The sequence below is a fragment of the Polyodon spathula genome, chromosome 16 (genome assembly GCF_017654505.1).
Source record: "Polyodon spathula isolate WHYD16114869_AA chromosome 16, ASM1765450v1, whole genome shotgun sequence".
Taxonomy (NCBI): domain Eukaryota; kingdom Metazoa; phylum Chordata; class Actinopteri; order Acipenseriformes; family Polyodontidae; genus Polyodon; species Polyodon spathula.
The window spans coordinates 7,223,475-7,355,595 of NC_054549.1; the positions used below are offsets into that span (position 1 = coordinate 7,223,475).

At 37.7% G+C, this 132,121-nt stretch overlaps 5 protein-coding genes and 2 long non-coding RNA genes across 12 annotated transcripts; 4 read left to right on the forward strand and 3 right to left on the reverse strand.

Annotated features, from left to right (window-relative positions):
- Positions 1 to 572: 572 nt before the first annotated feature.
- Positions 573 to 29,465, reverse strand: LOC121328534 (guanine nucleotide-binding protein G(I)/G(S)/G(T) subunit beta-1). 2 transcript variants are annotated; one of them, XM_041273239.1, is made up of 11 exons: positions 29,102 to 29,465; positions 10,702 to 10,809; positions 9,417 to 9,455; positions 8,938 to 9,044; positions 6,605 to 6,668; positions 5,617 to 5,779; positions 5,210 to 5,276; positions 4,226 to 4,427; positions 3,830 to 4,046; positions 2,505 to 2,622; positions 573 to 2,399 (listed from the first exon to the last, which is right to left on the reverse strand). In XM_041273239.1, the coding sequence occupies exons 2-10, from the start codon at positions 10,756 to 10,758 to the stop codon at positions 2,516 to 2,518; spliced, it is 1,023 nt and encodes a 340-aa protein (XP_041129173.1). In that variant the 5' UTR covers positions 10,759 to 10,809; positions 29,102 to 29,465; the 3' UTR covers positions 573 to 2,399; positions 2,505 to 2,515. The 2 variants fall into 2 exon arrangements, with proteins under 2 accessions (XP_041129173.1, XP_041129174.1); XM_041273240.1 differs by having other exon boundaries at positions 10,702 to 10,823.
- A 6,742-nt stretch (positions 29,466 to 36,207) lies between these two features.
- On the reverse strand, positions 36,208 to 39,106 carry LOC121328874 (transmembrane protein 52-like). The gene is made up of 6 exons (XM_041274006.1): positions 39,015 to 39,106; positions 38,885 to 38,928; positions 38,757 to 38,801; positions 38,423 to 38,598; positions 37,783 to 38,178; positions 36,208 to 37,506 (listed from the first exon to the last, which is right to left on the reverse strand). Exons 1-5 carry the CDS (start codon positions 39,063 to 39,065, stop codon positions 37,799 to 37,801), a joined length of 696 nt encoding a protein of 231 aa, XP_041129940.1. The 5' UTR covers positions 39,066 to 39,106; the 3' UTR covers positions 36,208 to 37,506; positions 37,783 to 37,798.
- A 171-nt stretch (positions 39,107 to 39,277) lies between these two features.
- LOC121328875 lies at positions 39,278 to 57,689 on the forward strand. 2 transcript variants are annotated; one of them, XR_005951729.1, is made up of 4 exons: positions 39,278 to 39,398; positions 43,254 to 43,389; positions 52,472 to 52,697; positions 54,619 to 54,693. It is a non-coding gene; the product is annotated as an uncharacterized LOC121328875 (long non-coding RNA). The 2 variants fall into 2 exon arrangements; XR_005951728.1 differs by lacking the exon at positions 54,619 to 54,693 and adding an exon at positions 57,603 to 57,689 and having other exon boundaries at positions 39,312 to 39,398.
- On the reverse strand, positions 50,143 to 89,855 carry LOC121328873 (cilia- and flagella-associated protein 74-like). 3 transcript variants are annotated; one of them, XM_041274003.1, is made up of 39 exons: positions 89,786 to 89,855; positions 88,937 to 89,062; positions 88,002 to 88,089; positions 87,246 to 87,395; positions 86,178 to 86,276; positions 85,057 to 85,161; positions 83,204 to 83,377; positions 82,754 to 82,864; positions 81,356 to 81,458; positions 80,449 to 80,606; positions 79,868 to 80,087; positions 79,043 to 79,231; positions 77,123 to 77,296; positions 76,772 to 76,890; positions 73,762 to 73,828; positions 73,292 to 73,381; positions 72,141 to 72,305; positions 71,594 to 71,741; positions 71,263 to 71,423; positions 69,692 to 69,814; positions 69,432 to 69,553; positions 66,364 to 66,492; positions 61,311 to 61,398; positions 58,719 to 58,892; positions 58,061 to 58,194; positions 57,591 to 57,867; positions 56,900 to 57,061; positions 56,538 to 56,707; positions 56,059 to 56,193; positions 55,781 to 55,890; positions 54,981 to 55,036; positions 54,602 to 54,721; positions 54,259 to 54,414; positions 53,595 to 53,724; positions 53,147 to 53,301; positions 52,460 to 52,592; positions 51,742 to 51,869; positions 51,162 to 51,296; positions 50,143 to 50,392 (listed from the first exon to the last, which is right to left on the reverse strand). In XM_041274003.1, exons 2-39 carry the CDS (start codon positions 89,019 to 89,021, stop codon positions 50,297 to 50,299), a joined length of 5,139 nt encoding a protein of 1,712 aa, XP_041129937.1. In that variant the 5' UTR covers positions 89,022 to 89,062; positions 89,786 to 89,855; the 3' UTR covers positions 50,143 to 50,296. The 3 variants fall into 3 exon arrangements, with proteins under 3 accessions (XP_041129937.1, XP_041129938.1, XP_041129939.1); XM_041274004.1 differs by having other exon boundaries at positions 88,937 to 89,033; positions 89,786 to 89,816; XM_041274005.1 differs by lacking the exon at positions 86,178 to 86,276.
- Positions 57,775 to 61,300, forward strand: LOC121328876. Its single transcript, XR_005951730.1, has 3 exons — positions 57,775 to 57,907; positions 58,116 to 58,210; positions 58,845 to 61,300. It is a non-coding gene; the product is annotated as an uncharacterized LOC121328876 (long non-coding RNA).
- Positions 89,856 to 94,389: 4,534 nt separating the features above from the next.
- LOC121329310 (gamma-aminobutyric acid receptor subunit delta-like) lies at positions 94,390 to 104,534 on the forward strand. 2 transcript variants are annotated; one of them, XM_041274857.1, is made up of 9 exons: positions 94,390 to 94,710; positions 99,006 to 99,118; positions 100,215 to 100,282; positions 100,686 to 100,906; positions 101,219 to 101,301; positions 101,461 to 101,598; positions 102,101 to 102,256; positions 102,526 to 102,743; positions 103,170 to 104,533. In XM_041274857.1, exons 1-9 carry the CDS (start codon positions 94,643 to 94,645, stop codon positions 103,467 to 103,469), a joined length of 1,365 nt encoding a protein of 454 aa, XP_041130791.1. In that variant the 5' UTR covers positions 94,390 to 94,642; the 3' UTR covers positions 103,470 to 104,533. The 2 variants fall into 2 exon arrangements, with proteins under 2 accessions (XP_041130791.1, XP_041130792.1); XM_041274858.1 differs by lacking the exon at positions 99,006 to 99,118 and having other exon boundaries at positions 94,391 to 94,710; positions 103,170 to 104,534.
- Positions 104,535 to 106,231: 1,697 nt separating this feature from the next.
- LOC121328911 (transmembrane protein 26-like) lies at positions 106,232 to 108,778 on the forward strand. The gene is made up of 2 exons (XM_041274056.1): positions 106,232 to 107,797; positions 108,164 to 108,778. The coding sequence occupies exons 1-2, from the start codon at positions 107,663 to 107,665 to the stop codon at positions 108,776 to 108,778; spliced, it is 750 nt and encodes a 249-aa protein (XP_041129990.1). The 5' UTR covers positions 106,232 to 107,662.
- Positions 108,779 to 132,121: the final 23,343 nt, after the last annotated feature.

Below are 132,121 nucleotides of genomic sequence, written 5' to 3' on the forward strand. Positions count from 1 at the left end.
TTAACATCTGCTGATGAGAACCCAGCACCACTGGCAACAATACCCATTATGACATTTGAATGAAAACCCTTATCTTTTTTTTGACTAGAAAACAATATCTGCTACACACATTGGTTACTGAGCCATCTTTTATATATAAAATAAATATTGGTTTATTTTTAAATATTCCCCCCTGCAGTCTAAATTCAAAGCTGTAATGTGTACAGCGCTCTTAAATATATATTTCCTTGGTTTCAGATATTTATTAAGCACCATTGTTTTTTGGATACCCTCATAAAATATCCAATACTGTGGGTATTCCTGGTCATCTATAAAAACCATTTGGGTTTGAGACAGTACCTTCGTGAAGAATCTTACATAGCAACAGTCTATACACAGACACGTTGCATACCAGATAAGACCGTTGTAAGCAGAGCTGGAAAGCCTACCTGTCCAACAGAACATTTAGTTAAACATAGAAACAGCAAATTTCACTTCCAAGTCAAGAGAACTTGCAATTGTTTTCACCCCATTGCACATCACCACACAAACTGCAAATAAAAAAAAAAAAACAACCGCTCAACACAGAAAAATCATCTCAAACTGCTTTTTATTACATCTTAAATAACAGTACATTTTAATATAGTATCTATCTTGCATCCAGCTTTCTGTAGTACACTGACTGACTTTAAAATTAAATACAAAAGGTGAAAAGGGAACAGTGGGATGCAGAGAGATCTACAGTTATTTCATGGAAAGAGAGAGTAAGAGAAAAAGGGATTTTATTTATTTTTTTGCCAAGTCCAGGCCTAACGCACAACTACAGCACATTTTTTTTGTACAGTATGTCGCAGAGAAAAAAAACAGAATGAAAAAAAGAAGCCACTATTGCTAAGGAAAGAGCGTTCCAGTGAAAAGGGACTAACAGAAAATTCTGCCATCCAAACGCTGCACGATTTTTTCTTCGTTTTTTTTTATTTTATATTAAAGAAAGCCAGAAAACCTGTTCGTTACAAAATGATTCTAGCATTCAGGTATTGGAAATCTTTCACTGCAGTAGGAGTTGGACTATATTCCTCCCAGAGTTCTGTTACAAATAGGATGGACCTTTTCATCATTTCTTTAAGAATCATTCCAGAGATGTCGATCATAAGAACAGGCTTGTACGTTTTATTTTTTTCACTGTATATACGGTGCTTCTCCTTGGTGCATAGCTTTCCATTTTAATTTAAAGGATGTATGCACAGTAGCCAAAACAATATTGAATACAGCGGCAATGGTTACAGTTTTAACAGGTTATTTTCTTAAAGAAAAACATCTAAGGACTTAGTTTCATATGCACTTTTTTTTTTTTTTTTTTTTTTTTTTTTTTTTTTTTTAAGCAATTCTACAGCATGCGATTCTAAGAGTAAACCCACCCATGGCAAACAACCAAAAGTTTTTTTTTTTTTTTTTTTTTTTTTTTTTTAAACTTAGAAAGTTCAAGATCATTATTTTCAAACATTGATTTATACAAGATTTCATACACAGAGTTTTAACTGTATTTCCAAGCACGGAACGGGCACCTCTTGTTAAAAACAGGAAACTCCAGAGAGTAAACAGGGGTAAAAATGTAACCCCCCCTAAACAAAAAGAAAACCAACAGAACAGAAAACAAAACAAATTGAGGGGTTCATCTTCATTTAGTTATTCTACATTACCCAACAACAGAAAAAGGAGAAGAAAAAAAAGTTAATTTTAAAAACGAGCATTCATTACCACAAACAGCATGTGCTTGGTTAGTTTACGTTTTCAATATTATTCTACATACGCAAAGTTTCTTTGTGCAAAACAAAGATCTGTGACACAGGACAGAAAAGAAATCTGGGACTAAATATACAGCTCCGAATGCTGGGCTTGGACTCCCTTATGTTTGTTTTCAAGCTGATTTAAAAAGAAAAAAAAAGAAAGACAAGTAACTTATTTTTTTATTTTAAACTCAGCTGCAAACAGGATTCTAAAAACCTTAAACTGTGATAAAACAATGCTTTCATTACTAATGTTAAACAAGCTCACAGATCTAAAATTTAAAATGAAACTAGCAAGAGTTAGATCATTTCATGATTAGGCTCAAACATTTGTTTCCTAGTTACATTTTGTATGGGATGATAGTGTTTTTCTTTTTCTCTCAAAACAGAAACATAAAATGGTCCCAAAAGAAATGCACAATCTTTTGTCTTTTTGCTTTAAAATACCACAGGAATTCTTCTTTTGTTAGGTGATAAACAGTTGTGCTCTTCTTTTTAAACGAGAGAAGGAAAGGTAAAATTTTGCCCTTCGTAGTTTTGGGGGTGTTTGAGTCAGTATGAGTAGATTGGATATGCAATGATTTTTAATTATGTCGGAATGGTCTTCCAGCCACGTTGGAGTCCGAATGCCATCTGAAAAAGAAAACAAAAAGAAACTTAGGCAAGTAAAAAAAAAAAAAAAAAAAAACCCACACACGAGGTAAATAAACTATTTATTTTAACGTTTCAAATGACTACCTTCAGGCTTTTTAGTTCCAGATCTTGAGGAAACTGTCCCACGATCCTGTTGCAACGGCCATGCCGTCATCAGTTACACCCAAGCAGCTGACTCTGTTATCGTGACCAGCAAGAACACCTATAAGAGATCAAATACAGCAACTGATTAATCACACAAACAGTGGCATCTCTAATATAACAATATTTACCCCCAGTTTAATCTTAACTTTTAAAATTAGAAATAAGAATTACATTTCACAACATCCTGCTTCAAAGTTTTGTGGTGAACGGTCCTACATCTGTACAATGTCAAATATAAAAGCGGTTAAAGATTATCTTAAAATGAACTGTCTGCATGTATTTGTAAGACGATGCAAACCCTGGTTTCAGGGTGTGTGCAACAATCAGGGTTCTCATTTCTGCTGTCTGCTGTGGTGCCATCACTTCACAAATGCAATCAATAGTGCATTTAAAAACAAATGCCGCCGTCGGAAGCCTTCCCCTGCACCAGCTGCTGAAACGGCTGGAAACAGATTCAGAGTGAATTTGAAGCCCCAGCAGAGTGCTCTATTAATGTGTTACTCCATCTCGTTATTCACCCCTTCCACCACGCCAGAGGAGAAAGATGCCTTTAAACCCAACGCTTCACAGGACAACGGGACCAACAGAGACGACTGAGCAAGCATTCCAGCAATGTGGTCCGGTTTCTTTACATGCCACCGGAATTAGAACAGAATTGTTAGAAGCCAGCGTAAAACAAGAAGAATGACTGTTTATCCTCAGTGTAACATTTAATCACATTTCAACCAAGCTGCTATACTGGGGTACTAGAAAACGTTTATTCAACAACAAAATATTAAGCTGCCAATGTCCTTATGAGTTTTTTTCACTATCCATACAAAGGTTTTTAAGGATTGCAGATGCACAATAGCAAACTACAATTTTTGTGAAGAGAGACCCCTCGCCCCCACAAAACAATTCTGATGTAAATACTTGATGTCCATTATATTATTGACAATTGCACACTTTCCCCAGTTTGCTCACTGGCATGACTACTCTTTAAACACATCAATTATAGTTGCCATTACTACTCATTCACCCATGAAGCAACCTGCAGGAACCATTCCTGGATTTTTCTGGGGACACTGCATCCTGCATTGGGTACCAGTTATGTCTATTGCTGCGCTCCAACACTGTTGATCTTAATAACAGCAATGTTATAGACAAAGCTACTTGTTTATTTTTTAAATCTTGCACCAGTGTAACACACACACACTTTCTGTATGAAAAGGTCTTTGCGCTCAGATGATTTTGGTGCACCAGAATAGGGCGACACGTCTGCTTACCTGCACGGTCAGCTTTGAGGGAGTCCCAGACATTGCAGTTGAAGTCGTCATATCCAGCTAGCAGCAGACGGCCACTCTTGGAGAACGCTACAGATGTGATTCCACAGATGATGTTATCGTGAGAGTAAACCATCAACTCCTGGTCAGCACGCAGATCAAACAGCCTGCAGGTGGCGTCGTCTGAGCCCGTTGCGAATGCATTGCCATTAGGAAAGAACTAGAAACAGAGAAGATATTAATATTATCACCTTGCTTAGTTATGGTGCAATCTTAGATTTGGCTACTTACATAATATTTTCATCACTATTGCCACTTACTGTAAAAACTATAAATGAAACGTTTAAAAAAAAGTCCAAGTGTTCTGCGTTACCGTTGCCAACAATGGCTCTTACTTACGCAGATGGCATTGATGTCAGACTCGTGTCCGGTGAAAGTTTGTCGGCACATTCCTTCTCTGACATCCCAAAGTTTGGCGGAGGCATCGCAAGCACCAGAGACAAAGCACCTGGTATCAGGTGCAAGTGAGAGGCTCATGACATCCCCAGTGTGGCCAGCAAATGTAGTTGTCTGCTGGCCAGTTTCAATATCCCACAGAGCGCTACAGACAAAAGGGAACACATTTTATTTACAAAAAAAAAAAAAAAAAGTACGAAAGTCTCTCAAAGCTCGTCAGGCTACAAACTAAACAAGAACACAGCAAGTGTAAATATTTGGTAATGTAGAAGTGTCATTTGAAAGATTTGCATAAGTCATTCTATAGTCATTGACTTGCTGCCTTCAGGCAACCCCTGGAGTTTAAACAGGACACTAACAGAGTCAAATGATTTTTGGTAGTCATGTGCAACAAGGACTTTCAGTTCCTGATTCTTTACCTGGAAATCCGATTCAAATAATTTCACAAAATAGCAGCTCTTAATTGTCATCTCCCAGTAACCTGTCTATTCACAGTGCATTCGTACTTTACAAAGAATTACAGATTAGTGAAACAAAGAAAAACAAAAGCAGTAGAAAACTTAATTGAATTTCATTGGAAACGTCTGCCTCTTCCTCAAAGGTCAGAAAACAGTCTGAATTGTTTGTGATGAGTCTCTCCCACGAATCTAATTCTTGCATATAACAACAACCTGCGTATTGTTTGAGTAGAGAAGGTATTCGTTTCCCTTTGAAATGTCAGTATTTACAGTAACGCAACATCCTATGGGTTCCCATGTAGTGTTGGCACAAGAAAAATTTACAATTTTGCTCCATTACAGTATAAATCTCTGCAATAGACAATATATTATTTTTATTTTCAGCCGTCTTAATAAGGAGGTTTCCGCCCTGCTGCTCAGAGGGGAATTTGACATTGCTCTCGATTCTACTGCAGTTCCCCTTACTCACCAGGTGGTGTCTCCAGAGCTGGTTACAATCTGGTTATCATCCAGGAAACGACAGCAAGACAGGTAGCCTGCAAATTAAACAGACCGGGGGGGGGGAAGCAAAAAAAAACATGGGTCCTAATTTCTCATGATCATACAGATGCTAGAATGCAAAACAAAACACAGGTTTGCATATACAAGTCTCATTTTTTTTTTGGTTTCAAATAAAATCAGCAATGGAAGAAAAGGTCCTGAAAAAAAAGATTTTAGAATGTGGGATTCTGCATCAGAGAGTATATCCTGAAAACTGCAGTGGTTACATGCTGTCTAGGTTTGGGATATTAAAAGGTTCTTAAAAAGGGGAATACTGAGCTCTTGCAAACTTGCACTTTAGTAGAAATAACACTAATATAATACAATGCTCCTTACCTGTGTGTCCAGCCAGCTCACGGCTCACACGGACATTTCCTTCCCGTGTTTTCAGGTTGTAAATAGAACACACGTTATCAAGTCCACCACAAGCTACATAGTTTCCAGAAGGAGCGTACGCACAGGTCATGACCCAGGAGGAGCGCAGAGGGATGGCATGAACCTGGGGACAGATACAAATCCAGTTACTCAAGACTGCTCACAATATTTAAAAGATTCCAGTACACTGAAATCCTGCAGTCCTTGTTGACAGAAGGCATCTTTTTGTACTGCAAAGCTTCTCATTGCACGCCGTTTTGGAAGCTCGATTTCACATAAGAACATGCATTTATCTCCGATCCCTCCCTCCAAGCAATGCTTATTTCCCTCAATACTTATGCATAGGATGCAGAGATGGAAATAATACTCTTATTGCACAGCAGTTTCTCCCATTCCAGGTTTTGCTTCATTAGCCACAGTGTATAGGTGATAAGCTCTGGTGCATCTTAAAACATAGTAAAACCAGGAATGGTTTGCAATTATCCAAAATGCTATGCAATGGGAGTCTTATTTCCATCCCTGGGATGTGTCCTAAATTTACACAGCACCATGCAATTCTCTATAATGGTGCACTTGCAGTTCAGAAGTAAATTCTGCTAATTACTGCCGTGGATTTAAAATTAAAACTACTATGAAGATGCATAATGATAGGCCAAATCAGTTTTGGTTCAGATGAATTACCTCAATTAAAAGCTGATGTATTGAAAAAAACAAAAACACCCCACCCACATCAGCGTGTCATCATGTGGGTATGAATTTAGGAAGACTATTTTAAATACAGTTCCACTCTATATAAAAGTTGTATGCTACAGTACATCTGTTAGGGTTCTACAGAATACAATGTGCTACATTACATCTTGTAAATACTGTGGCTAAATTTTGTTGCACTGGTCAGTTTTTTTTTTTTTCCCCACATTACATAAGTAAGCAATGCTAACAGTGGTCTCACCTTGTTTGTGGTGTAGCTGTCCCAGATGATGAGTTTGCCATCCTGGGAGGCACTCACCAGCAGTCTGGGGAGAGAGACAAGAAAACATTGATGGTGATGGCAGGAACACAAACAAAATTATAACTGGGTCAATAAATAGGACTGGTGTTAAACAGGCATCCAGTAAGCTTTCAGCAAACATCCCAACCTAGTACAGAACTGGGAACCATATGCTTGTATAAACTGGAAGAACTTCCCCTAAATAATAATTGAAAAGGACACACAGCAAGTACAGGCAATTTGAGAAGATATTTTTGGTTTTGTGGACAACAGCATAAACAAAATAGACTAAAGTTTCTAAATGAAGATGGGGAGTAAGTAATTATTAATGTGCGATTAGTTTAAAAGAATACAAATGAACAGATGTTAAATATAAATCACTTCTTTACTGGGGAGAAGGTTGCTCTTGTCTAACTCAATGTTTTGAACATCTACTACTTTGAATGTTGGCAAACCTTAAAATGTTGACGGTTTCTCTGAATGGATACAGTGGTTTCTTTTTCAGTGAGATTGTAGTGGAATCATAAAATACTTAATTTACCATTGGTCATATGTAAAAGGAACAGTAAGGACACTTTCCAAAATTGCTAGCCTGTGCACAGAATCTTCTTGTTTCAGATGTGTTCAGCAGCTGTTCATAAAATGCCATCATTTCTGCAAAATACCTTAGTTGGTTGAATGTACACCTCTAGGGAAACCATTAACCTTAATACTAAATATAGTTATTTTAATGAAGACCAACCTATTTTAGTCATAAAATGATTGCCTTGGTTATATAAAAAAAAAGTCAAGGGAATTTTGCGTTGGTGTATTCAATGACCATATTACCAAAAGCGCCAATCGCACTCCATAAGTGGAAATGTGAGCAGTATTTAAATCGATATAAAATGCACAACCAATTCATTTTTTTTTTTTTTTTAACCCCTTTACGAGATCACACTCCTAAAAATTTTCAAAGCTTCATCAATTATATCAAATCAAAAGGCAATTTTTGTACAGCCTGGAAGATTATAAACTGCATGCATCACATATTGGGACATTTCCTGGACACTGAAAAAAATTGTAATGCAAATCCTGGCATTGAAACAACCTTTAACTTATGTCTTCCATTTGCACTTATTGAATGTAGCTTGCAAGAGACAGTGTGGTAAAAATTGCATATCCTTTGACCGGAGGACTGGCTAGTAAACTTGTTTGCCACTGGCTGAATACCGTCTGGGTGTGGCCCTGGGAAGGATCGGACCTCCAGCGGAGCAAGCTTCTATTCTGGGATGAAACAAGCCCAACTGTACATAACTTTTATATTTCTACAGGTCTTTATGTTGATTGTTCTGTTTGGAAACACACACACGAGAATCAATGTACATATTTGCATACGATCGCCTTTTCTCTTATAATGTTAAAGGCTGAATAACTTTCTCTCATTCCCCTGGACAGATGCAATCACACCTCTGAACATATATCCTCAGCCTCTGTAACGTGGCAACCCCACGTCCTTTATTCACTGTAAGATACTTAACAGGGCTTGTCCAGTATTATCTCAGCTTGCAGACAGACTATTAGAGATACAGGAATTAACCACCTCACTTTCATTAGATTAACAAGATGCGTTTTAATTTAATTTACTGATTAATGCAACACCAGGATACTCTCATTTTTTTGTTTCAGATAAACATTTGAACTTCCTTGTATTGAAACAAAGTGAAAATTCAGGGGACGTACAGGAGATAAGAGTAAAATGAAAACATGCACCTCTAACCATGCTCGACCTACAAGCTTTAAGATCTTATAGTGAAAGTTGTGTAAATGCAAAAAGCCTTTTTGTCTAGTTCCATGGGCTGCAACACTAAAAATAACTGAGAAAATAGCTTGTGTAAAAATAAAATGCAGCTTTGTGTATTAACATTTCTATTATCATCTCTAACAATGTAAAATCAATTTCATCAAATTAAATACACCCCTTAAGACAGTAACCTAGGTTTTTTCCCCCTTTTAGAAAGTGCAAAAGTTGAGCAGAGAACCTTTACAAATCTGTTTAATTTCCCTGATGGCTTGCTGCTCCATGTAAATTGCTAGTTCATTAGTTTTTCAGGGAGTTCACTTCAGTCAGCTATATGAACCACAAGTATATTAACCAGAAGGACTAACCAGTCAAATTCTCTTCCCTCTGTCACCATTGTTCACTACACAGCATCATATGGTTAACAAAACAGGTTTATATCATTCTTTCATAAACTCTTAAGCCCCATTAGCATCCCTTTCCTTCATATTACTTTAAACCAGTTGATACTAACCTGGAGTCAGTGCCCCAATGCATGGCATAAATTTTAGCCAGATGACCCCTCAGTGTTCGTCTAGTGCGCATCTGAATTCTGCCCACAGGATCAATATTAGCTGTGACCTAAAAGAACAAAAAGTAAGTGCCAACAAGTCATAGCATTTACACAATTGGAATGATCTGGTATCAGAGCATAAATGCAATGCAGTGATCAAAAGTACAACAATTTTACCCAGAAAAGGTAAGCCTTCTGTATTTCAGTGGGAGTTAGGGTTAAGATATGTGTTGCTACCCCCTCGCTCCTCTCTAATTCTGGGATGCTGAAATACTTCAAATTTTAGGTGAACCATGCTTCAATCATGAGCTTCGAGCAGCTTTGTAGGATTACTTTTTTCTCCCTGCAGTCTTTAGAGCAGGATTCCAATTGCTGCGTCTCCCACAGCCCCAACCTTCACCCCTCTCCCTTTCTCAAAAATAAACAGTGTAGGTCATTACCGTGCTCAAGGTGGCATCTGCACAGGATTTCCTGGCATCCTGGAAGAAAAAGATGAGTATAAGACCAACGAATTTAAAACTTTTAAAATATTGCAGTTTCCCAAACATCGTTACCTGAGGCCCACTTTGTTGTTCGTTAGACAGAGCTGTCTGCTCTACAGCACTAAAACTTGAATGTGAAAACACAGTCCACCTTTGGGCCCAGGCCCACCAGTCTGGAAACCGCTCGTTTATAGTACATGCACTTTACTATCGTTTTACACATCCTGTTTCACAGCGATGAAGCATAATACATATTAAAAGAACTTCAGTGAACTTAAACTATCGGAAGTTTACTTCTCCTTTCAAGCTAACTGCACCAAGCCAGATTTTTTGTCAAATTGTTGTACTTTAAAATGAGTAAGTGCTGGAAAGAACTGTCAGAAGTAGAATGTACACAGCTGTGGAATTGAAATTTTCATGCAAAATGGAGATGAACAAATGTGGCACATTCACCCCAGCAAACTACCTACATGCAATAATCTCTAGAACATAAAAAGTGATTAAAGTCCTGAGACATTGGAGTAAACAGGTTAGCAATATCTCTAAAAACAAGATGAAAACAAATCTAAAAAAGCAAATGTACATTTTGTACACTGATCAAAACCAAAGAAAAGTTTAATACAAGCTCTGCACAATCATCCCCTGTAAACCTGGTCTTTGTTCTATTAAACACAGGGCAGGTCACTCATCCTGTCTGGACCATTTCCAGGCTCAAATACACAACAGGATCTGGTTTAAATCACTCTCCTGTAAAGTTTGTTTAGATTCCTTCTCCAAACAGTCATTTTCAAATCTATATCCAGCATTCTGCTCACAGTAACACAAACCTAAAAGAAAAAGGACTCATCTACATGAACTCTCCTTCACTCTTATAAATCTGGTCTTGTTTGGATAAGCACTGGCATGTCATCTATACATAAACTATCCTGTTGTGTTTAAAAAAAAAAAAAGGTATGCTCCATACACATCCACAAGACTGACAGTGCAAAACTATAGGACTGCCTTAGAAATAAGGTCTGGCTTTCTGTGGTCAAGCACACCTATGCTGGAAGACAGGTAAAAATAAGTCAGTTAGTCGCCGTTATTACAAAACAAACTGGTGGTTAACTAATTCAGTCTAATTCATTCTGTGACCCTATTGATTACCCCTGTGTGTGTGTTCCATAATACGTGGCAGAAAATGAACAAGGAAGCGTACTGGCTGCCCTTTATTGGCAGATGCAATACACAAGTGAATACATACTCTGATCTGGTTCCTGAGCTGCTCAGACTCCTGGCGTAACTGGTCGAGTTCACTCATTTTGCTGTGCTGAAGGTGCGCGTGTCACTTCTGCTGTCGGGACACTCAGATCTGAAAGAGATGACCTAGTTTTGATCAATATTATTGCAATGTCACATTTCTACAATTTCGGTGTTGATATTATTTTGACCAGTCATATCTTATACACACTATCGAAAACAGGCACAAATCCAAATTTGGTGAGATTGTTACAAATTGTTCAGAAAAAGTTATTTCACAGATCATTTAAAATAGTGTCTGTCTTGTAGTGAAAGTATGGAATTACCAGAGTTTACAAACGTTGCTAAATAAACAACATAAAACAATGAAGGGTTTAAAGTGCTGTATTGGTATACACAAAAATGTAACGGTCGGCTGCTCCAAGCTGAGTTACCTTTCTAAGACCTCTTTATATTCTTCTAATAGGTCTCAACTTCACAAATGGATTAATACCTTTCATGGCACTCGGCAGCATTTGCTCATGAATGAAAAAAGACTTTGCCACATTACTGCAGTGCTGAATCACCACAACCGGATCTACTCATTTTGGATCACCACAATTTAAAAGCACATAATTCACAAACATCAAAACTACACGGTCAATTTATAATACATGCAAATGAATTCCATTATGTATTAAAGAACCAAACCCTAAGACCTAATACAATTAAAAAAGAAAAAAAAAAAAGCAGCAAATCTTACCATTTTTTTCTACACAAATACATTACTTCTATCTGTCACAAGTTGGCAAAAGCAGTTTGAAAACCATCATCCAAGTCAAAATCAAAGCATTTACAGTACCTTATTCCTCTAAACTATGTTATAAGCAGAATCTGCTTGCTGCCTCCAACAGTAGTATGTTAAAAAATTCAAGAGTCTAGTGCTAGCTTGCTAGTGGCCAGTCCTCTCTTTCTGCATCTTGTCCCAATGTCATCCACAATCCCTGGGACAGCGTTGAGGTCAGCTCCTCAGCTAAATCCGGTTAAGACAAAACCTGCTGATGAGCCTAAAGCAAAGAAATGATCCTTCTGACCCCAATCCTCTGACGCGGCCTCAGCCCCAACACTTTCACACACTCCAGTGAAACCTTCTATGATAAAGAAAAACAAAAAGGCTTTCCCTCAAATATGGAGACAGGGAAATATTCTGATACCATAAAAATCTGATCTACCTACCTGTCAATACAAGGTAGAATTTAAATCAAGCACAGAATTGTTTCAACTGGGGCCATCGGTGAACTACACTGTAAACTGACAAAGCCACTAGCTGAATAATTGCAACTATTTCACCCTTCAAATATCAATAAATCACACCAGCAAAAACACAAGCTGGGAGAGAACTTAGAACCGCTGCATTTGCTACGAATTGCGTAGACACAGACATGCAGCTAACTAGCCGTATAAAAACACACATCTTCCTCATACTGACTTCATACGGAACGGCACTTAAAGTACAGAAGCCAGGGCACAACAGCCCAGTCAACTAGGAAAACATACTCAGTGTAATACAGGGAGAAGTGCCACCAACCAATCTCCTTTCCTATAATCCAAAACCACAAAAACAAGCACCTCTTTAACAGTGCTTGCTACTATTAGCGTCCAGTCTTGTGCCAGTCTTCAGACCCAACACTGAAGCCAAATATCAGTGTTCATTGTGCAGTGGGCTCAATATGCTATTGCACAGAAAATCACAAATAAAATCAACTTCTTGCATCTAAAAATATCCAGAGAGCTTGTAAATGTCTGGTTTTTGTTTCACCATTATTCATTGGTGATGGTGGAATCTGCAAGCTGATCAAAACTCCAACGAGATGAGGCACAGAACCTGTTTTAGTTTATACCATCACTATCAACTACAAAAAAACAGGCCTGTGATACATGAAGCAGGATAGCAGCCAACTGGAGGTCTAAAATGTCAAAGCAGGACATATAAAAACATCAAGGCAGCTCCTGGAGTCCTTTTCAAAACCCAACACAAGAAAATAAATCTATTCAGTTCCCTTACCTTACGGTGCCTTTTGAAAGACTTGGCTGGGAACCTGAATGACCAGGTTCTCCAGCAAACAATCTGCCTGTACTGCAGCTAACTGGGTCTGTGTCTGCGCAAGAAGCCTAAACCTCCTAATCTTGTTGATTTAAAAAAAAAAAAAAATGCCATAGTATGCAGGTAATTCCCTCTCTCTCACCTTGCATTACACAGAGGTGTGCTATGCTGTCAGGACCATTTATCAGAACCTTGTAAACTGAATGACCTGGATATTGCTTTAATCTCATCCCTAAGCGCACTCATACAGTATGCTGGTAATTAATAAAAAAACTTTAGAATTTAGCTAGAACCTTGTTGCACTTTCTCAAAGTCAAGCCTTTGATGCCAACACTGCAAAATATTCATGGCTGTTTGCTCATGCTTACTACACAATCCTCAAATATTTCTTCATGGGGGAATTTTTTTTGCCACAATGCTACCCACATACCGCATTTAATACCAAAAAAAAGCTTAAAACATAAGCTTCCCATAATCATGCCTTTAACACAATACCTTCACACAATTTACACAAAAAAATAAATACAACACATTTCCACCGCCACCCCCCAACAACCATTTGTAAATAGACTTGCTCTGAATTTTAATAGAGTGATTAACATGGATTTAAAAATCCACAGTAAAGCACTATTCTGACACACTGCAAGAAAGGAAGTTACACCATGTGCATGAAATGGATGCAGTTCAGTAAACCATGCTGATATGCACATGGAAACTACACAAGTTTTACGTACATTTCACCTTGGAGGTTTACATGCTATTTCAATGTCCTCGTTTATAAAGACTTCACCACCTTACATAATAATGTAGCTTCATGTGTCACAATGACCTTCTTAATGAAAGGCTTTTCTCCATCTTAGTGTTGGGACTGTGCCTACAAATCTTCTCACAACAGCCTTTAAAAAAATAAAGCAAGCAAGCTGATTTTTTCTTCCTTACTATATAGTTACCTTTAGTTTCCCAGTAGCATGCAAACTGTCAAAAGTAGAGGCTTTTTTCTGCAGTCATAGGGGAAATTCTCAAACTTCTGGCAACCCTGTATCATCTAACACATTTTTACATGCATTCACAATTGAGGAACAGCTTTGTTTTAGTGTAATGCAAAACAGAGAATTCTTTCAACATCGGTTGTGCGAAACTAAAGAAATACTGGAAGATCCAACTCTATCTATGAAGATTATTATTATTTTTTTTAATTTTAAATTTCCTCCAGTTTTAAACAATATATTTTCTGGCACCGTGAAAATGTGTAGAGAGAGGACAGGGAGATATTAGTAAAAAAGAGAAAAAAATGTAAAAAAGTGCTGAAGATCCGAGATCTCGCAGTGTCAGGGGACAGCGCAAGATTAAACTAATGAGACTGAACTAGTTAAGGCCACTGGAGAGAAGGAGGAGGATAGCTAATTAACTCCCAATTTAAAAGGTTCAAAATGAATAGAATTTTCTATCGATTCAAATAACATTAACGACTATACAACCAATAAAGACGTAATGTTTTCACCATTTCTGGTTTACCATCATTCTGTTCCAACAAGCATTATTTGGGCGAAAGCCGAGTACAATATTAACATGAAGTAAACAGATACAAACCTAACAGTACTGTTTTGTCTATTTCTGAATTACGTCTGTTAGCGTTTATGACAAATATCCAGCATGCAGGGTCAGATCAAGCCAGGTCTGGCTGTAGTACACATTAGCACAGATACCACTATATAAAATGTTCAAGTAGAACAATCCTATATATAATATTTTCACTCCACATATTACAGAAGAATGGGCTGTACAAGAAGTAACGATGACTGTTTAACCTCCATAATGACCATCATGAACATTTCCTGGATTTAAATTAAATGACATGAAGTAGCCCTACATGTCATTTTACCCAGTTTCTCAAAACAAACAAACAAAAAAGCTAAGTGTTTTAGAAACTCTGCCTTCTCCCATACTGTGTCATTTATAAAACATGAAACCCCTGATTCTGGAGAGGAATTAATAATTAAATAGTCCCCTTCCTCCCTCCCAGCTGCCCGCATTCTACAATAAAAGCTGCTTTAACAGCTTTCTAAAATGTTCAAAGAGATGTACAGTACATCTAGTGTGTGAGACATTATATATATATATAAAAACAGACAATAGGATCTAGATTGACCGCAAAATGCCCCTGATCCCCAGAGCTTTTGTCAGCACTGCATCCGTTTCATATACCTGCCACCTGGGTCTTCCGTGTGGTTGAACCTCAGCCTTTCGCGCTCGTCTAAATCGCACGAAAAACAAAACACTGTGTTGCTTATTCTATTTAAATAGATGCTTTATATAAAAATCAGATCAGTTAAAAGAGGGTCATGGTCAAGTTGCGAGTCAGATTCCACTAGCATTACAGTTAGCACATGAGAGATGTATTGTTTTTAACGCAGCAGCAGTGTTCCTCCACTCACTAGCGTGTTGCTATTCCTAGTCTCCTCTCTCTATATAAGCACCAAGCCGCAGTAACAGCCTACAAATTACAAACAGGAAGCTGTGGCAAAGACCTGGGTGTGGCTTATTGCAGCACAGTGCTCAGAATCCACCTTCCAGTAAATCTCCCTATGTGTTATGTTATTTCTTATGCAAGGCTTTATTTCAGCTTTTAACATTCCACATCACCATGTAGACATATGAGCCACAAGCCCCAAATCTTCACTCCGCTAACACAGGGTCTTCATTACAATCACCACCCCTTCTGTTTTCTGGACTCTGTTTACCCCATTCCGTCTCAAGTTAACCATAGTACAGGCACTAAAATACACTGATAACAGTGCACCACCGTTAAGCAAGGTAATCTATATTACAAAGCTTTTTTTTCCTACTTCCATTATATCTATCTATCTATCTATCTATATATATATATACACATACACACACACACACACACACACAAATACATAGGCTTGTGCCCCCTTAAACATTGTACTAAGGAGTTGTGCAGCTCCTGGTATATACAGTAGCTTTACGGCACAAACCTTTTAACTAAAAAAATTATTATTCAAGCACAAAATCTAGTTAAGCCTCCAGGCACTAAAGTATCAAACTACCTGGATAAACACTGAGCCAATTTTTACTGCAACCCAGATTACTGGCGTCTCTTACTAATAAAGCTTTCTTAGCAAAAGCCTTCAGTACTTCTGGATATCTCACATCAGTGTGCTGGGTTAACACTGACCCTACACAAAAGCATGTGGCTGGTGCTACCAGTCTCTAGGGTCGATGAGTGAAGAAATGCCCTACTGTATACAGTGTGTCAATCTGTGTACACCGAGTCTATTCTGACGTCTACAAATCATTAAAAGATCACCCTGCTGTATTTGAAACCATGCCTGGTTTAGAGAGAATGCTACAGTTATTATTACTTATCACTAGATTATAAACTGTGTCCCTCACAGGTGCCTTTCTTGGAAATCTGCCATTTACTCACTTATTTAGTTTTTCTGTTGTGGCATTGTATTGTATACTGTAGTTTATTGTGGGAGAATATTCCACACAGTCGATTTGCCTATTGTAAAGTTTACTAGGTCATGTAACATTGCCTGTGCAGTAACACTATGGCACTTGCCAAACGAATTAAGGTGGTCTTAGCTTGACAACCACCGTTAACAACCACACACTGCAAAACCTCCATGAACAAACAATGTTTCATTCGAGGCAGCCTAAGGAAATTGGCTATGTGAATAAGAACAAGGCAGAGGAACAGCTGGAATGCAGGGTTTGGATCCAAGCAATCGCCTTCATTTTGTTCAGCAACGCATATTGACAATAAAATGCAAACAAGCACGGGTGCTGTAACCACATGAACTGTGTTACTGACGCCGGGATCAATAAACTTTAAGTGTCGAGCATTCCACATTGCACTGAAATAAGCAGTGCTACCAGGTAGGATTTCTATCTCATTCTTTTAAACTGAAACCTTATTGGTGGTTTTCTGGTCTAACAGATATATTTTTGTACAACTGCCTAACAATGCATCCTAACAGTTTAAGAACACTGTATGTTCTGTGGCAAGCTTAACATCTAGAAGAGCTCTCCATTACTCCACATTACTATACCTATACATCAAATATCTGAACAGTTTAGATGAACTGACGATTAAAGTCAGTCTCCCCATGGCAGTTCTGAAGGAGTGCTTTTCTTAATGTTTACGTAAAGCAAGCCATTATAATCGTTTCCATGCAGATATGCTGCAAGGGGAGGGGGGGGATCTCAGGGGGGTTTCTACCAACAACAACAACAACAACAACACTTAACTCCTTGCCTTGGGAGGAAAAATGACAAATTAATCAACACAAAACACTTGCTTACCTCTAAACCAAACTCAAGACAGACATAAAAAGGAAGGGACACTTCCTTTTATTCCTCTCTGCATGCCCTAGATTCTTCACTATTGTTAATACAGGAGTAACGTCACTCAGTGCAAACATATATGGGTCACTCTGATGGCCAACCAACAGTGTCCCATTAACCAGCCAACGTCTGCATCAGAGAGCTCCATCTGGCAAGATGTGAAAAAAGCAGATACTCTTTCTCTATAGGACAAGCTACGATGTTCACAACTTTGGTGCCAGGTACGCAAGTCAATCTTTACAATGAAAATCAAACAATCATTTTAATGGAAACAGGGACCAAGGAGGCTGACAGATGGGGAGACATACACATGTACCAGCTTGTTTAAGGGCAGGCTAATTGTTGTAGAACTATGCCATAGGGAAATCAAGGAGGTTATTTTTTACCACCACCATACAACAAAAAAGTGCTTAGCTATATTCATTAACAGGTATTACTAAATCTTTACTTGCAGGGGCTCGAAACTGAAATAAATCAAATCAAACAGGCAGCCAAGCCTCACACCTTCACATTCAATAGCTGCAACCAACACAATACAAAGTGAAGCTACTTTATATATAATAAAAAATAAAAAAAAGGCTTTAGCACCTTCAAACCAAGAACCATAAATACAGTACCAAACAGTTATTATGCTACACCAGTAAACGTGCAAGATTAAAAACACAGGATATTATGAAATAGACATTAATGATATGATTTGCTGCATTTTTGGCAAGATTTTTGTGCGTGTCAGAACTCCTGGATTTGATATCTCACAATACAATCAGCGCTGGGTCTGGGAGTAACTTACCCTCAAATGTTAACACAGGAGAGTAAAATGTATTTTCAGGGGGTAAAATGCAACATTACCTTGAAGTCATGAGTAATCTTGATAAATACTGTTAAATCTTTAATGGTATTGGGGTAGGCATTAAAAAAAAGAACCTTCCATTTTAACTGCAATGTTACTTTTGAACTACTGTACAACCAAGCGTGTGTTCTACAAGGTTCTTTATCGGCTCAGTGCATTTTTTGAGGTATCACACCACTGCAAATTAATTACGTTACTTCCATTTTAACATAACATTCTTAAACTCAATGTACATGCTAAAACTTAAATATAAAGCTATACAGATAAATAAAATAAGGAAACCCATTAATAAGTTATAAAACAGTTTGTTTAATATTATAGGCACCTTTTCTTTAGCGGTTGCCTCTGACGCTGGTTCCAACTGGCTTTGTAGCTGGACAGGGGTGTTTACGCTTCAACCTGCGTAGCTTTGAATTTCTTATTCTTACTGTGATTGGCTGCAAAGACACAAGGGCTAGCCAGAGATTGGACAATGTTTGTTGGGTTATTTTTTCTTGTGTACAGTATTAGTAACTGGAGACACTGTACTCTGGGAGATATTGGTGGAAGTTTTAGGGGAGGTGGGAAGGCTGAGGCAGACCAGCTGTTCAACAAAATTGCTATGTGTGTTTTTACGCATTAAATTTAGTACGTATTTCTGATTTTTTTTTTTTTTTAATGTGTAAACACAGCAGGTACGCAACCTATCTGGAGCGCTGAATACAACAAACACAGAATAGCCAAAAAAGCCTGTCCTGCAGGACACCCAAAACCACACTCATCTCTGATTACTAGTGTCCTGCATTCAAGAAATCTGGGCCACCCCCTTCATGACTACAGGCTGCCCTTCTAACCACACTGTCTTGATTCCACTATGCTTTCATACTCAGGCTGATGGAAAGCATGTTTTGCAGGCTACTTATTTTAACTACCAACACTATATGTATGTTTAAATACCATGTTTTAATTGATCCAAAGACTAGACAGGTATGCATAGTTTTATTTTTCTATCATAAAAAAACAGCATTTTCTATTCCCCAGAATAGAAAATTATTAGCCCTAGGCTTTCTGCTTTTCTTTGTATTATTTATCAGCTTTCATTTGTAAAGATAACAACTGACAACAGCTCATGAACAGCAGCAGCAGAAGACAAGTCTCACGTGTCTATTACCAGAGAAAATAAGAAATAATTTCAAGTTTATATCCAGTAGCTTAAAAAAGGTGGTGGTCAGTAAAAAAATAAAAATAAAAAAAAATAAAAAAAAAGGTAAAAGGATTTTATGTAGGACTTCAGATTTTACGCAATGAGCTGAAATGATTGTGAACTCACTCACTATACTGCTGTGTCTTGCATTTCCACCCAACCCTGCACATTCATACACCAGCAATGCCTAACAAGCTACCTGCAGTAACAAACCCTACTGATCCATTAGCATTACACTGAAGAAATTGCCTCAAATAGTGGAGCTAATGGAGCTTTGCTGCTGAGGCTGGATTCTGTACTTCCTGCCTGAGCGGTGGTTGGGGGTGGGGTGTTGAGAAATTTTATATCTGGATGACAATAGCTTTTCCTGAACCCAAAGGAAAAGCTGCATTAAACAGGAGCGGCTCCCATTTCCAAGATGGAAGAGAAGGAAAACCAAATATATAAATATATATATATATATATATATATATATATATATATATATATATATATATATATATATATATATATATATATATACGCAGCTTTCAGAAGAATCAACTAGGATCATTGAGTGTTAAAAGCAAAAGATTGTCATTAATCATGTATCACAACTACTGGTTAAAATGTAAAACATATTGCATCACACCAACAAACAATTACCTATGCTTTTGTAAATCATAAGTATGCTTAAGCATGTTTACTGCCACTGTAGCCTAAAACCCACTAATAAATAAATACATTTCACACATACAGTTAAAATATTAAAAAACAAAATCGAACGTTGTGTGGTGGAAAGAAAGAATGGAAATAAAGCATTAAGAGACAAGATTGACCATTTATATAGGCATTTAAATAACAAGCCGCAATCACTGGCTGAGAGGCAAATGAGTCTTTGAAAACCTTGTTGCACGAAAGAGGGAGTGCTTTTGCTGTATTCATTACATTGTTATCTAAATCCAGAGAAAATATTGAGATATGGAGGACCTGCGATTAAATACTTTATTTTTGAAGTCTGAACTACAAAAGTACAACCACAAAAAAAAAATTTATATATTATATAATATATATATATATAATATCTAAGATAGATATATATAATCTATTCTGTACAAAGTGTGTATTCAAAATGGGTCAGTACTGCGAGGTTAACTGAACAGACAAATTGCATTTTCAAATTATAGATTCATAGGTCACTTATTTTGCAAATCCTTGATTACATATTTCTGAAATCAATGCATCAAACTGGTCCCCTCTGAAAAGTGTACTTACTGTTTAACTGAACACTCATTTGCCCACCGGTATCCCACAATACCATTCTCCTGTAACCAAGATACAAGGTACCTCAAAAGGCAATGGTAACCAGGAAACAAGGGCAAAGTTTACATGTTGCAAACAGATCACAGCACAGATTGCATCCAACAAATATAAAACGGTGTTCACAAGTTATGTTCCATGTACTAGATCTTTTCCGAAAGTCTTACAATAGGTAGCTTTTTAATTTTCTTTTGGACAATCACAGTGCAATCAGCACTCAACGTTAAATCCTCAATACATTTCTTTTGCACGGTACATCAAACGGAGAAGCCGATTTAGGCATCCAACTTCAGATTTTATTTTCTTTCTGTACGGTTTAAAAAAAAAAATCCAACTGTTGACTTTCAGGTCAATTCTTCACATGCAGTGAAAGCTCTGTGTATTCTCTCTGTGCAGGGTAGAGAATAGGAGTGATCTCACTCTGGGTGTGGTCAAAACAGGCCAGCTGAGCACATTCAAGAAAGCCTTCCAGTTGGCAGAGTACAAGAACAATGCTGGAGAAGAAAATTAAAGACAATCCAATTGAAGGTGCACTTATTATTATTAAGGCCCAAAGGGATTTTTTTGTGGACCCCCTCTCATTACCCAAAAGTCTAGCTTTTTGCCATTAAATCAGCATGTTTTTGCTCTTTTTTTTTTTTGCTGTAGTCTTTGATAAACTAGGCTCATATAAGCTTGGGACCTCACCCGCCCGTAGGTGGCTGCTGCGGAGTGTGGATGACATAAGAATTCAGTAAAATCCCTGATCTTAACAAAATTGAACATAAACTGGATCAAGATACAAAGCCTTTTTGCAGCTCAATTAAGTGTATTTTCTACTAAACCTCCATGGGGTGGTGTATGGAATGGAACAGCGAAACAGATTCGTTATTGTAGGGCCGTGAAGATGCTGCAAGCTGTATGAACTAGTAAAATCAGATCTAGAACTTCTCGTCCCAAACAAGAAAGAAAAATATGCATACCTGTCTAGTCTCTGGGTCAGTAACTTAATATTTATATGCAATTAGGTCAACATAAAATACTAATTGGGAACAGAATGTTTCTGAAAACTAATTTTTTTTTTTGTTTTTTTTAGGTTTGCAGAAGTTCTCTACCAGAAATCTAGTACGAAATATTAAAGTTACAGTATCTCAGGAACAGGAAAGAAAATACTAACCTTTCCTGTTCAAAGCTCTTTGCTTCAAATGTCAGCCCTAAATGGAATTCAGACCATAAGCATGATCCACTGTCAAGCACTACACTCTGTTAACACATTGCTGTCTAATGTTGCAGCTACACTTTCATATTAAAAGTTGACAGATGGGAAACCCAACGACAAGACACCAAGAGATGTGCAATAGTCAGTCCCCTTCACCTCTTTTTACCTAAAGCAAATAAATTGCAAGACTTAGGCCTATACTAAGGTTCTGCACGCCAGGCTTTTACAGACGTGAGCCCAATTTCATTACGATGATTCTGGCATTTCCAGCATAGCTGTTAAGACTTATGAGTTTATAGTGCCATTTATCGAAGCAGGCTGTGAATTTGAGGTCTTGGGTTTAAAGTGGAAAACTAAAATCAGAATATTTTAGAAGTGGTTTCCTTGACGTTACCGGTGTTAAGTAGCGCCCATAGGAAACTGATACTCTGCTTCAGACAAATGGATGAAGTTTAATTTATTTCACCAGTAAAGCTTCATTTCAAGTTGACAAATGTTTCAGCTAATGAAGGCAATAAATTATTAACCAAGTGACATGCGGCTTTACATTACACAGGTGTCAGAGCTGCATTACAAATGTCTAGTCTTTGGATTAGTGTGTTTGTATGTGGGATTGTGGTAGTATTCACCTTAATACAAGCATAAAAGGCATGCTAAAACTGAAATGACAGCCACCTGTCCACATGGATAAGACAGGGAATCCTACTTAACGAAAACAGTAACAAACATCTTATAAAGACCATACTTAGACAGCCAGTGGAATTAAGTTGCATCGCTACTGACCAGATCTGGGAAACGGCACTGCAATACAGTGCAACATTGAAGAATGTTTGAATTCATAAAAGAAATACATTTCTCCCCCCTTTAAGGGAAAAGTCACTAACCTTCTTCAGTGGTAAACATCAGGGTCTGGGGTTTAAGGGATTTTGCACATTTTGTCCAGCCACTTCAGCACAACATTAAGGTAATGTTGGACTACAAGGGAATAACTGTTTGGATTACATTTATAAACCAGCTCTCATTCTCCTTTACATGACACTAAGACCTAGATGGGGAGCACAGGGCTGAAACACAGTAATTACATCAAGACTCTTTCTTTGCAAAAAAATAAGACGACAAAAAACAAACTAAATAGCAATGCTCAGATACCACAAACCATGAACGAATTCCAGGTTAAAAGCAGACTCAGTTAACTCCCATCCATCCGTGGTGCTGCTGCAGGTAATCATGGATGCAAGGCAATTTGCTAGCAACTGTATGCATGGATACCAGCTATGAATTGCCCTGAAAGAAGTCCCTTCACAGCATCTCCCTTGTGTGCCAGTTCTCAGCTGTAAAACCATGCTTATTTTCCACAGGAACATCATGATGAAATAACTTGCCGCAGGATAACTATCAAGGTTTTTTTCTTTTTTTTTTTTTTTTTTTTTGCAGGAACTTGCCGAATTGTCATCTGCGATCAGAAATAAGTTTGTTCAGCAGGACATGCTTTGACAAATCTTCAGATGTTACAGCGTAACCCTCATTGTACTGTGAACCACCTTGAAAAGTGACTAAACCTGCCTGAAGTAACCAAGCAGCAAAACCGTCAAATGTTGCTCAACTAGAACACTACTTCTATACGTAACTGTCATTTCTAAGCACAGTAATTGCAATTGTGAAGGGGGTGAGGGGGCATTCAAAAAATAAAGTCTGGTTGAAGGGGAAAAAAAATTAATTGCCTTAATTAATAAATTAAGGCAATTTTCAAAAGTGTCAAAGCAAAGATTATTTTGTCCCGAGAATATAGTATGGGTCACAAATCCTTTTTCAGACCGGTATATTTTGAGGTTCATGCACATTCTTCAATAGTACAAGCCATAGGGATACATGGGAAAAGGCAGAGTAAACACTATTCAAAGCAGAGGTCTGAGGTTTCACATGCAAAACAAGACATCCAGTTAGCATGCCACAGCTCTACATGTTTAGTGTACTGTTGTCCCTCAGAGAAACAGTTAAATATACTCTACTTTCTGATTACTTTGCTTATTCAAAACAGGGCACAAAGGCAGCATCGTTCTTTTACAGTAAAGCATTTGAAAAACAAACAGCTTACTATTAAGCTTCAAAAGTACTGTGGTGCTTCCCAATACACACTAACAAACTAAACTCATTTTATTCTTTTCATCTTCAGTCTGCATCCAGATTTAACTTGGATTAAACCGGGACAAGAAACTTGTGAATATCCATACAACACCGAGCGACAAACAAGTACAATACTCCCAAGGCATCAGTCCATTAAACTTTAAGAACTGTAACACAGAAATTCCAGGCGACACATTTGTAATTGATTAAACACTGCAACATTCAGTTGTGTAACGATCCAACAGATCAAATTTGAGGTCCTCCAGTCCTTCAGTTCAAAATTCAAGATACTAAAATTCCAATTTGCCAGAAAAACAAGGAACAATGTAACGACGAAATCCAAAATGTATTGGATTAGTACCAATCTGAGGAGTTTTTGGAGCCAGTTTTACTCCTGCAATATCTAAAATTCTGAGAAAGAGGGCACAGGATATATTTCAGATGACCTAGACAACCAGAATAGAGGCTTGCTGACTAGCAAACTTAAATCTAAGTCAGCTGTAACAACAATACACTCCTAACGCAGGGTTTGAAATAAACTGCAGTGTCTCAAAGTGCAGTGCAAAGCAGGACTGCTGCATTCCCACCAGGTGGGTGGGTCACTCCAACTCTTCAAACATAGTAAGGCATGCACAGAACCAGTTTGTAGTTTTTAGTTTGTTTTGTTTAAGTGGTCCGCTAATTTAGCACATACCCATGTTGTGACCATATTACTTATTCAGATACTTTGGGATCTAACAACTAAGATTTACTTAGGAGTGCGCTCTGTAATGGAAATACTCTGCTTTGCAGACACGACAACACTAGAAAGGAAATCCTACTAATTCTAATAGTGTGGATGAACATCTATTTTCTCTGCTGGAATCCACTGCACAGAACTATGATTTTAGTGGCTTGTGAAGAAAACAGAAACTATAGTTTCAGGCTCTCAATGCAGAGATGCTTTTTATCATCATCAGTTTAGCTTTTGTGGAATCAAGCCACAACCCTAGACAATCAAAAATCTTTACCACATCACAATTATTTAGGAACACATGTCAACAGTCCTAAGGCGGAGCCCTTACAGTTCTGTTCTGATTGAAGGGACAGGCAAGCCAGCGAGTCAACTCCTCACAGCTTGTGTGTAAAATCTGTCATTGTCTCACTGAAAACCCAGCCCCGAAGGAATCACATGGGATTGAGCTTCAAGAAAAAAAAAAAGTTTAAGCATACTCGTACAAAGAAAAATAATGCTAGGGTTCCATGGACATATTTTGTCTGTAGCCCAAGCGATCTTCCCTCACTTGAAAGTCATAAAACCATTCTTTCCAGTCAATGATGTGACCCAAGTTCTTTCAGAGTTCCTGTGGCAGCTTGACCCCCCCACCCCCCCCCAATTGTATGGCAGACATATATTACATTTAAATGCATACCCATACTAATAACAGTCCAAGCAAAAAACACTCAAAAATCTCCCTTGATTAGTCAAATCCTAAATGGAATGCATTTAGGTGTTACTTCCAAGCCCGAGAGTGTCATTACAAAACAATTTTCCATTCAATATTCAACAATACTGATCCACAGAGCTGGAAAAGGTTTTATTTGTGCAGTTTAAGACCAAAAGCCCTTGATTATGTGGACAGTAGTACACCCAAGGATTACACATCTGCTTTTGACTTTACCCAAAGGATTTACAAACAAATCTTTTGTAACAAGTTCTTATTTTTCTTTTTGAGGAGCACATGCCTAACACCTCTATGGAGGTGTTGCTGGTGGAGTATTTATGAGCAGCGTCGTCACAAACAGGCTTTGCATAGCGACTAAACCATACGAAAGTCAGTTCTCTTGTAATGCCTGCCTCATGTTAATTCCGATATAAAAAAAATACTTCTTCAAAAACTTGTTTCCCCACGTGCCTTCCATAAGTATTGTGTATGCTGGACTCTGTACCTGAATTATCCACACACATCACCAGGCCACTGTATCTCTTGTCTTGGACAAATAAATAATGAGGCTTGTTAGTAGGCCACTATTATTCACAATTCCATGTGAATGAAGCAGGATAGTACTATTTTAGTAAAACAGCACTATCACGGAACAACCCAGTAATCAACTATGGGGTCCTATACAGAAAACTTTAATGAATGTTTTAAAAATGTTTTTGTTTTTAAATGACCATTTTGGTAAACTGACAAGAATGTTAATAAAACGCTTCAAAAATTCTTTAACACAGTCCCTTAAGTTTTGTGTGTGGGACAGATTAAAATATAGTTCCAAATAAAAGTGATGCTTCAAATCATTAGCCTTCTGATTAACTGCAATCTTGTATGAGTGTCCTCATTTTAACTCAGCCTCTTTGATCCACCAGTGCTTACAAGAAGCAAAAATAATCTTTAGATGTTTCAACTACAGTAAAAACACCATTAGTAAAACCCAGAATGAACAGCTCTTTTGAATAATGGGTATTCTTGCATAAACAGTGTGTCCTGCTTTTAAAAGAACAATCTAAACTACATTGATAATCTTTGTTTTCAAAGAAACAAGGCGCTGTTTTAGTGACCCGTTTTCCTAAACAATACGCCTGCTTGCCACTCCCCGCAAAAAGGTGTCTATAGCTTGAAAAAATTAATCTGCAAAACATACAGCTGAAGATCAGATTCCTCTGGAACATACAGACAGAAATACATATAGACTGTGTCTCATATGATGTACCGTTACCAGAGAACTAAACAGGGAATTTGGTGCTTTAGTGTGATCTGTATCCATCCGCAATTACATACAACCACCCTGAGAAAATGTGCTTAAACTTTTTATTTAAAAAAAAAAAAAAGATGCAAAGCATATTAAAAGGTTGTAGTCAGTAAAAGGGGGGGGGGGGGGGGGGGGGGGGGGGCACAAACTCATCACATATCTACAATACAGTACGTGCCAATTTATTTAACACATTAATGCCAGTTTGAGGGATCGATGCATATTTTATACATTATATCATTGCCTTGACAAGCCACCATCAAAGAATGAGGGTAGGTAAGGAAAATAAATCATCTTTGAAAAAAATAAGATGTTTGAATGTGAACCAATTAATAATCTTAAAATGAAGACAGGCTTCTAAGTTAGGCCTCCATACACAAATTACCCACAATCTGGTCATGCGCAGACCACCTTGTCACTTACAAGCAAGAACAAAATGAAATACCTCACTCTCACATCTAAAAAGGCTTCTACATCGCATATATTTGTTAAAACAAACACGGTTCTACTGATAACTGACTCACTGTTCCTCCCCTCCACCCACCCCGATATATCCAGCAAGCACTGCACTACAAATAGCAAAAATAGAACTCAAAGCAGCGATTTCAAAACCAATGAAAACCAAGTGTGTCGTAAATTAGCTGTAAAAAATAAAAAAAAACACACCGTTTAAATAATTAACGGTGTCGTTTCATTTGAAAACCCTGCCCTGTTCTCTCCTCTTTCCTTAAGTGATGGTGTTGCTGATATGGCTTGCATTGAAAAGAGGAAAAGCTGCAAACGCCATCTTGTGCATTGCAGCTGCTTGGGCCCGGAATAGAGAAACTCATTCATTCAAACAGAGAAGAACTTAACTGGATGCATTCAGCTTTGTAAAACTAAACAAAAATAGCACATTTCTCCTCTTAAAATACAGCCCTGGCTGCACATAAACAAAAGTTGTTTGCGGTAAAAAAAAAAAATAATAATAATAATAAAAATAAAAAAAAAATTTAAAAAAGGAGCAAAGGTATTTGCAGTCTACCATTTCTGTGTATGTAGTAAATCACTCAACATCCTGCTTGCTCTCTGGAACAATATATCAGCATTAACAGCATCAAGATCCGTGGAGATCGAACAGTGTCTTTCATGCAGAAATCCCCTCTCCAGATTGATTCGTCTGGTTTTTTTATGCAGCTGGAGTATTCACAGCTTCCTCATTTTAAAATGCATGCATTTCCTCTCCATATTTTACACTCTGCGTTACAATACTAAACAGCTATAGGTAGGCTAACAATGTTCGGAAGTCAAAACAAGATGACACCACCCTTCCCTTTGACCGTAGCTGTAGAAAATAACGTCAACATCTTTCTGATTGGCAGCTCATTAAAATCAGTATTCCTGGAATTAATCTGGATACAGGAGTGGTGGAAAATGCGCTTTTCAGACACGCAGAGTCTGCAAATCCACACCGAACACGCCATCCAGCCACTGTCACGAATAACATTTGGTTGCACAATATTTGGGGTGAAACGATATCGTTAGACCCTAACGTGTACTAGTATGGGTTGATTACACATATTCTTCCTGTTTGATCATAACACTCTCATCATATCTGATTCGTAGGCCAGACAGTATGAGCACAGCCACTTGAATTATTTTCTAACACAAAGCTAAAACGTATTTAAAATGAAGCATTAACATCGGTTTACCAAATATTAGCACACTCATAGTTTGCAGAAACTGACCTCTCGCTCAGTCAAGTCGTTTCTCCATTTTTTTTGTGATTTTCTAGACTATTTCCCCCTTTTATACCCTAGATTTAAAAAACTTTCCGTGCCAGTTAATTATAATTGGAATTAAATCACAGCTGAACTGGTTTTATAGTGCACACCCAGGCAACCCAAGCAATTATATGGAGCTGTATAGTAAATAAGTATTTTAATAACGCTGTCAATGGCTGTCATATACCCATTAATCTCCGTCATCAAGGATTTTTCAAATTAATAATAATAAAAAAAAATACAAACGAGTCTCACATTGCTGCTATCAAGTATATTATCAGAGCTTAATAAAACAATTAAAATAAATAAATAAATAAAATGAGGAATCCGAGCCAGCCACATTACAAATCAAGACATTTATTTTCCGCTCTCTTGGTTTCAATACCACAATGCTTCACTATCCAGCAGTCATACAGGTTTAAGTAAAAACCGTTCACGTTTTTTGTATTAATTCAGTACGATTGTCAAGAAATGTATTTTTTTTAAAACGGTAACATCACTCTAAAAATCTACTACAGTAATAAACGAATCCACGACGCCTGCTCTTTAAAAACACAAACCTTAAATAAGAATTAGCATATCAATTACAATACTATTGGTGTTTTGTGGTAGAAATTATTTGTTTTAAAACACAGCTCCTCTTTTTTTTTTAAATTAAATCTTTGTCCACCATTTATCTACCCCCCACCCCCGTCGCAGCACACACAACAACCCCAAATTAACCCTTTCTCCAACAGCCTAATATATGCATTCTCGGAATTTTTTTTTCTTTCTGTTTTCTTCTGTGTTATTTTTCTTACCTGTTCTCAGTCAGGGTGCCCGCTGTTTATATCGCAATGACTGGGGACGGCAATACCGGACTCTCCTCTCCACTCCGACCGACCGACACGACAGACAGACAGACAGACAGCACTCCCCGAACCGAGCTCTCGATACGCCAAGGGAAAAAACACCGGCGCAGAGAAGGGCAGGGTTCACCGCAGCGAAGACAAAAATATATATATATATATCTTGGGTTTGTTGTTCTAAGCAACGCTGTTTCGTTCAGCCCAGACCCTGCTTCTCTAGCCTTTCTTCCTCTCTCTCTCTCTCTCGCCTCTCTTTCTCGGCTCTCTCCGGCGCATCAGTCTCTTCCTCCGGCCATCAAACAGCAGAGATGGGCGCGGTAACCCTGCACCGAGCTCCGGGAAACCCCACGCTGCGGAGGCGTCACCGCGCAGTGGCGGATTCGTCAGCGCGTTCGCAGCTCTCTGCGATCCAAACGCAGCGCGGGAAACGGGGCCAGCAGTCCATGTGAATTTGTGTAAAGTTTGTAAAACCTATTTGAAACTGAAAGGTGATAAATTGTTCAAGTTAGCAAGGGTACACAGCAACTAGTACACGACAGAAAAGTGAGTTTAAATTAACGCAGTCGCATGCACCTGAATTAACATTTTAGTGGTTTACCTCAGTTTCATCTATTTTCAACGAAAGCATTCTGATTTCACAGTGTATTTGATTCGGCCTTCCTGGAGTAGTGACTGGAATATTACTAGTGCATGAATTAATGCGACAATACTGTACACGGTGAAAGCAATGCGAATCGGTTAGAAATTCAACATTGAAGTAGAATGCTACTTTTAAAATGCCCTGCTAGTAAACAAATGGTTAATCTGAAAACACACCAAAACAGACCTGATTTAGAGATTGCTTGCCATTGTAGGGCTTTACTTATACAGCAAATGTCAAAACACCTTTTGAAAATGGGAACATGACTCATGGCAACTGTGTAAAAGACGTACAGATAATACGCCGTGGAGCCTATTTCTTCTAACCATTCCTCAGGTTAATCAATGAGGTATATATATATATTTTATTATTACAAATCAGCCATAGACATCTTTGAACACAATACAACGTTTAATTTTACGAGACAAGTCGGGCTCCTATATTCTCTAATGTTCTTATGTGATGGTTCTCCATTAACTCATAAAAAAAACAGCTAAGGCAGGGCCCCTGCTGGAGGGACTGAATCGAGCCCTCAGGAGGACGATCAGAATTATAACAGAGTAGCTCATTATTAAGATAGGCAGCATGATGCCCTGTGCCAATGGACCAACATGGCACACTGGAGGAGGCATCGTTACTTAGAGACGCGAGGACAACACTGCACACCTCTGTAAAACAGCAGAGCAGGCACGCTCAAACCTTGCATAAGGGAGAACATGAGGGGGTTGGATCAACTGAACAGACCCCCCCCTGCTACACTTGTGAAACGCTGTGGGTGTGGTACGGACCTCATGAGCACAGTGCTTCTACATGCTGTGAGCGGATAGATGGCTTCACCTGAGTAAGTCCAGGAGAGAAAGGAGTACTAACCAAAGTTTTAAAACCTCCTTTCCTACTTCCCATCTCTTTAGGTTGAAGATCTTTTAGTTGTTTGTTTGTTCTCTATACTTTAATTTGGGACACACAAATATTTGAAGGGCAGCGCTGTTGATGAAAACGTTGTTCCTGCTTTCTGTTACGTTGCTGAGTAACTTCATGTGTTCAAACTCACCCCACGTGCAGATCCTGTGAACCTACAAAGCAATGTTACCAGGCTGCAGCAATCTGTCTATTGCTGTTGCATATGAAATATGTGCTGAATTAACACAAATAAAAGGTGCACCGATAATAACGTTAATACAAAAGCAAACGAGCTCTTTTAAAGCAACGACTAGCTCTCTTAAAAGCTTGTTCGGCTGTTTAGGATCCCTGAGAATTGAAGCAGTCTTGTTTGTTCTGCAGTACTACCAGTAACTGTACACATGGTTACCGTAGTGACGTCAGTGCGCACGGAAGGTGCCAAATAAGAACTAGGTTGCAAACCAGCTTTTCTAACCTGATCTAGGTCACTAAATCACTGCCTGTTTCAAATGCTGTAACAACATTACAGTGTGTCTTTTTTATATATTCCACCGTCAGTGCACTAACAACCCAGTTTTTTTTACCTTAAAATTATGCCAATAATGTATAGCCGTGTGACAGGAAAAGGACCAGGAGTGGCTTCTCTGTTTTGTGTTTTATTTTAACCGAGAAATAATTGTTATACGTTATTCCTATAAATGTATTTATTACTATAAAACTGAGATTTGTTTTTAAAAAAATGATTGTCCCTTCAATCGAAAGCATGAACAGATTCTGTGCTGTTAAGTGCGGTATCTCTCTCTCTATATATATTACTGTGCATTTCCTCAGTAGCCGTCTTTTGAATGTTTCCCCAGTACACGCTACTCACAAAGCTAGAAGGGGCTGAATTGTTGACTTAGGTGACCTGCTATCACGAGAGTTTCTATGAAACCCACAGCTCCCCACAGAGCATATGTCCTGGCAGTTTAGTGTTTTGCTAATTAACGCAGTTGGATGTGCACTGCGTTTCATAAACAGATCTTGGCCTGTTTACACACTGGCGTCTCCATGGAATTTGGGCACAGCAGTCGCAATTTCTAAACCTTGAATTCTAGTATTTGCAATCCCTTTCAAAATGGTCGTGGATAACTAATTGACTCCCTAAACTCTACCTGGCGAGCGCTTATTTTTGTTATATTGGTCTAAAATGGGTAGTTTTGAAAGAAACACATGATGTGTGGAACCTGGTATCTGGTACTACACTAGATTCTAAATGATTTGTTCGCAGGCCAGCATTGCACCCTGGTGGGTGAAATTGTCCCCACCCCTTCAAAGCCATCTTTCCTTACATTAACCAATCAGCTGCTTCCCCTATTGACTGACATGTTTCCAGTCAGTAACATGCTTTGACCCAGGACACACTACTGAGGTGAAAAGTTTAGGATGTGATGCTGTAACAGATATAGAATGATCCAAAAAACAATGAAAAATAATATTTTTAAGAAAAAAACAAATTTGATGACAGTATATTAATATCAGCCTCTGATCATTAGAAAAAATAATAAAGAGGCTGATTTATATCTACAGAGAAGATCGATTGATGAATTGAAAACAAACAAATAAGTTTTATTTTAATAGCAAATAGCAGCTTACACATAATCAGCAACAGCTCCAAGAATTAAAGGCAAATCTCAAAAGGTCAATTTACGAAGAGCACATCTTGTATGTCTAGTACAGCGGTGTCCAGTCCCGGTCCTGGAGGGCTACTCCACTCCAGGTTTCACAGGTAAAATGCTATGATGCTATTTTAGGTTCTGGGGGATGTTGTTATAATTGGCTCACTTAACAATTTAGAACAGGGCTGGAACAAAGATCAGGACCGGAAGAGCCAACTTTGGCCGCACCTAACGCATACTATAGAAGCTGCCCTTTGACTGGTAGGTAACAGAATGTGCTACAGTAACAGTCTGAGTGTGCTTGGCCTACATGTATAGTTTTCCTAGATGGCTTTGTAAATGATTGACAATTGAGAATGGTCTCTGTAAGCACAGGTATTAATATTATCACGGTATTAAAAACTCTAAGCATCACTCATATTAATCCTATAATTTAACCTATTCCACATGCGCTCCTGCGTGTGCTGCACAACGACAATACAAACAACGTGTTCAACATTTTCTTGTCACTTCGAAGTTGAAATAGAACGGCAGGGCTTGGGGCATTGTTTCATTTTGGAAAGGTTTCATCCATTTGCAATCTGGAGAAAGTGTTCTGGAGGAGCCAGGACATGTATCCTCCCAGTGGCGAAGGAAAATACAGTTTCAAGTCAATACTGAGGGCGATTCTGAAAAGTGGGTCTTGATTCTGGTACTACAATGGATTACCAGAGGGTAATAACTGATCCCACTGGGCTCGCATTGGTATGTCAAATACAAAACTGTGATACATATCATTGTAGTTACCCCTGTGTTCTAACGTATCAAAAGCCCCAGTGTGGTGCCACTGTATTGCCATAAAAGACCATTTTGTGAAGGGTTACTGTGCGTGAGAGCTGCTAGGATGAAGACAGTCATGTGTTAGGAAACATTCCAGCATGAGTCAGTGAGCCTGTTTGCTTCTTTTAGCTAACTTCAGTTCACAAACCCAGGTAAAACACTGACAGCAGAATTCAATGACACTGTATTTTTATTATAGTTATAATACTGTTTGCTTGGCGGGTTGGATTGCAAATGGGTTGAGATTCCTAGAAAGCTTCATTGTGACATGATAGTGGAAACAGAATGATCATCAATAGAAAGGTTTTGTAATACGTTTGCTCAGCAATTAATGATTGGTTATTGATGACGAAGGATACATTAGAAACCAGCAATGGCAATTTACAATTAGCGGTAGTAAATGACTGATAGGTGTGGTAAAGCATGACACAGTGGACTTGAAGAGATAGCCATTTTTATTAGATGAACTGTCACATACAACCCCTAGCTTTCAAATAATCAAAGGTCTCTTCTTCAGGTGGAAGTGGGAATGTACTGTAAACGTACAGTACAGTGCATTGCACTGCGCAAATTCACTCTGGTAAATTCCTACACGTGTACCAGCTTTTCCACTGGTCAATGTGACAAACTGGAGGTTCACTTGGGAGTCAGCATCTCCACCAATCCCCATCTAAGCCACACTGAATAACTATGCTTTGTCATAATGAGATCAGTGCTAAACTAGATCAGGTCAGAACATGCTTAGAATCACAGTCACACAGCACAGCAAAGAAAACACACACACCGCGCACACAGGCTGTAATGCAGGCTGCATTTTAACCACATGCTTGACGTATAACCAAGTGTAATTAGAAAGATATTTCTGCTATGGCTTATTTTTAATGCTCATGATGTGATTTCAAACCTACATCCCCTAGAAATAAAATAATTACATTAGACTCTGCTAAGACTCATAAATACCATCCTTTTCTTTTTATTATAGCTAGCTTCAGAGATAATATGATAATCAGATTTTGCATAATCTGTCTCTATCTCTTGAAAATGCTGACAGCGTGCTTCCCATGAAGAGGAACGCAGTTATTGGCTAACATAAGCACATTAGTGACATCTGCTGTTGATAAGCTGCTCTTTATCTGTGTCAGTTTCTCTTAATATTAAATACCTCTTGGATTCAGTTTAATGCAAATAATAAAATACACTAAAACTGACTTTAATGAACTGAGGTATTATTAAAATCTTTTAGGACTGATGAACAGAAGGGCAGATAGTTGGAAATCTTGCATTACTATTACCACTGAACCTTAATATACTTCATATACACCTAAACTGGGTTAAGAATCAAAGCCGAAGAATTTGGTATTATATCCTCTTATAAGTTCACAGTACACCCAACTCATCTCTCCTTATGAGCTGCTAAACACACTGTTAAAAATGAATGTGTTTATATGTATGGTTTATATATATATATATATATATATATATATATATATATATATATATATATATATATATATAGTTGTTAATTGATAATTACCAGATGATCTTCAATGGTAATGCAGAGGCTCTGCTGGGGATTCCTAGTTGTATTTTGCCCAGCTGGTTACACCTGTGAGTACTGGGTCAGTGATGGTTCTTGTCGTGTCCCACTCAGGACCCTCACAGGCATCAACTCCACCAAGACGGAACTGGGCCCACATGACAAGGGATGTGGACAAGCGTGGGAAGATTATTGGAACTTCTTTCAACAGACAGACAAACTGACAACCAATTGTTTTATGTTCCATTAAAAAAAAAAAATGTTAGTACCATCTAGTGGGAGAATGCTGTAAATGCGGTTTCAATTCATGGCTGGAAGGGCATTTATGCTACGCAGTTAAACATCTGAATTTACAGCACCCTCCTCCTGAATTGCATGTTTGTTACTATATTTAAACCAACCCGCTTAGAATTAATTGGTAAGCCCTTTTACAACACAGATTGGAGTAGTTATAGTTGTTCAGCTGCAGTAGGCGACTCCAGCTTATTCTTCCTTATTACTTATGTTATGGGGACATCTGGTGGCCGAAAGCAGGTATGACTAATTTATTGCTGATCTTTTCTTTTGAATGGTGGTTTCGTCATTTTGAATGATCTCCAGGACAAAACCTTTAATTGCTTTAGATTCTTCAACGCAGAAGAGATGACGAAGAAAGCTGACGAACGCATTCGAGCATTTGAATTTCCTCTAACCTTGGAGTCAAAACAGTATGACAGTATTCCATACAATGTAATCCAATCGAAGCATTCCAGCATTGAGCACACAGTGACGTCATTTGAAAAGGGTTCCAAAAGGCCCTGCTCACCAAAGACACTGTAACACAATTGTTGTTCCTGGGTAGTAAGTTTTATTTCCTAATTGCCTATGCCTCAAAAGTATAGAACATGGCTATTATTTACAGTATAATTGTAAATCTCAAAAAACTACTCACTTCTAAATCTTTTGTAGTCATCTCTGTATTACTTTAGTATAAATACATGTTAATTTGGATTCATATGTTGTTTTTATCTGACTTTATGTGAACGAAAAGACACACATTTGCCCGTTTTCCCAATATCACTGTCCTGGTCACAAAAGCAAAGTTTGTGGGGAATAATAGCCATTTTCAATACTTTTGAGGCATAAGCAATTGGGAAATAACACTTACTACCCAGGAACAATTTTTTTTTTGTTTTTTTTTTGTTACACAGTGTTATTTTTATGTAAATCTTTCCTAGAAACGTTAATATGCAAGTTAACCTAAATATGCAAGAATGAAACAAAGCTTGTTGAACGGATTTGAAACCAGTTTTTAGATCAGTTTTACATGTTGGTAATTATCCTTTGCACTGGGTTTATGTTTAATTGCTAAACACCTGGGTTCTCAGCATTACAATAGAATACCTAACTATCCACGTTTCAGGCCAGCTGAATGTGTTGCCATGACGACTGGAGACCCCTTCAAGATTAATAATATACAGGAAATATAGGACAGGAGGGGGAGGAGAGAAAAAAAAAAACACATTGTTTCACAAAAGAACTGCCTAAAGTACAGGATTTTATTTCCACACATTGGTTAAATGTTCAGATTGATGCAAGATAACGTACGACTGTTCAGTTAATGAAAATTAAAAATCCGTTATTAAATTAGATTTATATATGTATTACATGGTTGTATGAATTGTTTTTATTTAAACAAGCCCTAACTTCAATAATGCTCAAATCGGAATTCTAAAAGGCGTAACTAATAATCAAATCAAGCGGAGTAACGATTCTTTATTTTAGAAGGCACTAGCCGAAACGTTGGTCTACCTGACTGCGTTTTCCAGCCTACTTGTTGCCTCGTTGAATTATAATTATGTGCTCAAGTGGTTATTTGATGAAAAACAGTTATTTGCATAAAGATCAGAACAGTTTTAGTACTCAACATTTATTGTTAACCACCTGGGTTTATATAAATACAATGACATTTTATGTAAAAAAACAAAACAAAAAAACTTGTAAACCTCAATATAAATCTTAATGTAACATTCAAATATGAACAATGAAATAATGTATAAAAATACTGGACTACAAAAAAAGTTATCATTCATAAACAGGTAGAGGCGTGTTAAATCTGTATAGACAACACAGCGGGTGTTAATTCAGCAGTATTTAAACAAGGGGACAGCTGCTCTTGCAGATCTCATTTCTGCTAAACTACGAGCTAATTAACAGATGTATTAATGCCTAGGCTACTGTTCAGTGTACGGTAGGATCAGCGTTTTCCACACACAATGCATTAATCAGTACTCCTGTACCAAGCAACGTTATCAGAATCCAGCAAACTGTAGGAGAAATGTCCACCTTTCTCACAAAAAAGAAGGGCGTGTGCATTGAACAATTACACGCTACAGGCGGTAGATACAGCCATCGCATAACCTGTGGAGTCAGTCTACTTGTTGTTGTACTGTATAGTTTTTTGAATTCCATTAAAAGATACCGATTTATGCCTTTCCAAATTCAAATCATTATGAAAAAAAATCACAAAGGCCATGAGCGTGGGGTTCGGTACAGCTCTCGTTGTCGACAGTTAAACCGGCCAACAAACCAGTCTTTCACAATGAAAGCCAACCTATTTACTTCTCTTTCAGCCTTACAAGTAAAGCACCAGTCACATTGAATTCAGCACCTCGCAACACTGATTAACAATCGAAACTGGAAACCCATCTCCCCCCATCCCCCGCGCAGTAGCAGCGTAATAGTTCAAATACAAATTACGCACTTTGTACATTCCCTTCCGCTGCATTTGGTTCTGCTTGAAGAGGGCTCGGCTGTCTTTGGTGTGACTTTTTCAGCCTGAAAAAAGAAACAAGGACCAGGGGTCACAAATGGAGATTAGACAAAGGGGCATTCAGAACAGAAAATAGGAGGCACTTTTTTACACAGAGAATTGTGAGGGTCTGGAATCAACTCCCCAGTAATGCTGTTGAAGCTGACACCCTGGGATCCTTCAAGAAGCTGCTTGATCAGATTCTGGGATCAATAAGCTACTAATAACCAAACGAGCAAGATGGGCCGAATGGCCTCCTCTCGTTTGTAAACGTTCTTATGTTCTTATGTTCCCGCAGTCCGTGTTATTGATTCAAGTCGTTTTCATCTTCTTCGGATATCGGGATGTGGATATCGTGAAGCTCGTACCGCGGGGGGTCGTCCAGCTGAACCTCGTCGAAATGTTCTTGCGGGCGGCGCTGCTGATTCAACACGTTCAGCTCTTCCTCCGAAGTTGGTGGCTGCGGGTGCGAGTCACCAGCGTGTCCTTGGCTTGGTCGGATATCGGCTTTCCGGTTCCCCGGAGAGTTTTCGTGCGGGTCAATCGGCATTTTCAAAGCTTCGTCGTACGGCGGAGGCATCTCCAAAGCGTAGAGATTGTAAGGCGGGGGCGCAAAACCCCTGTTCACCTGACCGAATGGAAAAGGCAGTTGGCTGTCAGTCGGGAGCTGCGCGCTGTTAAAAGCTGAAAAATAAATACGTTATTAACATCCTTCTATTAAAAACCTTAAAAAATGAACGACTAATGTTTGTAGTAAGAAAAAAAAAATCCTTATGGATTCCTCCCCATAGGCAGTCAATAGTCTATTGGGCTGCTATTGTGACCATGGACAGGTTTTGTGTCGACAACTTTTCACAAGAAGAAATGCACAGACTAGTCGTCTGCTAGTCCATATACGCAATTTAAGGTCGAAGTGGAAGGGGCTTACATGTAATGGTGCTTCTGCTGTCAACGGTGCTCTGGTTGTCCATGCCAACGATTGCTATTTCACAGGGATGTTCTGTCAAGGTTTGTCCCGGCGGCTTGTCCTTCTTACAGCAGAACTTCACGCAGCTGACAATAATGCCACACAACAGGAGGGCCAAGACTGTCAGCAGAATGAGCCTAAGGTGGGGGGGAAATATATATATATATATATATATATATATATATATATATATATATATATATATATATATATATATATATATATATATATATATATATTCCTACATCGTAATAAATTGTAGTATTCAAGTACGAATATAAATATGATAACTCACCACACATACCACAGACTAGACCACTTGAAGTTCTCACTTTGACACCTATGAAAATAGTACACGTTACACATTTAGCGTAAGTTTTGAACACTGCAGAACTTATAAATTGTCACAGGAAGAAAACTTACGTTTTAGGGTCCTCACACTCCTTCTCGGCTGTAGTGAACGATGCCTAGAAAATAGAAAAACAAACACAACACTGTCTCAACAGCTGTACATAGCGACTGTGGACAAGAAGACTGGAAGAACGACACTCACCTGGAGAAACAGAATTGGTAAAACAAGATTGCAGTTCACAATGGAGTACATGGTGATCCTGTTTTTACATCCAAACCGCTTTTATCAGAGCGAAAAAAAAATTAAGCTAACACAGGCTATTACGGCGTTCAGCAGCGTGCTTTTAAATTTTATATATCCATGACACGCCCGTTTTTTCACAACACACTCCTCCTATTAACGATGACGCGCCCTCTGTGCAACCGAACTAGAAGCCAAGCAAGCATTCTGTGTTTTACATTATTTATTGTAGAGAGAGTGGCTCTTATTTTGGACACCTCTTTGATGAAATATACCTTTATTTTAATTTACTGCATGCTAGCTTGTTTGAATCAAGACGGATTTATTCAGCGTGTCGATTTTAAGGTCGGTCAGTTAATTCAGTATTGTCGCTCAATGTGTACATTGATATGCCCAGTTTTAGCAGAGGGGGGTGGAGCACTGACATTAATAACCTGCTATAGTATGGCTTGTAATAATAATAGGACGCCATTCTTTGAAGGGGTTTTCAGCTGTTTGATTTTTACTGTAAAGTTCCTTCACTGCAATACATCAGTCACTGGGCTCAGAGGCATTCTGTTTATTTCCATTCCAATGTTTGTAATTTACGATACCATAGTACTTTGTTCAACAATATTTACATTATAAAGACTAGCAGTCCATTAGGACTAGCTAAACTACCTTTGTACAAGCAATATATATATATATATATATATATATATATAGAGATAGAGAGAGAGAGAGAGAGAGAGAGAGAGAGAGAGAGAGAGAGAGATAGCTTAAAAGGAGTGACTGTAAGTAACCTTTTCATTGTTGCTTGCCTATAAATATTGTGTATTTTACATGTCAGTTGCCAAGTTAAGCATGCCTATATTTACAGTCTGATATAATCTACTGGTTTGCTTTTAGGTGTGCTTTTGGCTGTAGTGTATTTATTAAGTCTTTTTATTGCATGGGGTTCTGGATTATGACCTAGCACATTCTCAAACATCTATTTTAACAAAGTCGTTCTTTAGGAGGCTACTGTGTGCCTCATGGCTGACAAAGTGAACCCCCTGTGTCAGGTTAATTGTTAATTGTACTCTCCCGGCAGCTTGCTCTGGCATGAGGGTATTACTTATATAAACAAGGCTTGACAGCTGTGTTAGTGTACTGGGTGATCGATAAACAGGGTAGAACAAGCTCTCCCTGGAGAAAAAGTACTGTGTCTGAGGGGTAACTAATCGGCAAAAGGTTTTTGAAGCAACAAAGATCACTATTCCCCACTCAGGGTTTATTTAGGGCAAAGCTTACATGATGTGACAGCCTTCACGTACCAAAAAGTTCCCCTTGTCACCCAGCATTCCTTTCCACCCAGTTCCTCATTGCATTGGTAACCTGCAATGCTTTTTAATAGTCCCGCTTTCCTGGTAGCTACCCACGCTGTCCAGAGGTCACTGGAAAATCCAGGAGTATCTAACACATTCACCCCCCTTTCATTTCTAAGGAGCCCTTCCAAGGTTAGCCCACCTTGCACTTTTCTATTTCTAATGCCTTGTGATCAGAGAAATATTCAACTGCTAGTGCAAGTGCGTCACTGTGCTGTGCCACAGCATCTAAACTGGTGTATTTTGATCACCTGGCATATCTAAATGGCATTCAAGCATTTCAAACCTGTTAGTGTACAGGGGAGGATTTCAGACTCCCCATTACAGAGTCGTTTGAGATATTCCAGGTTTTAGTGTGAGCTTTCTTTGCACGTTAGCTGTACAAAAATATGGTGGTATGTCCAAACAAGCTCTGGTCTGTTTATTTAAGCCCCTATAAAAACCACAGTGGGACGGAATGGGTCACTGTAGGAAAGCCGCAGCCCTTGCATTGATTTCCAGTTCAGGTGTTTGTCTCCGAAGTTCACATTCCCATTCCTGGATCCAGTCTCACTTCAATGCTTCACGGTCACAGAGTTAAGCATTAACCATAACGCTAATCTGTATCAGTGGACAGCATGTGTGAATACACACAAAAACAGTTAAGATTACCAAAGAGAAAATGTTTCCTTGTATTTCTGTGGAATTGGGTCATACCAGAAACATTAACCATAGCAGTTTTATTTGAGACATTTCGTCTGTAAAGATGGGCTAATGAGTGTGAGACACCAGTCTTTGAAATTTAGTTTTAATGTCTGGGATTGCTGGGATTAGTGGCATTACTGAGATCAGACCTTGTAGACAATCAGATAAATGACTTAACATTGCTACTAATATGCTTTTACTGTGCTTTTTCAGGATCTAGGGGCATGCATAAGGCTGTAAGTCAAATGCCAGAGAAAAAAAGGTCTCACGAACTTGAATGATCCCAAAGCCTAGTTTAATTTGATATCTCTCAACCAGCATGTAGAAATTTGAAGGGAGCTGCAGGAAAATCAACTAGTGTGCGTTTTTGTCAGTATCATGCTTATCAGTGGTTGGAAGAAGAGGCTGTTAGTAATCACAAGCTGCAAAACTCAAGATGATACCCTTGCTTGCTATTGGATTTCTCCACGATTCTCCCAGGATGTTGTTTACTGCTTGCTGTGTGGCGGACCACAATAGCAGGCAGGGTGATTCAGTCTAGCAGACATGGGTGGCTGGCAACACAGTGCTTGTTTTCCCCTTGCGTTCCCACAGGCTCATGTTTTATTAGCGTGTCCCTCACTGTTCGATGTTATCATGCTTGTTTTTCTCTTCTCTTCCTATCTGTTTGATCAGCTGAGATTGCTGCAGGTTTGACTATTCCCTAATCTGAAGTCTATCCAATTGACTCACCTGTAGCTCTTTGGAAGATATACTCTTCCATCGGATTGGTCAAATAAGCTGTATTAGAGGGCCATTCACACCAAAGCCATTGTGGAGAAAGAAAAAAGCTGAGCTTTCATTGATGCGAAAAACTATTCAAGTACAGCCATTTAGATACTAGTGTCTGCAGGTTTTCCCTTTCAAAGAGCGAAATTCAAGAGGTGATTCCTGCCAGCCTGCAGTTATAACTAGGGGGTTGTATCAATCCAACAAAAGATGAGTTTGGGGTTAGCTCAAAACTTAAAGACACTGATCCCTGAGATGGTAGTAATATTATAGGAGACAGTAGAGCAAGTATTCCATTGACCAGCAATGCCAAATAAGCAATTTCTGTAATTCCAACTGATGATGGTTACTCTCCTTTAGTGATGATTTACAATTGCATCCTGTGAATGTGAACAAGATGAGTAAGTGGCAGTTCTGTAGACAAAGTAGGTAATGGAAAACCAAACCTGTTCCTCCACTTAAAATAATGAAACAAGAGTGACTTAGTAAGATCTAAAGCACTGCAAACACCCCACAAAAATACTAGATTATGTGCTTTATTGTATGTATTTATTTAACCAGGAGGTTGATCCATTGAGAATGATGCCTCTTTTACAAGGGAGTCCCGGAAACAATTGAAAAAGACACAATAAAATCAGCCCTCCCCAAGTAGGGGAGAATTATGTGCTAACAAGGGACGATGGGCTGAATGGCTTTTTCTAGTTCCCAAACTTTTCTTATGTTCTAAGAGGGTTTCTACAATTCAGCTGGACAAATAATGGCTCTATAATGAATGGAAGCTCCTTTCACAGACCAGTATAGTACAACACGCAGGTTATTGTTCTGAGAATACTTATGGTCTTGTTACTGCTGTCACTGAAGTTCCAATGTATGATCAAAAAGTCTCTGACTTTCTTGGGAAAATTACTGTAAAAAACTGAAATAGCAAAGGTTCTGTACTGTATAAATGCATGTTTTAAAACTATAGCAAATATAAATAATAAAATGCGCAAAACTTTCATAAATGATTGAAACTTTGCAAGAGTAAATCTGGCTATTACAGGTTTCTGAAGCTTTCTTTTTTTATAAATCTGAACTGTGCTCTATTGTCATTAAAATTGGACTGGCTTTCCTTAACGCATTGTTATGCAACGCAGCTGGATAATTGGAATTGCTGGGCCCCATCTGCATCAAAGGAATTGGACACTAAAAGGGGGACTCGTTAGCATGCCTTGAACAGGACTAGAGTGGTGAAACTCACTTCAGAACCCTATTTCTCTCCACAGTGTTTAACCTGAAAATAGTATAAAATGAAAACAGTAAAGACAAGTTTCTCAAAAAATAAAATCAAGTTAGAAGCCAGTAAGCAATCTTTGATAGGAATATGTTAAGACATTCCTAAAGAGGCCTCCTTCTTTTTCAGAGAGCCCCCATTGGCAGAGCTGTCTTCATTCGCTGCTCCTCAAAGACCTCTCCCAGAGCCTCCCCCTTGTGTTTCTTGGGCGGGCTCTTTGAAGTCAAACCCCATTCAACTAAAGCGCAATTTCTGTAGTGGAGAGGTGAGTACTGAGTGTCTTATACTGATGTTAACATGATGAACTCCCCAGCCTCTAGGAGAAGGGTCATTACAAGATCTTCTTCTTCTTCTGCATGCAAACCGTGAACCTCTTTCTCCATCACACTCACTTCATGTATTATCAACATGAAGGAAACACCACCCCAGAATATGATCCACTGCAGCAGGAATGTCTATAGCACAGCAGACTTCACGAATCATACCTACTGTATATCCTGAAACTGGTTCCACAGCTTGTGGGGGAAATGTGTGCGGCTGAAACTAGAAACAATGATTGCTTTGTGGGAAGAAAAAAAATGCACATAGGGCTGTGAATACAATGACTTCCATTTACGTGCAAACTGCACATGATTGATAATGCCTGATGGAAACTAAATTTAGAAACAAAGCCACAAACCGAGCCATATAATTGAACTGTTTGAAAGGATTTGGCAGGACTGTGTTTGGTGTCATTATCACCTGTGGCAACTCTAACTATTGCAGAATCACAGCTAGTTTGCAAAATGCTCAGAATCTGACACCTAAGCATTTTGCTAATCACAAGGCTGAAAGACATTACATAGCACAGCCACCCTTCTTTTTCCATCTTTTAACTGGGTGATGTCAAGTTGAGTCTTAAAGGATTCCAATGTGTTCAGCATCAGCAACATGAGTAGGTAAGCCGTTCGACACTCTCACCCCTCTGTGTCTGCTAAAAAACGTCTTGTCAAAGTCTTTCAGTTTCTTTGAAAAACAGACAGTAAAAAGACAGAAATAACAGTTCCTCTACTGTTGATCACTCTCTATTCAGAAAGAATCAGAATGGAATTTCCTGTCTGAAGGATTGTCAAAGCATTCTGTATTCACAGGTGTGCTCAACCCCCCTTTGTCTGCACCAGACTGGAATCTGTCATAGTTGCATGAAGGTTCAACAATCTCGGCCCTTGCAATGTATACCTCAGAGATTTAGCACTGGCTTTGTAGAATGTGTTCCATATTACCTATCATATTCGGTTGATAACAGCATACTAAGCATGACCGCAGCAGTTTGCATTGTGGAGACTGTGACTATGACCTCACCATCTGTACAGTGCTTGCAGACAAGGGGTGTAGTCATTTACTGACTCGGTTATTTGAGACGCACTCAGGTCTAATGCTGTGCAGTATTATCTACACTTCTATTACTCGCAGTCTGCTAGGTCAAACTCTACAGCACCAATGGCAGGCATATAAAGTAAAAGTTTGGTCAAGTAGACAAAGACGTTGGGTGGAAACTTTTGTCCTTTACATTTTAGTTTCTTTTGGTAATTCTAAAAAGCAGACAAATGTTATGCAGGAGCTACCAATGGTGTTCGAATAAATAAAATGGAATTTCCACTACTCATTGAGCAAATGCATCTCCAGGACCACACGGAGTTCCATAAGGGATTGTGTTTTCCCTTTAATGACACTCCAGGGAGCAGAGAAGTTTCACTTGGTTTTACTATCTTTCCCTGTAGCATTTACCCTAAACACCTGTGTTGATGATGTGGAATGGATGAAAGCTTACTGTTATATCAGTAACCAGTCAACCTGCTGCAATAAATGAAACCTCATGTTCACATATAGACAGAATAAACACCCTCTTACTTGTGATCCATGTTTGTGTACAGTGTCCTGTATTTCACTTACCGCTCCCAGTTCTGGTTGTCTCCTGATACTCTCAATGCGCCCTGGACTGGAGTCATGCCCATTACATTACATATGTTTTGCTCTGACTTTGCAACAGTCACTTGTGCTGCTTGGGCTCTGAGTCTAATTTTACCTAAAGTGTTTGCTGGTATACTTTGCTTTTATTCATGGTGGAAGAAGATGGCTTTTACATCATAACCAGGGCCTGATCACTAGGGCTGTCCTCATCCAGGCCCCGCATGATGTAACCCCTCTGTGGGGTTTGCACCTCCAGGGAGGCTAAGCACACCTCTCAACTTCACTAATGTCTAAAAGAACAAAACAAGGCGTCGCTGAAATGACAAAAAGAAATCCAATCAGAACAATGTCGGCTTATCAAATATATTTGACATATATTGTCAATACATTTACTTTGTAAACGGTCTACAAAACATTTAAAACAAAAATGTTTTCCTCTGAGATCTGTGTCTGTCCAAGGCTGAGCAAGAACTTACCAACCGACAACAAAACTGACAATTTGTAGGTTGAGTGCCTGGAGCCGGCTGTCCAGTACCATTAACCATTTCCTGCGTCATGTCTAGTGTCAGCTCTCCTTTTAAAGTCACACGCGCTCATGCTGTTTTGGCAGGAGCGATGTAATATTTTCTCAAAAACAATTTGAGGGTGACAGAAACATTGACCTGAAACCATGTCATGCAGTTCCAAAGACGTCCTCTAGGTGGTACACTGCCGCAGCTCTCTGAGAAACCGGAGAGTATCAGATAGAAGAGTGCAGAACTGTTGTAAACAACTAAGTAAAAGCTGTAAAGGTTATCTTGTACATCAAACTGGTTTTCCAACCTATATTCACATTTCTGTACGTGTACTCTCCGGGCTGTAGAACGTTTTGAAATGAATATGTTAAATCATTTAGTTAGGAAATGTCAAAATAGTTGTCAATAATAACTAGAATGTGCGAAGTAAGAACTATCAAACGGCTTGTTCAAATCCAGAAGAAAACACTTGGAATCTCAGGTAATTCACCTCACGTCTTAAAAAAACAAACCAACAACAACAAAAAAAAAAAACCAACACATTATTTATTTCTTCAATTTCCATTCCTAACGCAAGAACGGAAGCGTTGCTACTGTGTGCCTTCCCCAGCAAAGTTCATTACAATTTTATATCATTGATAGGTGATTATTGCAATGAGTTAATTAATTTGTTCTTAAAGGGAAAGTGTCAGCATTACAGTAGAACGATACACAAAAGTTGTTTTTCAATTGAATTATTTTGCAATAATACTATTATAAACATGGAGCCAATGAAAGCCCTTTAAAGCTCCCTGAGATTCAGTGGGAAGCAGACTGTGTGTATCCATTTTGTCTGTTTTTGTAAAAGCACTCTTTCAGAACAGTTGTGATAATAGAACCCCACATGGAAACTAGCTCTTGGCATTTAAGCTGTCAAACTGGGTTTATATGAGCCTGTAGTCATTTTGATCGGTTGGCATAGCAACATCATATAAAATAAATAAATAAATAAATAAAAATCCAAGTTCTTCAAGTGGCAGATTTATACCTGCCTGTTTCATAGAGCCAGTGTACCCTGCCACTGCCAGGGTGAAAGAAATCAGATTGAGCAATACAACAGTCTGCTAAACATTATACAAAATGTCCCCTCGATCTACAGTCCTAAAGCTGAATTGGACTGTAATCCCAGTGAAATGACAAACCCCAGTTAAAGATTGTGCATCTTCTCATGTGTCACAATTCAAAAGGAAAAGGCACCACCCTACTCACATCAGCATGCAGCTGAACACCATGCTGCCCTTGGCAAAGAGGCCACTGCATTGCTAGCGTAACACAGCCGTATCTGTCTTGCAGTGGCTGCATTGCCACAGTGAGAAAGCCATTCTGTTAGTGCAGTATTGTATAACCAATTGGATGGTAGTTTTAGATTTGTTTGGTTTTCCAAACAAACCACCCACAGTGAATGATTGATCCCTATCCCTGTTATCGAACACTACCCCACACACTCCTGCAGTTTGGTGATGCAGGAGCTAAATATAGTGTGTGTGTGTGTGTGTGTGTGTGTGTTTGTGTTTACTCTCAGCATCCGGAACTGAGCCAGAGATTTATATGAATTCTAATACTGGAACACGCATTGTAGTTCAAACAGGTGTTAATGGAAAATACCATTCACAGATACTGTGGTGCATTTTTATAAGGGAAGGTGTTACGATAAGACTGACTAAATCAAGTCACATAGTTTTAAACTATTTTACAGCACTGAGTCACTTGAAACTACAGCTATGGCCAAATGCTTTGCCTCCCCCTTTATAATTAACATATTTTTCTTCATAAAGTCGAATGAAACCTGGTGAATAATGTTAACACATTGAATTATATACCGCTTTGTAGTTTTCACATATATATATATGTGTATTTTAAATGAAGTTTCTTTCCTAAAATTCTAGCCATAGCTGTAGATGCTTGTTCTTATTCCTGAGTTATGCAATAACATTTTACAGAATACATCTGTGAGAACAATACTGTCCGCAGTGTTCTGTGATTTCCTATCAGATTTCCAATGCCAGTTTGAATCTGGTTGAGACTGGGATAGGAAGCTTCTAGTGTTGGATAACTTCCTAAATATATGTGCATATATAAATAAAGCACTGTGTTTCACAACCCAGCTGATACTTCAAGTCTAGCGTTGAATAACAGCCAGAATAAGCATGTGTTGACATTGCAGGATTCTTAGTTTAGAGTTGCACGCGTCGATTGGGACAGTGCAGTGCTGTAGAGAATTCACAGAGTCATTAAACTGTAGGGTCATCTGTGCGGAGGTCAGCTGCCCTACTTACATAGCTATGGAAATGAATAAGGTGGTAAATGTGGTGGCATTTATTTATTTATTTATTTAATTTTTAAAGTGGCTGTAGTTTTGAAACATACTCTTCTGCTTACTGTATTGGTGCGAATGTGATAGAAACATGTGACGTGTATGTATTTTCATTGTAAAATGTTCTTGCACTCGCACTTCCTAGGTAATTTCAGGGACAAGTTGTGAGTGTATTTTAATGTTTAACGGTAGCATGCTCCTTTGTATTTATTAGTACTGGCATTCAGATCCACAGAAATCTTGAAACAATAACTGAACAACAATACCACTAAGTGTCTTTTTCCTTTGTTTCTTTCCTAGTCAGTATATTTTGTATGTGTGACGGCTGCATCATTCTCCACTGATACATGCTTGTGCAGTTTTGACCTTGTTACAGCATCAGTTTGTATAAAACCTCATTATGCATTTAGTGTTGTATATCTCTGCAACTTGCAACTGATAATTAAGAAATCATGTAGCAATAGGGAGCTGGGGGATAAGAACTGAGTATAAACTTGTCAGACCAGACCAGCGTGTTATCAGGGCAGGAAATTCTTAATGTTCACTGCAAGTGATTTCCCCTACCCCTCTATCAGCTTGGCAAAATGACAGGACATTATGTTTTCTTACAGGACTGGTCAATGAAGAAAAATGTGGTTTCAGAGAGACCCTGCATGGAGTCATACCTGATCCACCTTCACATTTACTGTATATGAAACTCACAGCGCAATGACATGGTGGTTGGCATTCCTGCTAATATTTGTGCCACATGGCACAGGGCACCTGCAGCCGCCCAACCACAAGCAAACAGCAGGCCAGACCGTAACATATACCCCTGTTCCCATAAAGACACAAACAACATAAACAACAGATTTGAAAGGGAAAAGAAACAGCAAGCCTTTACAGAGTTGTTGTTCTTGCTAGTTTAATAGCGTTAAAAACAGCTCTTGCATGGTCTGGAAGGTTGTGCCTTTCTTTTGTTTGTGGTGTCTAATCTCGTATTACAAGTCACAGAAGCAATGGTGCATAGCAAGAGGTGCTGTTGAAAAAGTATGATACCTGGACAGGTAGAAACTTCCATTCCACACAAGCCATTTAAGCCACATGGTTTTTAATTCAGATATCATCCCTGTTTTTTAAGATGCTTTAATGTCTTGTGTCATAATGATTCCTAATAAACACCAAGCCAGTGTAGATAGAATTCTGATTAATGTGGTTCACTTGACTGCAAAACATTTATTGGTCCTGATTTTCAAATGCATACAAACATTTAAAACAAGGACATGCAGATTAATAATAATAATAATAATAATAATAATAATAAATAATAATAATAATAATAAAGTTATATAAATATAATTGTTATATAAACCTCATCAATATAAGTTAAGGACGACTTTAAAAGAAATAGCCAAGGATAACTTAGGTCTGTTTCCAGCCCGAGTAGTTTTTTGTGACACACAGCAAGTGGAAAGAGTGTTAGCGTTGAATATGTTTTTTGTATTCAATGCTGCAGAGTGAATAGCATAATAAGGCACTATGCAATTGCGTTATGAAGTTCAGCATGGCTAGCTAATGCACAAGAACATATTGTTGCTTAGGAAACTATGCAGAAAAACACTAAGACAATAATAGTTATCCATCAGTGGCTTTTTAATTCAATTGCATTACTCATAGGAACTTCCCATTTAAATGTTTAATGTCTGACTATGTAAAGTGTATCAGATTGAATCAGTGATGCATCAAGCTTTATGTTTACAGACACAGCTCACACACAACACAGCTATTTGAATGATATGAATGGCTGTGATAACTAAGGTAGCCAGTGCCCAGCTAATTAAATAGCTTCTGAAAGCATCTTGATCTTAATATTCCTCAGTCATGTGTCTGAGACAATAAAAAATACAGAGCTCTTAACCAAAAGGAGTTAGGAGTGGAAACAGTTGCAGCAGATAAGGCTGATGTGCACTCCAGTTTGACAACTGATTACACTATTCAGTGCCATAGGACTTTTTCCACTATTACCTCTACATAAGTACAGGGTGTAAGAATACCACGTGCATTGTACTGCACCTTCCAATAGGGCATTATAGGTGAGTTTGACCATTTTGACAGACTTTATTGTTTTTTTTTTTTTTTTTTTAGAACTGTTTAAATTTTATAAGGAGCATGATAAAAACAAAACAAATTCAATGAAAAAAACAAAACAAACATACACCATTTTTTATTTTAATCTTTAAAATTTTTTTTTTTTTTAAATCCATGAATGTGTTTTTGTACAAACTGTGCTATTTGTTTGAAGACATTTATTTCCAGCACTTAGGAAACGCAGAATGAAATGAGAGTGCCTTTCCCAGCCCCAGTCTGCTGTTCATTCACGATGATACCAGAGCGAGTAGGGTTAGTTTGTAGATCTCTGTAACATCTCCTTTGAGGGTAAGCTGTGTTGCGATTGAGACAGGCTGGGTCACCTAGAAAATAAGTTAAGCACAGTCAGCTAAATTAACAGATTTGCCAGGTTTTTTGCATTGTTTCTAAAATGATTTCAGGCTGCAACAGGTAGGTTTTTCTGTTGTTGAAACAAAACAAAACACAAACACAAAACTTTTTACACTTTGTAGCAAAATCATGGTTGGAAAAAAAAAAAAAGAAAAGAACTGAACAAGCCTGTCCACATTCCAAAAGGAATGACGTGAAGATTCCACATTCTCGTCTAAAACAATGAACTGATTGTTAGCTTAATGTGCTGCAAAACACCCTGCAAAGTATACAAGAAATGCATTACATTAACTCTGCTGTGTCCAGTGCTGCCCCTATCGCAGCAGCGTTATATTAATCCACTGTTTATCAGAGCCAACATCACATGTATTATAGGAGTCACAGTAATTAAAGACTGCAGTAAAGAACACATGTGCTGTGTGCCCCATTGTCTGAACTAGCCATAGAGCATACAATTGTTGTATCAAAGCCAATTGTACCACACAAAAATATTAAGACACCTTTACCATTTCAGCACCATTCTTACAGTTCTTTTTACAAAATTAAAAAAAAAAAAAAAAATGAGAAAGATTTCCCATTCTACAAAAAGCCTCAAAGTTGAGAGGCACATGGCTAAATAAAGTGGCACCAGTGTGAGCACTGTAGCATTTGCATCACAGAAAATACCAGGATAATATTGAGTAACTACCAGTGTGGAAAATAAAATGTTTGTAGTTGCGTCAAAATCAGTTGTAGACTCACATCATGGCCACTAGGTGGTACCCAAGTCACAGTAATAGACTTTTTCTGACCAGGATCAACAGCTCCCTTCCCTGGATCCACGTTGAAGCCTTTCTGCTGGAGGCTGTTTAGATTATCTAAACTAAACTCCACGTTCTGCCAGGGGGAAAGGATTGCAGAGTAAATGATCCTTATGAGATAGAAACACAACCACAAACTGGCCGTGCCGCGTAATAATCCACTGAAATGTTACATAGCAGAAGGGAACAAAACAACACAAAAGGTCAGCCATTCACTTGTGGGACAGTGTGCATGAATGGATTCAGCTTTATACACATACCTGGCATTAAATACATTATCAATTGAAATTAAGGGTTTCAGAAAAGTAAATCATCCACTGCCAGGCCTTCTCTACAGTTCAATACTCCAATAGGGAACTAACTTGAAGCTGTGGTCCTGCATTTTGAATGGCTGTGAATATTATTATTTATTGCTGTTCACCTAATCCAGGGTATGAGTGTTCATTCAAGCCTGGATCTGATATACACACACCTCTACAATATGTAATATGCAATTCAGTCCTTTAAATAAATGAACATGCCTTTTTAGCCAGGGGCTGTGTGGATCGGATACAGCCGACCTGCAGCTCCCGTACTGCAGGCGTCAGTGTGTTCTCACTGCAGGCAGCCTTGAGGGTGAGCAGGACTGGTTTCATCAGCTCCACTAGCTCTGAACAAAACACAAGCAGGCAGGCCCTCTGCACTCAGTCAATCCATATAGACAGAAGTATAGCCACATAGACACAGTGCAGTTTATTCAGCATGGATACAAACAGGATTTGCAGTTTATTCAGCATAGATAGATACAGGATTGCTACCTATTTTAGAAAACTTTCAAATTAGGATCTTGACGTCATTTAAAAAAACAAAACAAAACGATATGAACGTAATTTTGATATGCTATTCAACGTCGTGTAATCAAACTACAAAATGATATTGCAAAAAGTCTACAGGAAGCCATTATAATAGTACAGTATTTCACGTTAGATTTCGAAATGTCACATTTTTCAATATAAAAAATGTTTGTGTGTGTGTATATATATATATATATATATATATACATATATATATATATATATATATATATATACAGTACAGTTTATATAGTCTGGATATAAACAGGACTGCTAAGAACACACTACCTATTATAGACAAATACCATCTACTGTTTTGTACAGTGCAATATGTATAGTACACAGTATGGGTTGACACAATTGTGATTTTAAAACCTATATAACCACTGTTTCATGCAATAGTTACCGTTTCCTTCAGGGTCTTCCTTTGCAGGCAGATCGGCGAGGGATTCAATTGGAACATCCAGAGGGTCTCCCCCGTCAACAAACATGGTGTGAATCCTTGACGATCCCTTCAGCTGGATTACATGGGCTACTTCCTGGAGAAGAAGAAGAAACATGAACAGAATCAGTGATTGTTGATAAGCCTGGACATCTGTTTTCAGTGTCACTAATGAATATCAGCGATCAATCTGTGATCAAAGGTAAGGGAGTGGTCAGAAAAAATGTGTATATAAATATATCTCATGGCGACTCTGACAGCCTTGGAGGGACAGCACACAGTTCAGTAGACTCCTAAAAGCTGGACTGTGTCTCTTTGGATTGTTAAACTTCCTAAAACCCGAGACAGCTTGCTTCCTGTTTGAATAATACTCTTTAACAGGGTTCTTGTTCAGTCAGAATCTCACATTCATGTAAGATGCCATTAGGATGCTCATGGAGGAGATCCAGCCACACTGTGGTGGGAAGTGTATCAGGAACACATTTTTCTTTCCAAAAACAAGTATTTCTCTTCGTTGACAGATTTAGGACATCTTTAGAAAAAAAAAACAACCTATAACCAGTGAGTGGGTATTGTTTTAGTTATGTTAAGTTGACCTTCATTTGAAAGAGATTCAATGGCAGTGTATTTCTATTACTCCACTTACTGTACCTTATTAACTATCTCCACCATCAGTCGATCAGAGTAATACAGACTCTCGTGGTCGGGCTGGAAAGTCACGGTTATATCCTGGCTCGTCCCAGGGTTGATAGCACCCTCTAGAGGTGACACACAGAAGACGCTGAGGCCACTGTTATTTTGAGTACCTGGCAATGGCAAGGATTATTACAGTTTACTGGCTCGCTGGGCCTCACAGAGCATGTGAAAAGTTCTAGTTACAACTAAACGACAATACTTTAAAAGTCATCAGCATGAATTGTATTTGAATAGCCGTGACAATGATCATTAATACAAACACAGGCAAGGTGAGGATAAAGACTTAAGCAACCCTGCCCGCTCCCTTATAACACTGAAAAGGTTTTCTTTTTACTGAACTTGTGAGCTTTTACAAGTCCTCTGCACGGTTCAAAATAAACAAACATGACAGCAAAGCCCTTACCTACTAGGGACTGTGGTTCCTTATTGGGCGATAGGAACGATGGGAGCCCCTGCTGGTCTTTATGCTTCTTCACAGACACGCTGTCCTGTTTCAGATTGTAGTTCACAGGGATGGAGGAGGTGTTCTGCAACTAAACACCAGAACACACACTTGACTCTGCCAGTTTACACTGAAAATTACACTATTCAAATGAAATCATAAAGAGCCTTTCATGAAAAGAATCCAAAGGGCTTAGGCGCTTTAGCTGGGTACATACACTGGAAGCCAAGCAAAGCAGCCAAACGTTTGATGAAAAAGATTAGCCTTAATTCTGCCCCTTGAGATATTTGCAGAACTCACCTTCCTGTCAACTGTTAATGATGCATAATGTTCTCCTGAAAGACAACATCATGGTCAGCCTCTATAATTTAAGTCACTACCTGACTTGGTCTCACTGATTGAAATAAACCCCCCACTGCATAGCAGTTTGTGCCATTACTGGTTTACTGTAAGCCTAATTAAGCCCACTTTTTCCTCTCAGTGGGTTTACTAATTAAGCTCACAGTTAAAACCTGAATTGACTCAAACTGCTATGCAATGAAAGTCTTAGTTCCAACCGTACACTTAAAATCACAACACCGTAGTCTAAGGAAACTGCCTTTATTTGTCCTAGGGAATTATTTACCTTGAATACAGATGTGGAACTCTCATTGGCTAAAACATATCCAAAATCCATGATGCCTCCTTCAGCTGAACAAGTCACTGATGGATATATCCCAATGCCAGAGAGGTTCAGGCAAAGGGTCATGTTTGAAGTTCGGATCTCCAAGGTCTCGTAGAACTGTAGGGGACAGAACAGGAGTGATGTCTCATAGTGCAGTTAGTGCAATGGCACAGACAGAAAAGGATACTGCATAGTGTAAAAGTAGGTTAAAGAACAGAACCATAGCACAGAAGTATGCTTTCACTAGATCGCTTGTCTAAAGTAAGAGCAGGTTTATTGGCATAGCATTGGAATACTTCCTTACCTTTTTGTCCTCCGCAGGAGAAAAAGAAACTAGCAGGGTGTGGGTAGCTCCAGGCTGCAGAGGCCTGAGCGCATTCATTAACTTGAAGGGACCATTGGGATCCAGGAGGGTGGAGCCCAGCTTAAAAAACACACCAGTCAAGGATTCAATGACCCTTTTTGATGCTTGTAATGAAAGCGAAGGAAAACTTCAGCGGCAGTGTTGGTCTTATAAAAGCTTCCCAGTCTAAACTTGCAGGGCAATGTTGCACTTTACCATGCTTTGTTTTGCTTTATTTTTACTCATGAAGAAAAAGCAAAAAGAATGAAAGAAATAGAAAATAAGAGAAAGAAAGAAGAGGAATTATTTTCTGGGGTCTAAAGCAACTGATAAAGGATACTTCAAGAGTTTCATGTGAGATATTCTGTACTGTAACCCTCTTTACCACCGTCTGCCCTAAAAAGATACAAAAAAGTCAAGGTTAAAGATAGATTTATATTACATGCTGCATACATTGTGGGTATTTAAGATACCATGCTGTCTTAGATACATCCCAATACAGGAAGCCTGGCTATCTGCTCTACCCCAAGAAACCAGTCCTCAGCTAGTCCTGCCTGGTTAAAAAAAAATGGTTTGAACAACTTGAAAATAAAACAAATGCATGAATTAGTGTCTGGTTCCATAGTTCGGTCTTTTCTGTACATGCCTGTCTTTTCACTCCACAGGGTATGTCTCCTTGCATCTTTGAAATCTGATATCTGTCTTCTGTTTTATTTCATGGATGACATTCACAGTTAAAAGATGACTCAGAATGACTGCAATATATTTTGCATGCTACGTTTCAAAAAACCTAAATGTGGTACAACTCAATTTGTTTTCTCCAGGCTTACACATTAAAATCTGTCAAGGAAGGACAGTTACACCATTTATTTTTTTGCTGTATCATCAAAATTCAAATTTGAAAATAGTTTTTTTTTCTTGTTTTCTTTTTACATGAGGAAAGATTTCACATGTTGGGCAATCAAAACAGCAAATCACATTCATTTTTATTTAACACACTTTGTCACACGATGTACTTTGTGCAACATTTTAAAGATACTTGCAGTGAATTGAAAATACAGATACACCTTTTTATTAATTATCAAACAATTTTATCAACATGATGATGCATTTTACATAAGCAATACCATTGTTTCCCACCTGCTGCCACTTCTTTGAAATTCACTGTGCTCCTGCCATGGTCGGAGAGCACCACTAGAGGGGGCACTACTGCAGGACAGTGCAGCTCAAGGTAAAGGGTGTTGTGGGGACTAGTAGGGGGGAGAAAGCAGATTTGACAGTCAACCTTGTAAATTAAACACAGTTTTTTGTATTATTATTATTATTATTATTATTATTATTATTATTATTATAAATCGCAATATTAATTGCTGAAAAAGGTGTGTGAAAGGAAAATGATATGACAAGTTGAGCTTTACCTGTATTGCAAGTGACCTGGATCATTCCTATTTGCTGATTTTCCACTTGCTACAAAGCAGGGGATGATGTATCTCTTAAAAGAACCTTTGAATGAGCGGATCAGTGAAGCCTGGGCGGCAGCAAAGCTATCTGAACTAGAACGCAACAGAAAGATAAGGCAATGCAATAAATGACACATAGTTACAAAATAAAATGTGTTTAAATCTACACATATGCATGTGGGTTCCAGTAAGTACGTTTATAATAACGCAAATACTAATGTCAATTAATTCAGGAGTAAAGGTGCGTATATTAGTCTATTAAACAATGTGATTCAGTCAGGATATATATATATATATATATATATATATATATATATATATATATATATATATATATATATATATATATATGATTACACATTTTTACATCATTTTTTGTTATGTAGCATGCATTGTTTTTTGTTCTGCCCCTTCACACTGGCAGGCAGGACACCTACTCTGGTGGTATGTCTCCTGGTTTAGGAGGGTTGAAGGGGCTTCTGTTCTCATTGGAGTTTGCTCTGGGAGTGTCACATATTCTGGTGTTCTTCTCGCTCGCTGTTTGTTTAGCGGAGGCTTGCTTTTGCTTCTTTTTCCCTTTCGATGCAGACGGAGGCTCCTTTTTGCTCTGAGTAAAGCCATTGGATAGAAAACGATAAGCCCCCATGTACAGCGCATTTGATAAACACTGGCAACTTTTCTCTGACTTAAATGTTAAATTATAAATAACAGTAAATAAACTCATTGGTTTATGGGGTAGGTCTATTACAAGAACATCCAGGGCTGAAGGCAGACAACTCTCTCTGAAATAAAGCCCCACCATTGCATCCATCTCGGCTTTCTTGGCATTTGTGGCCTCCTTTTCTTTCTTGTCCTGCAGTAGTAATCTGGTCTCCTCAGCACGACACAGCATGTGAACAGCCTCCTCCTGGATCTGCTGCTTATACAGACTGGGTCTGAAGCAAACCTGGACCAGGCAGCTCTGAGGACACACACACACACACACACACACACACTCAATGTAACTACATTGCCACTTCAAGCTTCATAAATATAATCACCTGTACACAAATAAACAGGGAATTACAACACATTAATGAGGCCAAATGCAATAAGTATTAGTCTTCTGATTGATGTTGGGCCTGTGTTGTCTGCCGCTGTGTTTCTGAGACTTTTTGCTGCACTGACATGAAACTTGGAATTTATGACTATCACCGATGGGGAATATGAATTTTGGTGCAACAGGGCTGTCTGAAAACCATGCTGGCGGTGTATCCTGATACCGCGATTGCTCTAAAATGAAATCTTTTAGAGACTATCTGATAAAAAGTGTGCACATAATATTGTACCTTACTGTAATGTGCCATAGACCATACAGGCGCTTCCACTTCAATCAAGCAGGGCCCTAATCCCTTACTGGCATGAGATAGTTACTATTACTATTACTATTACTATTATTATTATTATTATTATTATTATTATTATTATTATAGAATATGTATTTCTCTTACCTTCCCCGGTAGTACTGTCCCTACTGCTGGAGTGATGGTGATATCTGAGTCCTCTGGATATACAAACTCGAAGGAAGTCGGACCCACGGGTGCAATCTCCCCCTTGCCGATCCGTGGCACAGGGTGGGTGAACTCGTTACGGCTGGTGTGGGAGTTCACCACGTACAGGGTTGCTGTGGACTTGTCATTCACCGCCGTGGCACCAAACTGGACCAGAGAGTGAGACAGCTCCAGGGGAGGGTGGACTCCAACTGCTTTGCAAGACAACTTGAAATCTCTGAATCGAAAAATGGATTTAGTGTAAATAAATCATCCAGGTAAATATAGGACACATGCAATGTTAAATGCTAATATGTGCAAAATGCAAGTATATGACGATTCCACTGGAATCAGTCAGATTGCTGAAAACCCCACTCTTTAAACTCCACTGATTGGAATGAGAACACTTTTCCGGACACTGCTTTAGCTACCTGTTGATTCCTGACTTGCAGGTGAGCTCAAAGCTGTATTCTTTTGCCTTTTTAGCACTGAATATGATGTCAATCTCGACAGTCTCCATGGGAAGAAGGATGCCAAAGCCATCATTGGGCTGAACATCTACATACTGAAAATGAAAACAGGTAATAATACATCATTACACCACAAGTACGTTGGACTGAAGTGTGTGGGGGTAAAAATGGAAAAACAATGTGATTTATTACGATTTAACCTTATACTGGTGAATACAACTTTTTTTCATTTTGATTTCATTCATCATAAAATTGTGAATTAGATGATTTATTTTTTAAATAATCCAAAGCATCTTTCTGGGACTGAAGTTAATTCATTGAAGATCAATCTGAGATGCTGCAGTGCCCGTATGATTTCCCTATATGGGTCTCTAATAATTTAAAAAAGGCTCAACAGATGTTCAAATTGAGAGATGTACAGTATAGCTACATTCACAAAGCCACAGATATTGGGGAACTAAAACTGTTTTTTTGTTTGCATTATTACAAAGAAATCACTGGGACATTACAAAGGTAGTAGTAATGTGACAAATGTTTTAGATTTTCTGTTTGTCTACACTGCTTATTGTAGATAAGTACTGGTATGTTAAGAGGCAGAATTCCTGATTACAATTCCCACCTTTGGAATTCCGACAAACCCAAACTCCTGCGGAAGAAGAGACTTGTTTGTGAGGTGCACGCTGGTTTGAACCGACTCGTGGATGGAGCAGTGTCCGAAATCCACTTCTTTTCTGTCAAACTCCAGATCAGAAGCTGTGACAACAGCGTGGACTGCAAACAGAAGTGGCCGGGTCTGTGGAGAGTCAATGTCAGCTTATCCAGACAAACAGAACAGCAAGGCCAACACTACAGAGGCTACACATGCTATCCATTGGCATGCTGTTTGGACCCATCCTTTGCCCTTTCACCCTGAATGGTCCTGTACTGTTGTTTCATATTGAGATTTTTTTTTTATCATTATCTCCATTGCTCAATTTATATATAAATAAAGATTTATGTAGCTACATTTCTTTTAAAGCACATCTTTTGCTTCCCACATTTCAAGAAACAGCGGGTGATTTAAATGTCTATTTCTTCTAATGCAAAAATGATTAGAAATGATCCTGGCTCATTGCCTTCCTTGGACACTGTTTCTTCATTAAAACTGGGGCTGACAGTGTGAACATGTAAAAGCAGTATAACACTTGGAATCTGTAAAGCTTTGATCAGTCCTTCAAAGAGCAAGCAGTGGGGTTTCCGAAAAAATAGTGTTCTACGTCCCACGTGCTGCTACAATTGTTTAAATAGCTTCCCTGTAGTAAACAGTGATAGCAACACGTGGGAACTTATGATGCTATATTTTTCAGAGCCCCTCTACTTACTCTTTAACCCTTAACTGTCAGAACTATCATAACTATCATAATATGCATGCAATAGTTTAGAAATCTTTCAAAAGATTCATGGGTTAAGATAGCAAGATATTTTATGCTAACTAGCCAGTGACTCTTATTACGGTACTCTGGGCAGATTGAATAGGAAAACATGCGGGTACAAGAACACAGCAAAATAAAACTGCAGCAAGCCAGCTTACATTTTAGCAAGACTATAAAATATGCATTCGCAGCACATGCAGAACAGCACTGGAATTACACAAATGATTAGCACTTATGGCAGGATGCTAATGCGCTGCTTGTGAATAGCTGGCTGAGACAAGCCGAGCATTACTGATCACTTTGACTTCAAAGACTTTGCTGTATGCAGTTATAAGACTTGTCTGGAATCAAATTCATTTTCAGCTATCTTTAAACATGCGACTCACAGACAGAAGAGTTCTGATGCAACAGAAACTCAAACCCACTGACTGTGTGTCCATCGACTTATGAGCTCAGGACATTTCAAATTGTGAAGCATCTTGGAAACTAAAATCTTATATATGCTTGCAGAAGCAGAACGGGCTTCAATGACTTTTGAAGCACAGCTATTACTATTAATAACCTTTTAACAGTTAAAAAGGGCGCTGAGATCATAGCATCTTTTTCAATGGTGAATACTGTATCTCCCCCTATTGAAATGAACACGGTTAGTAAAAAAAAAGAACAAAAAAAAAAACATTTTTCATTATTCCCTTTTCTAATTTGTTCAAATCCTGTGCCGAATTCAGTTTTCAAAAAGAATCTCAAACAAACTCTCTCTGTGCTTTTGCATTATTTGGCCCTGATTGAGGTCACATTAAAATAACACATTGCTGGTATAATGAATGTTTCAGAACCCACTGGGAGCAATAGCTAAAAGTTTGCTGTATAAAAAAGTACAGAAATAATTCATTATGTTTAGCTTTATCTACTCAAGAGTCCATATCATGCTCTACTCAATAAATCTGTACTTTCTAACAATAAATAAAACACATTCTACCTTCATTACGAATTCTGTATTATACCACAATCCCAGGCTTCCGTTTGAACTCGTAACCACTCTTAAAATTCAAACGATTGAGACCAGCACTTTCAAAACAACCCCACAGTGCATTGTGAACACAGGAAGCATTGAGGTCATTTCAAACCAGAGGACCTTATCATGGCATGATAAAACAAAACAAAGTCCACAACAGGAAACTACTTAGAAATAATCTGCTTTGTTTTCATTCAAAGTTTGCTTCATGCAGAAACAAAATTAAGGTCATCTTACGATGTGCAGGTATTTCCTGTAAAACGTTATGAGGATAACACAGAAATGCACAGAAAAAAAAAGATCCACATTTTTCGACCATGTAATTTGCTTGAAATTGTAACAGAGATTGTAGGTGACATCCATAACCTGTTTGTAGTCTGTTTTAATGGATTAATATAAAGTTTTGTATATACTGTTTATTTAAGAAAATGCATGCACTAAACACTATTTAATTCACAAAAACAGACATAAAGAATATGCAAATAATTCAGTTACATGACTATAACCCTGCTTTCCAATCTAAAGGTTACATCTTTATATATAACCCTCATCTCAATACGCTCTTCGTTTTGCTTCATGGAGAAAAGCTGGCACCCTGGGATGCTATTATAATGTGTGCCCAGTGCATTAGAAACATTAACCTTTCTGAAGTAAATGTTAAGGGATTTTACAGGAATTGTGCAAACTTAAACCAGGTCATGTGTAATGAATAGAGAGGTTTCATCGATGGACTGATAATAGTCCATCGCTGTTTAATAGGTTAGGTGTATGACTTGTAACTAACCTGATCTGCCACATGTATTGTCATGGGGACTTCCAAAACTCCCGTCTCCTTATCAAAGTATCCGCCAGCATCTTCCATCAACGAAAGCCTGAATAATAAAAAAAAAAATGCTGTCTATGAATATCAAGATAAGCAAGATACAGTATACATTTTTCAATCCCTTACAAGAGCTCTGTCTTAATGGTGCCTCAGATAACTCTTTTTAGAAATTATTTCCCAATTGAAGCCCCTTAGGCTTTCGTCTGTTAAATTCCTACATCTATTTTGCCATCTTAGACGCAGCAACGAAGAGAGCATTAGGGGGAAATAACATGTTAAATGATGACTCCCTGGTATATGGCAGGAAAGAGGATTGATACAAGTCTAAAGCCATTAGGTTTGTGTCAAGAAATCCGTACCCTACCCTGCTTCCCTATATCTTTGCTATGCTTTTACCGTGTGGAGCATTTTGTGCAAGTGGAGACTGGGGCTTTAGCAGGTAGTGATTATGCATTTTGTTGATGTTATCTGGCAATGAGAATTGAATGATTTTCTCTTTTTTTATTTTAATTTTTTTGTACACACTATTTTTATTGAGTTATGCTGTGCTGCGTCTCTAGAGTAATCTAGTGAATCAGTAATCAGAAAAAAAGGCCAGGGCTGGAGCAGCTTCAGGCAGAGAAATACAATACATTCTTGTCAAGCGAGGCTCAACAGTTAAGTGGGACCCAATGAGTGGAAGTGAAGCTGAGCTGTTAGCAACTTAAAATAGGATAGAAGGGTTTGAGAGGGTTGTAATCAAACAATCTACTAGTATTCTGATTGTTGGGAAATAACTGTGACAGTGCGGAAGACTGGTCAAGTTATCTAATCACTATGCCAAAAATGAACTCCGGTTTTAAGCACTGGAGAGAATTGTGTTTATCTGTGCAGTAACCATGGTAATGTCAGTTTAAATGAAGAAAGCAGAGCAGGGAACTTGAAGCGATCCATCATGTTATGTAATTTGATTAACTACTGTGGAAACAGGCCCATAGATCTTCAGGTTTGTTCAAGTAAGAGCTGATGTCTTCCCATGCATGCCCGTATCTGCATTCTCATCTATACTAGTCAAAATCAAGAGATGGTGCTTCAGTTTTTCCGTTCTATATTTTGATAGACATGATCACAGCTTTCAGAACGATAAGCCCTATTCATAAAGCTTTAACTCGAGAGTTATCTGATGAGTGTTCTTTTGAAGTCTGGCTTAATGGGTAAAATGAAGCGTGATATAACCTTCCCCCCCGATTGTCAACAACTGGACTAACTAACCATAATACTTTTTGTTCACAAAGTGGCAGGTTCTGAATTATGTGAGGGTCCCGCTAGTGGTTTGTAATGTCATCAGAACCAACCTGGATGTGACTAAAAACGTGAGAGAGTCTTGTGTTACTTATTATGAATCACAATCATGTATGAGAAATCAACCAATCACTGTCAAGGACCTACTATTTTTTTCTAGGACAGATGCCAATTTATTTCTCTTTAATAGTAGTTCCTGGCTACATTATCACTGTAGCCAGGGATGCCAGGCCATTATGATCCTCTACACAGTAATCCATTATGGTTGAATGTTCAACACTTCTCAGCCTGTAATTAAAGACCTTTTTCATTATCCTGTACAAATTAAAATGTTCTCATTATTTGACTGTCTCCAGTTCTGCTCTACAAATGATTTCTCTCATTTATCTCTTTACCCTGTTTGTCCTAGCCAAAAGCAATACACTAAATGATATACAGTGCTGTGTTAGTTCAAATGGGAATACCATAGGCAGGTCATCTAAATACAGTGGTAGGTTTATATTCAATGTGACTTTCTTAGTTATTATGATATTTTTTTAAATAGTAAATTATAATATCCATTCTGTTAAATAGTCTCCGGCCCTCACTGCTCCCCAAAGAGGCCGGTTGGGGGCTAACATTGTTTTTGTGATAAATAATAAGTTAATACGTCACAATGTAGTAGTTTTGGGCAGTTTGAGCAGAATCTCTCGCCCAAACTGCACAAGATGATACAACAAGAGACTCTACATTCAACATATTAGATTTTAGTTTTTTTATTAATTGTCAAAAATTCAAGAAACAGCTTCTGTGATATGCAAACTCCTCCATAACAACTTTTGTTGTTCTGTTTTTGCAGTAAAGAGCCTATGGCATAACAACTGAGCTGTAAATATCAGTGGCTTTATATGAATTTAATGAAGTTTCCAGATGTCAGGGTTTATAAATAACAGATTTTAAACTAACTTCTATTTATCAGCTGCAGGGGGTCACGCTGTGATTTTTATATTTTTCTTGGGGTTACGTTGCATGTCAGTAATCAGACTTCTGCAACTTTTTTTTTTTTTTAACTTTTAATAATAATAACTAATGGCAGCAGCTCCTCAAGAAAGCAGCTTGAATGAAGACACTCACAAGACATTCCTGACATGCCTTCGTTTCCCCCATTTGGAAAAGTAGGATTAATTTGTGTTTGCGGTTGTATATTCGACACAGTCATGTTTACCTGACATTGATGATAATTTATTAACAGAATCACTTGTTCTCTGCTAATAGAATCACGACTGGAGCTGGGCACTTGAAATTAGCTTGGCTGTTGAAAGTGGAAAATCCTTGCAGGATAGCAGAATTCCATCTGTCTGGTCAAAAGGCATGTGGCTTGATATTACCCTGTTACCATTTTTAACCACTTTACATCTGAAAGCAATTGACTGTTTACCATGCTAAGTTTGCACTTAGCAATTTAGCATTGTCCCTGTACTTTCCCCCATGAATCACCATGTATTACCGCTATGTGAAAATTAGATTCCCAAAACTGGCACTGCAAAGACAAAGGTTCTGTTCTAGGGGGCAGTGGTACCATTTTCACAGTGGTAACATTTTCAAAAATGTGACATTATTTAATGCTATAGTCTGCTAGGTCTCTGACTTATTACTTAATTACTTTAACCTTGACCTTGAAGCTATCTGCTTGATAATAATGGTAGAGCACATATAGTCTTAGCAACTTTAGCACTGATTATCTGGGATTACAAAAAGGATTACCAGGACTGAAAAAATAAAAACTGAACGCTCTTACATAAACAGTTCAGAGAATGCTCATTTAAACCTATATAGCATCTCCACATGTAGACTGCTAATACCGAACATGGCTGCAATACTGGGGTCATAAGCATTGAATGTTACATCTGAAAAGAACCCCTTTTAATTGTCTTAAAAGGGCAGATTGATGTATTTTCATTTAAATATGATTTAGGTATTTAAATCACAGTATTTTTTGTTTAGCTAGTATACTTTCAGAATACTGTATAGGACAAAGATATAAAAACACAATATGCTAGCAACACAAATTTTATAACATAAAAGTTATTTCAGAGTCCTTATGTTTTGATGAAGCCCTTAAACTACATTTCCTCAAAGCACCTGGAAAACCAACACTGTATCTTTAGCCCTGTGGTTATTCCACAGCCATACAGAAAGCTGTGTACGCATGTATTTAGCTTGTTGTGGGTTTGCTTATTCATTCTTTGCCTGCAATGTGCAATCTTATGGACCATCCGTGTCCCTAAGGCCATGAAGATTTCGGTTATGAAGACTCCGTTACGACCACGCCAGGAGAGAGAACAACAACAACAAAAAAATAAAAAAAGCAGAAATTGCTCATCTAAGATACATTAAACAGAGCTGCAGATGGTGAAATGCAGCCTAATGCAGTCTTGAGAAAGACTCTCAAACAACTCCATCAGATCTGTAACCCTGAGCTTTTCACAGTTCACTGGTTAGGTGACACTTTGTACCACAGTACTATACTATCAGAACATGATGAACTCTGTATAAACAATTCAATTTTTTGCATTCCTTTCCAACAAAACCAGAATAAGAACCATCAGGTTATAACACTAGCAGCATAGACCAAGTAGAGTGAACACCCCCCCAGAGATTACAAACAAAAGTACTGCATGGGGTAAAGTGTGATGAATCACAACTGAATGCCCCCTCTCTGGGTGGGATGCTTGGATAAACTCCTCTGGCTTTGACCTCTGGGTTTATGTAGCATACCACCCCTCGGGTGGGCATTCATTTATCACACACTACCTCGTGCATTAGTCTCTATTGAACACGACTTTACAGGGCAAGTGAATGTGGGAAAAAGTGAACTGTGTACTGTATAGCAAGACTCCTGCGGACAGTGAAACACTGTGGTACTATTTAACAGATGCTCGTCCCCACAGATATAAGGAGCAGGAAAGATCTAGGGAGAGGCAAGAAGATCTGCTGTATTTTAGTCCTATTCCTCCTTTTTTTTTTTTTTTTTTAACCTTCCGGTCCGTGAAAGAAGAATAAAGGCACACAGCATTGCATTTATTCTTGCGCTCTTGGCTTTAAACCAATAAGGTTGGAAAGAAAACCTTGTGTCCCGTAATGCCACAGCATCAGATGGCAAATCTTATCTTATCAATATGCCTCGCTGGCGCTAAACCAAAAAGGTATGGCGGATGAAAAATCTGTTCGGTCATTAATGCAGCCAGCTTACCTAAAAATAACCCTCTCCCACCTCTCTGAGCTATAATTTAAATATGTCCCCTCAGTTATTAAACCAATGATGGCAGGTCATTATGATCCTCTACACAGTAATCCATTATGGTTGAATGTTCAACACTTCTCAGCCTGTAATTAAAGACCTTTTTCATTATGCTGTACAAATTAAAATGTTCTCATTTTTTCACTGTCTCCAGTTCTGCTCTCCAAATGATTTCTCTCATTCATCTCTTTACCCTGCTTGTCCTAGCCAAAAGCAATAAACTAAATGATATACAGTGCTGTGTTAGTTCAAATGGGAATGCCATAGACAGGTCATCCAAATACAGTGGTAGGTTTATATTCAATGTGACTTTCTTAGTTATTATGATCTTTTTTTAATTTTAAATTATAATATCTATTACACTAAGTTGTCTCCGGCCATCACTGCCCTAAACTGCTCCTTAAAGAGGTCGGCTGGGGGCTAACATTGTAAAAAGTACAAGATGGTATTTACCTGGGAAGGAATTTGAGCTGCACATTGAAGGTGGACTGTGCCTGAATATAACCTGATTTTGGAAGCAGTTCCATGTGGTTTTTCAGTTCCTTGCACACTTCAAACGTTGCACGAACAGCTGTGTTCACCCTTAAAAATATTGAGAGGATTACATAAAGAATACATATATATATATATATATATATATATATATATATATATATATATATATATATATATATATATATATATATATATACATATACATATATATATATATATATATATATATATATATATATATATATATATATATATATATATATATTGGCCTTACATGAATGTATTTTAAATAGAAAATATGTTAATGTTTTACATTGTTGTAACAGCTACAAAACAATAGTGGTAATAATTCATCTATCTATCAGATAATATATGTTATATATCTATATCTATCGATCTATATCTATCTATCTATCTATATCTATCTATCTATCTATCTATCTATCTAACATATTTTTTAAAGAATAGTTTTCGACAACATTTAATAAAATGTAAATACAGTATTATTTTTGCTGCCACAAGAGTGTAACCTTGAGGCAGCTGTGTCACTTTGACAGCATTTTCTCTTGTGTTAGATTTTCTGGTAATGCAAACACTCTTAATGCTTTTTTCCTGGGCTTGAGGTGACCCAATTTCAATAGAATCCAGCATATGGTTCCCCCTGTGGCAAGGACAGGCTGTAACTGGTGTTAACAATGGAGCTTTACTGTGGGAATTCTTAATAGCCATGAAACTCCTATCACACCTCTTCAAAGGGACTTTACACGGCAAGATCCAAACACAATAACCCTCATGAACAATACATTGTTTAATTGCTGGAAAATAAATCAGTTTGCACAATTAGACACCCATATAGGATTACTTGAGGATATCTTCCTTTCCGAAAGCAGCTCAGTGCTACACTCACTCAGTGCCTGTCTTTGATTTATGTGAATAGCACAGGGCATGCTTACAGTGTATGTATAGTGAACTGGTATATATATATATATATATATATATATATATATATATATATATATATATATATATATATATATATATATGGCCAAAAGTTCTGCATCCCCCTATAGAATTAACTAATTTAGCCTCATAAAGTCGAATGAAACCGGCTGAATAATGTTACTTTAACATATTGAATTACATACCGCTTTGTAGTTTTCCATATAATTATGGAAAATTGAAAAAATTGGAAAATGTGACATTTCAAAATATAACATAAAATACTGTCCTACTATTATGGCTTCTGGTAGACTTTTGCAATATAATTTTATACTTTTCTTTGCTTACATGATGTCAAACAAAAATATTTAAATTATGTCCATATAGTTTTTATTTTTTTATTTTTTTATCTCAATCCTAAAAATCTATGTGATACTAAACTTTTGGCCATAGTTGTATGAATACAGGACATTATGGTTATGAATTAGACTTCTGCTATCCCCAGCATTTGCACATTACTTGTATTGGTAAATTTGCAAATAGTTCTTGATGTGCTCATGCCCATCCCTGATTAATAGCCCTGAACCTCCTGAGGTAAACTGGCATCCCTTTCCATTTTCTCATCTGGTTTAAAAGCTGCTGGTCCAGATGGCAGCCTGTGTCTTTCTTAGCCCTTACAGAGCCCAGGGGCTGCTTTGATATAAACCCCCATGGGGGAAAGTGGATAATTACTCTGCGCCATCTCGGCAGCCTGGCATTAGAGGTGAGTAGAAGATTTCATTCGGAGAATCTGTGAATAGTGTCAACCCACTAGGAGGCTATTTAAATTTTTATTATATTAACATCTTAGCATCTTCTTTTCAATGCTGACTCAAAAACTATTCATGCAATTTAATAATAATAATAATAATAATAATAAATAATAATAATAATAATAATAATAAATAATAATAATAAATGTTTAGGAATATTTAAATGTTTGATTTCAGCTTTTGAAGCATAAGCCAGTTGATTCAAAGATTGGAAATGTAATGGTTCTATTGATTAATCTGGTTTAACCTTACAAATAAAATTAAAATAAAAGTGTTGTCTGAAACTTCCAAAACCAGCCAGAATGATTTGGAAGGTTCTATTCCGTCAGTCTTCTACCCCAGTTTGCTGGCTAAGTGAACAGTACTGATTGCCCTTCATGCTTTCAGACAACATTACTTCCTACAGTCATGTAATTGGGCTCCAGCTGGCACCTGCACACTGCTGCACTGATAACAAGGAGAGCATGAAAAAAGAAAACTTTCACTAAGTTTAATTGAATAAAGCATACGTGCAAGTTACATAAATGCAATATACAAAACATGTTGCAATTCTGCTTTTGGGGAAGGATAAAGTAGAATCCTAATGGAAGATGTTTTAGCGTATTTGACAAGAGTAAAAAAATATAACAGAACTATATTGATCATTCTTAGTGCCCTATATACAGCTGTAGAATTTAACTAAGCAGGAGTTGCTCTACAAACCAGTGATATCTTGTGATAGGTAGCTCTGGTCAGGCAAATGCTATTTTTTGCTGAAACCAGTTAGTACCTACAGAATTAATGTGTCTTAAATTGAGCTCATACTGGTGACACTACAACACCCAGTTTCAGTACGAAATGTGATTTCTTGGACAACTTGTTCCTTCTCACTGCTCCCAAAAACGTCTTGTAAACCTATACATTTACCTGTTACTTTAAACATTCATTTGACTTGTTAAAAACAGTAAAGCCTGTCAAGATTTGCTGTCAAGATCTACCCAGCACACATCTGTTTGGCAGAAGAACAGCTTACAGATCGATTATGTCACAGGGCCCAATTCAATTATTGCTTTAGCTGGTGCAAAAGCATTTGGGAAAATACAGACGTATGCTGTGAACAGAGGGCATGTTTCTGATGTGCTCAGTCCACACTGTTTTCCATTGTGGTGAGGATTCTCTTCATACCCGTAGACATCACAGTAGATGTGCTGGAGAGCATCAGAGACAAAGCCTACTGCTTTTACTTGAAAACCTCTTAATGATGGGGAAATCGTTCAGCACCTTTGCTAGACTTACCTGCTGTGCACAGGAATGCTATCCTGGTACAGGCGATCATACATGCAGATCTTTAGGTCAACATTTGGCTTTGAAACCCACACAGGGACATCTATGGCAACTCCTCGAACTCTGACTGGGATCTGTATTTACACAAAAAGACTGCATTGTAAAATTGTATACAAAATGTTGAGAAACTTGTCTCGGTAACTAATACAGAAACATTTCTAACTTTAGGCATAACACCAGGTGAGAAAACGTGGAGAAAGTGCAAAACTTACAGACTGGGAGTTTGGGTCAGAAAACTTGATGTCAAAGTCCATCTGGACCTCTCCAGGTATCGTTGGCGTAAACATTATTTGAAGTTTGACAAAACCGAATGGTTTGAGTTCACCTTCGGTCACCTAAAACAAAAGGAGAGACCTTATATAATGAATATATAGGTACACAAAGTTTTTTAAATACTCTACATCTAGGATTACTCTAGAAACCACACAGGCATGCTTCACTTTGCTTTTTTAAATACACATTGTTGTGCTCGATGTAACTAATGAGTTCATCCTTTAACAAACAAACAAAAGAAAAAGTTTTTAGAATATGGCAAAGAGTTATGAGTTCCTAAATTAGAACATAACAAAAAAAAAGTGTCAGTCATGCAAACAACCCATGAACTTTATTAATGTGCTTTAGAAAGCTGTGCAGGTCGAAATTACACAGATTGTTTTCCACATTAAGTGCTCAACGTCATGGAGCTTCACAGTAGGGAACTCCATTCGGAATAGCAGAGGATTAAAATTGAGTGGATGCATGTAAATATCAACTCCTAATGTATTCTGAGGGAAATGGAGGTTTTCATATTTACACAAATTGAAGATACAGAGTAAAATCTTACTAAAATCTACTGTTAAAACGTAAAGAGACAGTGGGGAGATTTTCTTTCTGATTCTTTGGTGCTATTTAATGCAATTACATAACTAATTTATGCAGCTACATTTTCTTTAATTGACATTTGCAATTCAAATTTCTTTGAAAGGGCAATAAAGCTCAGTTAAAAATAGCAAGTTAAGAGTTGCAATGATTAAAAGTATAGAAACTGGTTTTGCATAAAGTAAGACATTTGCTATGATCACTACAGGCACCAACAGTCGCATGTTGTCGACAAGCTGGACAGGAGATTTCAAAGCAGTACTAGTGTACTTCAAACTCTGACAGACTATACAGTCTCGGAGACATGAAAGCTTGCATAATTAACAAGTGAAAATAATCCCATCAAAGGGTACTGAGCACCAGCATCTTCTTAATCTTCTTTAAGTGTCAGAGACAGTAAGGATCATTCACAAGATACTTACTTTCAGCTACCACAGTTAGCATAATGCCAAACAAGCTGAAATGTCTAACTGGGTATCCCTTTGATAACATAGACGAGACATCTATAAAGTATAACTACTTCCAAGATTAAAACAGGATTTTGAAAGTCTGCAGCCTTATTTTTTTTTCTGCTTTCTTCTTTTTTTTACTTTTTACATACGACTGCAGCTGCTACATGCTTACATAAGCTTTGCATGGAAATAGACATGGCTCATATGATTATTTTGGATAAGCACAAAGCAAATAAGAAACCGTTTTCAGCAATACCTTAACCCTCAATCTCTTCATGATCCATGCTGTTTCCATGTTAGGGTGCAATTCAAGAAGAAACCTCACCAACACACAACATGTAAGTGCTTTACTGGCTAGTTACTCCCCCAACCCCCCAGGAAATGTGATTTAATTTGAGTTAAAGGAATAGGGAGATGACTGAATCATTCATTGATTGAATCCATCCCTCAGTGGCAAGTTAGCAATGACCCACCTCTCCAGGCTTGATCTCACTGGTTTCCAGCAACTCCTGTGCACTGGACTCAAGCAATTCCGCCCTACTTCCAGTCGTTGACATGAGGTCAGAGGCCACAGCCATGTCTTGGTTCTGCTGTTTTGGTACGAGGGGAGTTTGTTCACTTGAGGATAAAGACGCTAGAAGAATTAAAATAGGAGCTGTTTCAGAAACCAGAGGCTCTCAGCTTCAAAAAGCAAAACATGTACATCTATCAGATACAGGTTTAACTGATTCTTTTTTTTTTAAGAAAGAAAAGCTATTTTTTTTTCTAAACTACCATTTATTTGCTCCTTATGCAGGACTCTACCATATTTTTCCTTGGATGCCTTGTGGCTGCGTGTCTCACTGGAATGGTCAGGGCCCTCTGACTGTTCTTTACAGCTTTCTCCTGAGTCCTGCGTTGTGCTTCCCTTAGCTTCTGATACAACATCAGCATGAGGGGAATCCCGGGGTGTCTATAATAATACAAAAGGCATCATGATATAATTGTTATAAGAATGTTGTTTTATTGTTATTTAATGAGCAATGGGATTAGAAGCACTGCATGGAGAAAATATTTTCTGTTATGAAAGTATATTTTGAGTATATCCCAGGGACTAGCTTAACACTCCCAATGCATAGCCCTTTGAACCATGCCACTGCTTGTCCTGTGAGCCTTAATTCAGATTAAGCTACTTGCACAAAAGGTGTGTGGTATACTTGACTAATCTGTTATGTTAAGCTTACACTAAAAGCTGGAATCACTCAATGTATTTGGTAAAATGAATTACATTCTGATATATTCTATCGCCGCTGATCATCGTTCAGAAGCCCTTGTGTTGTAGGATGCATTGCATGTATTCATCTTAACCCACCAGGGGGGAGGGCTCGGGAGTGAGTCGGACAGCACTGGAGCTCGCCGACGTCACCAGATTGAACTTTGTTCCCAGGGCCCCTCGGTTGGACAGGGTGATGGTCCGTGAAATTGTCTCGCCCACCACATGGGTACCAAAGTCAATGAGGCTGCTATCGACAGCCAGCTGTGAGGGGAAAACAAGGCAAAAAATAAGCGCTCACTCTTTGGGTAATAGAGCGACATTTAAAAAAAAAAAAAAAGAATACATCTGTCTGTTCATTTCAGTTCTTTTTTAACCTATTGCTGTGTTTTTTTTATCTCAGAAAGAAAGTGATGTGGTTCATATGTTTTTTTTTACATATGATGCTCCATATTAAAATAAGTAAACAATATTAAGAAGTAAAAACCTGATGATTCGAAGAAAAATGTCAGACATAGAACGAACATCAAGCAAAAAATAACACTGAACTGAGAAATCAGCGCCGGTACTGTTGCATGTATTTCTTCAGTGAAATCCAGCTAGAGTATTCTATTTGAACATCAGGTGTAAGTAACCAACGAGGGTACCACACCTTTTCCTTTTGTATACAATCTGGAAAAGAAAGGCAGCACAGCACCTTTAACTTCTTCACTGAAGTGCTCCCCTATAGTATATGTTGTCAGAAATAGAATATTCAGTTTTCCTGTGGGTGTGTTTGTACAAGCTCAAAGATATATCATCAAAGGGACTACTTGATATCTTTCTTGTTTCTGGAGGACAGAATTCCTTATGATGGCGAAAGTACATATATTTTTTTCTCCCCCAAAGATTTTAAAAACTTTTAAACATACCAGCTAAGTCTTTTCAAATACTGTGTGGTATCAGAAAAGTATTGAAACAATTCAATAGAGAATTCCTTGTGAATCCCACTCACATGTTCCAACAGAAGACTTCAAAGCCATGTACAACACCATTACGTTGTATAGGTTGTGTACCCTTACAAATTACTTACTGTTGACATTTTTCATAGGTGTATCTGCAGGTTAGGTTTACTTTTGGTCTTATTGTTAGAAAAGTCTATTTGCATCAAACATTTTGAATCCTTAGACATCTCAGAAACGCATGTGCATATCTTGTATATTCAGTTGTCTCATGTTACTGTAACACTGTTGTAATTTAGATCAGCCTACTTCACATTTCTTGATGGTACATTTCAGGGGAACTGCAAAAGGGCCGGTTTGAGTCAGAAACGTCACTTCTCCAAATAGATCCTCATTTATCTGTAAAAAACAAAACAGAGAACATGATTACGCTTGACAGAGTACACAAATGTACAAGAAGTAATTTCATACGTTCCAAGATCTTAAGCTTAATCGTCAATTCATTATTTTTTAATTTTTTTATTTGCGAAATTAAAGTTTGAATAATTTTACTCTATAAGCAGTGAGATCAGTAAATGGAACGTAACATGGATCACAACACTGCGGTGCATTCTAATGAACCAACCTCTATCTATGTCAATATGCATGAAGACAGAAAGCATACATAAACATGCAGGATGTGCTTCAAGGCATCGTAAAGAATATAAAATGTGAAAAAGCTAAGGACTCAATCATATTCCCACTCTGCCCCTTTCTTCCAGGGCTTTGCTGTGTCTTACCATGGGTTTAAATGTCACCCCCAAGTCGCAAGCCATTCCCGCAGACACCTGGCCGGGAGGATCGAAGCTGGATGGGAAATAAATCATCAGATTTGGGATGGAAAAAAGCTTGTAGTAAGATTTTCAGACATCCCTGGGGGCTCAAGGGTGACACAAGAAGAGACGACCCTGCTGTGTGAGTCAGCAAATATTACCGATAATACAATACAAATCTGGATGTTCCAGATAAAGCTATAAGAATCATTGAGAGACTAAAGGATTTTGTTTGAAAATATTTTGGTTTCTAGGCTGTTTAGGATATTGCAAAACTGCTAAAAAATAAACAAACATCTTACTTGATATGAAGCTGGTCTTTTATTGTTGGGTGAGAGAATGAGGGCAGTACTATCATATCAAAACTGTAAATGTAAAGTTATTGTATGCATAATGCTTAGGTATCTGCTGACATGCTATACGTGAAAAAACATAAATACAAACAAAAACAATATTAACACTATTACAAAAAATAATTACATGTAACGACAATGTAATAACACTGTTAAAAATGGAAATATTAAAAGCATTACCATTCAAACAAACCTTTCCAAGCAATAAAATCTAGCTCTAAGATGTTCTTTTAATGAAAAGCTCTTACAGATGTTTAAGGAGATGTGGCCTCAAGGCAAATTAATTAAAAAAAAAAGAATCAAAATACCATGCAGTCTCAAAAGTCAGCATTTTGATTAGGACAAAGTACACCTGGATTTTAACCAGGAACAGCAACATTGCAGTTAATATAACTCTATTGGATTAGATTTACTGAAACCCTGATGGCACAAATTGACTGCACATTCAAAAGGTAATTCATTGAAAGCTTTTTTAAAACCAGAACATCTAATCAAAATAGCATTGCTTGGTAGTAGAACACTTGTAAATGTACATTCTGTACAAAGTAACACTCCAAGATGGCAATGCTTTTTTTTTCCCAACCAGTAGACAGATTTAACCTTTCTGCACCCAAAATAATAATATTTCTTATTTGTAACTTTTCTCATAGATAAATAAAATAAAACAGCAGTTCCCATCTAGAAATAATAAACTTTTCACACATCCAAAAGAGTCTTCAGTTTATTTGTAGCGCTATTTGCAGTATGCTTCTAATGTTGCAAAGTTGTTATGCCAAAATATGTAAGAATTATTGAAAGTACATTTTCTATAAAACATCAGAGAATCTGGGCAGCGGTTATGAAAAAACATCAAATGGCTTGAGGAGTAAAGATCGTTTCAGATCTGGCAGACAGACGGTTTAACAACAGAGCATTTTCTGGACAATAACATTGGTATTACTCGCCAAAACTGCAATGACTTTACTAGCCCTGTAGATGCAACGTGTCAAAAATGCAGCGAGGTAGAACATCGCGCACGCTGTGTATGAAATACAATTGTAATAGGACCTGTTCATTTCATGGGAAATGTTTTGTGCCACTCAGCTGGAGCGTGAGCGAATTGCACTTTGCAATAACAAAAGATAAAATAATAATTCAGCAGCTGAATTCTTACGTCACAGAATCTCAGGAACAAAGTAGCAACCTCTGATTGGCCGCCAAGGACCACATCCTGTGACTCTTTTCAATTCCTGTCCAAGGTCATGTTTTGGCGTTGCTAGTGACCACTACTTTACGTTAATTAACGTGGTTTGCCTTTTTTTGCACACCTAAAGGAACGTGTACAAATGTTAGAATCCTACTACCTTTGGGCAGTAGTCAAAAGCCTATTCTTTAATTTATTAAATTATTCTTTATTTCACTTTGTTTTTTTCATCTCGCTTTGTTCCCAATTGGAGGAAATGCTTCAATCACCAACCGACTGTACAATTAAAGCAAAAGCCTACAGTCACTTATCAAAAGCAGCACTAAAGATAATACATGTAGAGAACTGGAGAAGTGATTGGTGTTCCATGCAGAGCTGAATGGGCTTTCGATTGTGGAATTACAGGGTAACGAGTGTAGCTCTTCCTCCAGTATTAGACTGTGATGACTCTATTTGCTGAGAAGTAGCTGCATCTTTTCTAGACCAACTGGATACGACTCAAAGCTGTATTTATCATTTTGTATTAGAGTGCCCATTTATCGCTCATCGTCTTCTAATGTGTGCCCCCCTGGGAGGCTAGCTCCTGAAAATTGAAGAATGGAACCCTGTTTATTTAGTGATTTATGTAGAAAAGTACAAGACTCCCAGTGACTGAGTTCACCGTTTAGCAGGGAGAGAATACGCTTCCATATTAAGACCAGCATTTAATGTGGAAAAATGAGCCCTTTTATACAGATTCTTGTCCTGTAATCAAATGTATTCAAAACCATTAAATCAATTTCTTTGAATCATTGTTTTATTTTATTGATGATGTGGTGCAGGATACTTTGTAAAATAATATTGATATCTATACCTGCATGAAAACCTTAAAGTTTAAACGTGTGTACAGCAAAATTGGTGCAAGATGCAATTAGATTTTTCATCAATTACATCCTGGGTAAATCTGGGAAAAATGCACCTGCCATACTTATAATTTGGGTCTTTTCCTTGCGAACGCACCCATCATTCTGGAAGATAGAATTCAACTAAATTTCTAATTGATTCATTCAGAGGGTCACAAGTCTAGAAGGGTCCATTTAATCCTCTTAACAGAACAAAAAAACAAAAAGAAAACCAAGACAAAGCAATGGTAATGGATTATCACGAGGCACATTAGACTTAAAGGACGATGAAGTATAATTTTAAACATTTTCTATCTTTGAGTTGTGGTTTCAGAAAGTCAAGTACAGCAGGAGAAAGCAATGCTAGGAAAACTTTATCTTGATGTTCACCTTACACTAAAAGGAACGCTCAAACAAACCTGCAAAACCTATAACCATTAAAAAAAGCTCTCTTATTAGTAACATCTATTCATCCTTCTTGACTTGCCTGTTAACACAGACCAGTCCTAAAGTCACGCAATGCTTTTTTGATTACTTTAGTAAACAGCAGTGGTACTCACTGGAGATAAATGAAATCTCTTAGGTGCTCACTGACTCCCACCAGCTTGCAAAAGTTGATGGTGTATGTAGAGTTGGTCAGCATTACTTTCTTCTTATATGTTTTTCCAACCTCAAAATCCTGAAACAAACCGGGAAATCAGCTACGTTTGCAGTTAAAAATCGTCAGCCTGCCACACAGTGATTTTTAGCAATTTTGTCAGAGCTGATCATAGTTTACGTTAATAGATAAGTAAACTTGAAAGTTCCACTTACAGATTTTATCAGACGTGGACTGTCTTTTCGGTCCAGTGACTTCAGTAAGTCTCTGCACAGTCAATGCAGTAGACATTAGAAACTAAAACAGCTCTTACCTTGAAGTGGATGACGTCCGGTTTGCTGTAGAATGGGCATCCCTTGAATTCCTTGCCAACCACAACCTGTTTTCGGATGATTCCACTCCGGTGTTTCTCCAGAGTTCGAGCTAAAATCTCTTGCTCCATTTTGTTTGTAGTAATGGGCCTGGGTCGAGTCTCATCTTGCGGTATCTTGAAGAACACATATAACACAAAATCATGTCGCAAGATGTTTAAATTCATGCACCGTTAAGGGTCAAGACCACACTTGATAATGAAAGGACCTATGAAAAGCTATGAAAGTTTGCATTTTCAGCATATTGGTCCAATAATAAAAGGATATGGATATGGATATTTTATCCTGTAAAAACAGTTGACCACCAGAACGGTGCAGGAGGGATTGGTTAAGAATAAGCGCTTGAGGACTGTTGTTCTCCAATGGCAGTGGCACAGCCTTCTTGAATAGGGACAGTGGCTTAACACAAAGAGGTGAACTGGCTGGCTGCTGACCAATCTGAAATGTCCTAGAGATAGTTATATGAGAAGTATTGGCAGCATTAATGCTCATCCCATAAACAAAAACCATTGTGTTTAGGGGGGTGCTTAGGTCGGCCAGGCTATCCTCGGCTCACCGCGCACCAGCGACCCCTGTAGTCTGGCCGGGTGCCTGCAGGCTTGCCTGTAAGCTGCCCAGAGCTGCATTGTCCTCCGACGCTGTAGCTCTGGTGGCTACTTGGTGGGTCTGCAGTGTGAAAAGAAGCGGTCGGCTGACAGCACACGCTTCGGAGGACAGCGAGTGTTTGTCTTCGCCGCTCCCGAGCAATGGTAATGGATTATCACGAGGCACATTAGACTTAAAGGACGATGAAGTATAATTTTAAACATTTTCTATCTTTGAGTTGTGGTTGCAGAAAGTACAGCAGGAGAAAGCAATGCTAGGAAAACTTTATCTTGATGTTCACCTTACACTAAAAGGAATGCTCAAACAAACCTGCAAAACCTATAACCATTAAAAAAAGCTCTCTTATTAGTAACATCTATTCATCCTTCTTGACTTGCCTGTTAACACAGACCAGTCCTAAAGTCACGCAATGCTTTTTTGATTACTTTAGTAAACAGCAGTGGTACTCACTAGAGATAAATGAAATCTCTTAGGTGCTCACTGAGTCATCACAGGGGTGGTAACGGTGAGCTGAGCCTAAAAATAATTGGCTATTCAAAAATTGGGAGTAAATGATAAAAAAATAAAAATAAAACAATTGGTGACTACTAAAAAAATAAATTAAAAAAATACATGATTTCTTGAACTAAATGCTAAAACTACATTTTCCACTTGAATTCCCTCCCTCAGGAATAGGAGGGCTGCATGTCATGTTCTGTTGTAACTTTCAAACATGCCAGCAAATAGGAAGCGATGCCTGTAGCCAGAGATTTCATCACTGACAAAACAAGCTATTTTTTTGTGTATGAAAAACTGAGTTAAGAATTCCATCACATTTCCCCAAACTAACGACTTAATAAATGCCTTAAAAGAGTGTCATAACTATGCATCATTTCGAAGCATCCTTCTTGTGTAGAAATATAATCACTGCCTCCTTAGATGGATCCATATCACAAAGCATTTGGGCTTGTTTACCTTATTGGTGTCTGAGTTTGAGTCCTCCTGCTCAGATTGATATTGCCATCACGTTACCCTCACTAATCCATCTTTTTTACGATTCATGATATTTAGATAACAGCTTCTATCACATATAAAAGACAAGAAACTTGAGCTTTTGTACGGCCACAACAAAACTAGGAAGAAAAAATTGCCTGACCAGTTCTGAGTAGTTTCCAGCTATCTTTATGCAATACAAAAATTATTTTATACCTCTGAAATCTGCCATTGCACTTGCTTCAAACATATGCCCCTCTATTACCAAATAAAATGCCTTCTACCTTGTATGTCTTGTGCTTCTGATCCCATAATCCTGTGAATTCAGGCTGAGCAAGGCTTTCTTCTGCCTCTTCTTTACTGTCTCCATCCTCAGTGTAGTCTTGGGAGCCAGGTGATAAATCAGGACCAGATGACCCTTTTCCTGATATTGGGACACCATCCTCGGACATTGGGGATGGGGAACGCCAATTCTGTGCGGGGAAGAAAATAACAGCCAAGCCATGGGAGTGTAAAAAATGATTAAAGGGTTAAGAGTAGCCCATTAATACAAACTATAGCACACTGAACAGAACATTGATTAATCACAACAATCAGTTTAAAATATAAGAAAGATTATTTAAAAAGATATTAAATTACAATATAAAAAGTGTTGATCTGAATAAATAGCTTGGATGCGAGTCCAAGATGTAGATGCGACAGAGAAATATTATACTCCCAATCAAAAGCTAATGGAAGCTAAAAAGCCTTTTGTAAACATGGTTAGCCCTCTGTATCAGACTGCACATGTATTTAATACTGGCACCATGATTCAATAGATCTAAACAAATAATCTATCTTGTTTATATGCTGATCCAATATTTGCAGTCTTTGTACGCCAGGTTATTGGGAAATTACTCTTAATTATTCACAATAAATGGGGGACAGTGTGTCATCTGTTAAAGAGATTCCATAAGCTAATAACACTTCACGTTTATGTAAGTAATCCACAAGAACCAGATTTCATCTGTTTTGAGACTATAATTAATTTCCTGTTATGCATGCTTCTGTACAACCTTAATCCATTTCTGTGCATTATGGTGCTTTCAGTTCTGCTTGGCTTCACTTACAGGTCTATAATTTTCATCATCTGCCTCCCCATAAGTCATCTCTAAGTACTGCAGTAATTTATCACTAGGCTTCCCAGACTCTGGCATGAAGTCCTGGCTTTTCTGCATTTTTGGAAAAAGATCAGGCAGGAGTTTCTTGCGTTTTTCCATCTGGGCTTCTTCTTGCAGGATCTTAGAGAGGATTTCTACCTTGCGGGACTTTTTCTGCTCCTCGAACGCCCTTGAAAAAAGAAAAAGAGGTTAAGGCGGGCAGGATAGCTTGGTGGCACAGGTAACTGGCAATGGGTTATGAAGCTGTTCCCCTATGACTTGCTAGATCAATTCTGGCTCAGCATGGTGGTGGGCGCATATTATTCAATAGCTGTGAGGGCAAGCAAAAAAAGAGTTCTCAACCCAGTTTCTACAGAACAGATGGTCAGTTATGTTATGTAACAAAAACAGCACTGCATTTTGCGCTTTGCTGACAGATTTTTAGAAATGGCAATGATTAGACAGGCATGGAAACTGAACTGACAGCAAACAAAACAGCCTGAAGGAATCACGTTCGTTATAGGGTATGCCTCCATTTAAGAAAGACTCACTGTTTCTGTCTCTCAAACTCCTGCAGCCGCTTTTGTTGGTACATGTATTTGGTGACGTTCCCTCCTTCTCTCCTCACTGACTCTCTGATCCGTCTCTCCTCTTCCTTCTGCACTGCAGCTTTTGCTTGATCATGGGCCTGCATAGCACGAATATTTTCCTTAAACAGACAAAAAAAAATTAATTCAGAAGGGAGACAACCACCAATGGAATGAAATGAATGATTTATTGAATTGACAGATAACATGGCCGATGGTCTTGCCCATTGGAGGTCGTTAGCCGCCCCTGCACTGGCAAAACTGTAATAAATTAAATATATGAATTTGATTAAAACTAATCCCAGGGGGCAGGACAAGTGGCACCGAGGTCATCTTCCCCCTGGACAAGGCACGCTGCAAGGTGGAGGCAGGGGAGAAGGGGGACCACCAAACAAACGACGAACGATAAGGGTATGATTATGTATTTGATTATGGGGCGGTTTCTCCTTTCAGAAATACAACTTAGTTTCCAAATCAATCAATCAACCAACTATATATATATATATATATATATATATATATATATATATATATATATATATATATATATATATATAAATGGAAAAACTCAAGATAGATCTGGTCCTAATAGAGGTACAGTAGATCTTCAGAAATGTGTAATTGAATGAAATAATCTGGTTGATGGCGAGCTTGTCTTCTTATAATGGAACTGATGACAAAGAGGGAGTCTACCTGGGATACGTCATTGTTGTGAATATCCTTTACAGTTTTCATTTTCAAAGTTTTCATTCATTCTAAGTCCAGTATAGCTCATGTTTTGTGGTGAATATATGGCAAGGATCCCCTCAAACTGTGCTGCTTCTGTAACACTGGCGTGGCACATAATACCAATAGGGCTACACAATCTTACTTTGGTAGCTGTGATCTTGCTTTTCAGTGACAAAACAGCTTGCGTCCGCCTTTCCATCTCCTCTCGGCTTCGTAATTCTTTCTCAGTTTCTTTCTGATGAATTCTACAGCAAAATGACGGGTTGATAATTAGCTGAGCACGGAGTGCCAGAGATGCATCTCTCAAGGGTGAAAAGTACATTCAATGTTAAAACCGCTGACAAGAGCAGGCAGCACAGCTTAGTTGAAAGCACAGTGAAGCACAGTTAAATCAGTTCCCCAGCAAGCTTATATATTAGGGCAGTATCACACACCTGCTCCTACTTTATAAAAAGTTGGTCAAAATCTGCCTGCGGCCAAACATCCTTTTTTGTCAGTTCCCATCAAAGCCCAATAATACATCACCAGCTTTCACAGGGTCCTCAGAGACTAGATACCAAATCTGGGACAAGAAACAGCAGGCTTCAACTGCTGAGCCAGTGTGGAGCAGGGAAACAATTTGTTTTTCACTATGCGCACAGCTTATTTAGTATGCCAATGGCATACATCATTGAACAAAAAACTTTTAATGTAAAATTCATTGGCTGGCATAATTTTTGGGGTTGTTTGCAACTTGAGAATATAAACAACATTTCGCTGGCAGCATATTTTACTCATGCTCTTCTCACTCTTTCATATTGTGCTTTTTTTTTTATTTATTTATTTTTTTTTTTAAAATCAAGTAAGACCTTTAGGACAGGAGAGCTACACTTCAAATGAAACTGTGGGTTGCTGGCTCACTGCCATTTGTTTTTAAAAATACCTACACCCGTTTTCAGTTGTTTTAAAATATATACATATATATATTTAGACTTGCTGATGTGTTGTAAGGAAGCTGTAACACAAATTGCAAATGCATATGCCAACTCTGTGTATCCCATGTCGCTCCTGTGCTGTTCCAGTTTGATTTATGATGTAATAAATATGGCAGCATATTTGCACTCAAGAGATACAATACAAATCATCACAGCAACTATGTATGTTTTCTGCAGCATTTAAAGAGCCTTGTAACCATACTCGAAACAGAATCGCTATCTTTGGCTACACAGATCTCCTTGTAAACTTGTCTTAGAATAAATATCCATTGCAAAAATAATCTGTTTTTGGAAGAGATTGATGATGTTTTTGAATTGCGTTGCCTTTTATGTCTAATCAGGCATTTTAAAAAGAATATGAGATGACCAGTAAGACCTTCAGCTGTTACTCTTGTGCAATAAATGCTATGATAAATCCGATTTGCAGAGCTTATTAATGTGGGCTTTGTTTGTGCTGGCAGCGTGATCACTGTCTAGCCACATGTGCTGTTTCAAAACTCCATAGATCAGCAATGTTTTACCAGGTGCTACCTTTTTGTCAACTCGATGATAAATGATGCCCTTACCTGCTCGTTGTCTCCTTCAGAAACCGAACAGCTTTCTTGTGGTTCTTCACTGCGTCTTCCACTGCCTTTCGATGTTGCACCTCTTGCTCCTTGAAGGAGTTCATTTGTTTCCTAGCAGATGGCGAAGGAAAATACAAAAATAACTCAAGTTGTTGACAGTGTTACTGGAATCAGCAAGTTCTTTATTATATCACGGTAAAAGCTGTGTCAGTGGGAAATGAGGATCTAAAAAAAAAAAAAAAAACATGCACTAGAAGAAATGAAACAATAAAAAAAGACATTTGCAGTCTTTTTTCAATGGCACCCACAGAGCTAAATTAACTTTATTTCCCTCTCTCCGTGGGTCTCGCCTTTTAATCTCCTTTTTTGCTTCAACGTGTCTCCTTTAATTGGACATTTTACTGCCTGTACAATATTGCGTCTCGGCTGGTACAATCTTCTAGTGCCTACTTTCTGTCTAGCTGTTTCCGGAGTTCTGCTCTTCGCATGGCTGCCTCTTCCTTCTGAAGCCTCTGATTGGCCTCCCAGCCTCGCTGTGTCTCGCTCTCCTCCTCGTCCCTCTGGACCTCACGACGAAGGGAAGAGAATCTGCCCTGCTCCACCTCGACCTGGCACAGCTCATATCTCAAGGTAGGAGAAAGAAGAAGCAGTTCAGATACAGGCCAAAAAAACAAAAACACACAAGATATATCACCACTGTTATTGTGTATTGGGAAGCTTCGTTGTATTTTGTTTTTTTATGTGTCACCATTTATTCAGCTTTTCGGAATTATTGCCATTGGACTCATAAAAACTGCTTTATACTTAAGTTATTTTATAAGCAATTTTTTTTTTTAGGTTATTTGCATTTGGAATGAGAATTTCTCTGACTAAAAGAAAACTACATAGAAACAAACACAACCCAAAAGTATTACCAAAATAGAGAGAGAAAACGGTGAGGCTTATTTTTCTTTTTCCACGGAAATTGCCCCAATACATACTCTCTGAGCTATAGTTATGTAAACCATTATGGAAAAATAACCCAGAATATATTATATATTTTCTTTATTGTAAAGACAGGCTAATCAGTGTTCATTAGCTCAAGACATCATCAAGTTTGCTTCCTGCTTTATGTAATTTAATCCAGGTAAAATAACAAACTGTACAATTATATGGCTTCCATATAAATTATGTTCACATGTTGGACCAGAGGCAGAAGTAAAGATTTTTCTGCTGTGATAATATATCAAGTTTATCATACTGTCACCTACAAACTTTAACGTTGACAATAATATTACATCATTTTAATAATACAGTAATGATCTATTGTACCAATGAGATAATTTCTCTCTATTTTTATCTCACTAATATTTCAGATTATAAACCAATGACTATCCCATTGCCAAATGCCTCCTAAAGCTAACAGGACTTTAGAATCTAAAAGTATAACTTATTTTTTTTATTTTTAACAATGTGTTGATATGGCGTGACCCTACAAACTTTGAAAAACATGTACAATAATATCTTATGCTGTTAAAAGCATGGGAAAGGACAGTACGACAGCTACCTCGAGATATATGATAGGGGTGTATTCAAGCATGATATCTCTGAAAAACAGAATGATAGAAAGTGACTTGGTTTTAAAAACAATAAACAAAATGCAATGGGGACTGACATCTGTGCGGCAGACTTCTGTTTTGAAGTCTTAAAAAAAACAGCGACTATTTTAGTGATACATTGTGCACCCACACGTCCTCCAATATGGAAAAGGCAACTGCAGAGCCGCTATCCCTTTGGTTTAATATCTAACTTTGTCTTTTGCAGCAGTCAGAATATCTTCATTTGATTCCCAATTCCTACAGACGGAATGCTCTTTACAGAATTCTCTAGATTAAAAAAAAAAAAAAAAAAAAAAAAAAAGATTCATGGGGTAATTTTTAAAAACTGAACAGTGTTCTATTTTAAATCAGTGTCAGTCTGTGGGACAGTTTCATGATCTGGCTCAGTGTTGTTCCATGATAGGCCAACAGATGTAAATCGTTAATCTTTAATGTGTCCATATGTACAGTGGGATCATGCTAGTTCCCAGTTAGACAGCTAATAGGGAGGAAGCAGAATAATGTGATGTGGTTTGGCCACAGCTCCAACCAGCAGGTCACACTAGTATTTCACAAATCCTATGAAATAGGACAACAAAATGTATTTCAATTTTATGACCCCCGTTGCAACTTAAGCAGCCTACAGTGTGAGGGACGCTGCATGCTAGCGTATGAAAAAATCCATCACACAGATGAACGCTCGAAACGCTGGTCAACTTCACTCACTCATTTTCTCCCAGCACAAGTTCAATCTGCGACTCAAGGTCCTCCTCCCCTTGCAGCTCCACGCAAAGCCGTCTCTGCAGTGCCCGCAGGCGAAACAATGCCGCTCTGGATACAGAACGAAAAAAAAATAAAAAAGAGAAAGAATATTATGAATATTTTACAGGAAACAATTTGCAAAGCCTCTGGGCAAACACAACTGTTTCCGAATTCAACCAGTGTACGGAAAGTAATTCAATTTAAGTTCACAATGTATCGCTTGTCACTGGAAAAAGACAGACTTTTAACTGGATTCTGTGGAAGAAAGTTCTCAAAGTTAAAAACTTAAAACGCTTGCTGCACAAACTTTTTTTTTTTTTCCGAGCTGTGTCACAGTTACCTAGAAGAAAAGAGGTGAAGGCTGTTGACTTTGAAGCTGTTTTACAGATCCCCTGAAAAAGGAAAGAAATTGAGCTGAAAACAGAAAACCCTCCCTGTAAGCACTGCAGTTTGATGATGAAGTTAATATCTCTGACAAGCAAAAAAAGTTACAGAACTGTACATGCCAGAAAGAAAGTACAGCTGTATCCGAATCATTGCCTATATTTAAGTAAATAATTGGGTAAAAAAAACAAAAGTCATCACATTAAATTCATCTTATAAAAAAAAAAAAAAAAGATTATTATCTAACATCTTCAAATCTGTAAAATGTAATATAGAATATAAAAGTATAAGACAAGATGAATTACTCAGGTGAAAATAAAATAAAATAAAAAACAAATACAAATTATTTGCACTTTAGCTGGCTGCCAATGAACCATAGTGTATTCATAAAGAATTATACTATGTGTCTGGGACTCATAAAGCTGAAACAGGCAAGATGGTCTTAACAGGCTTTCACATATTCATAAAAGACACTGGATATACTTAGTATTTTAACATCTTCTGATAGTCTCTTTGCTAAGACCACAGGGTAATACAATCACCTGTTAATAGTCATATTGCCTAATTTGAGTATTTATTTCCAGGAATAATTTTGATTCTGTTGTTTTCTAAATGGCATCCCATATATTCAGGCTAGGGTCAAGAGACATATGAGAAGTACCATACCCCCCCCCCCCCGGTTATAAGGAATGGCCACCTACGTATTCTCTGCTTTTTCCTGCTTGCTTATTTCTTCTTCTACGTCGACTCGCTGTTTCTCCAGCTCTGCGATGCGCAGCTGGCATGCTTTTAGTTCCTCCCTTTTAACAAAATATCACTCAATATCAGTCACGTTGCAAGGCAATTGCAGGAAAATTGAAACAGGATCCATGTTTAACTTGATCATATGATTTTTGTACACAGACACATTTTTCCAAGTGTGTGTGTGTATTTTTTATTTAAATGTAGCTAACATACTGTAATATACTGTGTTTTTTTTAGCTATTTTGTTTGCCTTTTAAATGTTTGTTTAAAATACATAGTAGGTTGCTAATGTATGTTAATGCAGACATCCAGAATAAGAAATTCTCCAATTGCACAACATTAGAACAGATGAAGGAGCTGCAGTGTGGGAAAAGCTCCAGAAATATTTTCTAATCACGGCTATAGATCAGCTCTTGGTCCCCTAATGTGCATTATCTTTGCCACCAAATGAGCTGCATTACTGCAATCTGTTACTAGTGATATAAAAAGATGAAACATGATGGCTCTCTTCACTCTTCTTGAGATGGCTTGATGACAGAGTCATGAAGCAGAAACATTGTTACATTTTTTTTCACCCTTCCTATTTTAGAATTAGAATATTCAGTACAGGATTTTGGAACGAGTGCACACAAATGCCCTTCGAATACGGTAACTTATAGGTTAAACATAAGCAAAAATGTTGTATAAAATTAATTGCTTTATGGATTATACCCAAAACATTTAAAGGTTTGAAGAAGAAAATGCAAGGTAGTTATCGTCTTCACCTTGTCGTGTGACACTATGCATGAGGGTCCACATTTTTAATGAGGATCCTAAAATAACTGAAAACACGAAACTCTGGGGTTAAATGAATTAAATGACTGAGGTTTAGGCAGATAAAGTGCTGACCAAAAAAATAAACAATGAGATTAACAGAGGAACCAGTTGATGCGGAAATTAACCTTCTGTGCTTAGCTGGTGTAGACGCAGTGTGGGAAACACTGGGGTTACGTGGTAGGTTTAAGACTTGTTTCTAACAGACGAACCTGGCTTTCAGGACCTCATACTCCTTCTGTTTGTGTAAGGAGTCCAGCTGGTCCAAGTTTGTGCGCAGCTTGAACATCCGTGATCTCTCAGCACAGCTCATCTTCTTAATGACGTCGAAATCTACAGCTAGATCAGCCTCATCGCCATCCCTTCACGATAGAACAGGAAAACATTTAGATATGGAAAAACATTTAGCAGCCATATCTATTCCATAACGGAATAATGCTGTGTTGGGCCTCACAATAGTCCCAGTGCCATCTTGCATGTTTCATCGAAAACTTACAGCAAAGCTAATTTGTCAGCCCTTGAAATGCAATCATGTAGAACAAAATGAAATTGAATGTACCCAGGAAAATCTTTATTTCCCTTTCTGCATTCAGATATGTGGCATAGTAATGTAGTTTGTATCCCCAGGTTGTTTGCTACCTTCATAGTTTTAGTCTACTCCACAGCATACTATAAAAACAGAATTCCTCCAAATTGCATTGGGATTTCTTACACAAAACTGAACTGTGTTCTATTTTTAATGTGATGCCCTTTCCATGCTTCTTTAAAATTAAAGGTTTGTTATTAGAATAGAGGCAGATATGAGCACACTCATGCATAAATACATTAACACATACATAAACCTTTCTAACACCCCAATTGCTTGCGCTTAAATACTCATACCTGACCCCCCCTCTCCACAGAAAGACAGGTGGACTGACACAAACAACCTACTATGTTTCCATACCATATAAAAACACACCACCCACCAGCTTGAGTCAGAGTTGAACCCAAAATCATCCACAGATTTCGGAAACAGCGTTTCTTCATCTTTAAATCCTTCTCCTGTGCCCTCATCTCAAAAAAAGTAAGGACATCGTCACAAACACTACAGCACTACATTTCTATTGTTTTGAGCTGTTTTGGGGCCCATCAAACAATACAGATGTCAAGGCAAGAATTATAATAGTACCAGAACTGTATCAGACACTTTTTTTTATGTCCAAAGTATCAGGTTAACAGAGAAATGAATAGGTATGTGCAATATAGTGTATTTTCACAGATTCCTGTCTGTCTGATTAAAGTTTCTTCATAGAAGCCTGGATGCAGGCAAAATGCTGGCCTTCACCATCCTGTGTAATTAGTAAACCTGCAAGGTGTGAGGATATTATGCCTGAGCTCTTGAATTCTAAATAAATGCTGCTGTTAAAATGTAGGCTATAGCACATTTTAAAATTCATTGCTTATAGACTAATCTGGAACTGCTGTGATAAATATGATACCAATTTCATACTATAGAACTTTCTTATTTAGGAGATAAAAAAAAAAGGGAAATGTTTTCATTACATTTTTACCGAAAAATGCAGTTGCAGTAATCTCCTGAATTAATGTAACTGTTCTGAAAGGCACATTCAAACAGTGCAAAACGCATATTGCAAACTGCTCAACCGCTAAAACACAATTTGGAAAGGAAAACTGACCCTGGAAATGTGCTTTGCCTGATTGCAGGGTTAGCCATTATCATTTGTTTCTGAAAAATAACGAAACCGATGGCACAGTAAAAACAAAAATAATAATAAAAATGTTTGTGCTGTGATAAGATTCTTGTAGATGACAAAAGCTATTTTTTTATTATTATTATGACTGTGTGCTATGGAGGATGCAAGCTGGATCGACCCTGTATTTCTGAAGGAAAAGAAATAACCTTCTGTTTCATCATCTGTCCACATTTTCTGCGTTGGGCTCGGTTCCTCTGAAAATAGTGCATTCTCTCCCTCTGAAACTTCCATGCTCAAACCAAGCTGAAAAGCAAGGATACTGTCGGTTACACCTAAGAAAAGGAGAGAAACAAAGCTTTTTTTTTTTGGATTTACAAAACAGTTCACACAAATACGTCAAATCTTATTATGCATTTAATAATAATAATTTAAAAAAAAATCTGATTTCGTTTAGCCTTTTTAGTTTATTTTTTGTTTGAAAAATAAAATGCATATTTAAATAAATAATAATAATAATAATAATAATAAATAATAATAATAATAATAACTGGAGAGTACAACTTGGTTCCTAAAAAGGCTTTTACAGATGCTAACTAAGAAAGTTATGCTGCTACAGTATACCAAACAGTTGAATTCATTAACGACAGTACAAACTAACTGACTTATTTATTCTAAAAAAGTATTATTTTTCTGAATCCCGATATGTCAGGTATAATTCCACACATGCACAGACGAAACCACTCTGGAATGGGACCCGAAGCATTAGAAAACAGATACTGTCATCTTTCCTATTTACAGTCCCCTGTGTTTCAATGTTAATTACTAATGATAACAATTCAAATAAAAAAAAAAAAAAAGACGTTTAAACATTGACGAGTAGGGAGAAAAACACTTAGCATTGGTTCTCTTTCAACATCTGTCAAAAAGCATTAACCCCTGCCGGTAAAGTATTTTATGTACCATAACTAATTCATATCACAATTTATTATACACAAAAAGGCAAAAGTTCAAACGAGCAATTCTGAACAACGTATTAAAGTTCCTCATTTACTTACAGCAAAGACAGAAATACCGGCCGTCAGTCGCATTCCCTGCACACAGCCACCAGCGGGTTTGTTTAGGACGTCTCCATGGAAACCAGACACTACCAGCAACGTGCAGGAGAACACTTTAAATAATCTTCACAACAAATGATTCCTCCTTCGTTTTTGGCAGAAAAGTGTACATTTAAAAATATACAGATATTTACTACAAAATAAATACAAATAATGTTTCTTTAAATGACAACGTGCAGGTATTTATTTGCTGTGTGATTCTACCATGATCCACCTTTTAAGTTGAATGGTAAGGTCCTATCTTTTTCCGGGTTCTGGCGAATGCTTTACTGTAGCGCAAGCTAATGCATTAAAAACACTTACAGTTTCTGCAGCTGAGTATTTGTAATCTTTTTGGCAAAACACAATAAAGGTGTAATATAACCGACTGTACTGTGACATTTGTATGCTTTTTAACCCCTCTCATCAGAGATTTTATTTCAAATGATGCACTGAAAATGCAAACTGAAGTGACCAAGAGTAAAAGGCACTGCAATGATTTCAGAAAAAGGATCGAGTTGGTGCATTGAATTTCCAAAATATAATAAATCCAGTAATAATAACCTATTAAAAATAACCTATGGTTAAATTGAGTCTATTTATCAATTTATTCTCCTTTATTCTTCAATATATGTCATGATCTAATTTGATTACTCGAAAATTTGATGTAATGATCTACAATAGTAATATACTACATTGCATCATTTCTAGCTGCTGCTGGACCATGCACCACACATGAATGACTATAAATGTCTCTGTAAATGACTTGATTTTATGCTGTGACGCTGGTAACCCTGTATTTTTCTTCTTGCTGTCGCTTTTTTGCTCTTTCATCCCAAAACAAGATGCAATATAGGTGGGTTTTATTCTGAGTGAGTGAGTGGTGGCTTGGGGTTAACTTGAGCTCTCAAGCTTCTCAATACATCTAAAATGCAAGCAGATCACATTCAGTTAAAGACCTTTCCTGTCTGAATTAAGCTGCAAAGGTTTAATTTAAGACTTTAAGCGCTGGTTTCATTTATGCTGGAAAAAAAAAAGTAGGTCAACCTGATCGCTAACCACTACATTGCCCTTTCAAGGACATATATGAGGATTATATATGCACTTAATAGAGAGAGAGATGGTGTGCGTGTGTGCGTGCTTGCGTGTGTGTGTGTGTGTGTGTGTTGTAAACCACAAAAAGATCTTTCAGTTTGCAGTATGTTCTTTATATAATAAAGTCCCTTGACAACAAAACCTAGTATGCTCAGCTCTTCAGTTCTTGTAAGATGCGATTTATTTGTTTTTATATAGTACAAGCTGTGATTTAATAACATTGATATATGTTTATTGTATGTGTATACACTGTTTATACAAGCACCACTAAATTGATATATCTAACTCAATACAATGGTTAGTTTCAGTTTATGGATACACATTTTCCATAAAGCATAATGATGACATGTTTAGGAGTAAGCCAATAGATTTTATAGAATAATACTCTATTTGTAGTTCTGAAATGTACTTCTTTATGTGGCATGTTTAAACGAGGACATCATTTAAAAAGGATGAGGGTTCCTCAAAAGCCAGCCTGAATTGCATGTTAACAGCTCTAAAGGGCTCAATTGTTTTATCACTGTAGTAGCAGTCATAGCTTACCTTTGTGCACAATTGACTGTGATCACAACCCTTGGTCTTACTGGATGTGTTTGGCTAGAAGTGAAAAAAATGACAAACTAGAAAAATAGGGAAATTAAAATAAAATGTTGTTTGTAGGAGTGTAAAGGGATGTGATATAACGTTGGGTTCTGCGTCTTTTTTGAATGATTAAATCAGGCTAGCTTACTTTAAGCTTTCCATTGTGTCCTATGGGCTTCACTGATTTTTAAATAATTTTTTTTTTTTTTGTATGAAACAGCTTTTATACACAGTAGTAAGCTTTATTGTCACCATTGGTAACATATGGTGTTTCAAATTACAATTGATCCAATACAAAAAAATATGATATTCAATTCTGTTTATGCATCTTTCGAAACATAATAACCCCCCTGAGCCCTTTTTGTTAAGCAGCATTGGACCTTAACTCAGGTAAAGGTAAAGATATGTAGGGCAGCTGAGGCTGAGTAATTATTCTGTCTGTTTATAAAAAATGGTTATTTCTTACAGGCTGAGAAAGAGGTCTCGCTGGTGACATTTTAAAAAATAAGTGCTTTCAGCTCATGATGAATTAGGGTTCAGGTTACACGAAGCAGTGTGGTTGAATAATGTCTTGTGAGCTTTCACGTTATACACTATTAATTCAATATTGAAATCTTAAACCAAGTTATTGTATTTGGGAACCAAAACTTTCAAAGAAGAGTAACTGTCTGGCTCAGGTATAGTGCTATGTATAGACAAAGGACATTTTTTAAACACAATTATCGGGAAACGTGAAGGTGTGCTTCAGATCGTTTATATGTGTACAACAATTCTCTTTATAAATATGCACAAAATAATTGGACTAGGCATCTACACTGGCATTGTGTCAGACAATTTGTTAGATCTTCTTTATCTGAGTGCAGTTATGCTGTCCTGTTTGATTGCTCGATGATTGGTCCATTTGACTCCTCGTTTAGTGGTTGTCCAGTGCAATAAAAATTGCTACTGTTTCACTGTTTCACTATCATGGCATAGTCTGGCAGTTTGATCAGGCTGCCATCATGGGGACTGTATTTTTAACAAAGCATAGGAGGAGCTGGAGGGGGGTCTATTCAATACATCTAAACAGTGGTGTATCTAAATGCAATACACTAAATTATCAGGAAGTTTACTCATTGAGCCACTAATGGGGGTTTTGCCGGCTTTAGAAAGGTTCATAGCTGTCAGTGGAGTGGTTTTAAAGCATGCAAAGACATAGGCTTGCAGTACATCTCTGTTACTGTCATGGTTTTGGGTCGTTATACTGGACCGCCCCTGTTTAGATCATTAATACAGTACCTTTTGTGCATCAAGGTTCGAAAAATCAAACCTCTAATAGTCAATAAATCTATTGTTCTGAGCTTTAGCTAATGGTTAATTTAAATGAAAAATAGCAGTAAACCTGATGCTCTGTACACTTCATTCACCAAGGCAAATTCCCTTCCTATAGCAGTAATGATGTCCCATAATGACGTTCGTTAGTCTTGGAATATGTTTAAGATAAATGATACCCATGGGGTGAAATGGCTAAGTGCATGGATGGTGTAATTCTCCGCAGCTCAAAGTATTAGGGGATGGGAGTAGACACCAATCCACGGGACATCATTTTACGTAAACCGGGAAAAACACAAACGGGAAATAAAATTCAAACAGGCTTGGACTGTGCAGACTTCCTCGTTCCATTGAAATCATGTGACAAAATGGCCTTTGAACTTGGCTGGACCACCGCCTGCTTACCCTTGTGAAATGCCCTTTCGGCAGTTTGTATTCTCCAGACAAGCTCAGTGCAATTGCAAAGCCAGGTAGAGACAGATCTAGAGAAACACATTTACACATGTACGAATGTAGTTATTTAACCAGGAAAGGACCCTTGAGAGATACACCTGGTTTTCAAGCAGGTCCTGGAAGGAGAAGGCAGCAAGAAATGACTTTGTAAATCAATGGCAAAAGTCGACAAGTCATTCAAACAGGACAAAAACACTTCAAACAATCATACAAACAGTAATACCAAATTAAAGCATGCAAACAGGGTTTTACATTGCATTATAGTAGTAAGTATTGCATAAACAGCAAAAGCTTCACTATCAATACAAGACTAAAACAATTACTGCATTGGCACTGTAACCATCTGAAGCTCTGTTTTTATACACCTGATATGCTGGTACTCAACAGTATAAAGTCAGACAAGAAAACATTGGCTTATTCATTTGGAAATATGAAAGACTGCAATGCTGAGGACCAAAGATGCAATTCTATCTGGCCTAGTAGCTCAACTGTGAAGTGCTGCTAGAGTTGCTCCTCTGTGTAAAGTGACAATGTTTTAAAGTGTTGGACAGCGCTTCAACCATGTAGACCACTTTAAAAAAAAAGCCCAGAGATACGAGGCTACTCTATTGTACTTCACCTGCAAAACAGGCCACACAAAATTAGAGCTGCCTTTTGCGTAAATCTTCCACTAACTATTTATATGCCTCTGTGCTGGAGGGATTGTATAACGAAAGGAGACCCTGAAATAGCCTAGTAAGATTATGCTCACTACACAGCATGTTCATAATTTGCATAACGATTTCAAACATCAGATTCTACAGTGTTGGCAGCTTTCACTGATCTGGGTGAGGTTTGTCGCCTTGCTCGGTTCACTGACTAGCCCACCTTTCTCTAATTTCAGAGCCTTTCATTAACAAAATGAAACTCCAGAACATGCAATTCAATAAACAAACACACGCACACTGCATCGTTAAAATACTTATTTAAAAAATAAAAAATAAATGCACAGGGAGTAAAAAAAAAAAATCTAATTGATGCCACTTTATTTGTCATGACTATAATTGCACACGACCTTGCAGAAATGTTTTATATTTCTTGACTTGAGTCCTCCCCCTGTGAGTTTATAAACAGCTTGAGGAGAACACTGACAGCACTGGGAGGGTTAAGCTGAGTTTTTGGTCCAGTCGGTGTGTGCTGTGCTACTGTAGAGTGGGTATGAATGCTTGGAGGAAAGCAGCCTGTACTGCACAGGAGTTCAGTCACTGCGCTACAAAGACTACATAGGGAAAGCAGCAGCAGAGCACGAAATGGGAGACCCAAAGCACAGTCCAGGTTTAACTACATGATTGCATTGATTTGATACCATGAGGCAAAACTTACTGTGGAGCTGAAGAGATGGAGTTCCTCACTTTAATTGTGCCATCCCTGCTTGTACTCTCCATCCAGCAGTATAAGTTTATCAGGTAAGTTTCTTTAGCAGGCACAGTGAGAACGATTGCAGGAGCCTTTATTATTTATTCATTGAGATGATGGTATTTTCCTTTTTTTTCTCACATGATCTACACTGTTGTTGTTGTTGTTGTTATTTTAGGTAAAGTGCTGCATTGCATACGATAATGATGAAGTTTTAAAGGTCATTAATTTGGACCAATTTTCTTCATTTGTTAAATTAAATGCATGCTGAGAAGTGCTGTATCCTAAACATACACAGAAATGAATAATGTACATTATTATTATTATTATTATTATTATTATTATTATTATTATTATTATTATTATTATTATTATTATTTTTGCAAGAAGAACATTGCCATCCAATTGTTTTTGTTGTACTCCACAATTCAGCTTGGAAATATAGTGTGACAATGAATTTAACACTAATCGCTTACACTTTATAAAATGAATACATAAAAGAAAGGAAGATTACACAGAGTACACAGATTACACAGAGTACACAGATTACATACCATCTTGACTCGTCAACAGTCAGTAAACCACAGAATATGAACATTCATAACAGCACACTCTGGAAGGGTTTTGCTGCATGACAAACTATCAATGACAATATGTATATATTTTAGGAGTAATTTAATTTGTTTAGCAGTATACCTGGGCATGCGTTAAGAACAGTTATTATTAAGAATCACTAACTGTAGAACTTTGAAATGAGCTGTGGAATGATCAGGGTGTAAGTTCCATTCTGTCACCAATGACAGCCATTCTTTTGTGGAATGATCATGGTGTAAGTTCCATTCTGTTACCAATGACAGCTGTTCTTTTGTGGAATGATCATGGTGTAAGTTCCATTCTGTTACCAATAACAGCTGTTCTTTTGTGGAATGTCAATTTTCCTATTGTACCTTGTCAGCAACTTTTAAGGTGCCACTGCAAAAAAAAAACCAAAAAACAAATAGAGTAAAACATTGAATTAACATGGTCACTGAAAGAACTGAACATATTATACTACATATATATGTGTTACACCAAATTACAATAAGCACATTAAGAACATTGTAACTATGCATGACAACATTGTAATTATGTATAAGTACACATGTGTTTACTGATTAATTGCTATGTAAATACACAGTAATTAGAGACACTTAATATATAGTCTTGTAAGTGGCTTAAAGTATTTGGAAAAAAAAAGTTTCAGGAAACAGTCCGCAGGTGGCTCGCCAATGAAGTACTTAAAAAATAGATGGTGAGGTAGCAGAGAACTGATGTTGCATGTATCAAAGTGTTAGGTCCCTCCTAGAATATATAGTAAAAAGCAATACTCATCTATTACAAGATTGATCTCTGTCAGAAAGGACTGACTTGTCAAGTACCTGCACTGAAGGCTTCTTCTGTCTCTACCTTGGTTTGAGAAAGCATGTGCTATCTTTCTGTGCTTACTGTTTACTGTAGGGCAGAACGATAGCTACGATGAGTCCTTATCAAAGTAAAATAATCCGCTTTGTATTTGACCTGCATGTTATGTTGAAAGAGTGTTAATGTAAGATCTACAAAGTGTTACAAGACACCAGCAAGTATCAACTAAATACTTCATGAATAACCTGAAAACATGAAAAATTTATTAATAGTTTATTTGCGATTTTATGAACGGACAATAGATGTTTACTAAGTAGCTCTGCATAACAATTAGTCCTTTTCATTGTGCTTGAACTGTACATTATTCATGGACAGTTTAATATGTACTTGCAGCCTGAAACCGCCCCAAAAACACCAACTTGACAATGACAGGCTTATATGTAAAATACGTGCTGATTAATGGCTTTTCACAGTGACTAGATGCTTCATTCGCCCCTTTAAGTAAACCATTGTTATTCAATGTGCCAAAAAAATAATGATAGTTGAAGTCTAACCTATAATTTTGAACTCAAAGTGGGCATTTGCTGTGGATGACTAGAGTAAGTACACATAGTGTAACTCAGTGTCAGCAGCAGAGGTATTTTTAATGTGTGACGCCCTAATGCTTATAGAATTTCAATATTGTGTACAGATTTCAGTATCTATAAGGTTCCATCAGCAAAGCATTGTTTTTGTAATGTGTTTATTTTTCAAGAAAAAAAAAAACCCACAGTAATTAGAGACACTTAATGAAAAGTGTTACCCATTTTCTTCTGTGAATCGCTAATCTCTGTTATCAGTGACATATGGAGGCACGTGAATCATGCTTTTATTCAGGACTGATGAGACTTCTCATACGCTATATTGAAAGTTTGCCCCTTGCACCTCCCTTGTCAAGCTGCTCCTTTATCTCTTACCTTTGTGTCTACCCTCAGGTATCAATTCTTCCTATACCAAATGCTTCAGGAGCATCCAGCAGTATCCACACTTAAACCTAATCCTTATTTTAAATCACAATTCTACCCCACACCCCAAACTCAGATGGGAATTAAAAACGAATGCGGCTGTTTAAATTATTTACCAATTATTAACACAGCAAGATTTTCCAGATACATGCCTAACATAACCTGGTTTCCTTTTGCACTTGCTCTCTGAAGAACAGGTCTCAGAGGAAGCTCATAATATCCTGAGTTTTATATCAATGAGGACACATACTAGGGTAAATTAGATATTTATAACCCTGTTGGATTTGAAACAGCCCTGTTTTTGGAAGTTATTGGAAGAAAAAGATAACCTTTCTGGAGTCCTCAGTGGCACATCCACTAAACCTGGTCCCACAGGTAGCGTTACATGGACCTTTGCACCCTTGCAGGGATAGCGAGGAACATTGGCAAGGGAAATTTCTTATGGCAAGTTGCATCAAACTAATATGCTTTGTGAGTACAGAGGACTTCGGGGTCCAGAGCTATCAATTCTATAGCATTCACAAACCCTGGGCCCTTCACAAACAGAAGAACTGTAAGACGAGTCTGTTTTTTCAGACATCTAAAGACGTACCTGAGGGCTGAATCATAACTAGTGAAGAGACACTGGTATGGGTTTCTAGACAATGCCAAAACATACTGGGAATAAATAAAAAAGAGAAGCCAGTTTCTTTTTGAGTTTGCACAAAAGCGATGCAGAGCAGACAGTTCAGGTCCCACTATTATTAATTTACCTGAAAGCATGAAAAACCCCCCAGAGATTTCAGAATCAAGGCGCACTCTTTCCTTTCTGTTTTCTCCCCGTTCACTAGAAAAGGGAATCGCGTTTAACAATTTGTGAGCTGTGTTGTGGTTCATTCGGTGTACAGCTACCCATTGAGCGAAACCCTGCAAAAATACCTAAAATTGCTTTTAAGCCTTATCCTATAGATACAATTATAAATTAAATATCACTGAAGAGTGCTTCTTCGGCTCTTGGCAAATGCAATCCTGCAGGCTTTTTTTTTTGGAGAGGATTCTTGCTACTCACAAACTAAGTCAATTATATATTTTTAATCCAAACCAAATTGGAAGTGATTAATTTTTGTACTTATTTTCAGAAATAAAATTGCATTTCTGTCTCATTTAGATAAAAGAGTTATTGTCTACATTTCTGCTGAATTTAATGGAGTCACAGAGGGTACTGAGTTATAAATTAGTTGAAGCAAAAGCAAGTTAATTGAAGGCACTGTTTTTTCATATTCTGTCCAAATGCTGTGGAATGTGTTGCAATGTCTCTGAATGTTCCAGAATCCACAGTTTGACAGTAGAGTGCAGGGATTTATTTAGAATGTCCTGAATACATCCACAATGCCGTACATTCATTTTGTTTAATTGTCAGACCCTTTGACCGATTTGTCAGTTTGTTTATGCATGGCTCCCAAACACAAAGGGCACTAAGGAATGGCTGCTTCACTTTTTAAACCTTGAAATTAATTAATTGATGAATTAAAAGCAGCTGTGCAGTGTCTAAATGAAATGAAAAAGAAACACAAAAAAACGAAATACTGTTACAATAAAATGTAATTGCTTTGAACAGTCTTGGCGTGCAGGATTTGGGTCTGTACCAGTATCCATAAAGCAACACACCAGTAAACTGATGATGCTTTAAACATGAAGGCAGAAAACTCTAGAAGCGCATGCTTTTGGTTGGAGCTGAGGCTGGCATAGCTCAACTATAATGTAAAGATGCTGTGGTCAGGTATTCCGGCAGGACCTGAAGATCACACTGCCCTCTGGTGCACAAACTAGCAGTTACAATTAGACTGATAAGAAACTGGACTGCAATTTATTAGTGTTTCCTTCCCTTATATATGCTTCGACCTGTAACACGCAGCGCCTATAGAAAGAGACCTTAAGCATTCTTTTTGTTATTTGTTTAGGGCCATGAATGACATTGGCGAGTATATCGGAACAGATATTGAAATATACTGGCTTCCTAATCTGGATGATTTGATGAAGGGGTATGCTCGGAATTTCCGCCCAGGGATAGGAGGTGGGTTTGAACTATATTGTTATCATTGCATAAAGTGTACAGGAAGGGGTGGTGCTCTGAAAAAAATGCTGTTTAAATGCTTTGCTTATGTGCTGCTCACAAAATCAAGGAAATAATAATAATAATAATAATAATAATAATAATAATAATAATAATAATAATAATAATAATAATAATAATAATAATCGTGAAACTTTTTAAAAGTTCCAAACTTAAAACAAGTATATATATAAAAAAAAGGAAAGAAAAATGACCTAAGACATTGAATTAGATCAGAACTCATTTTCCACAATTAACTGGCCTCCTTCAAGCGTAACTATCATTTGTAAGAAAGTAATATTAATAATACACCAGTATAAATTACATTAACGAGAGAGGTTACAGTGACTAAGCAGATTTGTCTCTTTGTCTGAGCTACAGTAAAGTTTACAATAGAGCCCATCTATATTGGCTTGTTGAATGGAGTACAGGTTGCTGTAACGACTACGTCTTTAAATCTTTTACGAAAGGTGTTTTATTTTCCCCAGGAATACATTAAATAAAATATATATTTTTAAAATAAATATTACCCGTAGACTTGACTGGCTTTGGAAATACAGAGTTAGCGGTGTATCGACATTATGTTATTTACTAAATTCAGATATTGTCAGTTTAATAGTTCAACGTATCAGGCTTCACATTACTAATTTTAAAGAGGCTGGTTTTCTGCAGCGAGCACTTTTGATTTTCCATGTATAATCGTTAATCTCAAAGAAAACGATCAGCGGTGTTGACTCTCAGCCTTCACACACCGCTGTCATTCCAGTTAATATCAGACCTGCTTACAGTACTGGATATAGATCATAGAACCCTTCTTATTTATTCTCTGTCTCTGCCCAGCATGCTGTAACAGCAGTGTAATGATCTCATTACATTTTTGACCTGTGAGTAATTGAACTGGGCTTTTATCCTCCTTATAAATACATAATAAATGCCTAAAGCTGGTCAATATTTTTGATAATCTACCATATTATTATGTGCTGTGCGTTGTCATAATAAGCCTGCTCTTCAGTTTCAATAGCTTTTGCTTATTTGAATTTCTGTGTATTTTGCACAGGTCCTCCGGTGAATGTAGCCATGGCTATAGAAGTAGCTAGCATTGATCACATCTCGGAAGTTAACATGGTAATGTACCATTTTCCCCTTTTAATAAGTGAGCCCTTGTCTTAAACAACAAGGAACAACATGCTTGCTAAACTGGTCTGTTGAATAACAACCAGCAAGACAAGTAGTTTCTTTTATCAAGAAAAGCTTTGCATGCAAATCAACATTTGCTCATTTCCATTTATGAAAAGTTTTATTTATGTTTGATTCTCAAGTCACAGCTTGTATCCTATTTTAATCAGGTCCAAAAAGCGATACAAAATACCACAGGCTTCAATAGGACAGCCTTGGCTATATTGTTTCAAACATGTATCATTCTGGCAAAATTGCCATTGCAGGGTGAATGCATTTGTTCTTGTTAGATTTCATCTTTTTTAAGCGTCACTGCTTATCGTTTATACCACTCTTCTGGGTCTCTTTGAAGGAGTACACAATGACGGTGTATCTCCGTCAAAGCTGGCGAGACGACAGGCTCTCGTACAACCACACCAATAAGACTCTGGGGCTGGACAGCCGCTTCGTGGAGAAGCTGTGGCTGCCGGACACGTTCATCGTCAACGCCAAATCCGCCTGGTTTCATGACGTCACTGTGGAGAACAAGCTCATCCGCCTGCAGCCCGACGGAGTTATCCTGTACAGCATTAGGTACGGAGATCTCAGAGATCACGCAGTTACCTTGTTATTGGAATCATTTACTAATGTGTTTGACTGGAGATGAAAATGCCTTTCGATTTAAAACATGCTTTGAAGAACGGTTATTTGGACCTGTCAAGTTCCCCCTTCAGGATGTTTTCATAATGCTGATGTCAGATGCACAGCTGTTGATGACTCCATATGGAATCATGCGATGCGTTATAATATATATGCATGGCTTCTCTTGTTCTTAGAATTCCCTCCAAGCTCATTTGAGATCTGCTTTACTTGCAGGATAATATAGCTACTGTTATTCTCTTTCAGAATTACCTCGACAGTTGCATGCGACATGGATCTCACCAAGTACCCAATGGATGAACAGGAATGCATGCTGGATTTGGAGAGCTGTAAGTTACATTAGGAGGCTACCAGGCCTGCCAAAAAGTACTGCTCATATCAATTCATCTCACAACAATAATGAATGTGGCTTGGCAGAGGAGTCATCTAAAGCACTCTCACCCTGGAGCCAATATTCTTCTTTATATATATGTATATTTTCATCTCAGACGGCTACTCTTCTGAAGATATCGTCTATCATTGGTCGGAGAACCAGGATCAAATCCATGGACTGGATAAACTCGAGCTGTCTCAGTTTACCATCACGGACTACAGATTTGACACAGAGGTTATGAACTTCAAATCTGGTAAGAACATGTCAAGCTGTTGTTCAGACAGTGGAAGGTTTTCTGCCTCAACCTTCGATTAATGGATTCGGATCACTTATGTAGTCTAAACATACCCTAATGTGTCTGTATTTAAATAAAACTTAATTATTTGACTCTTGTAGACCTGTAAGAATGTAATCAGTTATATCACCAGAAACAGCTAAAATGACCTTTATGTTTGCTGAACTGCCCTAATTAAAAATAAATCTTCATATATCTCCTTAAGAGCTTCAAAGCTCTGCATGTTAAGTGCATCTGTTAACTGAATGGTGAAAGGCTTAATAAATCCCAGTTATAAAAAAAACAATCAATTGCTTTAAACCCAAGTCCGTATGAAATCTACTGTCTTAATCAGCTGTAATTACAGCAACTCTCACCTGTACTCAGTTGTCTAGCAAAGTGAGAAACTAGTTGAATCCTGTTGTCTGTATAGAATCCATGTGAATTTGTCATTTTTTTTAATACCTGTGCTTCTGCCTAGCCGGCAGGTTTCCCAGGCTAAGTCTTCGATTCCAGTTACGGCGGAATCGAGGCATTTACATCATGCAGTCCTATATGCCTTCCATCTTATTGGTCGCCATGTCTTGGGTTTCCTTTTGGATTAGCCAATCAGCTGTGCCTGCAAGGGTATCATTAGGTAAGTTTTGTATATATATATACAGTTTCCAAGTAAAACTAAAGAACCATTTTAGTATTGTACACTAGAACAATGGTAAGATTGGCTCTGTATTCGGTGTCAGACAAGAAGAAAAGTAGACGCTCATATCTTTAGTTATACTCCGAAAATATGATGCATGATTATATGACACACAGGGACCGCTTTATCAAATGCAATTTGCAACATTGTTTTTTTAAGGATTCTGCTTGTTTGACCCTTAGTTTAAATGGCGGTGTCACTTTTCCCAGGAATCACCACAGTCCTCACAATGACCACCCTCATGGTCAGCGCCAGGTCGTCTCTTCCGAGAGCGTCTGCCATCAAAGCCCTGGACGTTTACTTCTGGATCTGCTACGTGTTCGTGTTCGCCGCCCTGGTGGAGTATGCCTTTGCTCACTATAACGCCGACTACAAGTACATGCGGAAACCGAGAACGAAGATCAAGGCAAACAAATCTGGAGCAGAGGTGGGTTTGTTCCTCATTTCACAGTACAGTGGGTCCATTCAGCATTCACAGGGTCATCGTGTGGACAGCAGATTGTAAATTTAGTATACTCCTCTCAGTATACCCCAGATCCCCAGAGCAAAATAACATGTTGTCAAATTGACTTTAAATAAGCATCTTTGTGTGTCAGATACTGTAATTAACATTTATTATTATTATTATTATTATTATTATTATTATTATTATTATTATTATTGAGCGAGTTAGAATCAATCCTAAATGGAATGGATTATTTCCAAGTTTCTAATATTAGAAGTTTTCCGCAAAAGATAAAACACCATAGCAAATACTGATTCATTCATTTTTGATCAATTCAGCCCCAAGCCGCAAATATCAAGATTTATATGTATTTTGTGCATTACAGCTTCTTTTTTTTTTTTTTTACAGTCCTTTGTAAAAAATGGCAAACAAGCCATGGTGCTCTTCTCCCTTTCAATGGCCGGCATGAACCAGGACTTGATGATTTCTAACCGGCAGCACCGGGCCCAGAAGCCCCCTGGGGTTCCCTACGGCACAGACGAGGTCGAGAACGGCAAGACAAAGTCAAAGAAGCATGACACCAAGACAGAGAAGAAGCCCATATTTAAACCCATTGGCGCGGACACCATCGATATCTATTCAAGAGCTGTGTTCCCTGCGGCCTTTGCTGCTGTCAATGTCATCTATTGGGTGGCCTACACCATGTAAATATGATACAGTACACAGTAGAAATAGCCAGGCAGACTGATGCAGCTTTTCCGAACATCAGTCTCCCTGAGTTATTTCTACCATGTGATCTAACGAAAGTGGAAGCTGAAACGCTGGGGCTAACAGTGACCTTTCGGTTTATGAAAAAGTTTATGACTTTTCTGACTTCATTCAATATAATAATGTACATGCAAAAAGCAACAGCTACTGATCCGATACCGTAACCCAGAATCCAAAGCCACGTGTGCAGATAACGGATCGTAATGTATCATTTATCAGCAGATAACATTAAATGGAACTTGCCTGACCTGTTGGTGGCATCTTATTTTACAACCAATTTCTTCAACAGGAGGTCAGCTGGTTGTGAACTTGACAACGTATGATTCTAATAGCTACACAACAGCTGTGTGTCATTTTCTGGGTGGTGCATGAATTGTTTAATATATGTAGTGTATTTTTGCACTTTTTTGGTGCTGAATACAGAATGGAGACAGGGAAGCCTGCTGTTCTTTCCTCTGGTGCCATCAAGTAGAATTTAACTGTTGTGCATGTATTTTCTTCTTCTGCTATGCAGAAGACACTTCTCTGTTTGTGAACTGCCTACAGTTCTTGTTTCTAGTTTTACACTTTGGATGTATTCTCATCTTCTCATACCCTCTCTGTCTGTATTAAAACACCTAAGAGAGGTTTCCCTCTGGTCCTTCAGTTCAAGAGAAAAACATCAACTGCAATTGGCAACCTCTGAACTACCAGGCACTTATTTGTTATTTCAGGTTTGGTCATTTTGGTAACGGTGTATTTTTCCTTTTGTTACTCATCAATTGTTTATTTTTCTGACCAATCCAGAACCCTCATGTTTTCTGCCTATCCTACAGCATTGCAAAGACTTGATCTGTTTTGATTTGCTCATTAAAAAAACAAAAAAAACAAAAACATTGCTTGGCTAGGTTTTTTGCGATGTGATATAATATGTGGCACATATTCTTTTAGCTTGCGTTATGTTATCTTGCCAATGTAGAGTACTGGCAAGAAACAAGCCAGGGGGACCACAATGAGGAAATAAAAAATGACAACTAGAATGCAATTTGTGTCGTCGGTGTGCGAAAGCAGTCAAAAACTATTCCACATTCTCACTGAAGTAAGGACAATGATGCACAGTTTACAAATTCCTAACTACACCTTTTAAATTTGTAGGGATGTGAAAGTTTGCTGTTGTTAGTATCAGGAATTGCACTTTTTCCATGCGTCCTGTGTTTGAGACGTATGAGCAACTCAAAACACGCTGCCTGAACACGTTTATCTTGAAGGGTATTGATGGGTTGAGACATCTCTTGGGTGGGGAAGGGAATAACCCTGATATAACTGCAAGGTTTACTACGTGCTGTTATTTTTACTCGGAGATAGCTTTGTTAGCCATAGTTCAAATGATGACATAATAAGGGCTGGTTTACATGTTAACAGTTTCAAAGGGGTTTTGGTCAATGCTTCTTTATCTCTAAGTCATTTGTTGCAAACCACATATGTTACACCCCGTTTCCTTTAGCATGAAAAACCCCAGACCCCTTCAACCTCGTCCTTTTCAAACACTGACACGGGGAACTCCTCACAGAAACCAGAACACGGTCTACGGGTCACACAAGACATGCGAGCCAGTATCACTAAATATAAACAGATCTGCATTTATGACACTGAGCGTTTGTCCAGTTGGATATTCCAAAATAAGTTTTGATGGGCTTTTGTGATGGACATATATTTTTTTCATTTGTCTGTCTGGATCTGTGAGAAATAAAACATCTGGGAACATCTGGGAGCAGGTACATTCCCTGTAGCCTCATAAATAAAAAGTTCTGGATAAGGAGACCGGGAGCAGAGAAAATCAGACTGGAGATCAAATATAATACATACGGTAAGTTTTGTATATCCTAAACCACGTCTTATATACAGGTAGCATCTTTACATGGTCAATATTAATGTATTCAATGTATTTCAAGTTTAAAATACTAAAAGAATAAAATAACCCGGTGTTATAACCAAGTGAAGTTTTATTGCCAAAATATATCTGTACACAAAGTAGAGACCACATAATTAACAACTGGCCAATAGTTATATAATAGTATACTTTATATACCATATTTATTCATTTTAGGTTAGTTTGTGATGAGGGCAGATTAATGACTGGATACATTCTGGATACATTTGTTACTTTGTTATATAAGTAAACTATATAGTTTTAATGGCAGAAATGGGCAGGATACTTTCTAAAATAGTTTCGACTACAATACAATTGTTCCACATATCTAAAATTTGGAAAAATGTTGATTTCAAAAAACATCTGATCTCCATACAGTATAAATCTATATACAGTCAACGTTGATATCCACTATATCCACTGTTCCTAGTACAGCTAATATATGGAGTTTGTTTTTCTTACAATACGCTGCATTTATAAAATGACAGCTTTGTCAACCCCTTTCAATTCATAGATGTGAAGAGCGATTCCCTGTTAGAGATCTATCTATATATATAATATATATATATATATATATATATATATATATATATATATATATATATATATATATATATATATATATATATATATATATATATATATATATATATATATATATACACACACACATATATATATATATATATATATATATATACATATATATATATATATATATATATATATATATATATATATATATATATACACATATATATATATATATATATATATAGCACTTATCACTGCTCTTTCTCACTCGCCCTAGCTTTTCTATTAGATCTCCACCAAGATGTGTCAGTTGCTGAACCTCCTTTTGGCCACACTCAGTCGCGTTCTGTTTGCTGTCCACGGCGTGGTGACAGTGTGGCGGGTGGTCTCGGTGAAAGGAGACCCCATCTACTGGCTCCTGCTGATCGGAGTGGGGCTCCTGGGAGTCGAGATGGCAGTCACACTGAAACGCACACAGAACGGAGAGTGGAAATGGTAAGAGCAGGTCCTAAAAAATAATGCAGTTACAAAACATGTTCCATTGATCTGCACAGCGGCACAACTAAATACAGCAGTCATTTAAAACATTCAAGAGGTGCCTCATTACTGCTGATTGAGATTTCATCAATGGCTGAAGATCTGGAACACCTGTTAATCTCGACTAATTAAGCCAATGATTGGTGCAATGAAGTAACTGAGAGTTTGTTTGAGATGAAAACTAGAAGACCATGTAGCTCTCCAGGACCAGTGGTGGAGACCCCTATCTTAAAGGATAACACTTTAGAATAATGAATTCTGGCTGAATACCACAGGAGTAACACCTAAATATGTTATGCACTTCCTTTGAGTTCTCAAGTAATTCATTCCCTTTGTAGCAAATGATCTTGATCACATGTATATGGCATGCATTCATGCACGAATTAACACTTCTGACAATCCACAGGTTTCCACAGGATTGCGAGGATCTATAATAAATATACAGAAATATATTATATAAACAGTGGCAGTATTTAGATCGCTTTTGTAATGAAATAATTCTGCATAACTACAATATTTGAATGCTGTAGTCCTAATGTGGTCTCATTATCTTAAAGCAGCAAGCAGTTCCCTTTTAATGAACCAGACCTTTTTAAAATGGAATGATTATAGCTAGGAGTATTTTTTTTCAAACCGTTGGGTTTGTGCTTTCCAATTTGGATTTGTTTTACTGATAATGTTTGAGTCCCTTGGTAAGTGTCAAATTAAAATATCAGATTTTCAAAAATGAGCATTTGCAACCCTGTTCTTAATTGTTTATGAGCCAATTAACCCTCCATCAAGACTCAAAGTCGTTAATTATCTCAGCTGTTAATCCCGTAGTGAAACGGCTCTCCAGGATGTGATTGGCCACCCCTGAGCTGAATAGTGATGGCCATTTTTAACCCTTAACCTTAATCCTACATCCATTTTCATTCAGTTTTATTGCCTGTACTAAATTATGATGAATAAACTGTAATATCAGAATATGGTACCATCATATTAATTCTCATGGGCGTGGCATGTTTTTAACACGTGCAATACCTTCGATAAACATTTGTTTAAATGTTTCCGATATTTTGTGATTTTAGTGCTGATCAGTGGTTCTTTCCTTGACCATCATGAATGGAAATACTACAAAAGCTCTTTCCTCAATATCTGCAGGTTCTCCCCTATGGTGTTTCTGTACTTGAGCACAGTGATCCCTTCAATCTGGTTTCTGGAACTCAATTTGTTGCAGTCGAAACTGTCAGCCAACGCCTCTCACGGGGGTACACATGATCTGCCACCCAATCTGCCAATACCTGTGGTAGGTAAAGCATGCGGTGCATGAACAAGACTTACAATGTCTGTATGTTTTTCTCACTTTAATACTATATAGTAATAATAATAATAATAATAATAATAATAATAATAATAATAATAATAATAATAATAATAATAATAATAATAATATCCATATCAGACACACTGTAACAATTGTTAAGGTATTCCTAAAGAAAGAAGTTGAAGTTTTGCTCCCACTGTCTTCATTGACCTGGCTGCAGATTATATAATATACCACAGATCACAGATTATGAGACGGGGGTAAAGGAGGTTATTACATGAACCCTATTGGCTGCCTTGCCTCATCAATAAAATATGACAGCTATTTTCTAATATGTTGTTGAACCAGGAGCTGATTTGCCTGAACCCTCAAAACTGGGCTGCTGGGTTGGAGCAGACAATGCTGATAGTATTAGTTTTGGGCCGATGGCTCATGCCAAAGGGTGACATGTCCCGGGACCAGCTTTCCCAGCTGCTCATGGTCTACGTGGGACTGGGGGCCGACATCCTGGATATTTTCGACACCTTCAAAGAGCCGGAGGTGGAGACCAACCACGGCATCCTGCTGATCGGCTTGAGCCTCTTCACTTGGGCTCTCATGCAATTCCCTCTGGTCTTGACCCAAACAAAACCCCACAGCTCTCCCCTGGATGTCAGCTTCCCCTTGGAGGCTGGCAAAGAGCCGCGGCTGGAGAGTCCTGTGGGCAGCGACTGCGTGTCCTGCTGCTCCAGCGAGGTGTGGAGTCTGCTGGTCACCGTGGGGATGCAGGACGGCCCCTTTCTCTTCTATAGGCTCTACCTGATGGCTCGGGAGAACGTGCTCAACCAGCTCATGATCTTCTTCACTTGCAAGAACATCCTCATCGTCATGATTGAGATCTACAGGATCGTCGTGGTTCAGTGTGAGAAGAGCCACAGGGGGAGGCAGCAGGACCCCTCCGATGACGCTGCTGAAAGACCATGAGAACATTTTCAACCCTCATCTCTAACCAAAGACAAGGCAACATTGGAGCTTCTGGTCCGATCCGTTACATGACTTTGTTCCAACCGGTTTCTTAATTATTTAACTGCTTAATATCAACCAAGGGACCTGATTGAAACAGTCTTGCAGTGGATGGACTCTAGAACCAGTGTTGCCTAGCCCTGCTCTAACAGCTTATGGGTTTTAGTTTAAAGTATGGGACACCCTCAAAATGAGATGGCATTCACATTCACATTTTAAAAGAATTTCTTTTTAACATTAGGTAATGATATTTGAGAATTTAAGCATCACTAATAGTTGGATATGGTAACTGTATATATATGAAAAATGCAAATATGTTAAATGATAATAGAGCTCCTCTTTAGTGTTTCTATATATGGGATTTTGAATATAATATACTGTAACTACCCAGCTACATGCAGATAGTGTAGATACTATTGTAGTGATTCTATAGCTGTGCATCTGTGTCATTGCATTTGTATAGCAAATATAACACAATGATCATTTTGGTAAATGATTGAGCTGCTTTGTATAACTAAAAATGGTGAACAAATAAAGGAATAGTAAAACAAATATATTCTATAAAAAATAAACTACAGTATGTCCTTCAATTTATATTAATTTGAATAAAGTTTACTGAATACAACCCATATCATAATAACTCACTGAACTACTGAGAAACTAAGTACCCTGCTATTGTGAATGTATCTATACAGCACCGTGGAGCATTAGAAACAGTTAAAGTAACCTAATTATTGATTCTGCATACTTGGAATTGTCTTGTGCTTGTACATATTTCCTAGTAGACATGTTATAGATGTAACATATCAATATTTTGAACCAGACTGATATGATTTTTCTTGAGCAGGGTATATTTATTTCTCTGTTTCCCTGTTCTATTTGTGTTACAGCACCTGTACCGATACTTTTTCAGAAGTAATGACATGTGCTTTGCTGGCTTATTGAAGGATATCTTCTGTATTTTATTACCATGCACTGCTGATTAATATTGCACATATTCCAAGATAATTCACAGCTCCAAAGAACTGCAGTTGCACACATCTCCACAAGATGGCAATATAGTTCCGTCTGATGGAAATTAGTTGCAGGAGTAGTAATAATAATAATAATAATAATAATAATAATAATAATAATAATAATAATAATACAAAACATGTGGTTCAGTTTGAACGTGTTTAATTGCAAACAATTGTAAATGACACATTTCGTTCAGTTTTAAGTGTTGACGATACTTGTGATGTCGTCATAAATGACACCAAGCATGAGCAGATTATATTATATGTTATAATTAGACCGAGGCTTTATCAGCCGCCTTTTTTTAATGCAATATTGCAACTCAGCCCAAACTGCACTTAGATTTGCATCAAAGAAAGCATTTGATCTGGAGATCATGCCTTTCATTATTACAGTACCTTTTAAGAAGGGTATCATCGGTTTGTTTTTCCTGTACTCACCTAATAATAGCTGTGATAGAATATAATGTAATATATTTTAAACAGCCATAAAAATCAATGAATGGTGAAATAATCTATTAGGAAAAACTGGTCATTGTATTTGGAATCAGTAATAATAATAATAATAATAATAATATGGAATAAACATCACTTTTCACGTTTACACATCTTTAAAACTCAATTGCTGCATGTTTTTTTTTTTTCGATAGACACCAGTACATTTCTGTCGGCAGATTAAGCTGCTTTGAAATCTTTTACTCTTCATGTCTGCTGCCTCTGTAGAAAGCCAGTTTATTGTGGTGTTTTATGATCTGTGGGGAAAGTCTCATCACTAGCTGTTTCAAGAGCCCACTTGCCTCTAACCTGAGTAATAACCGGATTTCTGTTGCGTTAAAAGCCGCGCTGGAGCCGAACCCATGAAAATGAGAGCCATAAATTGGTCTCCCTATGCAGATTCCTGCTTCCTCCCACACACAATGATGCATTACGGTTTTATTATGCTTTTTTTTTTCTTGCTCATTTGCTTGAGCATTACAGGCAAAAACAACACCCAAAGGACTGGCTGTTTTAAAAGATCACAGACACCATGTTAGCTCAATCAAATTAACCCATGCTCTCCTGAAGAAAAGGTTTGATATCACCCTGTCCTAGTCATGGTTTCAAAGGGATAGCCCTCACCTCCCAGTTCGGGTGCACAGGGAATTCACCAGTTAACTAGAAGCTGATTGCTAATTGTGCTGCACAAGTCAGTCTGTGTAGGCGTTGTTTTCTGAAAACCAATTCATCAGCACTGTTCTGTGACTGCGAACAGCAAGTATAACAGCAGCCCAGTGTATGTTACAGGACTGCCTTTACTTGTTAGTTGACGTCACATAATCAAATATGTAGTGGAGGGGTAAAAACTGGCTGGCAATCCGTTGGGTAGCACTTGTGCATTCACATGTGTATTTACATAGTAGTTACTTCATAAATACAATGCTATTATGCATAGTTACAAAAGCACTTGTAAATCTATTTAAGTTATCAGAAATATATTAGGGTTAGTGGGGGTTAGGGTTTGGGTTAGGTTTAGAGTTAGCGTAAGGGATAAGGTTAGGATTCTATCATGCAAAAACATTTACACATTAAGTGCATTGTAACTATGCACAATAACCTTGTCATTATGTATAAGTACACATGCAGTTACTAAGTAACAACTATGTAGATACACAGTAATTAGAGACACTTCATGTAAAATGTTGCTTTCCATTCATTGGTAATATCTGGGGGGGTCTGTAGGTGGTGGCTCATAGTGGGGTCTCACAGAGGGCAGTAGTGTTATTCATGCATTAATTGTTTTGCACACAGTTGGGCATAGGTATCAGTACTAGGTACTTGTGCTTAGCTGCATCAACACCTTTTCTAGCAATCCACCTGACTTTCCATCAGAACCTCCTGGTTCATCACCATACTGCTTACTAGTGCAAAAAAAAAAAAAAAAAAAAAAAAACAGCAAAGAAAGGGTTAAAGGTATCTGTTCCTAATATACATATTCAGGGAGGAAGTGACCTTTGCAGGAATCATCCCCACTGTACTGAGAAAGACAAATTTTACAAGTCTCAAAATTTATTACAGGAAGCTCCAAGATAACAGAAAAGGCAAAGGGTTTATTTTTAAGATAATAAGGTTTAGGTTGTCTTATTTTCATTCTTTATTAGCCCATCAGAAAAATCATAGAAGACACTATCTCTTTTGTAAGGTGCTCCTTGGGGAGCAGTATTGAAGACCACAGGGCACACACCTGTCATGCTGTCTTGTAAGAACTGCTGGTGGTTTATATGGCGGGCATTGGACTGGAGAGTCCAATGATCAGCCACACATTGAACAGTATGTGAGGAAGCTGACCATAACACTATACATTCTGTACCTACAACAGGAATGAACAAATGGGCTCCTGAGAAGCATATATATATATATAGTAGCATGCACGGGGGAAAGCAGCAGCAGGGCTGGTAGGTGATGTAATCACATACCAAAACCATAGCCCATAGCCATAAGCCTGATATACACTACTTGCAAAGGAGCTGGCTCTTTTGCACAGCTGTATTGGCGCTATGCTTTAGTACGAGAGGTCCTGGGTTCACACCTGCCCTCCGCCTGTGTGTGGACTGCCTTGCCCTGCGTGAGACGCCTGCCTGCGTTAACCGAGATGGCTACTATATATATATATATACACACACACACACACTTACAGTCATGCCTGTGTCATTAAAACGTTAATTCAGTCAGCGTGGATTGACAACAGTTAGGAAGGTTTAAGAAATGTTTTTTTTTCTTTCACTACAAGAGTCTACCATGGTATATTTTGAAAGTATCAATCTCTTCTATGGAATAGTACTGCACACTCATAACGATCTGGCAGCTTCGTTCTGACAGGTTGGCCTGCCTACTGTAAACAGAACGGCAGTTCACACATTTCTGATCTAAAAATGTGAAGGGTTTGCCTGTAATGAAATTTGTCACTAGAGGGCAACATTTACTTGCAATAAAACGCCTGCTTAAATATCCCTTTGGAAGAAATGGCAAGAAATATTGTTTCATTTAAAACAAACAAACAAACAAACATTTATGGGTTGTTTAACTGTTTCGTACCAGTCATTTATTTTGCGACAAGTAAAAAATTAAATAAAAAAAATGCCATAGATTTTTGTGATCGTATAATTTCTCTCATAACAGGCATCCAAATTCATCAATTTCATGCAAGCATCCTTTAACAGACACAACCAAACCAACTTCAGCGGTCCAGTTTGGTGAACAATGCTATTGTACAGAATGCTAGTACGGGAGAATATTTGAATGCATTGCTTTATAAACCTTAGAAGGCACAGCAACACACGGTAAAGAGCAGTCAGGGCATTGCGTAAGCAAGTTACAATGTCATACAAACACACCAATGGCCAATGCTTTGAACAGGATAAACTGTAAACTTAGTTTGATATTTTCAGGTTTCAGTGTTGACAGATACCTATGGCTTACTTTTAAGCAATTTTCTCCCAGCATTCTAGATGCACTGTTTATCTGTAGGTGGAAAGGCATGCCAACAGATAGCAATACTGCATGATCTACCTTTGATAGAAATCCATTAAAACCCCTCCAACCTGAGCCTGTCTGACCTCTTTAAAAGACACCAACATTAAATGGCAATTTTTAAAAATGTATTCTGGTGTATCTCCCTAACTACTGCATGCTGTTTCCAATAGTTCTGAGTGGTTCTGGGTTCTGCTGTTGCAAAATTGAGTTCATGTCATCTGTGTCTTTACCAGCTGTTAGCTGCCTGGAGCTTGTGTGAAGAATCTAAATGCAGTGAATGAACCGCCTTCCTCATTCCATTCATGTGACAGTGTGGTGGTCAAAGCCATATAGAGGCAGATACAGACAACACTAATAATACCCCAGCGTTGGTGGAATTGAGCCTGGAACTCTCAGAATGACTACAAATATCATTTAACAGTAAAAAAATATATAAAAGCAATTCAAATGATACTTGAAGCATGTAGCTCTTTAAGATCGCACAGCAATGTTAAAAGCACATTTTGCTTGGATCCTGCCTATGCCTACCATACCCCACGTTAACACAATTACAAAAATCTTCTTTAGCATTCAACATGCTCTTCACTGAAAGCACCTATTACAACACCTCCACGAAGGTGACTGAATGACAGTATTAAACCGGGGTAGTCACATGCAGCTGTGTTTGTGACACCACACTAATGGCCTACATGTTAATGGACTGGTCCCTTTTTATTTAAATAGCCATCTGTTATGAAGCCACATGTTTACATTTTTGATGGGGGCTCAGGCACCTTCATCCATAATCAAGCACTTTTGAAACTCAAACAGAACACGGCTTGCTGCTCTACATATACGTTTAAACTGCACATGAATCAACTTGACATTATTAGCTCTGACTCAGAGTCGACCTGAAAGACAGCTTCTGCAGCCTCGGCCCGATAAATTATGTCAAGTGGAAAACAGCGCTCGTTTTGAGAGAGGCGGTCTGATTGTTCAAAGAATCCTGATCCTTTTTCTTTCTTTATCATGATCTCCTTAATGTAAAAATGGGGTGTTGGAACTGTATTTTTTGGAAAGCTGCCACTAAAGTGATGATTATAATAAGCAGCCTTAGAAAAGGCTTTATGAGACGAAAACATCATCTACAACAATTAAGCTTCCTGGCCCCATATGCTCTTTATTGTCATTAAATACTGCACATGCTCAGTGTGATTTCACAATGTGTTTATGACTCCGTTATCATCAGCCTAGAACCAAAAAAGGTAAGAAAGGACTTGATTGAAGTAAATGGTACAGATAAAGTTAACCCAAGATGCTACTTCAAGTTTACAGAAAAGAACAATAAGGCATAAGTGGAAACCGAGTCTTAAATGCATTGCCTATCAAGTACAGTAGTAGGATCTTAAACACTGATAAGTTTTTAAAAAAAGACTAGATCCTCCAGGTAGGGGCAAATGGTGTGCTAACAAGGTACTAGCCTTGATGGGTTGATTTGCCTGTTCTTGTTTCTTGGTGTATTCCTCCCCACAGTGATGATAAAGCTCCATTTTCCATGTGTTGAGCTTCATTGCTGATTATAAGCACGTCTAACTTGACAGTCCTCAATAGAGCACACAACAGGTTGTAGCCAAAACGAAGGATTTCTTTAGACAATGGTGTACAGCACATGGATACAACTGCAGAATCAAAACCGTGTCCATTTCTGACAGTACATGAAAAGTTCACAGCCAATCAGAGATGAGTTTTCCTTTCTATTGTGTTTATAATACATGCCAATCAAATGTACAACGAAGGAGTCATTTTATAGGATGAGCCTGCAGTATTGTGCTGGCTCGCTTGCTCCCTTTGAAAACAAGGTGGCATGCCGGGTCAAAAATGATTCTATCCAATATATCACTTCACCAAATGGAAAACAATGCGTTCTGTTCAATAGATCTAAACGGTGGGAGATTGAACCACTGCAGCCATTTTATATCAGTACAAGAAGGAGGCTTTGTGGAAACCAACTTCTCACAGTGCGTGGGAATATTTTTGTAAATTATATTAAAAAGACAGGTATGGTCCTATTTTAATAAGTATACCGTGGCTGTGTTAAGATCTGCCACTGCTTAGATCAATTATATAGATTCCACTGTCTTTTTGCACTCTTTGTTAGTTCACTGCCCTTTCCAGATGTATAATATTAAAATGCCTAAGTATATGAACATCAGCCTCTTAATAAAGGTTGCATTCAAACAAGAAAATCATCTGCATTAATCTGCTTCACTCTTCAGCTTGCATGTGGTATTAATCAATGCTTAATATCCATAAGTGTTTTCCAGTAATTCCCACACAAGGGAAATCATTCTGCATGGTTTTATGAATTAATCTGAAATGAATGCATTTACTCTAATGAGGTTTTTTTTTCTGAAACATAAAGCAGAAGATTCTCCACAGATTAATTCATCAAAATAACCTAAATCTATATGCACTTCATTAGGGGTTCTCTATATTTATAAGGCTCTTGACATCCACACTTTGGCAAAACATTGAAAATCCCTATTTGACTTTTGATCAATGGCGTTGTTTTCAAATGCTGGGAAATTATAATGCAATGCAAGTGAAGGCTATTTGTCTTGCGTTTTCTTCTTTACATATTTATTTCTGTAGTTCTGTCTCCTGTCAATAGTTTGATAAGGTAAGTAACATTTATTTTGCATTCCAAATAGCACAATTTAAATCTACTGTTTCCATTCATCCTCCCAGGTTAACTTTTGTATTCTAGAACAGTATCTGTTGAAATGGCTATAAGACTTTCCCTTGGGAAATTCTAAGCATAAACCTTCAAACATCATTTATAAGATCCTTTATTTAACCAGGCAGGATAAACTGAGTAGGAAAGCAGGAGGCTTGTTTTGTAGAATCACTTAATGTAATTTATCCAGAGTTTTACTAAGTTCAACTGCGATTTAACCAAACACCATGTGACACACCTATTATTCTTTAGAAGAGTGACATTGGTTTCTTTAATGCCCATGGTGTAGTTGAGACCAACCTACACACTGCCGGGTTGCGCTACAGCTGGATTATACAGTACTGTGGTATCACTCTGGATTGCTTCAGCCACCTCTCTGTGGTTATCTGCAGTTAACCCTAAATATATGTGGTTGATGTAACATGCCCCCTATATTTCTAACAGACATTTTCAACATTGGTTCATGTTCAGCATTAAGAAACATGACGACCTGCCAAACTAAGCAATATTATACTAGTTCCCTCCCAAAATTTAAATATTTAGAATTTTGATCATTGTTCCTTTTAAAGAACCAGCAAACAGCGAATTATTATGTTGCTAGTCACCCTTAACTCACTTACCAATCCTTAATCATGCTTATTGGCTAGCTTTCAGCATTCCAACATCTGGCCATTCTCATAATCCATCTGTTCCTGTATATTCTAGAGCTTTTGGGGCTTGCTTAACACCACTGGGAAAAATAACTTATTCTGCAGAATCTAGAGCCACTAGATTCCATTAAACTTTAAATAATGTATTTTACACCTGATACAGCTCATGTCACCCGACCTTTTAAAATGAACACGAAACTCTCTTGAATATTTTGTACTAAATGTATAAGAATCCAGCTTCCTGTTGCTTTCCCGACTTTTTTACTTTAATTAATTTTCAGTTTAACCACTGATCCAATTACAGTCCACAGAGTTTATACGGAAACTCGTCTGTGTGGATCTTTTATCACCCTAATACATCACTACATTCACAGGAAGAGCTACAGTGACAATTATAGCCACGGCTCCCCGAAACTGAACAGGCAAAGTTCTTTTTTATTTTAAAGTTGAACTTTGGTGCTCTGTAATTTTCTTTTGGAACAGCTCAGTAGAAAGAAGTCACTTGTTTTTTTTTTTTACATTGTTAAGTATATTGTAACTATGCATAATAACAGTGTCATTATGTGTAAGTACACATGTGTTTATAAAGTTACTGCTATGAAAATACACAGTAATTAGAGACACTCAATGTAAAGTGTTTCCCACTTTGGAACACCCATAAGCATATAAAGTTCTAAATTCCACAGCCCAGGCTCCACATTAAGTTAAGTTTTCACCTTAAGTGTATCTTGAGTTTTAAAGCATTGCAGAAACCAATTTTAAAATAGCAGAAATGTTTAAGTATTATATTGCAATGTAGTCCACTTACCCAGTGTTTTGTGCGACCAGCCACCAGCTTTGTCGTGCAAGTCTGAATACACATTTTGAATTCAGCCCCTGTTAATTCATCACGATTTAAAAACATTTCGGTTCTCCTTTCCCCTCCATCCGTTCCTAATGAATTCCCTGTTTATTCTTCACTAATTCATACCCTCTTACACGCATACCAGCGGGTTGTGAGAAGATTTAATTCATGCTTAAAGGCATGCCTAATACATGTGAACAATATTGAATAAATACAGCTAATTAAATCCACGTGAATTAACAGGGCTGAATTTAAAAAATGAATGAACTCAGATGAAGTGCAGAAGATATTCAGGTGTTGTTCCTATGGTATTCAATTGGAATTCATTAACCTGTTTGAACTCAAGGAGATTCTTACCAGTATGCAATTTTTTGTCTGAAGTGAACTGACCTCATTTCTCCCCTTCCTCCTCTCTATAAATATAATTTCAATTATTTTATTTATTTTTTGCTCTCTTATCCAAAGTGCAGTACAAACTCATTTTTTTATTCACTGGAGTTTAATTATAAATATTTCAGTTTATAGGGTGAAGAAAACAACAAAACTGAGTACAAAACAGAGCTGAGCAAAGCAATTAATTTTTTTTTTTTTTTTTTTTTTTTAATTTATGCAGCATTACACTGTTAAGGATCCCAAGAAATCGGATTTGACAACGGGGCTTCTGATGTGAAATGTAAGTTAGAAATGAATCACTATTAAATATTGATGGTTTTCAGTTTAATGAGGCATTAAAACCCCTTTTTTTATTAAATATTTGAAAGCTCTGCATTCCAGTGCATGTTTTAGTGTTTTTCTGAAGATGTGTTTTCGTCAGCACATCAGAAAGAAGCAGTAGAGCAAATATGACAGGGAGGTCTAAATTGCATTTTTATATGCAATGAATTATAAAAGTCTATACCAGCAGTACCGTAGAACTTTTTTGTTCATGTAAGGAGTATTTCCCCCACAGGCGTTGGCAGCTTCAATCAAAACAATGTTCGCACTCCAGGATATAATAAACTTTACCTTCAACACCTTGGGCTTTGAACAATAGTCCTGTATTGGAAGGGTTATCGCAGCTGTAGTCTGTCCTTAAAGGCTGACCTCAACTGGATTTTAAAAATGTATTCTAAAGAGGCACTGAGACATGAAATGGGATCAGACCAGATTAATTCAACATACTTCCAGAAGCATAGGTACAATTCTCTTTCTCAACTGAGGTGTAAGTTGAGTAAAACTAATATATATATAAGGCTAACAATTGGAAAAAAAAATTAAACAGACATAGGAAAATAAATCTATACGATGGGTCAATAGACAAATTAATTTCTGCAAATATACCCTCTGGTAGTTCCTTTAAAGGTGAAACAACTTCCATAATAAATATTTCATTTATGGCTGTCAGTGGGAAGCAAAATTTCCATCCTGTAGGCCATTGTTCTTTCCTACAACAGCATCACATCTAGAAAAGAGCCAGCTGTTTGTGAGACCTGCCATGCTGAGATATCATCATCTTCTCTAATGTTGTTTTTGCTTTTGCAAGTGGAAACGAGGTCTCTCCACTTGTCATACGCTATAGAAATACACATTCCTGTATCTTTGCAAGGAACGTACAAGCTACAAACAAAAACCAGCGTAAAACTCTGAACGTTCCTGCAAGGGTTCTAATGTCAAACAAAATGAAAGCTCTTTCAGCAGGAGCTCAAAAACAGTAATTTTAAAACGCATTATACTGTCAGTGCTGTGGATGGGCACACAGAGTGGTAAAGAACAGTGTTTCAGTAAAATGTTAACTTCTGTCAGTCAAGAAATTAATTGCAATGTATTAAATGTACCTCACAAATATAAAATTAAATAAGTTTGACTACACAAGGTCGCGGCTTCAGTATTTTGTGTTCATTGTTCTATCACCGCACAATTGTGTTGCTTTTTCATTGTAACTGCTTCTACCAGATAATACAGATCACCCTTGCAGTCTTTTTTGTCACAAATGCGGCACTTCAAGCATATTAAAATAAGCACTACATTTTTTTTTTATCTGTTAAAGATTGAATAAGCAAGGTCTACAAAATGATATAACACACACTCCCACGTATGGTGAATGTTGTGTGTATGTGTGTGTGTGTGTGTGTGTGTGTGTGTGTGTGTGTGTGTGTGTGTGTGTGTGTGTGTGTGTGTATGTTTTCATTCATGTTATTTGGCTGGTTTTGTTTCTGTTTTTCATTGCATCCTGGGTCCGTTATCAAGGTAATTGGATTATTGGTCTCACCTTCAGACTCAATGCATCTCAGTAGGTCAACAGTAAACTCAAATAGCTCATCACGATGCAATTAGTCTCACATTGATGAGGCAAAATGCCTTTGAGGTGAACTAACTCGAAGCATCTCGTAATCTTTAGAAGTGAGCACAGTGCTGTGTAGCATGCATAAGTAGCAACGATACAAAAACTTTTAAATAATACTTAAAGAAAAACAAAAGACACCTGGTCACCGGTTTTTAACATAAACTTTATAATTGCAGGGACAGCAGATTTGGACAGTCAGATTTGTGAATAATGGTTCTTGTGAAGTACAATACCACACTGGTATTGATAACATAACCATGGCACTGCACTAGAATAACACTTTCTATCATTTCAGTGTTACATTTACGGGCCCATTCTACCAACTGTTCATAACGATATCACTGGCCTGAATTACATAATTCCCCTCAAATCCCATTATCATAAAGTGTATGCAGGAATTGATTTTTCTTCTGATTACGTTATGCCAATATCGAAGCCCTTTGTTAATCCACTCTCAAAGGTTCTTCAGAATAAGAGTCGCGAGTTAAAGGAGCAGTAAGGGCTTTTATTTAATCACACAGTGTAATTCCAAGGACGCTGTAAGGTATATTGAAATGTTCTTTTGAGAATCAGTGCCTGGGAAAAACACCTGCGGAAATATGCTGCCTGCTTGTGACTGAGGAAAGGGGGTATTTGGGAAAGGTTATGTTAAACATCTCTGTGCCCTTGTGTGGACCACACGCGATTACAGGGCTCCAACACATTCAAGGAAACCCAACACATAAACAGATTAGAGTGCCATGCATTCTCATTTGACTGGACTAAATAGAGTGGGCCCTAATTTCCATTGTGTTATCATGATACAGCTTATTTAATTTGGTAAGGTGAAAAAACGATGCTGTTATCACACTTTCTGTAATTATGTTATTTTACTTTATATTACATATTAAATTGGACCAGTTAAATTACACGAAAGGGTGTTTTCCACATAGCTGAAGAAGGAAAAGTGTGAAATTGAGTCCACTTCTTTCAATAAAGGTTAATTTTTGTGTGGAAAATGATATCACTTACTAGCATAGAGGAAACTGACATTTTCTTATAACACTCATTAATACCTATAATACCAATAAAGGTATTTTTTAACACAGGATAACAGTTTATTACTAAATTTTTCTTGATACACTACTAGTAAGCTTTAAGTCATTAAGTAATTATAAGGTGTCTTCTGTCAACTTAATAACATGTCATTACTCCTGTTAACCGTATTACTAACAGTAACAACCAGTTATAACATATTAATACACATGCAATTACACATTTAAAGTTAAAACTCCAGCTCTAATATATTGTCTTCAATAGACTGCAGCCTGTCTTAATTTTGCGTGGTGGTGTATTTCTGTGCTCTCTGTTCCGTTGCTTCATGATCTAACATGTTTTCCAGTCCAGGGATCCTTTCCAAACCCTGTCAGGCTGTTGCTCCCTCCCTACGGGAATCCTGGCCTCTGCAGTAAGTTTTCAGCTGGATAACCCTGACTAATGACTGCCCACGGTGCTTCCTCCTAAGAGATTGCTTGAAGATCCTCATAAGTCTGAAAACGTCAGGGATGGAGGTTTGATCTTCATCCTCGGCCTGCATTTATTCTTGTAACCCACACAGCTTGAGACTTTCCCAAAGCCTTAAACAACCTTCTTCCAGATATAAAGAAAGATTGCAGATCAGACAGAGGCCTGTCTTATTTTTATCTCCTCCCTTTCCTCTTCACTGGGGTTCAGTTAGAAGGATCATTAGTCTTTAGTACAGCAGAGTCCTCCCATCTGTGACAGATGCTAGAACTGATACACCTTGATATACTTGAGAGAAAGCATTTTCAAAGCAGTGTTCCATAGTGTTTCTATCAGCTATGCATTGCCAACAGAAGTTATCAAACTGCAAAGACTCTAGATGTTTTGCTGCCAAGTAATTGAAGCTATGCATGCATATTTAAAATGCATTCTACTATTATTTTTACTTATTAATTAGCACTGACCCTGATGGAAAGTATAAAGTAGCTGTTAATTTCAATGACTATATAAAGAAACTGAGAGGCTCTGTCATTATTTTTCTCTATTTTTCTTTTCTTGGGCCTCTTTAATTATTTGATTGTATTGTTTCATTGTTAATATGCAATATCGCTGTTTATATGTGGCCATATCATAATAAATGAAAGCTTATCGCCTCAAGTTCTTGTAAGCACTTGATGCAAAATAGATTTAGCAAGCTATTTTTAAGCAATCTTATAGGGGTCTAGCAAAGATGTATTTATTTGCTAAAAGCCACAGAATTCTTTAGGGCTGATCACTAATAAAATAGAATCCACACATTTTTCATGGACATCTACCGTAAGCTTTAAGTAGGTTAATAAATTCAACCAGGGTGCTGGTATTGTGTACTGGAACCAGATGGCACAGTGTGTACTGTGCAGTAAATGCATTGTACTCAAAGGGTTAGTCATTCTGTTCAACATTCTTTTTTTTAATGATATAAAGCTGGCTAAGATGAAACAGAGCAAAGGTTGACAGATTCAAAGCTGGGGTTTGCAGTAACCCCTCAGAAACCCATCGGATCTATGTTAAGAACATTAGTCCATGTCATTAGACTTGCTTGATCTTCCCGATTCATTGCCAAGGTTGAATGGATGATCTTTATGTTACCTGGTTGTTCTGTCAATCCCATAAACACATCTCTCCTGAGTTCTTCACTGCCAGCTCTAATTCTATTAGAGAAAGTAGGAAAGCTGAATACCCCTTCACCTCAATAGAGATTAGCTGGAATACTGTGATAATCCATCTAAGCATCCCTGAAGGCTTTACTCAATATGGGACCAGCCCTGATAGGTGGAATATATACAATTTGAATGGAGAAATTAATGTGTCTCAGGATAAGATAAGAACCTTGAAATGTCACTGCTTTTTCAATTCAACTCAATTACTGCAGTGGCCTATATTTTATGCAAAACATGGACAGATAATAATTTGAGTTTACCGTATGCCTTCCAGTGTAATTTGGTTGCATGAAAGTATTGTGAACAAGCAGTGATTTATCAATATCGTACCATTGACCGAAGTTACATAATGACCAGGACAGAGGTAAAAGAATACACATCGTCTCTCACACGCAGCCTGTGTGATTAACACAAAAACTAAACTGAATCATCTTTCATTTATTTTGGTGGTGGAAAGACATCTGATCTGGAACTAAAACAAGTACGGGCGAGATCCTCCTATCAAAAAACAACAATCCACCGCTTCACATTAGAAATGCTCTCAAGTAATTCTAAAAAATGCTTTGCCACGTCATTCATTTCCTTTAAGCTGCAGCAGCTTTCATTAATGCCCAGCAGATGAGCACAGTGCCTTTTGTATTATTTCATATACTCAATATTCAATATGCTAAGCACCACATACAGGGGAGCTGTTTGCAAAATGTGCCCTCTGCTGTTCACAGCAACCCTGCGAAACAAATCACCTTGACTAGCAATGAAAATGAACGTTGCCTCTGCGCACCCAGCATGATTCAAAGTGCCAACTTAAGAAGAGACAACAGAAACTCGCTTTGGATGAATACATTTAAAGAGCTTAAATAAACAAACTTGTTATATGGGTGAAAAAAAAACAAAAAAACACACAGATATTACAAGACCTTTCCTCGTATCATTAGATTTTAGCAATGTGGTTGTCATTAGATTTTAGCAACGTAGTTGTCAGTTTCATTCAGAGCCATGTGAAAAAATGCAGCTGAATCGACAAATACTGAATATTCATTGGTGTTCTGTGCTCTGTGCCTACCCCCCCCCCCCCCCCCCCCCCCAAAAAAAAAACAAGTTACATTATGCAAATCATTGTTGTGTTTAAATGGGCTCCAAGCAGAAAGTGTTGCTTAGCAATCGGGAATACATCTCAGCTCTAGAGAATATGATTTTGAGAGTAAAGGGGGAAATGTTCTTATTGTCTGGTTGGATGGTTTGAGCTGTCAGATCGATATCATGCGATCATGGGATGACTTTTCAGGGAGAGACTTTCCTTTTTTTTTTTTTAAATCCCTGGATATTGCCTTTTAAATTCTTCAAAGGACATTGGTGGAACAATCAGAAATGACAAAAAAGGGAAATATATATTTTCAGATTCATTTACATATATAAGAGAGTTTCTCTTGTAAGGTTAATTTTGTAGTGAGCTTGCTTCTGGGGTAGGATTCATTCATTCAGTATTTTAGTTTTTAACAAGGCTTCCTGCTATTTCAGTCCATAGATTGGCTGCAGCCGATTGCCAATGTTAAAGGGGGCAGAGGGTAATGGGCTCTTTTGCATTGTGGCTTGCTTGCAGTGCGCAGGGTTGGCAGTTCACGCCCTGCCACTGCCCTGTTATACTTGACTATTATGTTTTTCAAATTGCAAATGAAGTGGTTGGCAATTGCTAGGTTTTAACATGTGCTTATCTCAAATTATTTAGGTTGTATGTATAGCTGTTTAACAGTTACAGGAAGGTATCTAACATTGAGTACTGCCAGTTTTTAGTACATCCACAAAGTAAGCAAATAAACAGGAAAACATTGACACTGAAAGACAGTTGCTTGTATTGGGGGAGACTGCAACTCGAAGGCTGTGAAACCAAAAGGATCTTAATATTGACGAATCAATTACAGCAAAGCCTCTTCTTGTCATTGAATTTATACTAACTCCAATACATAACTAATAACTAAAAAGGACATCAAAATTTTAACCCCCTAACTGTGGCTTCCATTATGAGACACACCAAATGTAAAGTATGACCTGTTTGCAGGGTTACAGCAATAACAAAAAAGCAACCAAAATCTTAAGGAATGAGTCTGACCTCTTAACGATGCTAAGCTGATCTTGCTGGAGCCTAAATGAATGTTCTTTTTTCAATGGAGTGCACTGTAGGTTATAAGCTAGTGTGTTGGTTTCTGTTCAGCTGCAATGATTTAAAATGACTCAGCTCTTAATTTCACTTACTTCTTTAAAATCTAATTTCCACTTCATTGCTAGATCCCCTTGAAAGATAACATGCCACTGCTATTTTAACTGCTCAAGCTGACACTGTCTTTTATTTTCTTTAGTTTTTGTAAGTTTGTAAAATGATTTAGCATGCTTATTTTAACAGCAACAGTATTCAGATCCCCCCCCCCCATTCTTGATGGAATAGACCCCAATATCTACAGTAGATTTGCTAGGATAATGAACATTTTTAACAGCCTGTCATAGTTTCACCTGGTGTCAGGCCACTGTAACTTTGGACCCGCTGTTTATTGGCCCCTTCTCTACCACTTTGCGGCAGCCCCCTGTTCTCTATTCTGCATGGCGACTGTGAAGCCCTTCATACATTTTCCTGGGGTGATATTAAAAACAATTTAGAATGGTAGGATTGGTTCCAGTCAGGAATTTGCAGAGATCTCATTGTACTTGTGAACTGGAAAAACAAAAAGGCAATATGGTTACAAGGGACTAGTATGATCTTTTTTTTTTTTTTTTTTTTTTATGTTGAACAATTTTCTTTCTATTGCGGGTTATTAAGTCTCAACAGAACTGAAAGCATTTAATACTAGAAACAAGATGAATATAAAGACTTGCTTTAGATCCAGCATGAATTCTATTGAAATACTGAAAAAAAAACCCGCTTATGAGCTCTGATAGAAGCAATATGGATTGCTTGCTGGACTGTGAGACTGATTGGTTAAGCAAGAAAATACCTGTTGGTAGTTTAGACTTGCTCAGCTGCAGATCAATCACAATCAACTGAAACTCGGATAGGGGCATTGACCTCGTCTCATTAAGATACATAATGATCTTGAGGTGATATGACAGTCAAATGAGCTAGTGAAGCAATATCTTGTCAGCTAGCGTTAATGATCAAGCGATAATGATTGAACCTGGTCCGTTTCCAGGAGATTCTTCAGCTGAATCCCTCTGCGCAAATCAGGCTAATTAGATTGCATGGATAATTTACGACTGATAACTGTACACCCCCGAGCAACATAAGATGCCTGTACAACAAAAATTAAAGACTGTTTGATCCAGAATGACTATGTTTATTGCACTTCAGTCAATATAAACATTGACTCCATCAATTAAAAATTCTGTAGACCAACAGGTACTTGCATGTGTTTATTTAAAATGTATTTGTCTTATTTAGTTATTTGTACAGTTTATAAGCCTTAGTCATTTTAAAATCTCACAACTCCACAACGATACTCAATAGACTCCTTAGACTTCTATAGGAGAGCTTTTATGATGGGGTAAAAGTAACACCCCACTTTCTGGACCCTGCAGTTTAAATATTAATTTTGTAATATCTATGAAGAACATGTTTATATCTTTAAACTTGTTATGCATTGCAGCAGTGGAATTGTGAAGGCCCTGCAGTATGGTATAGAACAGGGGTACTAGTACTTCGAGGGACGTCTACAGAATGCTCATTGTTACAAGGTTATCTACTGTAAGTATTATATTTATCTGCAATCTGTCTGCTTGATTTTTCTTGTAACTTTGGAATTTGAAATTGGTTCTTTTTTTCATGAAGAGTCTCTTAACTACACTGTAATTACATTGTGCCTGTATGGATGCATACAGTAGTAATCACACAAACACAATGTAATAGCAAACTATGCTTTTAACTGCCAATTCATTTCCATTTTGTAATTAAATGTGTTGTTGCATTGTAACTACACAACCATTTGTGCAATGACAGTGTTATTGCAGTACAGTTACCAAGATATAAATACTTTATTTGCAACATTTTGCTGGCATCTAGTCAAAACCTATTTGAAAAGCAGATGAACACCTCAATGAATTATTATCTGAAACTTTATGGATTGTTTTCCCAAATGAAGGTATGAGCACATTATGTTCTTGTGTTTACTGTATGTTCACAAAACATTTTTTTTTTGTTAAAAATAATGAATCATTCTCAGTGGGTTTTTTTCCTTTGCTTGAGGATATACTATCCTCCCTAATTGCCTGCACATAGAGTTTGTGTTTTTTTTGAGTAATTAGGAAGAGATATAATTAATTCCCTTTTGTATTGGTTAAGGTTGGCAATGCTGCCTAAATAGATCAAAATGATGTTTTTGCCTTCTAGGAAAGAGGACTTACAGGGTTTCTGTTTAATAAGCTTGTTATCAGTGCTGTTCTTAGAAGGAACACAGTGGCGCTCTCAGGTCACCAGCTTCGTTAGTATTACACAACCTGTATTATTTAGGTGTTTTAACCCTTTCAGGACCAAGCATTTTTCAGTGGAATGCTCCCCCAGAACCAGGCGTTTTTTGGCTGCATTTGACTCTCTTCCTATAAAAATTCAAACAAATCTATTTTTTACTGTCACATCTTGGAAGTCCTTTTTTTCAGAACACTCTGGGTACTTCAGAATCCATACAAACTTTCTGCTTTTTTTTTCAACACATTATTTTTTTTTAAATGATAAGTATATTTTATTATTATGTATTCAGTTCAGAGATACATGTATAAAAACGTGTTATTCTATGACCCGAGAGACCTTACAATAATTCCTGGTATTTTTGTTGAAAAATAAGTTTTGTTGGGGCAAATTACAAGTTGTTTCACCTTTGTGATTGCAAGGACGTAATGCATGTTTATTCTTAGGGTCTTTATAAGCAAAAATGGACTACTCTCAATTTATTTTCTCAGAATAAGTATTTATAAATACAATAATTGTTATTCATTCAATTATTATCAGTAATAAGGAAACAAACCTGATAAATTTAGTTCATAAAATAGTATCTGCTTATATCCATTAGTTTCTTGATATTTATAAATGCTGTAAAAACATATATATTAAAACAAATGAGATAGAATAAATGTTCTAATATAATTACAGTGTACAGATTTACAGTGTTTTTCTGTGTCTTTCTAACCTCTAAATGAGTTTCTCTAAAGCAGCTATCTCTCAGCGCTGCCAAAACTGTCTCTGTCCTTCACTAAATGCCCCTCTCAGTGATGTCACACGAAAATTGCACTTCCTCTATCCAGTTATATGTGTTTCAAGTCTGTGCTGCAAAGTACGGTGGCCCTGTGAGTCATCAAAATTAAGTACGTTTTTTATCGTGTTTACACGATCGTGTTCCTAGAAGCCCACTTCAGTATGATTGTGTTAACACAATCCCAGTCCTCAAAGGGTTAAATAGTAAATTGGTCAGATGGTTATTAATTTGTCCATTAAAAAAAGGCTTCAGAGATACCCATGACTCCAGCAATATCTACACACATCACTAAGGAGTCAGACTCAAGTTAATAATTCTAATTTTAATTAGCAAAGTAACATTCTGTACAGAACAAAGGATAAGACTTTTCTTATACAGAGAACTAACTTCACTGGCATTATTAAAAAACAAACAAAAACAAAAAAAAGTTTTTTAACGGATTTGTCCAGGCACGCCCCGAAATGTATACATGTAAGAGGTCCAACTGGGGATTTAACAGAGGGTGATTTGTCCCATATGGAATAAAAAAATCAGCTTCCTGTTTCAGCAAAGTCATTTGAACTTGGGTTTGCTGAGTAGGAGACGGTGTGATTGAGACTCTTCTCTGGCAGACAGCTTGTAATTGGCAGATAATGGATTTCCCTTGCATTCTGTATTAAAGAGAATAGAATCAGAAAGCTTGTTCGAGTTGCCTGTTCCCTCCTCCTCCTCCTCCTCCTCCTCCTCCCTTTTTAAAAGGAAAGATCATTTGAAAAAAAACAAATCAGTTGTTTTTATCTTATGAAAAACAGTAAAACATTTCTGTGTGCATAATAAGATACTTGCCATTATGGAAATGGAGCATGAAAACCATTCTGAAGAGCATCTAATAAAGTCAACTTTCCAATGAAGATTACATATACATTAAGAAGAAATATATTAAAAAAATAACCTACTTAGATGAGAAATATATTAAAAAATAACCAGAATGTTTTCGTCCTTCTGTATTTGCATTTTCTGGTTACAAAAAGACTAAAGCGAGTCTAAGTATCCATTTATCCTTTTATTAATTTTGCGTGCATGTTTTTAAGCTCCAGTGATTATACAAAACAATCTCTTGTGTAATATGCATTGCTTTAATTCTCTCAGTTCTAAAGTATTAAAAAAAACAATCAATAGTCATGAGAAAATCTAGTTTAAAGATCTTGGGTTAAATATTGTAATCCCGTCAGCACTACTGGATTCATCCCTGAGACCCCCTTCACTTTCATGGAGTCTTGATTTCTCTGGATTCCAGAGCAGGATTGGTGGGAAACCAGCTTTTGTTCTAGTAAAACTTAATAGAAAAGGGGAGGGGGGGCAAAATGGCGCCCTCCGTGTCAGAGCTGCGTTTGATCTCAACTCTTGTTTTCCTTCGGGGCTGGGACAAACATCCGACTCAATTCTGTTCAGTAGAGCCTGTAACACAAATCATAGTACGAAACAATTGACCTTAGTCTGAACAAACGCAAGCAGACTTCATTGCAAGTAAAAACATTTCAGTGTGTTTAGATTCTCAGTACTGCAGTACCTGTACAATAAAATGACCTCCTTACTACTAAAGAAGTGGTCACCCTGTCAACAGTGGTCTAGTACTCTTGGGTAACTCCCTGTGCCCTTTTCTAGTCAATACAGCTGCATTCAGTGCTTATTAATTGACACCTTTCAGATATTATGCTCTTCGTTTTCCAAGTACATGTAGACTGATCACTTGTTCTGGGAGAAGATATATGACTCAGAGGTGGAAAAGTTCTGGAGAGGATTTCTAAACCTGATGAGTAATCAAATCATCAAGGAAGGGGCAAGTCTTTCATGAACCCAATAGGCTAATCAATATTCTATGTGTAAAATAATCTCCATTTGGAGCAGCTTTGATTCCTGGGTGTTTGGAAGGATTGACCAAGGTAAAGAGCTGGATTAGTAAACTCTGTATATGTGAAGAATACTGAACTGTTAAGGCTAGTCCTGCCAGGGCTGCAGGCAGCCCAGTTTTACAGTTGTTCTGAAACATGCCAAGCTGTGGAGGAAAAATAAAAGAAAGAAACGACTATATATTTATCACTATGGGTTAATAACCGACAATGCCCATCAAACGAAATCCCTTAATATGTCTTTGCGTGCTTGAGCTAGTTGGCCGGAGTTGTTTTTAGATTTTTAATGAACTGAGCAAAGCAATTTTCTCTTGTTTGTCCGCAGCGGTAGAGAAATTCCACAAACTGGCAGCAGGGACCTTGGTGGTGTGGCTTGACGTTTATTCATTGGTATGCTATTATTTAATACTTTCACCTACAACAATGCGTTTATAAAACTCAACAGTGCACTCCTAAAGACATAGCAATCCAAAACAGAACAATTCAGCCACAATACGAAGAATGAAAGAGAAAGTAACATGCTGATATAGAACCAGCTTGCATTCGAACAAATATGACGTCTTTGCTTCTTAAGTGGCAGCTCAGCCTATGTTGTGAATCCCCTGAGAGGTGTTCATGAGAGCTGAAAAAAGAACAAAATGTTATATTCTATCAAAGAGAGAGGTTGTAGACTTCTTTTTTAAAAACTGCACTTTTTAACTGCAGGGTGAAACTGCCCAACAATTACTTTCCTTTGATCTGAGACGCATACGTCATTCTTTCCTAACAAGCTTTTTCATTCCTCCTTAAAAAAAAAAAAAAAAAAAATTCTCACAGCCTGAAAACAAGCCGGCAGTTTAATTTCGAGATGTAAAGTAATAGAGAGGTGAGATGGATGCAATGATTTGTATTTTTTCGTTTTATGGACTAGGAATGTGAATGTAGTAAAGCATTGCTTACTCATCAAGGAAGCATAGATTACATTTCATATTTACTGTACTCTGTTGCTGCATGCAAGTCTGGTGTCACAACTAAATTACACAAAAAGAAAAGCCGTTAAATACTGTAACTAGACATATGCAGTTATGCAGTTATCATTTCGTTCAAAAGCTTTAAATTTAAGCATCCTCAAATCCAGATTATACAAGGGCTAATCATGCTATAAAACAGCCTCTTTGCACATGTTACTAAAATACACCAGCAAACCTCTACAGACTACAGAACTCTGCTTGTCTGTGTACAATTCTCATATATAATTTTACATTGAAATGTAGTCCCTATAAAAGTGTCAGGACATTAATAATTAAAAATGCAGGAGAGCTACTTAATGTTATATCTGATAAGAAAAAGGAAAGAAATACCAATTTATTATTATGCCCTTATTCGAAAGAGAAATTGTTTTTTATCATCATTCCTGTTTTATTTGCAGTATAAACAGATGATAAAGTGTTAGTTATAATCACATGCCTACAGTCAGTGTTTGATAATGACAGTATGCATATTTTATCACCTCTATTCAAACTTGATCTAGATTGCTTAGTTTTTTTTACTGTACCACCAGCTGCTACCATCTCAAGCCCCCCCCCATCTAGACTAGATCCCTGTATGGGCTGGAGTTATCATCAGGGGATTGATGTACAGTATCCTGACATCATGAGAATTTACATAGCAGTATTTGTGATACTTGTCAGATTGGCAGGTGAACATGATAAAACATGTGATGAGGCAAGGTGATATTTTGCTTGTTCTATCATCGCTGTCATTTTTTCAAATCAAGGAGCGCTTGGCATTGCAAGAACAGATGAAAACAGGAGAGGTATACTGTGATCCATTTCTGGCTCAAATTATTTCATTTTTTAATGATTTAACCTGCTGATGTTCCCAAAGTTGGTGCTCAGCACAGCACTTCACAGCACAGCACAGCACAGCACAGCACAGCACAGCACAGCACAGCACACCGTGAGCTCTGTAAACAAACCCTTATCACTTGCCAAATACTGATGTGACCTATTTATTTCTACTGCTCATTTTACATCAACACTCTGGCTGTGAGGTAGAGACAAGCATGAATCACTAATAAAGTCCAAGGAGGCGATATGAGGGCAAAGGTCAACGGCATATACTCCTTCGCCAGGTCCCCCTAATGCATTTCCATGGTAAAGTAAAGGAATCCATTGATAGCTAAAGGTCATGCAGCATGGCCAGAGCCATTGCCTTACCGTGAATCCTTCAATAATGTATTTCCTAGCAATGCACAGCAGACACTAAAGACCAATCTGTGGATCTTTCTTTTATTATATGGAAGAGGTAATGCTGTTATGTACAACACTGCATATCCCCTAAACTCAGCTCAAGCTTCTTACATGGTATAAATAATAAACTAAACTCGATAACACTTTCATTGAGTGTCTCTCATTACAGTGTATAGCATGGAAATTACACATATT

Bases quoted from the DNA above. Each gene is read 5' to 3' on its own strand.
- LOC121328534 (XM_041273239.1), bottom strand. From the start codon at position 10,758: ATGAGTGAACTCGACCAGTTACGCCAGGAGTCTGAGCAGCTCAGGAAC. The intron at 4,047-4,225 runs GTAAGTAAGAGC...CTCTGTTTCTAG, and splicing joins CTGACATCAATGCCATCTGC to TTCTTTCCTAATGGCAATGC. The intron at 2,623-3,829 runs GTAAGCAGACGT...GATCTCTTATAG, and splicing joins CCTCAAAGCTGACCGTGCAG to GTGTTCTTGCTGGTCACGAT.
- LOC121328874 (XM_041274006.1), bottom strand. From the start codon at position 39,065: ATGTACTCCATTGTGAACTGCAATCTTGTTTTACCAATTCTGTTTCTC. The intron at 38,599-38,756 runs GTGAGTTATCAT...CCCCCACCTTAG, and splicing joins TCTAGTCTGTGGTATGTGTG to GCTCATTCTGCTGACAGTCT. The intron at 38,179-38,422 runs GTAAGCCCCTTC...TTTATTTTTCAG, and splicing joins CAGCAGAAGCACCATTACAT to CTTTTAACAGCGCGCAGCTC.
- LOC121328873 (XM_041274003.1), bottom strand. From the start codon at position 89,021: ATGGAAGTTTCAGAGGGAGAGAATGCACTATTTTCAGAGGAACCGAGC. The intron at 57,868-58,060 runs GTAGCTAAAGCA...TTTTCGATTCAG, and splicing joins TGCAAGTCAGGAATCAACAG to AGATTTCAAGTTGTCTTGCA. The intron at 55,037-55,780 runs GTGGGAAACAAT...GTATCTTTTTAG, and splicing joins TTTCAAAGAAGTGGCAGCAG to GGCAGACGGTGGTAAAGAGG.
- LOC121329310 (XM_041274857.1), top strand. From the start codon at position 94,643: ATGGAGTTCCTCACTTTAATTGTGCCATCCCTGCTTGTACTCTCCATC. The intron at 94,711-99,005 runs GTAAGTTTCTTT...TTATTTGTTTAG, and splicing joins CAGCAGTATAAGTTTATCAG to GGCCATGAATGACATTGGCG. The intron at 101,599-102,100 runs GTAAGAACATGT...GCTTCTGCCTAG, and splicing joins GGTTATGAACTTCAAATCTG to CCGGCAGGTTTCCCAGGCTA.
- LOC121328911 (XM_041274056.1), top strand. From the start codon at position 107,663: ATGGTGTTTCTGTACTTGAGCACAGTGATCCCTTCAATCTGGTTTCTG. The intron at 107,798-108,163 runs GTAGGTAAAGCA...TTGTTGAACCAG, and splicing joins CCAATCTGCCAATACCTGTG to GAGCTGATTTGCCTGAACCC.